Source organism: Brachyhypopomus gauderio, unplaced genomic scaffold, assembly GCF_052324685.1.
Source record: "Brachyhypopomus gauderio isolate BG-103 unplaced genomic scaffold, BGAUD_0.2 sc135, whole genome shotgun sequence".
Lineage (NCBI taxonomy): Eukaryota > Metazoa > Chordata > Actinopteri > Gymnotiformes > Hypopomidae > Brachyhypopomus > Brachyhypopomus gauderio.
The window spans coordinates 279,812-421,841 of record NW_027506956.1 but is presented as its reverse complement, the minus strand read 5'-3'; the positions used below and the strand labels follow the sequence as shown (position 1 = coordinate 421,841).

The 142,030-nt window shown below is 45.5% G+C and overlaps 8 protein-coding genes and 1 long non-coding RNA gene across 12 annotated transcripts in view; 6 read left to right on the top strand and 3 right to left on the bottom strand.

The window, feature by feature from the left end:
- Nucleotides 1-24,585, top strand: part of gabrb2a (gamma-aminobutyric acid type A receptor subunit beta2a) — a 29,813-nt gene extending 5,228 nt beyond the window's left edge. Inside the window, exons 4-10 of one of the 2 annotated variants that reach the window (XM_076994119.1) lie at nucleotides 5,303-5,523; nucleotides 11,714-11,796; nucleotides 16,711-16,848; nucleotides 17,665-17,817; nucleotides 20,413-20,657; nucleotides 21,141-21,281; nucleotides 22,869-24,585. In XM_076994119.1, the coding sequence (XP_076850234.1) occupies nucleotides 5,303-5,523; nucleotides 11,714-11,796; nucleotides 16,711-16,848; nucleotides 17,665-17,817; nucleotides 20,413-20,657; nucleotides 21,141-21,281; nucleotides 22,869-23,216 (1,329 nt within the window). In that variant the 3' untranslated portion in view covers nucleotides 23,217-24,585. The remainder of the gene's footprint in view (nucleotides 1-5,302; nucleotides 5,524-11,713; nucleotides 11,797-16,710; nucleotides 16,849-17,664; nucleotides 17,818-20,412; nucleotides 20,658-21,140; nucleotides 21,282-22,868) is intronic. The other variant, XM_076994120.1, reaches the window with a different exon arrangement.
- A 3,840-nt stretch (nucleotides 24,586-28,425) lies between these two features.
- atp10b (ATPase phospholipid transporting 10B) lies at nucleotides 28,426-51,549 on the top strand. Its single transcript, XM_076994118.1, has 21 exons — nucleotides 28,426-28,975; nucleotides 34,361-34,565; nucleotides 36,508-36,593; nucleotides 38,489-38,592; nucleotides 39,048-39,179; nucleotides 39,576-39,703; nucleotides 40,997-41,249; nucleotides 41,412-41,626; nucleotides 43,186-43,356; nucleotides 44,253-44,784; nucleotides 44,892-44,998; nucleotides 45,177-45,303; nucleotides 45,430-45,614; nucleotides 46,568-46,823; nucleotides 47,014-47,090; nucleotides 47,648-47,773; nucleotides 48,055-48,255; nucleotides 48,712-48,792; nucleotides 48,891-48,995; nucleotides 49,568-49,755; nucleotides 49,931-51,549. The coding sequence occupies exons 1-21, from the start codon at nucleotides 28,572-28,574 to the stop codon at nucleotides 50,292-50,294; spliced, it is 4,047 nt and encodes a 1,348-aa protein (XP_076850233.1). The 5' UTR covers nucleotides 28,426-28,571; the 3' UTR covers nucleotides 50,295-51,549.
- Nucleotides 51,438-56,456, bottom strand: fbxl3l (F-box and leucine-rich repeat protein 3, like). The gene is made up of 5 exons (XM_076994131.1): nucleotides 55,936-56,456; nucleotides 55,239-55,605; nucleotides 54,215-54,337; nucleotides 53,931-54,102; nucleotides 51,438-53,746 (listed from the first exon to the last, which is right to left on the bottom strand). The coding sequence occupies exons 2-5, from the start codon at nucleotides 55,602-55,604 to the stop codon at nucleotides 53,106-53,108; spliced, it is 1,302 nt and encodes a 433-aa protein (XP_076850246.1). The 5' UTR covers nucleotide 55,605; nucleotides 55,936-56,456; the 3' UTR covers nucleotides 51,438-53,105.
- Nucleotides 56,457-59,594: 3,138 nt separating this feature from the next.
- Nucleotides 59,595-83,601, top strand: atp7a (ATPase copper transporting alpha). The gene is made up of 23 exons (XM_076994117.1): nucleotides 59,595-60,150; nucleotides 61,597-61,721; nucleotides 64,325-64,805; nucleotides 64,940-65,668; nucleotides 66,289-66,498; nucleotides 67,331-67,494; nucleotides 67,586-67,747; nucleotides 69,111-69,187; nucleotides 69,769-69,991; nucleotides 70,302-70,535; nucleotides 71,056-71,150; nucleotides 71,686-71,813; nucleotides 71,965-72,119; nucleotides 72,243-72,377; nucleotides 72,853-73,047; nucleotides 73,311-73,493; nucleotides 73,620-73,830; nucleotides 75,864-76,010; nucleotides 76,715-76,857; nucleotides 77,877-78,080; nucleotides 79,482-79,599; nucleotides 80,439-80,541; nucleotides 80,894-83,601. Exons 2-23 carry the CDS (start codon nucleotides 61,602-61,604, stop codon nucleotides 81,165-81,167), a joined length of 4,491 nt encoding a protein of 1,496 aa, XP_076850232.1. The 5' UTR covers nucleotides 59,595-60,150; nucleotides 61,597-61,601; the 3' UTR covers nucleotides 81,168-83,601.
- A 551-nt stretch (nucleotides 83,602-84,152) lies between these two features.
- sowahab (sosondowah ankyrin repeat domain family member Ab) lies at nucleotides 84,153-86,334 on the top strand. The gene has a single exon (XM_076994102.1). It carries the CDS (start codon nucleotides 84,431-84,433, stop codon nucleotides 85,967-85,969), a length of 1,539 nt encoding a protein of 512 aa, XP_076850217.1. The 5' UTR covers nucleotides 84,153-84,430; the 3' UTR covers nucleotides 85,970-86,334.
- Nucleotides 86,335-87,862: 1,528 nt separating this feature from the next.
- gdf9 (growth differentiation factor 9) lies at nucleotides 87,863-91,599 on the top strand. The gene is made up of 2 exons (XM_076994134.1): nucleotides 87,863-88,616; nucleotides 89,875-91,599. The coding sequence occupies exons 1-2, from the start codon at nucleotides 88,271-88,273 to the stop codon at nucleotides 90,825-90,827; spliced, it is 1,299 nt and encodes a 432-aa protein (XP_076850249.1). The 5' UTR covers nucleotides 87,863-88,270; the 3' UTR covers nucleotides 90,828-91,599.
- Nucleotides 91,600-92,566: 967 nt separating this feature from the next.
- LOC143499445 (glutathione S-transferase P 1-like) lies at nucleotides 92,567-97,754 on the bottom strand. The gene is made up of 7 exons (XM_076994101.1): nucleotides 97,656-97,754; nucleotides 96,899-96,934; nucleotides 94,361-94,467; nucleotides 93,997-94,084; nucleotides 93,438-93,541; nucleotides 93,137-93,238; nucleotides 92,567-92,938 (listed from the first exon to the last, which is right to left on the bottom strand). Coding segments are annotated over exons 1-7 (627 nt in total). The 5' UTR covers nucleotides 97,657-97,754; the 3' UTR covers nucleotides 92,567-92,749.
- A 28-nt stretch (nucleotides 97,755-97,782) lies between these two features.
- LOC143499446 (uncharacterized) lies at nucleotides 97,783-100,826 on the top strand. The gene is made up of 3 exons (XR_013126077.1): nucleotides 97,783-97,879; nucleotides 98,223-99,575; nucleotides 99,993-100,826. It is a non-coding gene; the product is annotated as an uncharacterized LOC143499446 (long non-coding RNA).
- A 151-nt stretch (nucleotides 100,827-100,977) lies between these two features.
- trpc3 (transient receptor potential cation channel, subfamily C, member 3) lies at nucleotides 100,978-139,990 on the bottom strand. 3 transcript variants are annotated; one of them, XM_076994107.1, is made up of 12 exons: nucleotides 139,652-139,990; nucleotides 131,646-132,411; nucleotides 129,305-129,490; nucleotides 116,193-116,357; nucleotides 115,010-115,226; nucleotides 113,055-113,288; nucleotides 112,325-112,589; nucleotides 111,015-111,210; nucleotides 109,507-109,716; nucleotides 107,997-108,080; nucleotides 107,615-107,690; nucleotides 100,978-103,333 (listed from the first exon to the last, which is right to left on the bottom strand). In XM_076994107.1, the coding sequence occupies exons 1-12, from the start codon at nucleotides 139,810-139,812 to the stop codon at nucleotides 103,197-103,199; spliced, it is 2,697 nt and encodes an 898-aa protein (XP_076850222.1). In that variant the 5' UTR covers nucleotides 139,813-139,990; the 3' UTR covers nucleotides 100,978-103,196. The 3 variants fall into 3 exon arrangements, with proteins under 3 accessions (XP_076850222.1, XP_076850223.1, XP_076850224.1); XM_076994108.1 differs by lacking the exon at nucleotides 139,652-139,990 and adding an exon at nucleotides 138,994-139,123; XM_076994109.1 differs by lacking the exon at nucleotides 139,652-139,990 and adding an exon at nucleotides 138,098-138,256.
- Nucleotides 139,991-142,030: the final 2,040 nt, after the last annotated feature.

The following is a 142,030-nucleotide window of genomic DNA, read 5'->3' as shown; positions in this document are numbered from 1 at the left end:
CGCTGCCTTTATAATGGTCATTATCTTGACGAGCATTAATTCCTTGCGTAAATAAGGGGAGTGGTTGTCCAGAACGAGGCGGCCCACGCCCACAACAGAGGCCGACATATCAGTGGGCTGGAGTGTGTTTGGCACACAGTGTGTGCGATCGTTGATCACTCTGGCTTGGCTTGTGCTTTTATGAGATACTGTTTTTGTTCAATTTCAGATGAAAAAAGTCTTATGTTATTTTTACTTATTGTTGCCATGACAACACCTCCTTTTTCAGAAAATATGTGGTTTTAAGTTGGCTCATCTCTTTGAGATGTGGTTTTTCGAGTGTATCGATGCCGATTCTCACTGATTTTATTTCTTGTTTTATCTCAAATTTGTATTCTCCGATACATTTGCACATCAGTTTTTTTTATATCACACGTCCTTGGTGCTTGATGTTTGCGAAAGCTTTATAACAGATGGTTATAAACTATTCATGCACATATTCATTAATCGATACTCCTTTGAGTTAATCAATATTCTTTGTAAGCCACTTTGCTAGTGGCTTTAGTTCATTGCATTTGGAGATCCAAAACAGGTCATCTTAGAAGCTCTTGGTTCTTACAGCTTAACCCACTCCTCCATGTTTATAGTGATCCATGTAGTGCTAACACAGACTCTTTGCTACTAATTCAAATGTTACACATTTACAATTATAATGTATTTTGCAGGAATATTTAAAGAATTCTTTCTATACCTGCATTCTATACCTGGTTGTCTGGACCTGGGTGTTTCAAACACCTAGCATGTAGATATCAAACAGCTAACATATACTGGCATTGGTGACATCATGCTACATGTCCCCAACCCTAAGGACTGAGATGACAGCTTTCTTACTAATGTGTTAATGTGCTGTCTTTATTTGGACAATTAGGCCTTTTTATCAAAATGTGTTAAAGGGATCCCAGGTTCCTTGGGGGAGTGGGGGAGGGGTTGTTGGGCCTCAAGGGGGGATTATGAACGAATGCCTGTGTACCGTAGGGCAAAGCCACCAGTTCTTAACCCCATCTAAACCCTCTTCCTTACAACCTCTGGTGTTTACAGGCATGTACTTAACAAGTCATTCGGACGATTTCACTGTCGTGGGGAATTAATGAGTAATGCAGCTGGGTGTAACTGGGTGAGAGAGAGAGAGAGAGAGAGAGAGAGAGAGAGAGAGAGAGAGGTTGTGTGCAAGGATGCCACCAATAACTCCTCGATTATCACGTCCATAACTCAAATATTCCAGGAAAGCCTGATTTATTCGTTTAATTTCTGTAATTGGTGGGAGCCATGTGGAGATTGGAGTAAATAAGGAGGTGTGCTGATGTTCTGAAGAGGGTGTGGTTAGGAATGAGGGCGTGTCATGAAGGGGTGTGGTTAGGAATGAGGGCGTGTCATGAAGGGGTGTGGAATGAGGGCATGTCATGAAGGGGTGTGGTTAGGAATTAGCACGTGTGATGATAGGGTGTGGTTAGGAATGAGGGCATGTCATGAAGGGGTGTGGTTATGAATCAGGGTGTGTCATGAAGGAGTGTGGTTAGGAATCAGGGCGTGTCATGAAGGGGTGTGGTTAGTAATGAATGCGTATCATGAAGGAGTGTGGTTAGGAATGAGGGCGTGTCATGAAGGGGTGTTGTTAGTTGTGCTGTGGTGTGGGACCCGTAGGCCTGATTGCTGCTGGAACGGACTCTGACACTTTAAATGGAGACGTCCCCGTATTCACAGGGTGTTGGTTTTCAGCAGGACTGTCCTGACAAATTGCGCTGTCATTCTGTCACTTTCTGGGTATGAGCTATCGATCCAGGGTGCAGCGTACGTGGCTGGAGAGGCGGGCGAGCGGGACACAGTTGGCTCTCAGACTCCTCCCCTGCGCCTCCCAAACACAGCCACGCTGGGCTCTCCGTGGCCGTGTGCCAGGACGTACAGTAAACCAAAACCTGATCCAAAACCAGGGATGTGTCACGTCACGGTGCACGTCCCACGGTTCTAACGGCTCCACCGAGAGTCGCTCGCCAGCCTTTGGTGAGACACACTCCCCGGATGGTACCAGAGGCGGGAAGTCGGCGCAATTGTGACCCAATCTTTCCACCGGTGTAGGTGTGGCGAGGGGAAAACGCAGGCCAAGCGCCTGCACACGTGGGCCTGCTCTGTGTTTGTGTCCCTGTTTGGAATCAACTGATGTCGAAGGAGAGTAAACACGGCCCAGAGAGGCGTCTGCTGCCATCTGTGACCACAGTAATTATTTTCCCAGTCTGGCTGCCCCAAAGCCAGCAGGCCATGTCCAAACCCAGGTGTTCTGGAGTCTGCTGTTGGCACTCTGGATAGGAAGGTACCAAAAAAAAAGAACCAGTTATATTCTGCATACATGTTCTTTTTTAGTTTTCTACCATATATATTTATTTGTTTGTTTGTTTATTTGTATCCTGTAAGTAATAGCTATTGCACATATGGGCTGTGTCATTTTTATTTTTATTTTTTGCTGTTGCTGTCTTCAGGAACAGAAGGTTGTAAATGTGAACAAATGCGAGAAGCTTTGCGTGTGTGAGGAGGAGAAGTTGTCGGTCGTAGTGCAGCTCGTGTGCTCTGAGCCCACAGAGCAGACCAGCGCATGTTCTGCTCCGTACGGGTGAGAGGTAGGGGCCTCTCGCGCTGGCCCCTGGTCTCTCGCGCTGGCCCCTGGTCTCTCGCGCTGGCCCCTGGTCTCTCGCGCTGGCCCCTGGTCTCTCGCGCTGGCCCCTTGTCTCTCGCGCTGGCCCCTGGTCTCTCGCGCTGGCCCCTGGTCTCTCGCGCTGGCCCCTTGTCTCTCGCGCTGGCCCCTTGTCTCTCGCGCTGGCCCCTGGTCTCTCGCGCTGGCCCCTGGTCTCTCGCGCTGGCCCCTTGTCTCTCGTGCTGGCCCCTGGTCTCTCGCGCTGGCCCCTTGTCTCTCACACTGGCCCCTTGTCTCTCGCGCTGGCCCCTGGTCTCTCGCGCTGGCCCCTTGTCTCTCACACTGGCCCCTTGTCTCTCGCGCTGGCCCGTGGTCTCTCGCGCTGGCCCCTGGTCTCTCGCGCTGGCCCTTTGTCTCTCGCGCTGGCCCCTGGTCTCTCGCGCTGGCCCCTTGTCTCTCGCGCTGGCCCCTTGTCTCTCGTTCTGGCCCCTGGTCTCTCGTTCTGGCCCCTGGTCTCTCGTTCTGGCCCGTGGTCTCTCGTTCTGGCCCGTGGTCTCTCGTTCTGGCCCGTGGTCTCTCGTTCTGGCCCGTGGTGTCTCGTTCTGGCCCGTGGTCTCTCGTTCTGGCCCCTGGTCTCTCGTTCTGGCCCCTGGTCTCTCGTTCTGGCCCGTGGTCTCTCGTGCTGGCCCGTGGTCTCTCGTGCTGGCCCGTGGTCTCTCGTGCTGGCCCGTGGTCTCTCGTTCTGGCCCGTGGTCTCTCGTTCTGGCCCGTGGTCTCTCGTTCTGGCCCGTGGTCTCTCGTGCTGGCCCCTTGTCTCTCGCACTGGCCCCTTGTCTCTCACACTGGCCCCTTGTCTCTCACACTGGCCCCTGGTCTCTCGCGCTGGCCCTTTGTCTCTCGCGCTGGCCCCTGGTCTCTCGCGCTGGCCCCTTGTCTCTCGCGCTGGCCCCTGGTCTCTCGCGCTGGCCCCTTGTCTCTCGCGCTGGCCCCTGGTCTCTCGCGCTGGCCCCTTGTCTCTCGCGCTGGCCCCTTGTCTCTCGCGCTGGCCCCTTGTCTCTCGCGCTGGCCCCTTGTCTCTCGTTCTGGCCCCTGGTCTCTCGTTCTGGCCCGTGGTCTCTCGTTCTGGCCCGTGGTCTCTCGTTCTGGCCCCTGGTCTCTCGTTCTGGCCCGTGGTCTCTCGTTCTGGCCCCTGGTCTCTCGTTCTGGCCCCTGGTCTCTCGTTCTGGCCCCTGGTCTCTCGTGCTGGCCCGTGGTCTCTCGTGCTGGCCCGTGGTCTCTCGTTCTGGCCCGTGGTCTCTCGTTCTGGCCCGTGGTCTCTCGTTCTGGCCCGTGGTCTCTCGCGCTGGCCCGTGGTCTCTCGTTCTGGCCCGTGGTCTCTCGTTCTGGCCCGTGGTCTCTCGTGCTGGCCCGTGGCCTTTGCGCTGACGTTGCGTGCGCCACACCTTCTGTCCTGACAGTGCTGGGGTGAGGGAGGTGTGTGGCTCCTATAGATGGCAGGAGAGGTTGGGAGAGGGGTCATGGTTGCCCGTAACACCCCTCTCCCCCCCACCCCACCTGCCCCACCTGGTGCCCCTATCGCTCACTGTGGAGTGCATACAGCCAGAACTCTCCAGCATCTCCAGAGTTTGAGTCAACCAGTGTCTAAAATGGGAAGCAGCGAATGTGTCACACTGCGTGGGCTTTTCATTAAGCATTCACACGGCTTTGTGTTCATGGTGATGTTTTAGTGGAACTTGTGTATGTGTGCGTGCGTGCGTGCGTGCGTGTGTGTGTGTGTGTGTGTGTGTGTGTGTGTGTGTGTGTGTATGTTTGCTCACTCATACAGGGCATGTGCAGTATGCATGTTCATGTGCTTGTGGAGTATGAGAGCGTGTTTTATTGTGCATGTATGTGGATGTGTGTATGTTGTGTCTGTTGGCATGTGCCTTTTCCTGCTGATTTGATTTGGTTTGTGTGTGTGTGTGTGAGTGTGTGTGTGTGTGTGTGTGTGTGTGTGTGTGTGCGTGTTCGTGTGTGTCTGTGTATGTGCGTGTTTGTGCGCGCTCATGTGCATTTGTGTGAGTGCATGTGCACGTGTGTGTGTGTGTGTGTGTGCATATGTGTGTGTGAGTTTGTGTGTGTGTGTGAGGGGCCCATCTGGGGTACTCCTGAGTGTCACACAGGGCTTCACGGTGCTGTCACGACCCCCCTTCCCCCCACCCCCGGACCTCAGCTCTGTGATATTTTTGGCCTGAGACAATAGCTGGGTTTAAAGGTTCCTTTTTCAGAACATTGCAGGACAACTGAAGACAGAGAAATAAAGGTTCCCAGCGTCCACGCCCCTGAAGACCTACACACACACACCAAACACCCACAAACTCTGATGGGACATTTTTACATATGTAGAGACAAACAAACTAACATGGTTAAATATATAGCACACAAGAACATTCTGACCACTATGGTTCAAGACTGACCTGCATTATTTTACCAAATGTCCAAATGTATTTATATGCATTGTATGTTTATGTATCACCACCATATATATCATAAGCATCGCAAAAGCTGATATTGTGAACAATGCACAAGCAATATATTGTGACACCCTGGTTTGTTCTTCATTCCTGGTAACCATCTCCTGCCTTGTCCTGTTGTTTGTAGGACTACACCCTGACCATGTACTTTCAGCAAGCGTGGCGTGACAAACGTCTGTCATACTCCGAGATCCCCCTCAACCTGACGCTGGACAACCGCGTGGCCGATCAGCTGTGGGTGCCCGACACCTACTTCCTCAACGATAAGAAGTCCTTCGTGCACGGCGTGACTGTGAAGAATCGCATGATCCGTCTGCATCCTGACGGCACCGTGCTCTACGGACTGAGGTGCGTCTCCTACTCCGCTCTCCTCGGCCGCCGCCGACCCGTCTGGACACAAGAAGCTCGCACAGGTCCTGTCGTAACTGAGTGCGTCATTCCGTAACCGTGCCTGGTAGCATACACTTCCCAGAACACCCCTGAACTCGGTGTGCTCCTCCATCCATATGGATGCTGTCTCTCTGGCTTTCTTTCTCGGCTGCCGTGTTTGAATGACACCACAGAAGTGTCTATATTTAGCAGAACAAGATTATCACCACTAATTCCACAGCTGAATCCCCGAACACTGCGCACAGAGCCTCACTCCCTTCCTCTTCCTGGGACTTAAAACATTTAAATATCTGCAGTGCAGCACGCATTCTTTGCTGTTAGGATGCAAAAATCAATAATGTAATTTATAACGCTCCATTATGTAAGTAGTCAATTACATAAGCTAACACATTTTCTTCAATAAGGAATATGAAAAGGTGTGGGGGGGTTGAGGGATGACCAGTAAACCCTCATGAAAAGACCTCGGAGAGAATTTCTTTGGCAACCTGGACAGTACGTGGGCCCTGCTTTGGTAACAACGTGACTACATGTTTTCTTTGCTAAAAAGTGTTCATGCACAAGAATCTTAGGGATGTGTGTGTATGCGTGTGTGTGATAGTGTGTGTATGCGTGTGTGTGATAGTGTGTTGAGAGCAATAATTATCTGTATTTCATGGATGCATTGCTTCATAAGCCTTTAATTGCCATGAGAAACGGATCATCACGTCAGTGTTTGCAGGAGCACAGTTTGTTGAACGCACAGTGGTGGGCACATGGCTGATGGTCCTGCTACAGAAAGATCTTAGCCAGTGTCTCATCCAGTTTCCCACCGGCTCAAAGCCCCCCAGGCCCTGACATACGGCCAATCAAAACACAGACACGGCATGCCGGAGGGCGGGTCCGTCGTTATTACAGAACTATTGGCCTTCGCAGGCGTGTAATTACAGACGGCTGCCATATGCAAATATTTCCCTACAACAAATCTATTCTTCTTACTCTGTCCTGACCAGTCTCGGATGCTCCTGACAAGAGTTCTGTGGTTGTTTTGATGAATCATAGTGTTGAGAAGATCCAGCAAATGCAAGTCATTTAGGTCAAAGTAAAACCCAGTCATTCCCTTTCATGTCTGGATCTATCACCGAGTATGCTATGGTTCAGGTGAGATATATACTGTGTGTCTATAGTATTACTCTAGGCTTTATACTCAATTTTTCCTTTGATGATTAGGAATAGTAGTAAATGTGTTGATGTTTTTATTTTTTGCAGCATTCATTGCAGCCAAAAATACTGCAACGACACATTTTGCTAATATTGTACGTCCCTGCTGTACAGCTGTAAAGGTGTCCATTCTTGCCAAAACACACTGCAGCTTGCCTGCTGAGCTTTTTCTTCGCACCTGATTGGTTCACTAGTCCCACCGTGAGGCTTCTCTTCTCACCTGATTGGTTCACGAGTCCCACCGTGAGACTTACTTCTCACCTGATTGGCTCATGAGTCCCACCGCGCAACTCTTTAACGCGCTGCATTCATCACTGTGCGCACGCCATTGTTATTTTTATGAGCTTGCGAGCGGTAATGAGTCGTCTCGAAAGGAAGTAGTATTCCTCGTGGAGAGTGTGAAAATGGCACACGGAGGTGTGAGCGAAATGGCTGGAGTGTTTTGATTGGTCCAGAGGCAAGATGAAGCGGACGCAAAAACCACGTTGCTTTTTATAGTGGCCACGGTTGCTTTCATGCATCCTGGCGTTTCGTAAGCCTGTCTCCTTCATCTCACCATCTGAGTTAGCACTGTGCTGGGATGAGAACGTGAGGAGACACGATAGACGCAGCTGAATGGGACGAAGGCTGATGAGGATGAGCGTGGGTTTCTGCTCACTCTGCTGCAGTTTCCTCCATGAATGCCACTTTAGCCGTTGTTGGTTTTTCATGAGGTTTGGTGTGGAATTCGGGTTTAAACTAATATTGGGTTTTTTCATATTTGTGGAGTCGGGAGGATTTGACATTGCTGTATGTTGACAGGAGTAATATTTGAGTATTTGACGGGTTTTTTTGTGTTGTTGATGAGTGTAATCAGTGGCTGCAGTGGGAATAGGCTGATGTCTGCTCCCCTCAGCACACAGCGGTGGGTGGAAACACAGTCAGGTGTCCAAAATGGAAAACCAGGCACATCCTGCCTCAGCCGTGTCCACATCAGCATGACAAAGCCCAAGGCGCCGTAGGCGGAGCGGCGAGCCGTCCCGCTGGCCCAGAGTCATCACAGTTCATCCCGTTTGCACGCCACGCCATCTCCTCCTCGGGGGAGAGTTCATGTCGTGGTGCAGGGAGGGCTGAATCTGTGCCTGCTGCACACACATGTGCACACGTGTGAACACGCGTGTGGGAGTGGACTGCCACATGTGAACACGAGTGTGGCAGTTGATGGTCACGTGTGAACATGCATGTGGGAGTTGATGGTCATGTGTGAACATGCGTGTGGGAGTTGATGGTCATGTGTGAACATGCGTGTGGGAGTGGACGGCCACATGTGAACACGAGTGTGGCAGTTGATGGTCATGTGTGAACATGCGTGTGGGAGTTGATCGTCATGTGTGAACATGCGTGTGGGAGTGGACGGCCACATGTGAACACGAGTGTGGCAGTTGATGGTCACGTGTGAACATGTGTGTGGCAGTTGATGTCACATGTGAACATGTGTGTGGCAGTTGATGTCACATGTGAACATGTGTGTGGCAGTTGATGTCACATGTGAACATGTGTGTGGGAGTTGATGGTCATGTGTGAACACGTGTGGGAGTTGATGGTCATGTGTGAACACACGTATGGGAGTTGATGGTTGTGTGTGAACACGCATGTGGGAGTGGACGGTCACATGTGAACACGTGTGTGGGAGTTGATGGTCACGTGTGAACATGCATGTGGGAGTTGATGGTCATGTGTGAACATGCGTGTGGGAGTTGATGGTCATGTGTGAACATGCGTGTGGGAGTGGACGGCCACATGTGAACACGAGTGTGGCAGTTGATGGTCACGTGTGAACATGCATGTGGGAGTTGATGGTCATGTGTGAACATGCGTGTGGGAGTTGATGGTCATGTGTGAACATGCGTGTGGGAGTGGACGGCCACATGTGAACACGAGTGTGGCAGTTGATGGTCATGTGTGAACATGCGTGTGGGAGTTGATCGTCATGTGTGAACATGCGTGTGGGAGTTGATCGTCATGTGTAAACATGCGTGTGGGAGTGGACGGCCACATGTGAACACGAGTGTGGCAGTTGATGGTCATGTGTGAACATGCGTGTGGGAGTTGATCGTCATGTGTGAACATGTGTGTGGGAGTTGATCGTCATGTGTGAACATGCGTGTGGGAGTTGATCGTCATGTGTGAACATGCGTGTGGGAGTGGACGGCCACATGTGAACATGAGTGTGGCAGTTGATGGTCACGTGTGAACATGCGTGTGGCAGTTGATGGTCACGTGTGAACATGCGTGTGGGAGTTGATCGTCATGTGTGAACATGCATGTGGGAGTTGATCGTCATGTGTGAACATGCGTGTGGGAGTGGAAGGCCACATGTGAACACGAGTGTGGCAGTTGATGGTCATGTGTGAACATGCGTGTGGGAGTTGATGGTCATGTGTGAACATGCGTGTGGGAGTGGACGGCCACATGTGAACACGAGTGTGGCAGTTGATGGTCACGTGTGAACATGTGTGTGGCAGTTGATGTCACATGTGAACATGTGTGTGGCAGTTGATGTCACATGTGAACATGTGTGTGGGAGTTGATGGTCATGTGTGAACACGTGTGGGAGTTGATGGTCATGTGTGAACACGTGTGTGGGAGTTGATGGTCATGTGTGAACACGCATGTGGGAGTGGACGGTCACATGTGAACACGTGTGTGGGAGTTGACGGTCACGTGTGAACACGCGTGTGGGAGTTGACGGTCACGTGTGAACACGCGTGTGGGAGTGGACGGCCACGTGTGCCAGTGTGTGCGATGACCTCCCTCTCACAACAGAATGTTGGCTGCAGTGTCAGCTTCAGTATACAAGGTCATCAGGAATAAAGGCTCTTCTGGCTCCCTTGGCCAGACCTGCCATGAAGGAGTCAAAGGGCAAAGGGCAAAGGGCAGGAGAGGTGCAGGGTGAAGCGAGGGAGGCAGCCCTCGGATGGCCATGCAGGGGTCATGTGCAGGGCAGCAAGGCCAAGAATAGCCTCAGAGGACAGTAGCTCCTGGACTGAATGATACAGGTGAAAGTATTCAATCTGGTCATGTTGCAATATGTCACGTTTGCAGTAAACGACTTGACATATAATAAAAACACATAGGTGAGCCCTTGATGTGGTATGGTTTACCATTATTAATGTGGAAGCCATTTGCAATATCAGTATTTAAAAAGACCAACACTGATAACAATTAACAAAAAATTAATCTAAACATTTGTTATAGACTGAAAATTAGTTGTGATGTCTTTGCACAAGTGATTGAGATGAAGAGTGAGAGGAAGGGAGACATTAAAGAGAAGAATACGAGAAAGAATAGATCAAGAAAGGCAGCAAGAGAGAACAGAAAGACAGATGAGAAGGTAAAAAGAAGCCAAAATAGATGAGAAGAGAAAACATGGAGAAAGGTGTGAAGGCTGAAGTGAGGGAACACGAGAAGGAACTGGAGGGAGAGAGAGTAAAGGAGAGAGAGAGAGAGAGAGAGAGTAAAGGTGAAAGAGAGTAAAGGTGAGAGAAAGAAAGAGAGAGAGAGAGAAAGACAGGGAGACAGACAGACAGTGGGAGAAAGAGGGAGAGAGAGACAGGCAGTGAAACAGAAAAACAGATATGTGGACATACGTCTTCATGCTCTCTGCATCCAGGTTGGTATCAGATCACACTTAACTCAAACAGCCTGTTGTTCAACCACTCCTAGCCAGGGCCACTGATGCTACCTCTCTCTCTCTCTCTCTCTCTCTCTCTCTCTCTCTCTCTCTCTCTATCTCTCTCTCTATCGCACACACACAAAAGCACAGAGACTGTTGCCGATGATGACGATGACGAGGGTGATGATGTAGAAGCCTATAAATAGGCTGTTATTTTTACCTCTGTCGTCTTGGCCTAATTTGCTTCTTTCCCCAGTGCTTCCTGTGGCACTGGGATTATGGGGGGGGGTGGATTAGGGGGCGCTGGGGTGGGATTATGCAGGGTTGTGCCCCGTGATGCTCTGGAATGTTGTTCTTGGGTCGTCAAGGGCCCAAGAGCGATTTAGATGGCACCCCTGTGGTCCTCTGAGTGAAGGCTGGCACCCCGTAACCTGAGGTAGAGGATGTTCTGACATCTCCCAAACACAATATGAAACTTCTAAATTAGGCTTCTGATGGGATTTGGGGTATTTTACACAGAATGGATTTCAAATTACCTCATGTCCTTAATTATCAAAGATAAGCAGTCCTCTGGATGAATTTGCCACTGTAGTTCATGAAGACCTCTTCAAGTTCAGAACTGCCCTCCAGGTTTGACTCTCATATGGCGACCTCTGACCTGCGACCCCCGGTGGGGCTCTCGAGGGAGCGCCGCTGGCTGCAGTCAGAGGAGGAGCTTCCTCCTCCGTTCCAGTCCTGCGTTCTGTAAAATCCTGGCATGCCGGGCCTAGCAGAAGGTCCGGGACGCAGGTCTCCCGACACGCACTTACGGGGCAACAAGGCCTCAGCACATTTCACCACCTTCCTTCAGCTACGCTGCTCTTCCCTCTAAAGGCAGATGAGCAGCCGGCAGAGGCCTTTGGCCATTTTCAAACATCTCTCCACTCTGTGCATTACCCAGGGCCTCTCTGTCTGACCCCATCTGCTCAGCCAGCACTTAAGTGAATTTGGCAGTGGTTCCAGATTGTAACAAAGTACGGGAAAGGGAATGTACGTGTGTGTGTGTGTGTGTGTGTGTGTGTGTGTGTGTGTGTGTGTGTGTGTGTGAGTGTGTGAGAGAGAGAGAGAGAAAGAGAGATAAAAAGAGAGAAGGGAGACTGAGTGAGAGGATGGATACTTCAGCTCTGCTCATGTCTCTGGTGTCCTTGAGAGGCGTCAGTAATTTGTATGTGTGTGTGTGTGTGTGTGTGTGTGTGCGTGTGTGTGCGTGTGTATGTGGGGGGGTTGGTGGTGGGGGTGTGTCTACTCTGCATTCAGGATTACCACCACGGCAGCCTGTATGATGGACCTGAGGCGATACCCACTGGACGAGCAGAACTGCACACTGGAGATAGAGAGCTGTGAGTAACTCGACCTGCTGCTTCCCTCTCGCCCACTCACTCCCCCACTCACTCACTCCCCCACTCACTCCCCCACTCACTCCCCCACTCACTCACTCCCCCACTCACTCCCCCACTCACTCACTCCCCCACTCACTCCCCCACTCACTCACTCCCCCACTCACTCCCCCACTCACTCACTCCCCCACTCACTCCCCCACTCACTCGCTCCCCCACTCACTCCCCCCACTCACTCGCTCCCCCACTCACTCCCCCACTCACTCCCCCACTCACTCACTCCCCCACTCACTCCCCCACTCACTCGCTCCCCCACTCACTCCCCCACTCACTCACTCCCCCACTCACTCCCCCTCACTCACTCCCCCACTCACTCCCCCCCACTCACTCCCCCCCCACACCCCCCCACTCGCTCCCCCACTCACTCCCCCACTCACTCCCCCCCACTCACTCCCCCACTCACTCCCCCCCCCCCCCCCACTCACTCCCCCACTCACTCCCCCACTCGCTCCCCCACTCGCTCCCCCACTCACTCCCCCCCACTCACTCCCCCACTCACCCCCCCACTCGCTTCCCCACTCACTCCCCCACTCACTCCCCCCCACTCACTCCCCCACTCACTCCCCCCCCCACTCACTCCCCCACTCACTCCCCCACTCGCTCCCCCTCTCGCTCCCCCACTCACTCCCCCACTCACTGCCCCACTCACTCCCCCCCACTCACTCCCCCACTCGCTGCCCCACTCGCTGCCCCACTCACTCCCCCACTCACTCCCCCACTCGCTCCCCCACTCACTCCCCCACTCGCTCCCCCACTCACTCCCCCCCACTCACTCCCCCCCACTCACTCACCCCCCCACTCACTCCCCCCCACTCACTCCCCCTCTCGCTCCCCCACTCACTCCCCCCCACTCACTCCCCCTCTCGCTCCCCCACTCACTCTCCCACTCACTCCCCCCCCACTCACTCCCACACTCACTCCCCCACTCACTCACTCCCCCACTCACTGCCCCTCACTCCATCTCACTCCCCTCTCACTCCCCTCACTCCACCACTCACTCCTCACTCCACCTCACTCCCCTTTCACTCCCACTCACCCCTCACTCCCCTCACCTCCTCTCTCTCCCTCACTCTTCCTCTCAGCTCCTCACTTCTCATCTCTCCTGCTCTCTCCTCCTCAGACTACCTTTCACATCCTCTTTTTTCTCATTATTTCTCTCTCCCTCTCTGTCGCGACACACACACACACACTCACACACACACACACACACACACTCGCACACTCGCACACGCACACACGCACACTCACACATGCACACTCACACACACACACACTCACTCACACTCACACACACTCACACACACACACACACTCACACACGCACACTCACACATGCACACTCACACACACACACACTCACTCACACTCACACACACTCACACACACATGCACACTCACACACACACACACTCACTCACACTCACACACACTCACACTCACACACACACACACACACTCACACACGCACACACACACACACACACATATGCACCCCAGGCTTTCCCCTGTCTCCTCCCAGTGAGACCTTCATTGATGGAGGTGTGTTTCTGAAGGCCTGGCTAACAGTCAGGTTCCACAATTACAGCCCCAGCAGCCAAAGCTGCACAGCTCCACACTGTCAGGGCCCTTGTGTTCAACCTTCAGATGCATGTGACGGGGGGAACACAGCATCGCCGCTAACACAGGCTGAACGGAGGGGTGAGGCCAGCAGCTCCTGGCTGACTGAGACTGGCTCCTTTGGTGCAGGGCCTCCAGCACTGAGGTGGTGCAGTCAGGGAGAACACTCTCTCTCACTCTCTCTCTCACTCTCATACACTCTCACACACTCTCTGTTTCCGGCTTACTCTCCTTCACCTTCTCCTTCTCCTCCTCATTTCCATCTGTCTTCTCTTCTTCATCCCTCCCTTCCTCTGTTCTTCGCTCTCTTTGTAACCGTCTTCCAGTGCCCCTCCCCCCGCCTTTCAGATCACGTGTGTCTTTCAGTTGTCGTCCGGATGCCGAAACACAGCTCAGCAGTCAAAATACAGCCACACTTGACAACACAAAAGCACTGCTGTATACTGTAGGCTAATTGCTGGCCAGACACACCTCACAGTTCTTCTTAGAGACACTGTGTACATACCTCTCTCCTTTCTCAAGATTTACAGATGTGGTTGACCAACCTCGCTGAATTACTGTGAAAGTTTCTATTAGAGTAGCCTTGAAAAAGCCCTTTTGGTTTGCCAGTGTTGATCTAGCTTGTGGTCACCATATATATTACATTATATAATATTATTATATTACAGAATCCTTCCATATCTCACTAGAAGGGGCTTGTAGGCATAGCTACAGCAGTGAGTCCCTGTAGCCACCCTAATTAGCAGCCTCTCCAACAGAAATGCATCTTATAGAAACCAGAAACATGTGAAAGTTGTCTAGATAGCTAGGCTGATGTTTTTTTTTTTATTTATGAATTATGCTTGAATTATTTTCCCATCTAGTTTTTATCCTCTCTTCTCTGAGGGGTTAGAGAAGTACACCTCCATCCTCCCTCTCTGTGTCTGTCCCTCTGTCTGATTCTCTCTTTCCCTCTGTCTGATTCTCTCAGTCCCTCTGTCTGATTTTGTCCCCCTGTCTGATTTTGTTTCTCTCTGTACCTCTGTCTGATTCTCTGTCCCCCTGTCTGTTTCTCTCTGTACCTCTGTCTAATTTTCTCTGTCCATCTCTCTGCTTCTCTGTACCCTCTGTCTGATTTTCTCTGTCCCTCTATCTGATTCCCTCTGTCTAATTCTTTGTCCCTCTGTCTGTTTCTCTCTGTCCCTCTGTCTGATTCTTTGTCCCTCTCTCTGATTCCCTATGTCCCTGCTTCTTTTCTTTTTTTCTTTTAATCTTGGTCAATTTGTTGGATATTTAATTGATGTGATTGTGAGCCAGGTATGAGGCCACACAGCAGGGTGCCTCCTCCCAGTCTGTGCCCTTCCTCCTCTCAGCCTGTGTCCTCCTCTCAGCCTGTGTCCTCCTCTCAGCCTGTGTCCTCCTCTCAGCCTGTGTCCTCCTCTCAGCCTGTGTCCTCCTCTCTGTCTCCTCCTCTCAGCCTGTGTCCTCCTCTCTGTGTCCTCCTCTCAGCCTGTGTCCTCCTCTCTGTCTCCTCCTCTCAGCCTGTGTCCTCCTCTCAGCCTGTGTCCTCCTCTCTGTCTCCTCCTCTCAGCCTGTGTCCTCCTCTCAGCCTGTGTCCTCCTCTCTGTGTCCTCCTCTCAGCCTGTGTCCTCCTCTCTGTCTCCTCCTCTCAGCCTGTGTCCTCCTCTCTGTCTCCTCCTCTCAGCCTGTGTCCTCCTCTCTGTGTCCTCCTCTCAGCCTGTGTCCTCGTCTCTGTCTCCTCCTCTCAGCCTGTGTCCTCCTCTCTGTCTCCTCCTCTCAGCCTGTGTCCTCCTCTCAGCCTGTGTCCTCCTCTCTGTCTCCTCCTCTCAGCCTGTGTCCTCCTCTCGGTCTCCTCCTCTCAGCCTGTGTCCTCCTCTCAGCCTGTGTCCTCCTCTCTGTCTCCTCCTCTCAGCCTGTGTCCTCCTCTCTGTCTCCTCCTCTCAGCCTGTGTCCTCCTCTCAGCCTGTGTCCTCCTCTCTGTGTCTTCCTATCAGCCTGTGTCTTCCTCTCTGTCTCCTCCTCTCAGCCTGTGTCCTCCTCTCTGTCTCCTCCTCTCAGCCTGTCTCCTCCTCTCTGTGTCCTCCTCTCAGCCTGTGTCCTCCTCTCTGTGTCCTCCTCTCTCATAGCCTGATGTCTCCTCCCTCTCTGAGCCTCATCTCATTCTGTGTCCCTTCTGGTCTCCTATTTGGGCCTTGAAGCAGCTAATAAAGGCGTTTTCCTGTGGGACGGACGTCTCTCTCTCTCTCTGTCCCCCAGGACTGGCACCAGCAGAGCCGTCGGATCTGTTGACAGAAATCAGTCAGTCGATTTACAGATCCAGACTCTGTGGCACAGAGATAATGGACTTAATGGAATCTGAATGGCCGGCCTTGCACAGGCCAAACCACACTTCTGCCCACTCTCTCTCTCTCTCTCTCTCTCTCTCTCTCTCTCTCTCTCTCTCTCTCTCTCTCTCTCTCTCTCTCTCTCTCTCTCTCTCTCTCTCTCTCTCTCTCTCTCTCTCTCTCTCTCTCTCTCTCTCTCACTCTCCTGTTCTCCATTTAAAATGTTCAACAGACAGGAGCATGACTCTAGACGTGGTGTGTACACTGCTCCCCACGGCTGGCGGCCGACAGAAACTCCTTTGCTGTTATCAGTTTCACATTACACTCGTCTGGTCGTCTTGTCTCATCTCGTCCCGCCGAAGCAGGACTGATGAGTCGTAGGTGTTGGCTCTTAGCTGAGCGCTGCTCCTCACTGGAAGGCCAGCGTGGCGACGGTACCTGATACCCTTAAACATGAAGGATTACTCGCTTGCTCTTAATTATTTATAATGTTAAGTAGGTCACTGCTTCTCATTATGAGTAGCAAGTAGTCATACACTCCCACGAATGAAGAAGGAGCATCTGTGATTCAGTGTGTGTGTGTGTGTGTGTGTGTGTGTGTGTGTGTATGCGTGTGCGTGTGCATGTGCTCGTGCGCGCGTGTGCGTGTGCATGTGCTTGTGCGCGTGTGTGTGTGTGTGTGTGTGTGTGTGATTCAGAGTGTGTGTGTTTTTTTCATTGTGGTTTTGCTTCCAGAAGCTATTTCCCACATTATTTCATATCAGCATCTTTTGAAAGCCATTGCTGTTGGTGGGAAATATTACTGTGGGCGGGTCCAAAGGCGTGCGGTACACAGCCATTGGAGTTTATGAGGCAAAGCCATGGCTTTGTCTGACCGCTCACTCTGATTGGCCACCTTATTTGTCCCGCCCTGTAGACGGCTACACCACAGATGACATCGAGTTCTACTGGAGGGGTGGAGACGGCGCCGTGTCTGGAGTGGAGCGAATCGAACTGCCTCAGTTCTCCATTGTGGACTACAAGCTTATCTCCAAGAATGTGGTCTTCTCCACAGGTGCGACCCACTGACCCCTCCTACATACCCCATGTATGCCCTCAAGCCCACATGTTTGTCTCACACAAGCCCCATGCAGGATTCATGCATGTCTCAACCATATCTCATTTGTTTCTCACATGTCTCACATATGTCTCATAAATGCCCCTCACTTGTCTCACACATCTCACATGTCTCACATGTTGCTCCTATACCTTCACACATGCCTCACGGGCTGAGAGCCACAAAATGAACAGTGAGTGACACCATTCGGAGCTGAAGGAGTCATGGGAGCATGGCGCTATCAGTACAATGACGACAAGTCCTACCTTGAAGCCATGCAACGCGTGTAAAGCAGTGAGCAAGAGGGCATTGCTCGTGTTTTTTGGTTCCTATTTTTACCGCGGCGCATCTGCCTTTCAGGAACAGGAAGAGGCAGACAGTGCAGGCAAGCAGGCCAGAGATTTCAGTCTTCTCACCTTGGGTCAGATGCCAATGCCGCTGTCATGGCTGCCTCTGTGGACTCTTTAGAACTGGAGTTAAAAAAATGATTCTTCCTCTGGAGTATTTGTAGTAGAAGGTCTGTTTCTAATGCCATGGCACTAACCTCTCTTCCTATCTCGCTTCTTTTCTCTCCATGTCTTTCCCCTTTTCTCCCTCTGTCTCTCCCCTTTTCTCTGTGTCTCCCTCTTTTCTCCCTGTCTCTCCTCTTTCTCTGTCTCTCCCTCTTTTCTCCATCTGTCTGTCCTCTTTTCTCTGTGTCTCTCCCTCTTTTCTCCCTCTATCTCTCCCCTTTTCTCTGCATCTCTCTTATTTCTCCACTCCTTACTCTCTCAGGCTCATACCCACGTCTCTCCCTCAGTTTCAAACTGAAGAGGAACATCGGTTATTTCATTCTGCAGACCTACATGCCCTCTATCTTGATCACCATCCTGTCCTGGGTCTCCTTCTGGATCAACTACGACGCCTCTGCTGCCCGCGTGGCTCTAGGTGGGGCTTCATCTTACTGTCCAGCTAACACACACTGGGTGGCTGGTCCTGCAGAATGAGGTTCAGTCCTGGGCAAGTCCTGCATGAGTGTGTGTGTTTTGTGTGTGTATTGTGTGTGTGTTGTGTATGTGTGTGTATATGTGTTTCTGTGTGTCTCTGTGTCTGTGTGTTTACTGCAGGGTTTCCCAGTCCAGTTCTCAGGGGCATCAAGCCAGATCAGTTTGTTTAGTCCTGTTCCAGCTCTGCAGTCCTGCATGAGCATGAGGAACTGGAACAGAACAAAAACCTGGACTGGCCAGGGGTCTCCAAGGACTGGACTAAGAGCTGCTGCCCTCATCTAATATTCAGGTGCTCCTGATTGACTGGTAGAATCTGTGTGTCAGTTTAGAACTGGAGTTTTGTTTTAAGAGAGGGTGACTGATCTGTGGATCATAATGGTAGTGCTTCTAAACCTGAGTCATGGATCAGTTACAGGAGATCCTCTGGCCACAGTATATAGAGAGAGAGACTTCATACCGCAAGTCTGGTACGATAGCAACTGGTTAGCAAATCACATAGCTGCCCGGTGTCTGTAGAACGTCCCGCCCAGTCTCGGACGCTGGAACCTGCCTCCAGCAGAGCGGGACACTTCGTGCTCAGGGCTTGTGGCAGGCAACCTTCCCAGACGAGATCTCACCCCGCTTGTGCTCCCACGGCTGGAGAAATCGTCCCGCTCAGAGAGGAAAGCCCACGGCCTCGGCGGGACAGAGGTGGCGGGACACGAGCGTGCATCCCCACCCCAACCAAGACGCCGGCGCGGGAGGTGTCGTCTCCCCACCGAGCTCCTCCCTCGGACCCTCTAACGCGCGTCCGCAGCCTAGAGGGGTGTGTCTGCGGCACGGAGCCTGGAGGGGAGGGGAGACGGGAGGAGGTGACGGAGGAGCGGGTGACGGAGGAGCGGGGAGAGCGCTGTAGTGTTTAGGTCTGTGCCTGTCACAGTCCGTCCGTCTGCACCGAGACGCATGTGGACACTGAACAGATGCTACAGCCCCATGTGCTGTGTAGTGAAATACAACAGCTCTATTAGGATTTCACATCTCTCTGTCTGTCTCTCCCTCATGCTCTCTCACTCACTCACTCACTCTCTCTCTCTCTCTCTCTCTCACACACACACACACATTCTCTCTCTCTGTCTTCATCTCTCTCTCTCTCACTCACAGCCTCCTTCTCCATCACACGCTCTCTGTCTCTATTCCTCTCTCCCTCACACTCAGCCTGTCTGTCTTTCTGTGAGCCTCTCTCCTTCACACTCTGTCTGTTTCTCTCTCACTCTTCCTTTCACTCTCTCTCTCTCATTTCCATCTTTTTCTTTCTTCTTTCCTCTTCAACAGTTTCTCGCTGTCTGTCTTTAATTCTGTTTAGTTCACCAGTGCTTTACTGGCACAAATGTTACAAATTATATTATTGCAAAAGCAAATGAACAAAGAAGACACAGTTTACAAAAATATAAAGCAGTCGTCATTAATCAGCGATACTGACCAGCTAATCCAGGATCACTGGCTCGTCTCTTAGGCTGTGGGAAGATTTCCTGCATGCTCCTGCATGCACGGTCAGCCCGTTCACATGGGACACCAGCCAGTTTATCTTTATTACAGCGGGACAGGAGCTCTGGACAGGTGCTTATAGAGTGGGTTTGGGATTGATTCATATTTGGGACACTCAGTTAGGAGGAGCAACTCTGGCTCCACCACCGTGTTTCTCCAGGTTTGTGCATCTCTTTCTTCTTCCCTGTCTGCTCTCTTTCTCTCTCTCTCTCTCTCTCTCTCTCTCTCTCTCTCTCTCTCTCTTTCTCTCTCTCTAAGTCTCTATCTCTTTAAGTCTCTCTCTCACACACATACACACTAGCGTGAGATTATAGATTTTAGATACTGTTTATGTGTAAAATGTATTATACCAAATGTACATATTACATGCAGATGAGAAAAACAGACCTGTTCCAAAGAAAGCAGGTGAGATGTGAGATGTTGTGTGTCACACTTGTGAGCGGCCAGAGAGAAGTGAGATCCAGCTCCTGTTTTTACAGTCCTAGCTGTGACTGAAGTAGAGACGACAGATACAGCATCACATGTGACTCTTGCATCATGTCCTTATTTACTTTAGGCAGCTATGTTGTGGTGCAGGATATTTATGGATTCGTCTTGGAGAACTCTGTAGAATAAATCAAATATCACATCTGTACCTGTTGTTTCCACGGATCACAGAATCCGTTAGGTCTTTCACAGCCGGAGAGTAGGACTGGGTAAGGTACAACAGTGATGTACAATGCTGATTCTCTTGCCGTACTACGTTGTTACCATGGTGCTGAAGTTTGTTGCCATGACAGTCCCTGGAACTGCACTCTTCTGCTGACAGTCTGCCGCCCTGCCCCTGTGTCCGTAGTGTTATACTGCCTTAGCTCTGGTAGTAATGTAGTTTGCCGCTGTCCAAGGTGCTGTCTTAGTGCCCACATACCAATGTGCTTCATTCTTCCACCCTGAACATACATTCTGCTGCTGTCTTTAATGCCCCCTGTATAATCCGATATCGTCTGTCTACACCACTGTCCTCAACCTGCAGGCATCACCACTGTGCTGACTATGACCACCATTAACACGCACTTGCGAGAGACCCTTCCCAAGATCCCCTACGTGAAGGCCATCGACATGTATCTGATGGGCTGCTTCGTCTTCGTCTTCCTCGCCTTGCTGGAGTACGCCTTCGTCAACTACATCTTCTTTGGCCAGGGCCCTCAGAGGCAGAAGAAAGCAGCGGAGAAGGCAGCTACCGCTAACAACGAGAAGCTGCGTCCAGACCCCAATAAGGTATTGTGCCGGGGGAGGGGGAGCCCCTCTGGTTTTGGTTGTGTTTCCTGCGCCGGCTGGTGTGATGTTTGGGGGTCATGTGACTTCTCTGGATCGACGGGCTGTGGGTTTGGCTCAGAATGGAAATTCACCTTGTTTCCACCCCCAATTAACGTAGGGTTGCTGATCACCCTAAGTCTGATGGATTTTTACCCTCTGGCAGCTCAGGGCAGAGGTCGGGGAGGGGTGAGCGGCGACCTTTGCCCTTACGCAGAGCAACTTGCTTAGTTCAGTGGTGGCCATGTGTCGGGCTGCCTGCTCCGTTCTTTTGAGCTGAATAAGTTAGATGTACCAAAACGCCTTCCCTCGTTTTGTAGTTCTCTCGATCTCTCTCTCCTTACCTCTCTCGATCTCTCTCTCCCTCCCTCTCTCTCCCTACCTCTCTCTCTGAGTGTCGCGAGTTTTCATTTCCCTAGTAACAGTACTGATTTTGTGTACTTGCAGTGGATGGTGGGAAATGTAGCTCAGAGAGACGATGCTGTGTATGCCAGAATGAAACAGAGGGAAATTGACGTGTATGACTCGATGTGGGATCCGATCTTTGCCGAGGATGCTGCATTAGGACTAGGCGAACAGAGACTTAAGGTACTGCCTACTCCACTTGGAAGTCAAAATCTGGATCTCCATCGATAGACGCAATCTAAAACAGTAATAGCAGTAGTAATGCTGTAGTAGTAGTAGTAGTAGTAATAGTAGTAGTAGTAGTAGTAGTAGTAGTAATCCAACCATGAGCTGTTTGTTTTCTTTACATTGATTTGGGTTTAGAATAATGATGGTAGTCATTGCCATTTTCACCACCTCCACTCCCCTTTTGATTTGGTTGGCTGTTTGCGCCTGACACTTCCGCTCAGTGGGCATGTCCATTTCCTGACTGCAGTCATGTTTTTGTCCTGGAAGGACTGCTCGCACTCTGACCTCTGCTCATGTGCTGCCATCGTTCTGGGCTATATGATGAATAGAACCAGGCTGTCAGGACTGTTACGTCCTGCGCCTGTGGGGATTTTTAAGATGGCGGTGACGTCCACTCCTCAACGTCCTCTCCCGTCTTGCTAGTGGCGGTTTTAGCTGTTAAAATGAATTTAAACCAGCAGTACAAAGCCAAGATGAAAAGAAAAAAGGCAATGTTATTTTTTTTTTATTGGAGGGGGGGGGTGGCCTTGCTTAGTGATTTGGGTGGTTAGTCAGCAGTCGTACCACAACAAAAGCTAAAAGCATCGTGCTGAGGCTAACGCCCACGTTTAGGGGAGGAGAGGGACGGGGATGGCAGTAGGTGTTAGGAAGACATGAACAAAGAGTCGAATTAAACTGCATTGTGTTTAGAGTGCGTGTCCTCTACCGCTGTGAACTCTACGAAGACTAATCAGCATTAGATACAGTCCGCCACAAGAAGGATAAAGCAGCAATAGATTATAACAGTAGTAGGCGTTAGTGCCAGTCAGCTAGTCGGCTACAGCAGCGCTAGGCTACAGTCCCTGTAGTCAGAGTGGTCTCTTCTCTGCGGGTAGCAGGCCAATCAAAGCCGGCCAGAGCTCATCAGGGTGCGTGGGGCTCGGGTACGAGGAGCGCCGCACCCCGCCCCCTCCCCCGCCCCCCTGCCCCGCCCCACCTCCATCCCTGCAGCTCTCTCACCACTCCGCTCCACCCCGAGCCTCCATGCCTTTCGCCTTTTTTCCTTTGCATTCCTTTGCCTGATCGTTTCTGTTTGCTGGCAGAATTTTAACCATTAGTGCGGTTGAAATTCGGAAATGATGACGAATATTTGCCGTGTTGAAACTGCTTTGTAAGTATTAGCGTGCTGTGTACTGTAAATGTAAGTAAAGACGTCTTTCTTTGTTTTACACAGTAGATTGTGTCTTCTGAGGTAGTACGTTGAAATCAGTTCAGAGATGATGTTCATAATGCATGACCAGATCCTTATAGATACAGCAAATGACACTTGGCCTACTTAATGATAAGCCCTACGTTTCAAGTAGGGTGATTGCTTTGCTTACATACTAATCATAACATTGCCATAACACTTGTAGTGTGACAAGTGCAGCCCGAGTCTCAGGAGGAGCTCCTCCCCCTGAAGCTCCTCCCCCTGAGGCTCCTCCCCCTGAGGCCGGGTGTAATCAGGTGCACGTCGCTGTGTCCCCCCTCTCCAACTCTCCCCCTCCCCTCGCCCACCCGCAGATGACCCCGGACGACATCCGGCTGACCACGGTGGAGATGAAGAACGAGATGGGCGCGGGGGCGGAGCTGGGGCGTGGCCTGGGCGACCCGCGCGCTGCCATGCTGGCCTACGACAGCTCCACGCTGCAGTACCGCCGTGCGGCGCTGGGTCGACAGGGATATGGGCACAGCGCCCTGGAGCGCCACGCCGCACCCAAGAAGAGCCGCCTTCGGAGGCGCGCGTCGCAGCTCAAGGTCAACATCCCCGACCTGTCCGACGTCAACTCCATCGACAAATGGTCGAGGATGATCTTCCCCACCGTCTTCTCATTCTTCAACGTGGTGTACTGGCTCTACTACGTCCATTAGGAGGCCGGTGGACACGGTGGAGAGGACCTGAACGTGTTTAAAGGGGTGGGGGAAAAAAAGAATCAAACACTGTGCCCCTTTTTCGCTGATTTGTTTCTCTATATATACATTTTATGGAGGCAAAGACTTGAACTTGGAGAGGAGCTGAGATCAGGACCGACTCTTTCTTTGTTGTTCTGAGACCCTAATGACTAACGCCATGCCAGAAGAACATGAGTGGGCCTGCTGGAGATTCAGAATTTCACATATATTCGTCATTTGTAGCTTTACTCTGTGATCAAATCTTTATGCTTGTGTTTGCCTAGATTTTAAGGATTTCTTTGTTTTATTTTGTCAGTATATCTGTTTACTTTGTAGCTGACGCTAACTGCATCCGGGTAAGCTTCATAGGTGACTTTGAGACATCCTTGTTTTCCAGTGGATAATCTTTCAGACATCTTTTAAACGCATGCTTTGGTTTTCTTTCATTTCTATCTTTTGCAGTGAGATGAAACGCAGTGCATTTTAGTTCGACTAGTTAAAGGTTCTTCTGTTCTTTATAGTTTGTCTTTATGGGAGTCAAACAGGGTAGACACATGCCAGGCTGTCATCATAATGTAGTCATCGCTGGAGCAGATGAGGACTGGCCAGTAGGGGGCGCTTTTCCCCACTGACCCCACTGAGCTGTCGTTGGCCCTCCTTTAGTGGCGACTCTGAACTTTCGGGGAAAACAGAACAGGCAAACATCAGTGAGGACATATGACCCCATGGCGGCGTTGGCGTGGTGATTGGATGAGCACTATGGTCTGGTGAATAGGACCATGCTCTACAGGAGGGTCTGAGTAGGTCACTGGAGAGAAAATGGCTGACTAGAATCTCTCAACTGTTCTTGATAAAATGATGCCTTGGGCAAGAGGTTTGACATAAAAGATACAACATAGCTGTAATTCATTATCACTATCAATAGATTTAAGTTAATAAAAACTCGTAAATGATATTAAATCATGTTAAAAAGAAAAAAAAGACAATTTTATAAATCAGTAGATATAATATCAGATGTTAATGTTATAAACCATTATTTAAACATGTATTTTTGGTGTATCAGGTTTCTTATGGTTGAGGAAGAACTTTATTAGTGCGATGCAAGGGAAACCACGTCAGCATTTGCACACGTCGAGGGTACAGACTACTGAAAATGTAAGATGTGTTGCTTTGAAGTACCTCGTCTAAACAGGGCAGTATCTGGATAGGACACTCAAAGCATCTTTAAGGCAATTTTCTATACAATCTTGTAAATTATATTGATATTTCATAAAGACCTGTAAATATATATTGTGTAATGACTGTCAACAATACCAAAATGTATCAAAATTAAATTATTAAAGCTGAATTAAGCTATTACTTTTTGGACTGGCTAAAATAAGATGCTTTTGATAAGCATCTGCTAAATGATCAAATGTAAATGCAAAGTCTACAATTTATAATGTGATTTTCTTGATTTGTTTTGCTTTCCTTTGAATTCAGTTGTGATTCTAGTGGAATGACCACTAGTAATTTGAGTGTTTGGCCAACTGCAGTTTAAATGACTCTAACAGACTTTTAGGGATTGTTATATTTTCTTTGTGCTATAATGCAGTGTTTTAACTATAATTAGCACCTGCCATTTTTGGGGATTTGAAGGAGACCGACTATAAGCCAGTCTTTTTGGAACAGGTGTATGGAACAGACTGTATAGGACAGATTTATGGAACAGGTGTATGGGACCAGGGTATAGGACAGAGTGTGTAGGACATGGTAATGGGACTGGGGTATAGGACAGAGTGTGTAGGACATGGTAATGGGACTGGGGTATAGGACAGAGTATGTAGGACATGGTAGTGGTACTGGGGTATGGGACAGTGTGCTCTGAGATGCCCATTTGGCCTTTCTGTCTTGGTCCTTGAAAAGAAAATCCCGATAAAAGCCGGAGCAATGGGTGACAAGACAACGCAGCCATTCGCTTTGGGGCACCACGGGGGAGACGAAGGCAGAGAGGCATGAATATTGCGGCACGCGTCCAACTCGGAGTTGAACAGGGGCTGTGCAGGCCTGGGGCGCTATGAGGGACAAGAAGAAATAAAGATGTTTCTTTAAAAAAACACACACATATACACACACAGTGTCTCCATTTGGTTCTGTGTAGGTTCACTTCTGTCCCAGACAGTTTGGTTACACGAGTTTCTGCAGTTGTCATCGATGCTTCGTTTACTCGAGCTATTTGTCTGTGATTGGGCGGCAGAGGCATGTGAGACACAGGTAAGATCAGGGAGTCTCGGACTGAGACATTTTGGGTTTGACTCAACCACTGAGAAAACCCCTATGTGTTCAAATGTCAAATGTTAATTAGATGTTTTTTTTTTCCTGAGGTCCATTAGAAGACTGCTTTTACATTGGACAATCACAAATTTGAAAATTGCTTTCGATATTGGCAGTGTCGTTTTCACCACCTTGTTCAGGAGCTCCTCGAAGGAAGTAAAAGGCCCTTGTTCAGGAGCTCCTCGAAGGAAGTAAAAGGCCCTTATTCTTGGAGCTCCTGTGACGTGTCCTGCTCTGAAGCTCAGAATGCTCAAAGCCCAGAGATCTTAACGTAGTGTAGAAGCTTGGTCAAAGTAAATCTGTCTGTCAGAAAGGGGGTTGGAGTGGTGCGCTGGTACATCTCAAAGACCAAGTGAACAAGTCGTCACCTACAGCTCTGAAGCAGGGAGCCTGTGGTGAAGGGGGTTGACGCTGGCAGGCGGATTCAAAGTTTCAGAAAAGGTGGGAGACTCGCTGTGGAAACTGGGAGAGGTCTGTCCAGTTGATAGGATTCTAAATGTAGCCTGTACACTAAATGTAAACTGTAATGTCCAGTGGCATCGCTGCCTGACTCCAAAATAGCATTTCTCTATGACTATTATGGTATTTTCTTTCCTCTATAGTGACCTAAACTGTTGCAGAGTGAGTCTTCTTTAGATCTCCACCAAGTGTCACCCGGCTCCGCCCACCCACACAGACACTGGGCCATGCTGGACCACGCACGGCCTGCTTTGGTGCTGAAATCTAGTAGAAGCAGACATTTTCCTGCTTAATGCTTGTGTGGTGCTAAAAGCCCAGCCACCTTTGTGCTACAGTTGGGAGGCATACAGAGAGGAGGAGGAGGAGGAAGAAGGTGTTAGGGAGAAATGGGAGATGACAAATGACAAAAAAGGACAACCTAGTAACCTAGTCAGACAACAGGCCAAGGTCGAAACCAGACCAATGGGGTTACCAAACTGGAAGAATCTCAGACACTCGTGAGAAGGAGGTAAAAAGGAGTGAGAACTTGAAACGCAGTGTGAACAGCAACATATCCAACAAGGGTAAAATCCAGAAGTGCAGGCACAGGACACCACACATGGTTCTGGTGCAACCCGTCCCTGCCTTGAGAAGGAGCTAGTGAAGGGGTGTGGGTGGATGTGTTGGTGGGTGGGTGTGGAAGTGCCTGGGTGGGCATTGATTTGGGTTGGCGAGACTGTATATGTGTACCCTATTAATTGCTTTATGTATTAAACATTATTTATTGAAATGGAATTTCTCCAACTCTGGTGTATGTTTGTATGTGTCTGCTTGTTTGGTGTTGGGAGGGCACTGTATCACTGCTCCACACATACAGGAAATATATCAATATATTTATGCTCTTGATGATTTCACAGTACACACATGCACCTCCCACTTAATTAGAAATCTTGTACTTATACTGGTATTGGCCACAGTTTAGCTCCTCCTTTCTCACAGGTATCCTTTACAGGTATAGCTGCATTTTACTAGTGCAGACTGCCACCTGTACATACCCACGTACCTCCTGGCAACCACAATATTTAGGTGGTGCAACAATTCAATTGCAATAGCAGGTGGCACTGATGTAAGGTTAGTAGCTGTGGCGCCCCCTGGGGGTCAAACCCTCAACCAGCGAGTGGTGCTGGCCAGGGGGGATGTGACTTGGGCATGGGGCTCCTGCCCTAATAAGGAAAACTGTAACTTGTGAGACGTCAGTGATTTTTGACATCAGTAAATACACATTTACTGTATTTAACATAGAACATATTTTGAAGTTAATTTTAAATATTTTACCTGACAAGCTAAAATATTTAAAACATTTCAAAATATTTTGACAATTGAGTTTAAGTTTAGGTTCTGTTCAGATTTAGGTGTGTGTGTGTGTGTGTGTGTGTGTGTGTGTGTGTGTGTGTGTGTGTTTGGCACTACAGCAAAGATTCATGCAAGTCCAGTTTTGTGTCCCTCGCAGGTCTCAGATCAGTTGTTTTACCTCCTACTATAATGACTTCCCTTACAAGCTCAGCACGTCAAGTGTGGCTGCACATTCTGGGCTGTTGTTTGCTGATTTTTCTCTCAGCTTTTAACATGATAAAAACATTCACGTTGACGTTTGAATGAATTCCAGACGTGACATGCAAACCAGTGCGACCTCCCCGTGATGTCACGCGTCAGTGACGAGGCTAGCAGGCATGCACACCATTCATAGCATCATGCTGGTGTTATAAAGTGCTGAGTGTAATTAGTGGCTCCTGGCTGCTCCAGGGTCCACACCCTGCCTCGTATCCCGAGTCATGCCTAATTCGCATACCTGCCCGTCAAAGCAGGTCACATGACCCAAAACATCGTCCTGTGTACCTCAGAATGGTTCCTGCTGAGTGGAAAGCCTGCATTCCTGCTCTGAGAGCAGGTTCCACAGCTCTCACCACTCACCCAGTATCACCCCCCCCCCCCCCCCCCCCCAACATCACCCCACAGCGCTACCAGTACCAGACTTAGCCTGCTTTTGTTGAACTTCACGCCAGCATCACTTAAAACTTAAGACACATAGTTTTGCACAAATTGACTGTGTGAGACAGCTCGACTGGTTTCACAGTGTAACCAGATGGGCCTCGACTTGTCTCAGGAGTTGTGTCTAAAGTACCATGAGTCCTTTAATAAACAGGTGAAAATTCTGATGCTCACTCTCCGTTCCATTTGGCCAGTGGCTGTTGCCACGGGCAACCCCGGTGCAGTGCGTGTGTGCTTTACCTGCTCTGGCTTCTGGTATGCACCATTCCAGGTGCATTTTTTTGAGCACAGGCAGTCAGGGGAGTTTGACAGGTGTGCACAGAGTGGATTTCTTTTTCTGTCTGTCTCTCACACACACACACTTCCTCTCTGTCACTATCTTTTCTCACTTGGTCTGGCCCGGGTGAAGGGGTGGAGATTGTGGGGGCAGGAATAAAGGACTGCACTTCAGGACCTGCATGACACTGCAGGCTGAAAGGCACACTAGGCATGAAGGAGACGCACGCAGGGACGCACGGATCCTCCTGACGCGCCATGTCCTGGATGAACTACGCCACCACGGCCCGCCGTCGCTCGGCCGGCTACGTCGACGGTTCCGCGCGGACGGTGGTGTCCAACCTGCCCTACGAGGGCCAGAGGCCCCGAGACCAGCCCAACCGTCGGTACGTGGGCAACGCCATCAAGACCAACAAGTACAGCCTGTGGTCCTTCATTCCCATGAACCTTTGCGAACAGTTCCGCCGGCTGGCCAACGTCTACTTCGTGGGGCTGGCGGCCCTCAACTTCATCCCGGCGGTGAACGCTTTCCAGCCGCAGGTCGCTCTGATCCCCATATGCGTCATCCTGACCCTAACCGCCATCAAGGACGCCTGGGAAGACTTCAGGCGCTACCAGAGTGACCGGAAGCTTAACAGCCTGCCCTGCCTGGTCTACAGCAGGTAAGCAGCACCTCTTCCTGCAGCCTGGCTGGGCCGAGTGCAGCCGCCACCCCGTTTCATCTCTCTGCCTTTCACTCCGACGCTCGGCTTCATGTCGGAGAGGTTCAGCGGTGCGCTCTGTGCTTGCTTCCTGAGGGTAATCTGAATCAGCAGGTCTTCCCTGCAAGGTGCATATAGCTACCAAATGTACACAGGCTTTTAATAACCTGTATGGTGGTTATCGAAGCTTCTGACTGTATCTCACTGCCTCACTCTGTGTGGGTATGTGTGTGGGTTTGTGTGCGTGAGCATGTGTGTGTGTGTGTCATTCACTTTGTGTGTTTCGAAACCCCATAGGAATTTTTGACCTAGAAATCAAATTTGTGTGGGAGATTTGTCCTCTTTTGAAGAGATGCACAACAATGTCTTTCAGCCAACGCATTGTGTGCATTTTGGTCAAACCCTCATCACAGCGTTGCATCAGAGGCTCGGCAGAGAGAAGCTCATTTAGATCTATTTTGGAACGATTGAATAGATGGTGGAAAAATGAACAATTCAAAGCACAGCAGGAATAGGAAGAGAGAAAGGATGTAGATAGATAGATAGATAGAGAGAGAGAGAGAGAGAGAGAGAGAGAGAGAGAGAGAGAGAGAGAGAAGTTTGTCAGGTATATCTTGAGATATTGTTTTTGTTTTTTTTTTTTACTTTTAAATGTCACTCCAAATCCATTACTTATTACCATGGCTACGTGGTGTGAGTGTGTGTGTGTGTGTGTGTGTGTGTGTGTGTGTGTGTGTGTGTGTGTGTGTGATGTATATTGGGAGTGTGAGTTCCATCTGGAGCCCCCAGTGAGTTTCCATGTGGGGACTCCCGGTGTGCTGCTGGACGCAGCCAGACACTCATGTCCTGTTCTGACATGATGCCCCAGGAGGACATTTGTCAAGAGAAATGTTTTTTGTTTTTTGTTTCTTGGGGGGCTCTTGGGACCCTGGAATTGTTCTTACATTTTTTACACAGGCGGCTGATGTGTTAGGCAGTGGTTCAGCTTTGTTGTGGAGCTGGGAAGTCAATCTGTTTCTGGATTCTTCAGGGGCGTGTCCTTCCAGGGGCGTGTCCTTCCGGGGGCGTGTCCTTCCGGGGGCGTGTCCTTCCGGGGGCGTGTCCTTCCCTAATGCTGCCTCATCGTGGGCTCTGTAATTCTCTGTATAATGAATCCATTGGCTGTTGTAATTCAGGACAGTGTTCATGCAGTGATTCAGAGGGGGAAGGAAAAGAACTCAGCCTTGGTAACTGAGCTGGTCCTGTGTCCCCCAACACCACCGTAGTGCAGGACGTCAGGACTGGAGTGAGAGATGGAGCCGCCCACACAGGAACACCCACCTATCCTGCTGACTGCAGTTCAGCACACATATCTCACTGTAGACATTTCACCATGTCCAGCTCAGAACGGAGAAGAGATTTGGCCTCCATTTTGGCCTCTCCTCCCCTCCCCTCTCCTCCCCTCCCCTCTCCTCTCCTCTCCTCCCCTCTCCTCTCCTCCTCCCCTCTCCTCTCCTCCCCTCTCCTCTCCTCCTCCCCTCTCCTCTCCTCTCCTCTCCTCTCCTCCTCCCCTCCCCTCTCCTCTCCTCCTCCCCTCTCCTCTCCTCCTCCCCTCTCCTCTCCTCCTCCCCTCCCCTCTCCTCTCCTCCTCCCCTCTCCTCTCCTCCTCCCCTCCCCTCTCCTCTCCTCCTCCCCTCTCCTCCCCTCCCCTCTCCTCTCCTCCTCCCCTCTCCTCTCCTCCCCTCCCCTCTCCTCTCCTCCTCCCCTCTCCTCCTCCCCTCTCCTCCCCTCTCCTCTCCTCTACTCTCCTCTCCTCTCCTCTCGTTCTACTCTCTCCTTTCCTCCTCTCTCCTCCTCTCTCCTCCCATCTCCTCCTCTCTCCTCCCCTCTCCTCCCCTCTCCTCTCCTCCTCCCCTCTCCTCCCCTCTCCTCCCCTCTCCTCCTCTCTCCTCCTCTCTCCTCCCCTCTCCTCCTCTCTCCTCCCCTCTCCTCCCCTCCTCCCATCTCCTCCTCTCTCCTCCCCTCTCCTCCCATCTCCTCCTCTCTCCTCCCATCTCCTCCCCTCTCCTCCCATCTCCTCCCATCTCCTCCTCTCTCCTCCTCTCTCCTCCCCTCTCCTCCCATCTCCTCCTCTCTCCTCCTCTCTCCTCCTCTCTCCTCCCCTCTCCTCCTCTCTCCTCCCATCTCCTCCTCTCTCCTCCTCTCTCCTCCTCTCTCCTCCCCTCTCCTCCTCTCTCCTCCTCTCTCCTCCTTTCTCCTCCTCTCTCCTCCCCTCTCCTCCTCTCTCCTCCCCTCTCCTCCTCTCTCCTCCCCTCTCCTCTCCTTTCCTCCTCTCTCCTCTCCTCTCCTCCCCTCTCCTCTCCTCCTCCCCTCTCCTCTCCTCCCCTCTCCTCTCCTCCTCCCCTCTCCTCTCCTCTCCTCTCCTCCTCCCCTCCCCTCTCCTCTCCTCCTCCCCTCTCCTCTCCTCCTCCCCTCCCCTCTCCTCTCCTCTCTCCTCTCCTCTCCTCTCCTCCTCCCCTCCCCTCTCCTCTCCTCCTCCCCTCTCCTCTCCTCCTCCCCTCCCCTCTCCTCTCCTCCTCCCCTCTCCTCTCCTCCAACAACACGACAACACGACAACATGCTTGCTTGTGGTCACACCATATTATCTCACAGATATTACACACTGTAATTATATAGATTGAAATTTAGTCACACTAAATATCTTCAAGCTTCTTTTCACTGGCAGTCAGCAAGTCCCGCCCCTCCATCTTGCCGTGCTTAGCAGTAGGCCCTCGCAAAGATCCATGATGATGATGATGATGATGAAGCTTGTGCAGTGTGTGCTTGTCACCTCGACTGCAGCTCCACCCTGCTCTTTTGTTAATAATACATATTTCACTCAACTATTCAGCATACCTGTCATCTTTCAAACATTGTGGAATGCAGTGAGTTCAGTGGCCTGAAAAACAGCAGGAAGCTCCCGTCTCTCTGTGATGTGCATGTGTGCCACGCCGCACAGGACACGCAACCTCTGAACACTTCCTGTCATCATGGATCATGCTTACATTATCTTAAATGTTAGTCTACTGTGATAATACTGTCTAGAATACTGTGTAGAATAACAAGATATCATTGATTATAGAATTGATATTATATTATAAAATATTTTAACCCATTTGCACAAGTGAAGAACTTCATTAGGTCACTGGTTTACTGAACTGGGATCAGTTCTAAGGGCGTGCAGGGCTTTGCAGTGAGGAGCAGAGGGAGATGGGCACAGCTATAGTGTGCACACACAGCCAGAGAGGGGCGCTGTGTCTCTCAGAGACAGCCTGCAGCAGGAGCTCAGGGGTGGCCCAGAGCTGGTGCTTTATAATACACACACACACACACACGTACACACACGTACACACACACACACACACACGTACACACACACGTACACACACACACACACACACACATACACACACACGTACACACACACGTACACACACACACACACACACACACACACACACACACACACACGTACACACACACGTACACACACACACACGTACACACATACACACACACACACACGTACACACACACACACACGTACACACACACGTACACACACACACACACACACACACACATACACACACACACACGTACACACACACGTACACACACACACACACGTACACGTACACACACATACACACACACACACACGTACACACACGTACACACACACGTACACACACACGTACACACACACACACACACATACACACACACACACGTACACACACACGTACACACACACACACACACACACACGTACACACACACGTACACACACACACACATACACACACGTACACACACACACACACGTACACACACACGTACACACACACACACATACACACACGTACACACACACACAAACACACACACACCCAGAACACTGTTTCTGAAATTTGGGCTTTCAAGTCTTTTATCGTTTTAACAGTTGATTGTGGTGAAGTGCTGAACAGAGATCTGAAGGCCTTTAAGAACCCTGTGATGGTGTAACTGCACTCTAGTGTTATTACTGCATAGTGGAAGCTGGTCTAGGCATTGATTGGTTTGTGGTCAGCAGAAATGTTAATTATTGCTATGTTTCTTACTTTTTAGCAACACCTGGCTAAGTGAAATTTAATTCAACTAATTAAATTTGATTAAGGACCCAGAATATGCATATGCATAACCTTAAGCAAATTAATTATTATGGTAATTAAATTCAATGTTTTCCTTAATTGTTTACTTTGATTTTTTAAGGCCTTGTGGAAGCGACAGAGCTGCCTCTTGTTCTCTCTTCCACAAGGAAATGCAATGCTCTGAAGAACCTCGTGATGTGAGGAACCATATTGCCTGAACTTCTCAGCATTTTATATTACCTTTCACATAGATTGCTTAGACCAGCACATACAGACTTTCAAGCCAGCCTGCTAAATACTGCAAATATATGTTTTAAAAACCAGAGATTGCTGGTTGTGTCATTTAACCCTTTTCAAAATCCAAAATCCTGATATAGTGGCTATTATAGTGACTATAATAGTGACTAGTGACTTTATTATAGTCATTTATTAGTGACTAGTGACTTTTATTATAGTCAGATGTGTAGTTCATGAGTATTGAGATTTGTTTTTCTTTAAACGATTGTTCTAGTAGGTCATTAAAGCGACTTTGTTTACATAACCTGCGTCTTCCCTTGTGGGCGGGGTCATGATGTGCACTGACAGGTGTTCTAAGTATAACGCAGTTCTTTTCCTGGCAGGCCTTTGTCTTGTAGGAGTGGCTTGGCTGATTGGCGAAAAAATGCTCCCCGTCTCGTCCTGCATGTCGGGCTGCATGCCCGGCGTGACCCATCACCACGGAGCTGTTTTCCCCCTTTCCCCTCATCCTCCACCTGCTAGCCAGCACTCATGGTCCTTCTATCTGAAGGTCACCTCTACGCTGCACTCATGATCTTTCGTGGTTCTCCGGTAGCGCATGGTTTGATGCCAGGCTATATCAGTCCTGTTATGAGATTCCTGTGATTGGCTCCAAATGCATTATGCAGAAAGATGCATCAGCATAAATTGCACGTGTAAACAACTCCAGATAATTAGCTAATTCATTTAAGTAAATCAAATATTTTTCTTCTCATTAGAGCAGAAAGCAAAACGAAACCAGCAAGCAATATTAGACTAAAGGCAAAATGTGTTTAAATGAAAGCCTCCTAATGGTCGTTTGTGCTATCCAGACTTTCACATTGCTTCCAGGCCTCAGAGCTCCGGGGCGCACCGGGCCAGGTTGATGCAGTGCGGGGCTTCAGTCAGCTCGCTGAGCTCCTGTCTGTCTCGTCCCCAGGAGCCAGCACGGCTTCGTGGAGCGGAGATGGAAGGACGTACAGGTGGGGGATTTTGTGCAAGTGCTCTCCAATGACATCATCCCCGCCGACGTCCTGCTTCTGCACACGTCCGACCCTAACGGAGTGTGCCACATGGAGACAGCCAATCTGGACGGCGAGACCAGCCTCAAGCAGAGGAAGGTTGTGTCCGGCTTCTGTGCGGCGGTGAGGATGCGGCTGCGTCTCGCTGAGAGTGAAGTCCTGCAGGGACGTGTTTCCAGTACCAAGTGCCTCTTATTCACAGGCACAGGTGCCTTTTCAGTGGAGAATCCCCACAGAGAGATTTGGTCTAAACCAATCATATAGATAATTTAACTCTAATGTTTTTATTTTTTGTACCGTATGTCTAATGTTGAGTTGACATTTTAGGCTGAAATGGCTTAATGAAATGGAACATGACACATTTCCAACAGAATAGATTTGTAAATGATCTGGATTAACTGCTATGAAGTAATTATGTGTTTTTAATCTGCCATATTCATGCCTATGTATAGCCTCATTGTAACGTTAAGCAGGATTAACAAAACAACGTGACTCATTGCTGATATTGAGGTTTATGACATTGTGAAATATTGTGCTGCAGAAAGTTTGATCAGGGACTGGCAGAGCTCACATTACCAGCGTGCTAAAGCACAACATCTCAGATGTTTTTATTTATTTTGCATTGTATAATATTTGCATACAGCCTGGTGATGTTCCACTGTCTAGTCAGGAAGCATGGGGAATGCCATGTTTAGAGGACAATGAGAGGAGTTCCATGATGCATGAAGGCAGAATTCAGCTTGCTCAGTGTGTTTCTGCTTTAAACACCTGAAGCTGTGAGAAAATGGCAGAGAACTGCCCCTTAATGCCAGAGCACGCACACCGCAAACAGACGCATGGCACATGTGCAGCTGGGTGAGCGGGATAGACTGGGACATGTGGAGCTGGGTGAGCGGGATAGACTGGGACATGTGGAGCTGGGTGAGCGGGATAGACCGGGACATGTGGAGCTGGATGACTTAGACAGGCTGGGACACACGCAACTTGATGTCTAAGACAGACTGGGACACATAGAGCTGTGTGTCTGAGACACAGACTGGGACACGTGGTGCTAGGTGTCTGAGACACAGACTGGGACACGTGGCGCTAGGTGTCTGAGACACAGACTGAGACACGTGGCGCTAGGTGTCTGAGACACAGACTGAGACACGTGGCGCTAGGTGTCTGAGACACAGACTGAGACACGTGGCGCTAGGTGTTTGAAACATAGACTAAGACACGTGGCGCTAGGTGTCTGAGACACAGACTGGGACACGTGGCGCTAGGTGTCTGAGACACGTGGCGCTAGGTGTCTGAGACACAGACTGAGACACGTGGCGCTAGGTGTCTGAGACACAGACTGAGACACGTGGCGCTAGGTGTTTGAAACATAGACTGAGACACGTGGCGCTAGGTGTCTGAGACACAGACTGAGACACGTGGCGCTAGGTGTTTGAAACATAGACTGAGACACGTGGCGCTAGGTGTCTGAGACACAGACTGGGACACGTGGCGCTAGGTGTCTGAGACACGTGGCGCTAGGTGTCTGAGACACAGACTGAGACACGTGGCGCTAGGTGTCTGAGACACAGACTGAGACACGTGGCGCTAGGTGTTTGAAACATAGACTGAGACACGTGGCGCTAGGTGTCTGAGACACAGACTGAGACACGTGGCGCTAGGTGTCTGAGACATGTTACTGTATGCACCCACTGGTTAACATACCATGCATACAACCTATATTGATAACGCTCAAAGCACTAAAGTTATTGGCCTTTGAACATACAGGTGTTACTGGTTAGGTGACCTGGCTTTATGTCAAATAGTTCCCCTCTCTCTGTGTTTCTCTCTCTCTCTCTTTCTCTCTCTCTCTGAACCCTTCTATCATATTATTTCATCCTTCTGTCAATCATGCCACTGTTACTAGCAGTAAGCTGCAAAATATCACAGGCTGGTCTAAAAATGTTTATAAAAGGCCAAGTATATTAAACTAGTACACAATATCCCTCCTGGTCAAATATGTGAATCTGAAGAATCAGAATTTAAAACCACAAATGTGAAACCAAAAGTGTGTTGTGTGTTCCAGAATTCTCCATTTGAGCCTTTGAGCTTCAGTAGTACTGTCACTTGTGAGAAGCCCAACGACAACCTCAACCATTTTAAAGGCTTTTTGTGAGTATCCAAGAAGCTTCACCAGTCAGTCTCACACACCATCCACCACACCCACCTTCTACCTCCACTCTTAGCCTGATCCATACTGATGGGGAATGTGTGCAGTGACCACTCTGTTTACCCCATCCACACTACTCTGTTCCTGAACAAACTGCTGGTTAATTCCTGACACACGGTTGACTAATAGATGTTTAGGGATGTCCAGAGACGACCAGGAACTCCAGGACAGATTTAGCTCCGTAGCATGTGGAATAACTGGGTCAACAGGTCGTTGAGAAACACCCTGACTGTGACCTTTCTGGTTCACAGACCTTTTTGCTTTCTTTATGCTAAAAGGTAACAGCCAAAGAGACAATAACATGAGCATAAGAACAGTCGAGAAATGAGATCAGTCTAAATCAAAATCAAAACATTCGTAAGTAGCATCATAATTCTGCATGTATGTGCCACAGGAATGTTGTTCCTCCTTGTTGTGCAACAACATGAGACATGAAAACGATTTAACAGTTACTAACTCAACATAATTACATTTTACATTTTAGCATGTAGCCTTTTGCATTCATAGTTACCTGTATGACAGTGTGTGTGCTGTCTTGGGATTCTTACCCATCACCTTGATGTTAGCACCCCTGAGTTTCACCTGCTCTACCAGGTGAGCTCTTGGGATTAAGCATTACAATGTGATAACAGTGAGACGCGTTAAACTCCAAATACCACAATCCGCAATGAACAGCGCAAATGGCACAGACAGAGTTAGCGTGGCAGTGGGCGGGAGAGGGAGAGGGGTGCGATGAACTCGTGAGGGCGACGCATCAACAAACCTGATGGGCTGAAGATGAAGGCTCTCCTGTAGGCAGCTGGTACTGGACCGCGAGCTCCGGTACTGGACCGTATGATCCAGCTCGGTCTGCCAGATGGCAGTGAAGTTGAGAGGGTTTGGCCCGGTTGTGTTGCTTCCCTGATGGTACCGGGTGCCTTCCTCTCCTGGTGTTTCTTACGGATGTCAGAAGTAAGTGGAAACTGTGACCCAGTGATGCACCAGGCCTGCTTCATTACCGGTACTCTCTGGGATCCGGTTTGGTACAGGGGCTTCTGGGAACTAGGGAGAGAGTGATTGTCATCCGCCAGGCACCTAGGAACCTAAATAAGGTGACCCTTGTGCTGCTTTCTCCCTTAGTGATAAAATTATGGTCTGCTCATGCTCGAAATAATCATGTCTTCAATGTGGCTAGCCGTGAATGTTTTTGAGAAGTTGTTGAAGATTGTCTGTGAGCACGTTTTGGACCCCAACACACACCAGTTTATACGTCAGCAGCAGAGCTCCCTGTGTGGGTTCCTGTGCTACTGCTACATTAAGAGAACATTGACCTGCTGGGTAAAAGGGTCAATGCTGTAACCCTGCGTGCCCCTGCGAGGGGCCCCTGTGAGGGGCCCCAGCCCCACAGTCAGCAGCTGCCACAGTGTGATGTATTAATAGGTGAGCACAGTCCACCCCCTTCGTGCCTCTGCTCCTTCCGTCTGCCTGGAATTGCTGTCTGCCTGATATACGGAGAACCCACCTGGTTGTGGAACAGTATCAGGTTCTGAAGTTTAGGGTTCCGGAAAAAAGGGATAGAAACCATGAAGGAACACCAGACAACCTGAGTGTGCTGGCACAGTACCAGAAGAGCTGTGATATTGAGATGTGTGTGTGTGTGTGTGTGTGTGTGTGTGTGTGTGTGTGTGTGTGTGTGTGTGTGTCTGTGTGTGTGTGTGTGTGTGTGTGTGTGTGTGTGTGTGTGTGTGCGTGTGTGTGTGTGTGTGTGTGTGTGTGTGTGTGTGTGTGTGTGTGTGTGTGTGTGTATGTGTGTGTGTGTGTGTGTGTGCGCGTGTGTGTGTGTTTGGTATTATAACAGGGAGAAAGACAAAAAGAAGACTGGTTTTGGCATTGAGAGTCTCCTGCTGCGTGGATGCACTGTCAGAAACACGACCGAGGCCTCAGGAATAGTGGTGTACGCAGGTAGAGCTATTTCAGTACACTTAGCTCCTCTACTCCCTGTGTAGTTTCACTGGAATTAGAAATAATATTTCACTGCCAAATCACAATTGGCAAATCCTGTTCTACTCAACCAATGAAAATCTCTGTATCATTTACTTGTCATTTTCTAATTGAAATAATTAATAACATGTATAATATTATATATATATATATATATATATATATATATATATATATATATATATATATATATATATATATATATATATATTGAATCTTATTACTACTGTAATAAGATTTCTACATTATTCGATATAAAAAACTGCAACTGTTGCATTATATAACAAACTAGATTATGTGCATTGTGTGTGTGTGTGTGTGTGTGTGTATGCCATGGTTGTTGCTATGACACAGATTTTTCTGTTTTTTTCCCTCTCTTCTTTTCTTTCTTTTCAATGCTAATTGAATCATTGCAGGTCACGATACCAAGTCCATGTTGAACAATAACAGACCCCGGTACAAACGCAGCAGGATGGAGAGGAAGATGAACACAGAAGTGTTATTCTGCGTCTTCATGCTCTTCTGCATGTGCCTCGTTGGAGCTGTGGGTAAGTGAGGAAGAGGAGGATGAAGATGAAGGGGGACCTACGCACAAACACACCACACAGGCTGCTAACACACCTGGGGTGGGTGTGGCTCACCTGAATGTAAATAAACATGGAATCAAGACGTGGGTTGTAAAATGAAGGTGTCACTACGTAGAAGGTTGTCCCACAGTGTAGGGAGATGGAAGTGTATTATGATCCTGTATAAAAGGTCATTTGGCCTCATACTGTAATATTATCTGACTCAGAGAAGGACAGAATACACATTTACAATAATTACATACATACTCTTAAAAAGACAAATGTCACTCTCCCCCCTCTCTCTTTCCCTCTCTTTCTCTCTCACTCTTTCCCCTCTCTCTCACTCTCTCTTTCTCTCTCTCTCTTTCTCTCTCTCAGGTCATGTTGTTTGGTTGGAGTCTTTCTCCAGCATTCCGATCTACTTAATCCCAGACAGTGATGGGACCTTCATTCCTTCTGGTCTGGCAGGGGTCTTCATGTTCCTAACCATGATTATACTCCTGCAGGTACAGATCACATTAGGTGCATGTGTATCAGTTCAGATATCGCCCGGGATCCTAGTCAAATTAACTGGGAAATGCTTTAACACTGGAGTCAATTAAGTCACCTGACACAACATAAATCACAAACACTAAAGTCATGGCAGTCATGGCAGTCATGACCTGGTGGTTAGGGAACTGGTCTTGTGACCAGAGGGTCGTGGGTTCGATCCCCAGACCTGAGGCCATGACTGAGGTGCCCCTGAGCAAGGCCCTTAACCCTCAATTGCTCACTTGTATAAAAATGAGATAAAAATGTAAGTCGCTCTGGATAAGGGCGTCTGCCAAATGCCATAAATGTAAATGTAAATAAATAAAGTAATAGTGCTCATTTCATTTCACCATTGAAGACAGGGATGGACTCCACAGTAGAAAGAAATTCATTCCAGCAACAGGGTGCTGGGTCAGAGAGGAGAGCTGATGCGTGTGTTCCAGGTCTCTTGAGGGGTTGTCTGTCGAGGGGTGTACTTTCCCTTCTAACTGTACTTGAGGCACGATGGCTGTGAGATTCAGCAGGAAGCCAGTGCTTTCAGGGACGATGGGATAGTCTGTTTTGGGGGCTTTCAATCTGACTGTAGGAAACCTGTGAAGCGTATGCTGCACTGGACTGATGTGTGAGAACTTGGGGAGATTGAATCCAAATGCATTATGGATCATCGAGGGCCTAGTGACATGTACAAGGAGGCCTGCCAAGAGTGAGCTGCAGTGGTCCAGTCATGATATGACAAGGGACTGGACAAGCAGTCGAGTGTCCTCACCCAGGTTCTGTGTATTTTTGGATGGCAAGATCAGGAAGTCTTTAAAAGAGATTACCAGCTCATGGCGTGGGCAGGTGTACCAGTCAAAAGAACAGCTCTGTCTTGCCAGGGTTCAGCGAGAGGTGATGGACTGCCATCTCTGATGAGATGTCAGCTAGGCATTCTGAGATCCCACTCGATATGTTAGTATCTGAGGGAGGGAAAGAGAGGATGAGTTGTGTGTCATCAGTGCACCACTGGTAGGAGATGCCATGTGAGGATATTACCGCTCCTAGACAGCACAGAGAGACAAAAGAAACGACCCAAGTATTAAGCTTTGTGGGACACCTGTAAAGAACCTGCCATGAATAAATGTGGTTGCTCTCTGTGTCACTTGAAACAAACACCCCCCTAAGTACGATGCAAAGTGTCTAAGTGTCATGGTGTGTAGGGTCATCATCTGTCAGGGCTTTGTTTCTACATCTTCATTTGCCCTCCCCCTTTCCCCCCTCTTTTGGTCCAGGTGATTATCCCCATTTCGCTCTACCTGTCCATCGAGCTGGTGAAGATCGGCCAGGTGTTCTTCATCACCCAGGATGTAGACCTGTACGATGAGGAGAAGGACATGCGTGTTCAGTGTCGTGCCCTCAACATCACAGAGGACCTGGGCCAAATCCAGTATGTCTTCTCGGACAAGACAGGGACGCTGACCGAGAATAAGATGGTGTTCCGTCGCTGCACAATAATAGGGACAGAGTACCCCCACAAGGAGAATGGTGAGTTTGAGGAGCAGGTCAGACTTCTCTGTTCCACTGGGACACCACAACATGAAGTGGTAATGCTCTCACTTACCTTCCACTTTGGTGTGGCATGCATAGCACTGGGTGCCATGATCACCTGTTCTAGCCAATAACAGCACTCTCCCTGGGGCGTGGCAGCTGTCCGATTGGCCGTCCTGGCTGGGGAGGCGGACTTGGATGAACAGGTGATTTACCAGCAGAGCAAGCGGCCACCTCTGTTCTCCCTGGAGGAGGCCCAGGACATGGAGGTGGGGGCCCATGTGCCCTCCGGGGCTGTGCCCAGCGACGGGCACCTCCACAGGGACAGGGTCGCAGCAGGAGCTGCCGGGAGTCTGGCCTTCAGCAGCCCACTGGTGAGATGCTGTAGTGAACATTTTATAACAGATGACTGATGCCTCTAATGTGACATAGTAAGCTTGAATGATGTTGTTTAAAAATTATTTACATTTGTTGGATAATGAAAATTCCTTAATGAATCAAAATACCTACATGAAATTATTCAAATACACCTGAGGTTGGTCGTTATGCTCATAGCACACATACACACACTAAAATAAATTCGTTAGAGGTCTCATTTATATGCAACATGATTCTATGGCATGAGAGATGTATGACACAATATATTGGTAGCAAGTAATAAATGGTATATCGTGTAGCCCTAATTTGAAAATCAGTAATTGTGCGGTGGTGTGAAATTAATGTACCGTGAAGCCGATCAATGAAAGTGTTCCCTATAAATAAACATATCAGTCTAGTGATTACACAGTCTATACTTCTAAACGTTTGAGACATGATGCAGCTAACACCTTTTTTGAGAAATTTAGGATGTGCTTTGAGAGGTGGTTACAACTGATCCTAGATCAGACTTTAGCATGCAAGCAAATGCCCAGAGTAGAGGGGCCAGTGGCATCCAGGCGTCGGGTGTGATGAGAGATGGGGGGAGGTAAAGGGAGCGGGACTGTCTTGACATACATGACTTCAGCACTGTCATGAAGGGATCGGGACTATCCTGACAAACATGACTTCAGCACTGCTTAGAAGGTTTCTGCTGTGTTTTCAGTTGTAAGTGTATTACGTGAGGTGACTCAGCACTCTCTGTGAATACGTGCGTGGTTGTTTCAATACTCCAGTGTTAGCTGCTCTTTTTATTTTTAGTGATTGTTGTTATTTATTTGTTAAGAAACAGAACTGACCGAATTGTCAACTAATCTCTACCATCATATCTCAAGATGTAATCAGATTTAGACAAGAATGACTTGTTTGGTATTTTAAGACATTATTAATAAAAATAATTGTATGTGTATTTATTTATCTTAATTTCAAACAACCACAAACTGTGGGAGGAACTACAACCACTGACGTGTCTGTGTTTTTGCATGGTCAGATCCTTCCCCAGTGATTGATTGATTTCTGGATACTAAATCGGCAAAGCCGCCTTTCTTTCCCTAGATTAGGGCCAGGTCCAGTACAGGATTTGTAGCATGCGGCGGTGTTTCCGGCGGTGTGTGGAGAGTGTATTGTGAGGCTTTGGTCAGAGCGAGGGAGTCTTCTCCCTGTGCGCGGCCTGTGCGCGCTCTCCGCCAGCCGGGCCCGCAGATGGCCGGCCAGCCTGGCGTGAGCGTGGAGTGGTGGGAGAGCTGGCGCCGAGGCCCTCCGTGTCTGCACGCCGACATACGGGCCTGCTGAGGTGCATTAAACATGGCCTACTGCTATCCCACAACCCGCCTCGCTCCCCACAGTCTTCCCCATCTCACCGCGCCTCTCTGTGTCTCCGTCGCACGATCGTTTCACCACAGGGGAGTGCATGACATGATGTTATTGTGGATGATGTCAGCGCAAAAGAGTGCTTTTTTTCCTTTTTTTTTTGCCATGACTGACCGCCAAAGTCGTTGGCTGTTGTTTGCCCGAACAGGAAACGGAGGTCATCCCAGACCAGACCCTGCTCCAGCGGATCGAGGAGGCGGAGTTCAGGGGGGCGGCCGGCCTCCAGAGCCCGCAGGCCACCGCCCACCTGGAGTTCTTCCTGGCCATGGCCATCTGCAACACGGTGGTGGTTTCCACGGAAACAGCCCAGAGACAGAGGGTGAGAGCATGAAGTCATGCTGACCTCGCTTCTTCAGTGATGGGCGGGGTTATGCTTCTGCTCGGAGGGGGCGGGGCTATGCCCTTGGCTGCTGAGTCATGGTGGTGGAAAAAAATTTAAATTATCCCATTATGCCAGAATAATAACACTAATTACACACTATGCAAATTACACCAGCTGCACGTGGAGACCCTGGGTCTAAATCCCAGACTCACCAAAGCAGCCCTACAGTTACCTTTGTACGCTTAATTCCACAGTAACTGGTGGTGAACAGATCGGTGGCATGATGAATCATCGGGACAGTTAAAATTCATGCAAATGCTCGAATAGATCACTACTTATATGAAATGAGAGTTATCTCAGCTTAGACCAGTTGTCTCTTTCATTCTTCACCCCCTCGCTGGGTCTTAAATGGTATAACCATAACAGGAAGTCTGTATGAAGTTGAGTTGCTCTCATGGCTGGTCAAAGCTAATTTCCTAAATTGCTCCTGAGGACCTGCACAGAAGCACTTTGTGCAGACTGCAAATTATTTGTGGCCTCAGACCTGTAATGTTGAGAGATTCAAAGAGTAATTTGGGCCACCCCTAATTAATTAAATTAGCAATGGTGCATGATTGTATCACCCTGGGCCAGACAAATGTGGAGTTACCGAGAGTTACCATGGGCTCAGAGGACAGGAGATTACCCATTGGACACACAGTAATATTTCAGCAACACTAACTCAAACATTTAATAAGTTCAACTTGACTTTCAGTTCATTATGACTGGATTCTCAGTTTAAATTCACTTTGAAAAAAATAGATCATTACTTTAAGTAACATTTTGTAAGCACAACTTAAGAATCGTTCCATTCACTGTCAATATGAGTATCTAAATGTAAATAAAACTTTTAGGTCAGAGGACGCCGTAACTCCTCTAAGTCCAGAAGTCAGCTTCCGGAGTGCATGGAGGGCCTTTTTGCTCGACTCCCATGTTTGCGGAAGTTTAGTTCCTCCTTAAAAAGTGTCAGACGCAAGCGGCCTTCCCTCTCCGAGCCTCCGGCAGCATGCACCCTCTACGACATTCCTGCTTCCTCCAGCTCCGTGTTGGGCGAAGACGAGGGTGAGCACACTCTCACCAGCAGGGGGCCGCGTTTGGCCGGACACGTGGAAGTGTGCTACGAGGCCCAGAGCCCAGACGAGGCGGCCCTGGTGCACGCGGCCAAGGCGTACGGCTTCACCCTGCTGGAGCGCACCCCCTCCCACGTGACCGTCCGCCTGCCCAGCGGGACGCCGCTGACCTACGAGGTGCTGGATGTCTTAACCTTTGACTCCGTGCGCAGGAGGATGTCCATAATAGTGCGACACCCCCACACCAAAGAGATTATAATGTACACCAAGGGAGCTGACTCAGGCATCATGGAGCGACTGCAGAACTGCTTCCGAGGTAGACACCGATGGCAGGTTCTCCCAGCCATCCTCAATCAATCCACGAGCCAAATGAACCCACGAGGAGGCGTGTTTTTCACACCCCACTTGTTTTAATCTACCCAGGCAGGACACAAACGAAGAGCGAGAGTGTGGTTATCGCTAATCAGACCCAGAAGCACCTGGACACGTATGCTAATGATGGCCTGCGCACCTTGTGCTTTGCTCGAAAGGTAAAGAAGGACATGTGCTCCATTCTGATTCGAGTTATGCTGAGAGTTTTCAGACAAGATGTCCCGAGTGACATGTTCTTTCCCTCTCTCTGTGTGTTCTCTCTCCCACTCTCTCTCACCCATTTCTCCCTCTCTTTCTCTCCCTCATTGTCTGTCACTCTCTCTCTTGCTCTTAAAGGTTGTGAGTGAGCAGGCCTATTACGACTGGTTAGTGTTGAGACAAGAAGCTAAGGCAGCAATAGACAGGAAGGAGGAGATGCTCATGGAGACTGCAGCTGACATGGAGAACAACCTAATGTTGCTGGGTAAATCAAATAAAACTGCCTAACGCAGCTTAAAGTGGAATACTGACGTATCCAATAGAAGAATGAAGGATTGAACGAAAGACGAGTTGACTGTAAGACAGACATGTGAAATACATATTCCTATAGGGGCCACTGGAATAGAGGACCGTCTTCAAGAGAATGTTCCAGAAACCATCCAGGCACTGCGGGACGCAGGAATCCAAGTGTGTGTGCTGACTGGAGACAAACTAGAGACGGCCGTCAACATCGCCTACTCCTGCAAACTGCTGGACCAGCGAGACCTGGTGTTTACCTTCAACACAGAGAACAAGGTGCAAAGCCCCTGTCTCCTCCCCACAACCCCCTCCACGGTGCGGAGCCCTGTCTCCTCCCCACAACCCCCTCCATGGTGCAGAACCCTGTCTCCTCCCCACAACCCCCTACTGCCCCCCCTGTGGCACTGATTGATCCTCCACTCAGGGTCAGGCCGCTCATAAATGATGCATTTGGGAGACAATGAAAGGGCGGTTGGGCACCTCCCACCCATCAGCCCTCTGCCGGCCAGGGTCTGCAGTCCCCTGATGAAAGAGCCCTTGACAGAAGTAGGTGCCTCTGGCTCCTGAATGCAGAGCAGGGCTGTCTAGCTCACCCGGAGCAGGCGAGTCTGGGCACCGGTCGTCAGGGTGGGCCCTGTGAAGGTCACGCTCACACCTTTCCCCGATTTAGCACACGTGCTGCTTCTGCATCACGTGAGCCCGTCCCCAGGCTCAGCTCTGGCAGTGCAGCCGCCCAGTTCGCTCACGGATGTGGGGGAATTCGCTGTAATCCAGTTTGCAGCAGCACAGAGGAGGGGGAGAAGGCAGCCTGGATGTTAGACATGGCCATCGACCACCCAGACTCTGCCTGGACACCTCCTCCTCCTCCCTACATCCTCCTCCTGTTTGGGGAGGGAGGTGCTGCTTTTAAAGCAGGAAGGCAACTAGTTGTTGATTAGTGGCCAGTTACACAAAAGACTTATGAAAGGTTTCTTAAAAACCTTATTCACATACATTGAAATACAATGCATTTACAAACACATACATTTTATCATACTTTTTTTCTCAAATATAAGAAATACTGTCTATAGCATATGCATTATACATAAGTTAAATATGTATTATATAATTATCTGCCCTATTTTCGCATAAGAGGTTACAGAAGACGGCTCGTTTTTATATTTATAAGTGTCTTGCTGGCATCATGTCAGCAGGAGCCTAAATCTGTCAGTTGCCTGTGTCTATGTCAGGACGTTTGCAGGACCATGCTGAACGGAGCACTCGGGCAGATGCCGCTGTATGACAGCCAAGAGACAGAGGTCAGCGTGGGCCTGGTGATTGACGGTCGCACCCTGGGCTTGCTACTGCAAGATGACCTGCAGGAAGAGTTTGTGCGGCTGTGCACACACTCCCGTGCCGTGCTATGCTGCCGAGCCACGCCTCTGCAGAAGAGCACGGTCGTCACACTCTTACGCCGCAAGCTAGGGGTCATGACCCTGGCCGTAGGTAATGCAGGAGGGGCGGTCTGGAGGTCGTCCGCTTTTTAAATCATATTGAACCATCTGAGTCATGTTTACGTGCTGACAGAGGTGTTTCAGAGTGTGCGGGTTTGATGGTTCGGAGTTGTTACCTTCAGTCTGAATGCTAGTGCATTTATTCTATACATTTGTTCAGAGCATTTGTTTCATATGTCCAGGTGATGGGGCCAATGACGTGAACATGATTCAAGCAGCAGATGTTGGCGTGGGCATTTCAGGACAGGAAGGGATGCAGGTATGTGTGTGTGTGTGTGTGTGTGTGTGTGTGTGTGTGTGTGTGTGTGTGTGTGTGTGTGTGTGTGTGTGTGTGTGTGTGTGTGTGTGTGTGTGTGTGTGTGTGCACGTGCGTGTGGGGGACTTCCAGACATGCAGTATCCAGATCAAATTACTCATAATAAGACCAAATGGTGTAATTCACTCACCCATTGTTGAACGGTATGGAATAGTATTGCTGCTACTGACTAGCTTTGTGTGTGTGTGTGTGCGTGTGTGTGTGTGTGTGTGTGCGTGTGTGTGTGCGTGTGTGTGTGTGTGTGTGTGTGTGTGTGTGTGCATGCGTATGTGTGCATGCGTATGTGTGCGTATGTGTGCATATGTGTGCATGTGTGTGTGTGTGTGCATGCGTATGTGTGCATGCGTATGTGTGTGTATGTGTGTGTGTATGTGTGTGTGTATGTGTGTGTGTATGTGTGTGTGTATGTGTGTGTGCGTGCGTGCGTGCGTGTGTGTGTGTGTGCGTGCGTGTGTGTGTGTGTGTGTGTGTGTGTGTGTGTGTGTGTGTGTGCATGTAAGGCTGTTATGGCCAGTGACTTCGCGATAGCGCGCTTCAAACACCTAAAGAAGCTCCTCCTGGTTCACGGTCACTGGTGTTACAATCGGTTAGCAAACATGATCATCTATTTCTTCTACAAGAATGTGGTACGTATCTCAGTATATTATTATTATTATTATATTATATATATTTCATTATTCATAGTAATATTCATTATTTATTCATTTATTATTTGTTGTTTTTTCAACATGAAATGGTTATCGAGGTAATGATATGATAATGATATTATCAGAACTCAGTATTTTCAGGTGCAGAATCTTACAGCACCACAGTGTGACTGCGTAGGCCTGAAGGTGGCGCCATCCTCCACTATAACCCTTCCCCCTCTCCCCCAGCAGCAGCTAACCCCTGTCCCATCTCCCACCAGGCTTACGTCAACCTCCTGTTCTGGTACCAGTTCTTCTGTGGTTTCTCCGGCACTGCTATGATCGACTACTGGTTCATGATCTTCTTCAACCTCTTCTTCACCTCTGCGCCGCCCATCATGTTTGGCATTATGGAACGGGAGGTGTCTGCCTCCATGCTCCTCCAGCTCCCGGAGCTCTATAAGAGGGGCCAGCACGCTGGGGTCAGTGCCTCCACCCACGCTCACATTACAGCACAGCGGGACGTGGATGGTTCATTACGTTATGTGAATGTGTAGCTACGTGTAGGTTTCCTGCATTGTGCTTTTCAGTGGGGTACCCTATGCTGAATTATATGCAGTGATGCATTTCCTGTCAGCCAGTCACATGATCAGTCACATGACTTGTTGAGGTTATGTTATCAGAATGATCAAATAGCTGCTCCCATGTCGCAGAGACCGATACTGTGTGATCCAGAAATGGAATCAGATTTTGTGAAAGCATGTCTCATTTCTCTGGTGCATGAAGCTCCCTAACCTAATGATTGTGATGATAGATGATGATGATGATAGTGATGGTGAGGATGATGATGGTGATAATAGTGATGGTGATGATGATGATGATGGAAATGATGGTGATGATGGCCATGAGACCTTCTGAAGACTTTGCTTTGTTTTCAGGGCTACCGGCGTTCAACCTTCTGGATAGCTATTGCAGATGCGTTTTATCAGAGTCTCGTTTGCTTCTTTGTTCCATACTGGGTAAGAACATCAGATGAACTCTGCTGATTATTTCCCTGATTTATTTCCATGCTCTTCCTGACAGCTTGCTGACGTTTTCTCTCTTGTACTTTTTGCAGACATACAAAGGCTCTGATATCGACATCTTCACTTTGGGAACGCCCATGAACACTGCGTCTCTGTTTACGATCATCCTTCATCTGGCTATTGAGATCAAGAGCTGGGTGAGTAGATCAACTCTCTGGATTGAAGAAAGATTTACTTTAGTCAGAGGGATCAATCAAAAATCAAATTATTCCCATTTTTATTGATTAAAATTCCCAAGATAAAGCTGTGCTTCTCTAGAATCTCTAGGGTCTCACTGCCTTGAACGGGTGTTTTTGGCTTTTGTACATCTACTTCAAGAGTGTTAAACTCTGGTACTGCAGGACTGAAGTCCAACAATGTGTGGAGATTTCTCTGCTGTCACTTCCCTGCCAAGTTTATGTGCTGAGCACAGAAATCACCAAAGTCCAGCTCTCCAGGACAGGAGATGGTGACCCTTGACCCAATTCAGCTGACGAGATTAATTAAATGTAAAAGAACAGCGATAGCACTACAATTTTCAGGGGCATTGGAACAGACTGGCATTGGAATAGCATTATACTGGAAGATGAGTGTGACTGAGAACCACCACTGGGGAGTGCTGGTTTGGGCATCATCATCAGCCAAGCCAGTCATTCCCGAACTGCTGATTTTGGATAAGGAGGCACTGGTGGTCTTAACAGTTTCTATGTTGGTTTTTGGCTGGTGTTAGACGGTGGTACACTGGGTGATTATGGTGGGAAGCATCGTAATATACTTCATCGTCACACTGGCCTTCTGCGCCATCTGTGTCAGCTGCAACCCCCCTTCTGACCCCTACTGGACCATGCAGGAGCAGATGTTAGACCCAGTCTTCTACCTTGTCTGTATCTTAACTACTGTTGTGGCACTATTGCCAAGGTAAGTTTATCCATTTTGTTCACTGTATTTATGGTGACTGTAAAATCATACAATGATCATGAGGTCACTTGTATAATAAATAAAAATCTGTTCTAATCTCCATTAATGTTTGGGAAGATTTTGGTTTTTGGTATGTGTATCCCAGTTTTTCTTGAGGACTCTTTGTTTTGTGCAGGTATACACTTCACGCCCTCAGAGGAACGCTAGTTCCCTCCGATCACCTCCGGGCGAGGCAGATAGACAACCTGCCGGCCCACCACCGGGACCAGTGGCTGCAAGAATGGCGGATGCTCAAGGACCTGTGTGCCTCCTATCCCAGCCTGTCCTCCTCTTCTTCCCGACGCTACGGCACAGCCCAGAGCCCCAGCCTGTCCCCTGTCCAGGACCCTAGCCTCTCCCTGGCCCATAGCCTCAGCCCCTCCCTGGGCCAAAAGCCCAACCCGTACCTGGCCCAGAGCCTCAACCCCTTCCCTGAGCCAAAGGCCCAGCCCGTCCCTGGCCCGGAGCTCCAGGCTGTCCCCGGGCCAGGACCCCAGTAGCGTTGCCATGTAGAGGAGTGCCGGAGCAGTTTGGGGGGCTGGCTTCCTCTAATCTCTGGCTGAACTCTCAGGAGACTGAATGATAAAAAAAACATTGTTGTGTTTTAGTGTCACGTATTTTGAACACCAATTTGTATGCCTTTTCGCGTAAAATAAATGCCCGCGTACGGGAGAAGCTGGACAGATGCTCGTGGGCAACATTTACGCACAGAACCCTAGCTGTGGTGTTAACGCTGCCTACTGATTCAGCTCTTGTACGGGGACCAGCAGACGGGAAGTCTGAGGGGAGTCGGAGTGGTCCGTTTTCGGATCCTGAATATGCTTCCTCTGCCTCTTCTGTCACAAGTCTCCCGGTTGGTCAAACGGAATGGGTCAAGGTTCACTGAGGATTCAGGCTGGGCTTCCAACTATCAGGTAGCCTAGTCAAGCTAGTCAACAGGCCGATCGATGTATCTCTCAAGAGTTCCTCAACAAGCCCTCCAAAAAACACAGCCTCTCTAGACGGGGAGAGCTGGTGTCGTTTGCTTCTCCGGGAGAAACCTACTTGCAGAGCCCATTTGTATTCAGACGCTTCGAGCTGCTCACAAAATAATTGAGGTTCGCAGACGTTACATAACATCCTGGTATTTTCAGTTCATGTAGCCATGTTTAGAGCACGCTGGGCTTGATGTTGAGAGACAGAAGCACACACACTGCAGGAAGACTGAAGGACACGTCTGCCTTTGTTATTATGTTTAACAGGCTGCCTGCGTATGTGTGTGTATATATATATGTGTGTGTGCATGCACATGAATAATCAGATGATGAAAAAGCAGAGGACACACACACACACATCTGACTGCTTAATTGTATTTCTGACGTCTGTCTGACGTTCCTGTTTTGAAGGAGTCAGCTGTTGTCCCATTTGAGTAGCCAGGCCAAAGAAATATCTCACTCCCCCATCTACCTCTCGCTTAAAGGTCCACAGAATCTGAAGCTTGCAATAAAATGGGTGTAGTGCTGATGTGGTTGAGAGCTTGTTGCATGTTTATGTAATGACGTCAGAGTATGTTTTGATGGACCACTTCTGCCATCTTGTGTTGGAGTCTTGAATTGCACACACATAGCCGTAAGATAAAACTAAGAAGTGGGTGAACAAAATGGTTGATGGTTTTAATTTCAAGTTTTTATTTTTATGTTGCAGTGTTTTACGTGGTCAGTTACTTGGTAGTTCAATGAACCATTCACATTAATTAAATGACTGTTCTCAAAGCTATTCCATGACTAATATATTCCTTATAAAGTGTAACTAACCACTTAGCAAGTGAGAAAACCATGATAATTGTTGCCTGAGGTAAATGCAACATTAATAAACAGCCTTCGTGTTGTGTGAATATAGCTTCACATATTAGTATCACTATTAAAGACATAATTATTAACTGTCAATTTTAAATGCATAAAATACCTTTACTTATCTTAATCAGATAAGATCAGAAATGAGAAAATCCAGACAGATTGATCAAAATGCTGGTACAAAGTTTTACTTTCAGGATTAGGAACATCTCTGTTCTTAATTCTTTGCTTACTAGAAATCTGTGATGCGTCTATTTCTTTAAAATCGATTCTAGGTTCAGCCTTGAACAGAGATCATGAATGAAAATCATGAATGAATTTAGCCCTCAGAAACTACTGAAAAACAGATTCTTAAAGGATATTCTCAGTGTGCTCAACCAGGGGACTATACAAAGGAATCACACAGCACAGTCTTGCTACAATCACACGCATTTTACAGAGAAAATAAACAACCAAGGAGTTTTGCTATTACCGTTATGTTGACACTGAATATAGCACCTCATTGTAATGACAGAGAACTATGCATGAAAATATTTTCAAACATAATACTTCAAATCTGCCTTTACATAAAACATCACACTGAAAACATTTCACAATACTGAAGTAGGTATAAAAAGTACAAAAGAAAATTAAGTAGCTTAGAAGGCAAAAGCCCCTAACAAAAGGACTACGTTTCCCACCCACAGAGGGGGGCTGATCAAACAGGTTAGGTGATCACTGCAAGAGGAACAGAAGATCTGAAATTTTACACCTTTTCCATTCAAGCATACAGAGAACTCACTCTACCAGCATGGGGGGTGTGGAGGATGAACCACTGTGACATGACTCAACCCCAAATCTCACCCAATTACAATTACTCGTAAAATTCACGGACATAATTTGGGGGGGGGAGGAGGACATGTCCCCCCCCACTTTTTCAAAAGCCAGTTTTGGTTCCCCCCAGTTTTTACGGTTACGCCCCTGAACCCCAGTTCTCAAGCCATTCGTGTCCCCCCCACCTATGAAATCAAAATCGTCCATGGTAAAATTACTCTTGAATCTCTTGAAATTACTCTTGAATTACTACTGAATCTTTAGTAATCATTTTTCTCTGAAAGCTGAGCGTCATGATAAAAAAACTTCTCATTTCCAATCATCACATTTCCAGTGTTTCCACGACAAGCTCTCTTCCTTAAAATCGGGGTCTTGAAACAAAACTTAGTACCTTCTAACACCTCTCAGTCTGACAAATGGTATTTTGTCTGTGTCTCAAAATAATGTACTCCCTCTGTTGAACATAGCTTATTTTGATTAAACAGCGTGTGTACACGCACACCAAGACCAGTGTCAGACAAAAGTCTTTTCTGGTTTTCTGTGTGTATATGTATGTGTATGTGTGTGTGTTTACATAAACACATGCCTTAGTACTTAGCACGAGTGGACACAAACATATATGTAAACCGGTGCCCTTGTGTGTCAACACACGCACGTGCTGTACGCCTACCAGGTGGGCATCATATCGGGGAACCAGATGCGACCGAGGTGCTTGGACACCTCACTGGGGATCTGCTCCATGCTGTAGGTGTTGTCTGGGATCAGAACCTCCTCCATGATGGACAGCTGGCTGAGGCGGCCACCGCACATCCTGACGAACTCCATGAAGCCGCTGCAGGTGACCTCGCACTCGCCCAGGCCGATGGCCGTAAGGCCCTTGCAGCGCTCGGCGATGCGGATCAGCTCCTCGTCCAGTGGTTCCAGGCCGTTGGCGCACACCACCAGCTCCACCAGCCGCGGGCAGTTCAGGCCGACCCGGCCCAGCATCTCCTTGCTGACAGCGCGGCCGAAGTAGAGGTGCGTGACGGGTGTCTCGTCGCAGAAGAACGGCTCAAACTCCTCCTCGTACAGGAAGAAGTACATTACCACGCTGACGCGGGGGGAGTGGCGGATCAGCGCACGCCAGCTGCTGGTCCGGATGGTGTGGAACTGCTGGCCCGGGTTCTCGCTCACCACGTCGATGCGCAGGTGCTCCAGGTGCACGTGCTTCTCAGAGGAGAGAGCCAGGAGCAGATCGTCGCTCAGCAGGTGGTAGTTGAGGGCGAGTTCACGCAGGCCGTGGCACTGGTCCGCCACGCACAGGATCCCTGCACGGACACGAGATCCTGGTCTGATTCAGTGCATTCAGAAGCAAGAAAGACTCCACAAGTGCAGTGCATTACGCCCGGGGCTGGGACAGAGACCCACTGGTATATAAAAGAGAAATCTGAACATTCAAGAACATAAGTGGGTTTGATCTTGTACCTCATGCAGCAGGTTCAGATCAGATACCTGCGGGAGAGACGTGAGGACAGCTGCTCATCTTCAGAAGCTTCAGTGTGTCACTGTTGTTCGCCACCAGGACCTTCAGGGAAGGGTCGTCGACCGGGGTGTCGTCGATTTTAATGGACGACAGGGACTTGGAGTTGACAAACACCACCGTCAGCGCTGACACAAAGTGTGACTGGGAAGAGAGCATGCAAGGGAGGTGTGGCGAGTCAGCACCTGGGCCTCACCGTCACACTGCCTTCCCCACGAGTAGTGTGACACGACCTTCAACGTGCTGTGATCCGTACCTGAGACACGTCCATAAAGCTGGGTCTTGCCGTGGAGATGAGGCCCAGGGTTTTGATGGTGCAGTTCACCAGCTGGGAGAGGATGTCACATGCTGCCTCCGCAGACTCCGTACAGCTGTCCACCTGCAGGGAAGAGAAACAGACAAAGAAACAAACTATAAACAAATAACCCCAACAATAAAAGACCTAAACAAACAAATAAACCAACACCCCACCACAATAAAAGACCCAAACAAACAAATAAACCAACACCCCACCACAATAAAAGATCCAAGCAAACAAAAGAAACTACATTTTAATAGCATTTCTCATAACTGATGAAACACAAAATGGTGGTCTTTAATGTTTCTTAATTGAGATTCTGGGGTTCTACATGTAATCACTGAAGCACAAACTATGTGTACAGAGCTTTCAAGAAGATAATGTGGACTATGTGTAGTATCTACGATTGTTGTTTGTGTTGTGTGAGTGATACAGTCACATCTGAAAACATGACATGACTCAAACATTACTAGGTCATGATTTAACCTAAAGACCTACGGGTTATGGTATAGTTGGAAGGGATATTGTCAAATACTACATGATTATGCCTAGATTGAACAGAACGTCTGTAATGCAAATGCTCTCTCTAAAAAGGGCTAAAAAGTGTTACCCCAGAGCAAAGTAACCAAAGTAACCAAAGCAAAGATAGTATCCCTTTAAACACTGAAAAAAACACAAGTGTACAAACTGTACTTCAGTTTAGCTTGCAAATAGAAGTCTAGAATGAATCATACTTATTTGATTATAACTGACATGAATAATCCATTCCTGCACAGTATAGTTTAATTATTATTGGTGGATTTGCTATGTAGGGAAAAGAATCCTGAAGAATTAGCCCAGGCAGGACTGGGGCTGAGAGTCTTGATTTGGTTATTCACATGCATCCTAAATCAGCCTGCATTGAGATAGTGTATGTGTGGTGGTGGTGGTGGAGGGGGGGTTATTCTGTTTTAAATGAGCACAGTTCCAAGAGCCACTTTACCTTGAAGCTGACATACTGAAGATGTTGGGCATGCCTCTTAATGATTTGCTGGATGAGGTCGGGATGAGTGGACCTCAGGTACGACGTGGCTGGCTGGTTCAGCTCAAACTCGAAACGCCTCCACAGCTCCGGGATATGAAACACGTCGTTCCAGCGGCGGCACACAGACGACGCCCGCGCGCGGTCCACTAAGGAAAGGTACTGGAATATGTGCAGGACAACGTGATGGGGCAGGTTCCCCCAGTCTTGGGCGGGGTAATGGGAGCTGGCGGGGGGCCCTTCTGTAATCTTCTTCTTCTTGGCTCTGGTTTGAGAAGGACTAAAACTCGCGCACTTTGACGCGATATTTGCTCGTGCTCGTTTCATTCTGTTGGGCGGAACCGTAGTATCAGAATTATAATTAATAATTCCCATTACTCTGCATGATTATATAAAATATTTATTAAGGCGATTTAAGTGCATGGTTCTAACATTACTGACTATACTAAGGTGAAATAGTCGCGTCACAGATCGCTGTAAGTTCAATTAACAGCCGTTTATATTATTTTCTCTCGTGTAGTAAACCTTGCCTGTATAATGCTAAAAATAGTCGGGTAAATATTTAGAAACTACAGACGGAACCGACTCCTTTGGGTAATAAGCGGTCTCACCAAAAACGACGACCACAACGCTAACTGCAGAAAGGTCTAGAACTTACTTGATTTGTGAACGTCTTCAAAACGGCGGGTTTAGTTGACCACTTCAATCGAACCATTCCGAAGCGAAACCATTTCCGCGAGTCTATCTGGAGTGTTGGTTCCTGCGCACTAACCGTGTGCCACTATAAGCCGCGCACTTGGCATTAGATCTACAACGTCCAACAGCAGCACGCAGCACGTGAGCACAGGAAAACATGGATTTTACTGAACTGCTTTGCCTCGTCTTCCTCGCTCAGCTGTCATATATCTACTTTAATTTTGCGTCTAATCGTTAGTTTGCTTCACGTTAGTAACAGTGTACTTGCAAATAACCTAAAGTCAACACATTTGTGTTTTGGGGGGTTTATAAATATGAAAATAGCGAGTGAGTCATGATAATCATCTACGTGTGACCGATTTTTGCCTTGTTCATCACTTTTCTATACTTTCGTTTCAATTTCTACCGAAGGTGACCAATGGGTACTTAAAGATCTTAATGTTTCCAACAGTCCGTGTAACGCGTGGCCTACACTGAAAGTAGGTCAGTGTGTCAGAGAGAAACGTCATTCTGCAGAAAACGTCACGCTGTTCACGAGCTCAGTATAAACGGTCCGTGTAAATATCCCATCACAACAGGTTGTCGCAGTCTGTACTATGCACACTAGGAGGCTTTAAATCTGATTAGAATATCGTGAGGATTAACTCAAATGTAAGCAAAATACACTATATTAAGTATTAAGTTAAGTAGGCCTACATAATAAATATGAATAGGTCTAACCCGTGAATGACCAATCAAAACAGTAAAAGCAGAAAGCGCTAGAACACCTGCATCTATGAACAGTTTGGTCTTCTCGTGCATGTAAGACACACATGGCATTCGAGGCGTTTCTTTAGCCTCCTGTTTAATTATGTAGGCACAGCCCAGTTGAAGAGCGTGGACGAAAACTGTTTATCAAAAGCTTTTTAACGGAAAATATTATTGTGATTTTACAAATACAGAAAAAAATTTAGATAATTGTGTAGTGTTTACAGTTTACAAAAACGTTTCATGATCTAAGTATTTACAAGTCAAGCATGCATTTAATCTGCATTCATAGGCTATAATAACATGAAAAAAGAAAACATGTTATTATGCTCTAATAAACAAATATTATATTCTTTGAAGTAACTAAGCAACATTTTGATGACAGCTTTGAACGCTCTTGGTGTTCTGTTAACCAGCTTCATGAAGCAGCACCTATGATGCTTCTCCATCATTCCTGAAGACATTCACACATGCAGACCACTAGAGTGAGGAACTAAAGTTCTAAAATAAAACTGGTTGTTGAGGGTGCATATAAAATTGTGTGTGTGTTGAGAATGAATTCATATTTAATACCGTCACCAAATTATATTTGTCTAGGTGACATTCCATTCCTAATCCATAGGGTTCAATATGGTCCACCCTTTGCAGCTAGAACAGCTTCAACTCTTCTAGGAAGGCTGTCCACAAGGTTTAGGAATGTGTTTATGGGGATTTTTGACCATTCTTCTAGAAGCGCATTTGTGAGGTCACATACTGATGTTGGAGGAGAAGGCCTGGCTCTCAGTCTCAACTCTACTTCATCTCAAAGGTGTTTAATCGGGTTGAGGTCAGGACTCTGTGCAGACCTCAAGTTCCTCCACACCAGACTCTGCCATCCATGTCTTTATGGACCTTGCTTTGTACACTGGTGCACAGTCATGTTGGAAGAGGGAGGAGCCAGTTGCACGACCACTTCCATTAAAATACAACTGACAGATGACTGGAAAATTTAGGAGTGAGGAAATTTCAGGACTGAATTTGTTGCACAGGTGGAATCCTATCACAGTAACACGCTGAAATTCACAGAGCTCCTGAGAAAAAACTGAGAGAGAAAATAAATTATAGAAAGAAGTACACTTCCAAAAGCTTCCAAAGAAAAAGGGTACAACCAAAGTGCTTCTGAATTAGTAGTATACATATACATTAAAAAATACAAAATTAGTAGCAGTATATATTATAAATAAGCATTTTGAAATTTTACTTGTATATTTAATTGTATTTTATTTTTAATAATCTTCATTAATTTAAAATTCTAATTTGAAATTCATAATTTGAAATTAGAAGCCTAACCATACTCTGAACGTATAATAAAATAATTAAGATGCTAAAATGCTAGTTCTGCATGTTCTTTTTTTATTGTGACATTCACTATTGTGACATTTTCAAAAGCGCAATCACTGACACAGCGATCATGCGTTTCTTAAAAAATGGGTTTCGGTCGGTAGAATGTTGCGCGCTGCTGAAGATCTTGATGATTATAGAATCTACTCAGTTGTTTCGTCAGCACTGCATAGTAGGGCACAGCAGTTCTTTTAGATGAACGGAATCATTAGAATCAGTTCACTAAAAAGATTCGTTCACCAAATCGTTCAGTGCTTATCAGCACCTAACTGATACATGCCTGAACGGTTCATGTTTCAGTTTAGTTCACAGCCTCAGGGACCAGAATACGAGAGTGTTGTAAACAATTTATGAATAAAAAATATGCAACTAAATGTTGGGTTTATTATAGAAAATATGAATCACAATACAAATACAGTTATCCCTCGTTTATCGCGGGAGATTCCAGAACCACCTGCAATAACCGAAAATCCACGAAGTAAAAACAGTATATTTATTTAAGTATTTATAGCCTACACTATATTTAGGCTTTATAAACCCTCCCACACCTTTACGTTACATAAACCCTTCCCATTCCCACACACTGTTCTGTGCATGTGTGCTTGTCCAGCGAGCAAGTCGTGTTGTTTACAATCTCATGTAGGCGAGTAGCGTCTCAGGCAAGCGATGCTGGTTCTCGTTTCTGAGAGTAAATATGCACTATTTACTGTAATTCGTAATATTTTATTATTTATAACATTCATTTATTGTTAGAATTAATACTTATAATATATTTTTATACATTTTGGGATTGTGTCATGTTAAAATAATAATAAAATATATATTTTTTCCGCCGATCGAATTCCACAGACAACCGGTAAAAAAGCGAAAACCCGCAAATTATTTTTCCCATTAATATCTTATAAAAACCCGCGAAAGAGTGAATTCGCAAAAGCTGAAGCATGAAGTGGCGCGGGATCACTGTAACATAATACAAAAAACAAGTATGAACTAACATACAACTTTCAGTGCAAAATAAATATTAAATTAAGAGCAAAATTAAGATAAAACTACATTCAGAAGAAAATATCAACATAAATGTGCAATCAAAAAGAAAATATGTGAGTGGCAGCGCAAACGTGAATCACGTCCCAACAGTTATCTGGGTGGCAGCGCGAATGTGAATCACAGTGACAGTACGTTCAGTGAACGAATCAGTGAGTGAACGAGAACCCTCAGTTCAATGAACGAATCAGAGAGTGAACGGGAGCCCTCAGTTCAGTGAAGAAATCGGTAGTGAACGGGATCCCAGTTCAGTGAACGAATCACTGAGCAAGCGCAGTTCCGTCGCAATGAGAGTCTCCGCCACCAGATTCGCGGATGATTCGGTGATTCACAGACCACACCGCAGTTCCCCTGCCGTCCTGCACGGTCGCTGCTGAGTTCAACTACTGAACCGAGAAAGGAACGAATCAGCTGAGGAAGTGATTCGATTCAGTACGTTCACTCAAATGAATCGTTCATTCGAACGAATCGTTGGCGAACGACACAGCACTACTGCGTAGTTGGTAGTGTGTGCTGAACCACACGAACGCACTGCAGGCGGACTGCCAGGAGAGGCGGTAGGCTGCTGGTAGTTAGGAGTCTTATGTCCATCTTAAGTAATTCTGCTGAAATTCCAAATGGCCTGAAGAAGACAGCAAAGTGACAACTACACTGAAATTGGCGCCCTGTTTGACTAGTTTACCTTGCACTAGTTGAGGTATTTTTTTCTCCAGTGCGGTTGTCCTTAGGATATTAAATCACAGGAGAGTGGCTTAATGAGAAATCAACGACGAGCTGGAGAAAACGCGGAGAACTGCCAACCAGTCAGTCAGTCGGTCCGTCAGTCATTCAGTCAGTCAGCCAACCAGCCGGTCAGTCAGTCCGTCAGTCCGTAAGTTATCGGGAGTCACACCCGCCAAGTGTGTGTGAACTAAAGCTGTTTTTGCAGCGCCCCAAGAAAGTGGCTAGCTGGCTAGCTAACGACCTCAACACAGCTGTGGATACTCGGACCGCATCTTCCACAAAGGTAATTAAAACGGTCGCTATCTGCAAAGCTAGTTGATTAACTTTATTATTGTACCTACCCTGTCGTTGTTTCGGTTTTAATGATCCCTATAGCTGGCTAGTACACTTGACTAGCCGTCCAGATAGTTTCATCCCAAGACACAAGGGGTCGATTTTAGCGAGGTAGTAGTACTTTTATTGAACTAAACTGACCCAGCGTTAAATTAGTCAGCCATCCTTCGGTAGCAGGCACGTTAAAGCAGCTAGCTCTTCGTTAGCTGTCATAAGTTGACAGATAGCGTGCTAGCTAGCCTAGCTCGGTGTCCTACGTACTCTAGCACAGGGACAACTGGCTAGTTATCTAACTACCGATAACCACACTGGCAAACTTTGTAGTGAACTGGCTATAAGATATGTAGCGAGGTGGCTATGTGCACAATGTCCCTTCTTATTGGGAACAGTATCAAGGAGGCTTATGTTGCCTACCTAGCTGGCCAACGTGATTTAAGATTCAGGACTAATTAGATGTAACATTAGATGTGATAACCCAGCTATGATTACTTGTAACAAACATCCGTGAGGCTCATCAGATGGCTGACATCAGTGTTTTTATCAAACTAGTTTAAACAGCCTTAGCTAGCTATATACTTAATTATCCACGATTGTCCTATATAACGTAGAAAGTTCCGTTACCTTTATAAATACTGGGACATCTGCACCGGACTAAGGCCGTGGTCAGATGCTCTGATGGGTGTACATCATTCTTGGTGTTAATGCTGTTAATGGCACGAATGTGGATGCCAAAGTCTTTCTTTTGTGATGCATCCTTGTTGAGAAACTTGATTTACTTGAAACTTGTTGATTTGGAAAGATATGGAGAAGAGTTCACAATATGGCTGCTAGATCGCATAGCATGACAGAAAACTAAAACTTGGTTGTAATGTAAGCTCTGGTGGTGGACTGGATGAGAGGTTTACACGAGACTAGTGCATGTGCATCATTATCTGAGCAGTGGGAAATGTTGGTATGCTTGTTGGTCAGTAAATCTGTGTACTGTAGTTGGAGGATTATAAGGGGGTCTACACTTTCCTCACATGAAGTCTTGTGATGCTGCGTTACTTTAAAATACAGCATGTGACTGCTAGGCCTGTGGGTAGTAACTGTTTTGGTTTACTTTTGCCTAAGCCTTTATTTTATAAGGAAGTTATTACCCAATACTTTTAAAGGTATTATTGTTTTATATGTTGTTTTCTTGACTAAAACCAGCCAAGAGAATAGGCAAGCAGAGTGGTTATTTGGCTCCATCTTTCTACATTTACACTGGTGTATGCCGTGCGTACGTGAGCCTCATGCCTGCTATTTGCATAGCAAGGTCAGTGCTCATGTGCACTGGCGGCGTCACTTGTTGTGGTATTGGGTTCACAGGCGGCGTTAACGTGCATCCCGTGTCGTCTTTGTCCCCCCAGAGGAAGTATGACCCGGAGAGGCGATCTGTGCTCCGTGACTTTGCCGGTGGAGGGGATGACGTGCGGCTCCTGCGTCCAGACCATAGAACAACAGATTGGCCAGAAGCCAGGCATTGTCCATATAGAGGTAAAATATAAAATAAAAGTATCCCTAACTTGTCAGTAACACCAAACTATGAGTCTGTTGTAACATGTTTGTAGCAGTGATTTACAGTGCAGTATCTGGAGATTCTCTAGGGGAAACTGGTTTTGACTGTTTTCCATTTCATGTACACCTGTTCAGCGTATGGAGCACTAGATGATCATCTAAAAACTGGAGTTGTTTATTAAGCAATTATGTAAGAATTCCCATTTTATAACATCACAGCTACAGGAAAAATACATGCAATTCATGCAATTTTGCAAAAAAAAAAATAAAAATCAGGTTCTAAAGAAAACATCTCTACATTTTGATCAGTCACTCTATGATTTTCAGCCTTATGAACTGAAAAGGTGCCAGTAGAACAGAGTAAAAAAAAAAAGGTGTTTTGACGGATGTGTTTGAGTTTATTGATCTTTTAATTTAGTTTTGTTTATCTGGTGGTCGTGAGTTCACTCGGTGCAAAAATCAACTGTTGTTGATTCAGCTTCTCAGATCCTTTTCACAAGTGTGTGCGAGTGTGTTTAAGAAACTACTGACAGGTCCCACTCTGGCAACTGGGTTTTATTTGCGTTTTGATTTGATAACAGTAAATCTGCATATGCTGGGAGGCATTTTTTTTCTGCTGGGCACTGAATGTATTTTAAATACTAAGCTAAAAACCTTTTTCTTTAGCCTGACTTTTTAATTCACCAAACCTTTGACTTAAAACCCTTATTTTGTCTCCACCATTCATCTTTTAATTATTTTAATCCTCTACTTTCATTTCCACATTCTAGTTTCTCTGTGCCAGTGTGTTTTATTGTTCTGAGTAAAACTTGTGGCACTTACAAGCTGTAAAAGGCCCATAAAAAGTGTCAATATAATGCCTCTTTCACAATAGCAGTACAGAGCTATTGCTGATCAGTAGTGTCACATTAGTGTCTATTATTAACTTTTTTTTTTAACCCTGACTGTATGACTGTCTTTCTTACATGTAAGTATGGACCACACCTTGGAACGTTTTTGTATTCAGTAAAAGGCTGGTTACTACAGTGCTACAAAGTCTGGTTACTACAGTGCTACAAGGGCCGGTTACTACAGTACTACAAAGGCTGGTTATTACAGCACTACAAAGGCTGGTTATTACAGCAGTACAAAGGCTAGTTACTACAGCGCTACAAAGACTGGTTACTACAGCGCTACAAAGGCCAGTTACTACAGTGCTACAAAAGCCGGTTACTACAGTGCTATAAAGGCTGGTAGCTACTGGTGGCTCCTTTGCTGTGGTAAAGGGTTGTGTTTGGCTGCTATAGAGGAACCGTCAGAGAGGCTGAGCAGGTGCAGGGAGAAGCGTGAGGAGAAAGAGGAGCAGGAGAATGAGTTTAAGGATCGACTTTCACACTCTGTTCCCACGCGCAGTCCTGATCAGCTCTTCAGATGAGTTATAGTAACTCTTTTACAACAGTAATCTGCAGGATCACATCAAGCACAACGGGAGAGCACAAGAGCCCCTACAAACAATATTTTAACAATACACATATGCACTGTTTTCCAGGAATCATTTAATGAGTAGAACACAATGTATCAGGGCACCCTGCACAGCCTGTCCAGGAGTTAAAACTCGTAATGACATTTGCTGACATATTCCCTGTGGCAGTGTCGTGTAATTGAGAAAAGACATTCATCCGTGTGGCTTAGGGATGCGGCCAGATCGTTGTTAACTTGGTCTGCCCTTTCCTTTATTCTTCTGTCTCCCTGCAGACCCAACGCAGATACGCAGATAATGCAATAATGCGTTTGTAAGGAATCGGACCCTGCTGTTGCATGCATGTGTAAGAGAGCACTGACCTTTGCAAAAGAGGAAGTGGTTGTGTCATTGCGGATCAGTAGTGTCACTAATGTCTGATATTGTTTTTGTTTTGTTTTGTTTTTTAAAGCCTGGAGACAAAGTGGCTTTTCTTAGATACAAGTACGCGCCACAACTTGGAACGTATTCGTGACCGGTTGACTGGGCTGTTTGTATGTGTTGTAGTACTTACCTGAAATCACAGAAGAGACAATATGTTAAGAGTGATGTTTTTTCTTGAAGCCCAATAAATTGAGGTCAAGATGGCAGTTTGGTACAGTATCATTCATTTATATTGTAGCAAACATGACGAGCACCACATTGGATTGATTTAAATGAGTTTACATAATTTGAATACCCAGAAACTGCACTCAGTGTAGTTGTAACGTGCAATATCTCGACTAAGCCCCACTGAGCTTAAACGCATGTGACTGACTTCTTGCTGACGTAACCGGTCATCCCTTTTTTCGATGCAGTCTCTTGGGCACATGCTGACTAGGTGCTTTTGTAGTCACTGTGCTCGTGAGCATGTTGGATTGATCAGGTGACTGAGTGATTCACAAGGTTCGTCTTTGTGGAGGAGATCATAGAGTTTGTAGGTGGGAACACGTGTGTGGAAGCACTCAGATATGCACATGTTAACAGTGCCTACAAGGTCGTTTTTATAGCTTTTAGGTGCTTTCATTGGGCAATTCAACGAGCTAGAGCTAGTTAAACTGAAGGTCACCTCATTTCTCACACTGTTGTACATCTTGTACCTCAGGTGTCCCTGGAGTATAAAAATGCCACAGTAATATATGACCAGGCACACCACAGCCCGGAATCGTTAGCGGATGCCATCGATGACATGGGCTTCGAAGCAGCCGCGGCCGACGGGGGCCCAGCCGTGGTGGTGCCAACGGAGACGCACGTGTTCCCCACAGGCGGCTCCGCCCCGGACGCCTGTCGCCAGGTCCTCGCCCGGCTGAAGGGGGTGTTGGGGTCCCAGGAGAGCGCTGACGGCAGGGGTCTGACCGTCACCTTCGTCCCTGCTCTGGTGGGCGTGGAGCAGCTCGTGGAGGCGCTGGGCGGCCTGGTGCCAGAGCCCGACCCCCACCTCACCGACGCTTCGGAGCAGCCCGTGACCCGCAGCTCCAGCGGGGCGGAGGTGGTGAAGATGCGTGTTGATGGGATGGTCTGCTTGTCCTGCACCACCACCATCGAGGGCAAAATCGGGAAATTGAAAGGGGTGGAGAAGATTAAAGGTATTTTCGATAACATTTTCAGTTAAATGCAAGCTAAATTGTATTTTGTCTCTTCGCAAATATTAGAAAAATATGAGCAAAACCTAATTGTCACTTAACGTCCTAACTTTTGTAAATTGTGTTTTCACTGTCAGTTGGTCTAGAGTCTCAGGAGGCCACAGTCCTGTATTTGCCTTACCTGATCTCAGTGGACGAGATTGTAAACCAGATCGGTGTGGCAGGCTTCAAGGCTTTTGTGAAATCCAAGCCCCGTCAGTTACAGCTGTCCACCGTGGATCGTCTTCTGAACGCCACCCGCCAGCCTCCCAGTTCCTCGGAGGAGGGCACCGCAAAGCCGCCTGCAGGCTCCACCACCTCCACCACGTTGATGGATGTGAAGGGAATGCACTGCCACTCCTGCGTGGCCAACATCCAGGAGAATATAGCCAAGCTGGCGGGGGTCAGCTCCGTGCAGGTCTCCCTGGAGAAGGAACAGGCCGTCATCCAGCACAACCCCAGCTTGGTAACGGCAGTGGAGTTGCGGAAGGCCGTTGAGGCCCTGCCCCCTGGGAGGTTTAAAGCCCAACTGACCTCCTGCGAGCTTGGATCACCCACGTCTGCCTTGGAGAAGCTCCCCTTGCTGACCCCTGACCCCACCTTCCTGCAGCCCCTGGCTACCGGAGTGCAGATCCACATCGAGGGCATGACCTGTAACTCCTGCGTGCGGACCATCGAAGACACCATCTCTCAGAAGAAGGGTGTCAGGTCTGCGCAGGTGTCTCTGGCCAACCACCAGGGCACGTTCGAATATGATCCGCTGGTTACCACACCAGAGGAACTGAGAGAAGCCATTGAAGATATGGGCTTTGATGCATTTCTGCCTGGTGAGCAAAAGTCCTGGGTCTTGTTATTTTAACTTAGTTTGGATGAAAATTGAAAAGAACAAATGAATTAAGTAACCATCTTTCATCGTTTGACATTTTAGAATAAATTTGAGTGTTTAGTGTATTGATATATGTCTTGAAGAAATGCCTTGGTTGTAATGACGAGACTGGCTGTAATAATGGCTTTATTGTGGTCACACTGAAGTTCTTGAAGTCAGCCAGGTCATGAAAAGAGCTTGTGTTGCATGTCACCATATCATGGTGAGTGCTAACACTGGTGTCACGGTGAGTGCTAACACCATGTTTCATGTATGGTCTTAGTAGCTCAGTTTACTCAGTTGGAAATCTCCTATGCTGGCAATTCTGGCTTTCATCAAAATCATCTTATATAGACTTTCAGGTGATAAAATTGAAGGACATATTTTTTGAATCATCTGTAACTTTAAAACCAAGGTTTTAACACAAAAAATCCATGTAAACTGCCCTACATGCTAACTAACAGGTTTGTATTGTTCAACGCTAGAGTGTTCTCTTTAATTGACAGTGTAAATAATACTGCCCACTCAGACCTTACAGTGAAACCAAACCTGTCTTGAATGTCCTGCTCCTGTGGTAAACAGAGACAAATTCACTGGTGGCGGCGGTGAGAAGCCCTACACCAGAGCACGCCCCCCCCTCGTCCCCCGCACCCTCGCACACGAAGGAGAAGGAGGTGAAGGAGGAGGTGGAGACCTCAGTAAATGCTCAGTCCAAGTGCTTCATCCAGGTCGGAGGCATGACTTGCGCCTCGTGTGTGGCCAATATCGAGAGGAACCTGAAAAATGAACACGGTGAGCTTGGCAACGTTTAGAAGCACAGTGGGCGGAGCTTCCCAAACACTTTTTATGACACAAACAGGAATGTCTCCACTCCAACTCTTAACCTTGCTGAATAGAATGAACAGGATGAATAAATAGAGACCCGATAACCGGCCTTATGGGGATAAGATTACACTTAATTATTATTAATATATTAATATATTAATAATTAATATATTAATATACAAAATATTAATATTGATGCATAGTTTTTTTCGGGCCTTATATGAGCCGTCTTTCAAATAAAAAGATTTGCTTCTTATAGTCCATGATGTCGGTAGTGGTGGTAAGACCAGCATACAGAACCCATTGAAATTCAGAAACATGCTCGTTTTCACTAGTGAACGCTGTAGTGTCTTCACGAGTGGTGGGGTATAATCTGAGGGAGGTGTGGTTGATGTAATCTGAGGGAGGTGTGGTTGATGTAATCTGAGGGAGGTGTGGTTGATGTAATCTGAGGGAGGTGTGGTTGGTGTAATCTGAGCGAGGTGTGGTTGGTGTAATCTGAGCGAGGTGTGGTTGGTGTAATCTGAGCGAGGTGTGGTTGGTGTAATCTGAGCGAGGTGTGGTTGATGTAATCTGAGCGAGGTGTGGTTGGTGTAATCTGAGCGAGGTGTGGTTGGTGTAATCTGAGCGAGGTGTGGTTGATGTAATCTGAGCGAGGTGTGGTTGGTGTAATTTGAGCGAGGTGTGGTTGGTGTAATCTGAGCGAGGTGTGGTTGGTGTAATCTGAGCGAGGTGTGGTTGATGTAATCTGAGCGAGGTGTGGTTGGTGTAATTTGAGCGAGGTGCGGTTGGTATGCAGGTGTCCACTCGGTGCTGGTGGCGCTCATGGCCAGCAAAGCAGAGGTGCGTTACAGCCCGGCAGCCATTGACCCTCAGAGGATCGCCGAGAGCATCAGGGAGCTGGGCTTCACTGCCTCCGTCATGGAGAACTACGACGGCTCCGACGGCAACCTGGAGCTCGTGGTTGGTACCCCTCCGACCCGGTGGCAGGGTAGATAATGAGGACCGAAGTCTCCGGGGTAAAATGTGACAGCTTTGTGTCTATGGTGATCAGGTCAGAGGGATGACGTGTGCCTCCTGTGTGCACAAAATCGAGTCCAACCTCACGAAACAGAAGGGCATCGTCTACGCCTCTGTTGCCTTGGCAACCAATAAAGCCCACGTCAAATATGACCCCGAGGTGACGGGCCCCCGGGATGTTATCAGGTTGTTGGAGGTGAGATTTTCATGTTCCACAGTTTTTTAGCTTATTAGTTGCATGGCTTGGAGTTGGAATACATTTACATTTATTCCAGTTTTTAAATAAGTAAACTAAATATGGGTTGGTGTTCACAAAGCATCTTCAGATGTGACTGTTGAATTAGATGCTTCAGTTGTGTCACAGTAATTTCTATATTCTATTTCTGTATTTCTATGTTCATAATACCATGTAAGGCCCAAGCAAATAGGTCTGCTGTCTTTGTGCTTGAGGTGAAGTCACTCCTGCTGACTCATGCAGGCCTCCCAGTTCATGTCACATGTTTCTTGAAAAACATCACATAAAAACTTGTAGGAAATGTATGACTGACACCTTGCGAAATCCTAAAGCACTTCTCCAATCACTTGTTTATTTCTGAATTTTTAAGGTTTATCCCTCTGAATTAAATTCCCTCTCAATTCCACCTCTTTCGCAGTGTATATTCTAAGCTTCACCAATTGCCTGTTTTTCACTGGATTGGGTTGGAGAAATTAGTCGTTTTTCATTGTTATTATTGACTGTAATATTCTGTGGGTTTATTTCTTATGTAAATATTTGAATGTTTTGAGTTTTCTGTCTCTCTGTGATGCCTATTGAGCTGTTCATAAGTTCAAGAAACAAACAAATGTCAGTTTGTAGTTAAATTAGTACAGATAGTACTGATTTCTCATTAGAAAACAGTTAAGCAAGTCTGGGCCAATTCCATCTGAAACAGGTTTGTGTTTATTGCAGAATGGGTTGCTAAGAGTGCAATCCATGTTTGTCATGTAGCAGTTTGAGGTGCTTGAAGTGAAGTAATGTATAGCATGTATAGTAATTTAAGGACAAATATTAAATTATAGAGTAATGCAAAACAAAAAAATTATTATAAATTTTATTAATTTATTAAAAATCTGTTTCATAAATTAAATTTATGACAATAATCCTTCTTGGGGAAAATACACAGTCAGAATACCTTGGAGGCTTTACCAGGTGTAGGTCTATATTTAACAATATTGTGACAATTTTCTATGCAGCACCAAATAACTGTTAGATGCGATGGTATTAACTAAGTATTAACACACAAATATACAAGAAGGCTAATGAAGATACTGGTTTTGAAATTGTTAGATTTTTGTTCTGGCAAAAAAAAATAGTTTATTAATTTGATTGTTCTGAAGCATTCAACAACAACATGTTTTAGATTAATGCTAAAGGACTTTGCAAGGGGTCATGTACTATAGACATTTCCACATCCATTTTTTGTTTATTCTCAAGACAATTCATGACAATTTTCTCATGAAAATTCATGGTCAGTCATGGGTTGCCATGGAATCACCCCGAAATGTCTTTTGTTTGACAGAACTTGGGGTTTGAAGCATCTCTGGTGAAAAAGGATCGCTCTGGAAGCCATCTGGACCACAGCGTAGAGATACAGCAGTACGTGAGACCACGTGTTTCAGTTATATGTCTGAAATAAGCATGTCTAAGGATCTGAATGTACATTTGTTTAGAGTTGCAAAAGCCAGGAATTCCCAGTGTACATTTCCCAGCAGGCCTCTGGTGACCCCTGACCCCTGTGTGGAGTTGAACCAAGTGTTCCATTATATCAGTTGTTGACAGTTCACTGTGCTGTCATTACAAATGCATACACATTACACTCATATACACACAACTGTGTTTTTCAAATGTATTAAAATTTTAAAAAATATTTACAGAATTTGTGCTTTTTAGCATCATTCTCAGAATGACATATGCCTATGTTTGGCTGTATTAAAGATTATGTTGCCCATTACTGATGTTTAGGCTAGAATATCAGCACAATCATATCATTGCAGTCATTTAAGTGAATTAAAAGGTGCTGTCATTTGTGTGTGAATTTATGTATGTATGTGTGTGTGTGTGTGTGAGAGTGTGAGAGTGTGAGTGTGAGTGTGAGAGTGTGAGTGTGAGTGTGAGTGTGTGTGTGTGTGTGTGTGTTGGTTAATGTGTACCGTGTTCATGGTCTCACTTGTCCTCAGATGGAGGAAGTCCTTCCTCATCAGCCTGGTGTTCTGTGTTCCTGTTATGGGGATGATGATCTATATGATGGTGGTGGATCACATGATGGAAGTGTCTCACAACCACAATGCCACGGCTGAAGACATGCAGATGTACCACTCCAACATGTTTCTGGAGAGACAGCTCCTCCCAGGCCTGTCCATCATGAACCTGCTCTCCTTCCTCTTCTGCGTACCTGTGCAGGTAGATCCCATCCCAACACCTGTACCGCACTGTCTATCAGTAGCAATATATATAAACATTGGGAAGAAAGGTGGCTTAGATGTTTGCTAATTAAGGATCTATGTATGGGCCTGCTATACCTCAGCAGCACTAATATGTGGGAGCACCGACATGTGGGTGCCGCTTGGACTGAAGTGACAGTTTTAGACCAAGCGTGATTTCTAGGTCTCGTATGAGGCCTGCCGATTGTAACGCTGATGACCACGTTGTCCTCCCAGTGGTTAATAGAGGTACTGCAGGCTGTCAATATTCAGCGGCCGGTATTCTGCAGTTCATAGGAGGACGGTACTTCTACACACAAGCATATAAAGCGCTGACGCACTGGACGGCCAACATGGACGTGCTGATCGTTCTGGCCACTTCCATCGCCTTCACCTACTCCGTGGTCATCCTGGTGGTCGCCATGATGGAGAGGGCAAAGGTCAACCCCATCACCTTCTTTGACACACCACCCATGCTCTTTGTGTTCATCTCGCTGGGCAGATGGCTGGAGCAGATAGCCAAGGTACCGCCCCTCCGCACGGATCATTCATCTCACTCTCACACATGTACACATTTAGTTTTGAGCAACTTTCTTATTTAGAATGTATTATTCAAATTTATTTTAGAGTGTTTGAGTATTTAGAGCATGATGGTTTGTTTGGATCCTTTGTGTGTTGAAGGGGTATTTGTACCTCTTTTGCATGTTTATGGCAGCAATAGGACTTTGCTGTATATCTTTCGCAGTTTCAAACTGCAGCTCATTACACCAAATGACATTTTCAGTGCAGTTCAGGTTTAATGAGTCAGATGGCAAACACTCGTCACTTGGGTTTACCTCACTTGGCTTTAGCAGTCAGTGTTTTGGATTGACAATATACCTCATTTCCACTCTTCCAGAGGCTAGTAGGGTACATTTCTGAATATGGCTGTTAAAACGTTGAACCGGCTGCACTCATTTGTGCACCTGTGTTGATTTGTACAGCTCTCGTGAAGTGGTTGTTTTTTGTAACGGCCGTGTCTGTTCCTTTGGGTCGGTGTAACAGAGTAAGACGTCAGAGGCTCTGTCTAAGCTGATGAGCTTACAGGCGACCGAAGCCACCGTTGTGACGCTGAATGGAGATACGATGACTGTTCTGAGGTGCGTCTTCCTGCCCTTACCTGCCGTAAATCCAGCTCCCTGCTGCACATACGAATCTGAATCACCCACTGACACTGAATCACTGGTCCCGTAACCCTGGTGCTGTATTCCTCTCAGTGTTTCATCTCTGATGTATGCGCTCAAACATGCTTATAAAGCAACTTACGACTTGTCAACATGAGTGTAACTTCAGCAGGGCAACTTTGTGCTTCGCTAGTTCACATTCAGGTTCATATTCATATTGTCCTCAGATACTTGTGATGTTTTAAACATATTTCTGGTCTGTGTGAACTATGCATCTGTAAACTGCAGTGGAAAATAACAGGCTTGGTTGGCTTAGGTAGTTTGTTCAAAATGTATACATAAGCGTGCTGTGAGATCAAAGAAAACTAATGTCTGCTTCACATTTTCATTTTTTTCTCACATACATTCATCTCTTTCCTCCTCTGTTCTACTCTTCCTTTGTTTCACATTCCCCTGTCTCCCTGTCTTTCTGTCTCCCTGTCTGCCTGTCTCCTGCCCCTGTCTGTGTCAGTGAGGAACAGGTGGACGTGGAGCTGGTGCAGAGAGGTGATGTGGTGAAGGTGCTTCCCGGAGGAAAGTTCCCAGTTGATGGGAGGGTGATTGAGGGCCACTCCATGGCAGACGAGTCTCTCATCACAGGTTAGCGGTGACCTTTACATGACCTTTCCCCACACCATTGTGTGTAAGGCACAGAGGCTACAAAACAAATTACAAAGACCTCAGAAGCTCCTTCTGATCGTACAGTCTCCATTCAAGTCTCTAATCGGATCCAAACTGTTCTGTGGTCCAGGGGAAGCCATGCCTGTGACGAAGAAACCCGGTAGCACTGTGATCGCCGGCTCCATCAACCAGAACGGATCCCTGCTGATCCGGGCCACGCACGTGGGAACGGACACCACCCTCTCTCAGATCGTCAAGCTGGTGGAGGAGGCCCAGACCTCGAAGGTGGAGATGGATATAGATTTGTGTTTGGTTTAACCTGCTTGCAGGACTGGGCCTGTGCACAACACGTCCTGTTCCCTCTGACCTCTGATCTCTGACCTGCCTCTCCTTCACCCCCGACTCCAGGCCCCTATCCAGCAGTTTGCGGATAAGATCAGCGGCTATTTTGTCCCCTTCATCGTGGTGGTCTCCGCCCTCACCCTCGTGTCCTGGATCGCTGTCGGATTCGTGAACTTCTCTCTGGTCAAGATGTATTTCCCTGTGAGTGTTGCAGTGCCTGCGGCTGTGGAGGAGTGAACCGACCACGCCCAGTTCTGGGCTCACCTCTTCCAGATTTCTTTCTCTGCCTTTTAATCTGCCTACGTTTCTTCTCCTGACTGAACATGTTTGGGCTTCATACATGGTGGAATGTAGCCTGCAATGTGGTGTTTGTGGATGTGATTATAAATCCAGTGTATTACGTAACTCGTGTGCACAAATCTATACTTTATTCCCTGGATTCACCACAGAGTGAAGACTATTGGGATGGGGTGGACGTTGGCTCTCATATATAGTGATTGTAATTGCACAGCGGACTTCTTGCATGCTGTGGCCTTGAACCTTGGACGTGATGTGTGTGTGTGTGTGTGTGTGTGTGTGTGTGTGTGTGTGTGTGTGTGTGTGTGTGTGTGTGTGTGTGTGTGTGCATTCTATGATAAGAGTGTGTCTGAACGTGACTGTGTGTATGTGTGTGCAGGGCTATGATAAGAGTGTATCTGAGGCAGAAGCCATCATCCGCTTCGCCTTCCAGGCTTCCATTACTGTGCTGTGCATCGCCTGCCCCTGCTCTCTGGGCCTGGCAACCCCGACAGCAGTGATGGTGGGCACAGGGGTCGGCGCTCAGAACGGGATCCTCATCAAAGGAGGGGAGCCTCTGGAAATGGCTCATAAGGTGAGGCGGCTTGTTTTTGACAGCACTGCTTACAGGCAGATTTGCACAATAACTGAGACCTGAAGGTATTACTTTGCATTAGGCTAATTGAAACTGTAACAATAGGTCTGTTGTATCTGTCTTGGAGCAGGTTTTTAAAAGATTATATATCCTTTTGTTGTAGAGGGGCTGCGTGTTCGATCACACAAAAGGTTCTTGTTTTCATTTTTGCTTTTACAGAATGCAAAGTGAGGGAGAGAACTAATGTTTGCTCTCTCTCTCAGATTCAGTCTGTGGTTTTTGACAAGACGGGCACCATCACTTATGGAGCACCCAGGGTGGTGCAGGTGAAGATCCTGGTGGAGGGGAACCGGATGCCTCGCTCGAAACTGCTCGCTGTTGTGGGCACGGCTGAGAACAACAGCGAGCATCCACTAGGAGCCGCCATTACTCGCTTCTGCAAACAGGTTCGCTCATTTGTGTGCCGTTCTCGCTGTGGCTTTGATGAATGCTGCTGTCTCTTCTGCCCGTTGGCCATGTCTGCATGTCCATTTTGGGCGGGTGGAGCGTCATTGCGTAACCTCCGTGTTCAGGAGCTGGGCACGGATTCTCTTGGCACCTGCACGGACTTCCAGGCGGTGCCGGGTTGCGGTGTGCGGTGTCAGGTGAGCAACACGGAGAACCTGCTGAGGAGGGAGGACAGCGATGGTGAGGAGAACCAGCGCAGCGCCACGCTGGTGCAGATCAGCGACCCACGAGCCAGTTCCAACACGCACCCGCTCATCATGGACCCAGAACCACTCAGTGAGTCCTCAGGCATGGCTCCTTATGGCCTTATAATTCCCCTTTCTTAAAAATCTCTAACTAATCTCTAATATATCTCAGTAACAGGTGAAACCAAGAACAGGAAAGTCCTGAATAAGGGTATCGGTGTGGTGTTTAAGCAGTACCATGGAAACCTGTTTGAATCATAGTGTCTCAGACCTGCCTCCTTAATGCTGTTAGACTCTTTATCTACTTTAAACCCCATTCAAAAAAATGATAAATTAACCTCGGAAGATCCCCTAAAGGAGAAAGCTAACAGATGCAATTAAAGCCCAGATCCTAATCGCCTCAGTGTTCTAAACATCTCTGGATATTGTTAAAACCCCCAGTGCTTCATATGTACACAGATGCATTGATAAAGAAGTTTTCACACCATCCTTTAGTCCAGGTTAGGGCTGACATGGTTTTATCTTTTTGTCTTTACCTCTCGCCTGCCTGTCCTCTCTGGAAACAAAACTTCAGTGGAGATGCATTGGATAAACTCAAAAGGCATATTAAATATCAAACAAACTAGTACACACTGCATTTGGATTTGTTGATGGATTCTCGGGACAGGCACATATCGCACATTACCGGTATATATCTGTCCAACTAAATCCTTACTATTACGATCATTATTAAACTGAATCAGATCTGTTCAATATTCACTGATAAAGGGCTGTGAAGATGTATAATTGTCAACTGACTGTCATCTACACTACCTAGTTTATCTAAGAGGTAGCCCTATATAAACTATATTGCCAAAAGTATTCTCTCACCTTCCTTGACTCACATATGAGCTTAAGTAACATCCCATTCCTAATCTATAGGGTTCAGTATGATGTTGGTCTACAGCGAGAACAGCTTCAACTCTTCTGGGAAGGCTGTCCACAAGGTTTAGGAAGGTGTCTATGGGGATCTTTGACCATTCTTCCAGAGAACGCACCTCCACTGCTTTAGATTCCAGTCGCGGCATGCTTTACACCACTGTATCCAACGCTTTGCATTGCAGTTGGTGATGTATGGTGTGAATGCAGCTGCTCGACCATGGAAACCCATTCAATGAAGCTCTCTCTGCACTGTTCTTGAGCTAATCTGAAGACCACGTGAAGTTTGGATGTCTGTAGTGATTGACTCTGCGGAAAGTTGACGACCTATTCGCATTATGTACTTCAGCATCCGCTGACCCCGCTCCGTTTTTGTGGCCTACCACTTCGTGACTGAGTTGCTGTCATTCCCAAACACTTCCATTTTCTTATAATACAGCTGACAGTTGACTGTGGAATATTTAGGAGTGAGGAAATTTCACGACAGGATTTGTTGCACAGGTGGCATCCTATCACAGTTCCACGCTGGAATTCACTGATCTCCTGAGAGTGACCCATTCTTTCACAAATATTTATAAAAACAGTCTGCATGCATAGGTGCTTAATTTTATACACCTGTGGCCATGGAATTGGAATTATTGGGTTATGGGAATACCTGATTCCAAAAATTTGGATGGGTGAGCAATTACTTCTGGAAATATAGGGTAGCTAAAATAGAAAATGAAAAGAATAAGAGGTTTTATCAAGGTTGGGCGTGATCATGGATTACACCCAGGATGCTATCAGGAGTGGGTTACAATGCGAGATTGTACAGTGAGATTGTGTCTTGGTGCTGCCTTAAGTACTGATTGCAATTAACATTACTCTTTTTCTCTTTTTACATATTGTTATTTATTCTCAAAATCTAGACACTTGTTGCCATAATAAACAAGACTGGAAGTTGCATAAATAAATATTTTCCCAAAGTTAATTAAATCTCTTAGAGTTGCAAATGTGATTCCTTACTGTAAAGACTTACTGTAAAGTTACCGTTGTAACTTCCCAGCCCTTTCAGATTGATTTGCTGCAAGACTCTGTTGAGTTGGTTCTTAAAATCAGTAGAAATTTGTCCTCCATCATGATCCCTATTTATTATTATTATTTACTACTCCTCAGTTGTGGAGCTGGGTGTGTTAACCATGCGTGTGCTGTGTTGTGCTGGCTCAGCGTTGGTGCGGTCAGCCTCCTACGCGGTGCTCATCGGGAACAGGGAGTGGATGAGACGCAACGCCTTGCACATCCGGCCCGAGGTGGACGAGGCCATGACGGAGCATGAGCGGCGGGGACGCACCGCGGTGCTGGTGGCCGTGGATGGTGAGTGGAGGCAGACACTCTACCCACTCCTGGCTTTGTCATCACACTGGGGGTTCACGTGACACTCTACCCGCCCCTGGCTTTGTCATCACACTGGGGGATCACGTGACACTCTACCCGCCCCTGGCTTTGTCATCACACTGGGGGTTCACGTGACACTCTACCCACTCCTGGCTTTGTCATCACACTGGGGGATCACGTGACCCTCTACCCGCCCCTGGCTTTGTCATCACACTGGGGGATCACGTGACACTCTACCCGCCCCTGGCTTTGCTGTCCCCACACTGGGGGTTCACGTGACACTCTACCCACTCCTGGCTTTGCTGTCCCCACACCGGGGGTTCACGTGACACTCTGCTTGCCCCTGGGTTTGCTGTGCCCACACCGGGGGTTCACGTGACACTCTGCTTGCCCCTGGTTTTGCTGTCCTCACACCGGGGGTTCATGTGATGCTCTACCCGCCCCTGGCTTTGCTGTCCACAACCAGGGGGGTTCACGTGTCTTGCAGTCACGTGTCTAGCATCCCAAGAGCTAACGTCGACTGTGATAGTGATTTTACAACCTCTTTCCTTTGACATTAGAGAACAGGAAGTGGTTCAGGGTTGTTTTATGGCTGTGTGTGTTTCTGCTGTGAGTTACTCCCATGGGCCTGATGTGTTCCCCTGTGTGTGCGTGTGCGCGTGTGTGTGTTCTGCTCTGCTCAGGTGTGCTGTGTGGCATGGTTGCCATAGCAGACACGGTGAAGCCTGAAGCCGAGCTGGCTGTTCACACCCTCGCCTCCATGGGCCTAGAGGTGGTGCTAATGACTGGCGACAACAGCAAGACAGCGAGGGCCATCGCTGCCCAGGTGCACCACCCACCCTCCGCCCACACCTGCCCTCCGCCCACACCCCATTGTGTTGCCTTCACTTACTATGCAGGTCTCTCTGCTGCAAGCCCGCTGTGAAAGGCACCAAGGTGAAACTTGAGATGGCTGTCCATTCTGAACGTAGCTCCCCCTGAGAAACAAAGCTGCACTTTTGTGCTGAAAGGGCTTAAAGTGTTAAATATTGAATTTTTGTTTTCTGTAGCTCTGTATCCTTTACAGTTGTCTTCTCAACCTCAGTTGTGCAGTGTTAACTCCAACACACGTTTCCTCGTACGGGTGCTTGAGATCCCTGAAGATGCTTGGATTTTAATGTCGCATTTTCCATGTTTGAAAAGTGCTGAAATTTTGGCTAAAATACTTTAAAATGCTTGAAATTCTAACTGTATTTAGTTTCACAACAAATAGCTATTTGGCTGAAAAGTGAACTAGTATTACATTCCAAATATAAGCAAGAAATATACCAACTCTTGTAATTCCACCGTGAAACTTGAGAGAACGTGAAGACATTAAGACAATAAATGTAAAATAAACATAAATAAAAAATGTGTTTTTAAAACGATCTTTAAATAAAATATATGCTAGCTTGGTAGCTAGGTTAGCTACTGGAGTAAATCGTAAAAAAAAAGCTAGCATAGTAAATTAGCTTAATACGCCTTAAACTTATGTAATACACACATTTTTCTGCTATTATCAAATATGGTACCACCTCTTTTAATGTGATAAATTCATCATTTTTAGTACACGTGTATTTGTATAAATGTTATTTATTACAACTGTAAGGTGCTGGAAAATATTGAAAATGGACCTTGAAAGTGCTGAAAACGGAACCACGCACACACACACACACAAACACCCCTCAAAATTAAAGTCTACTTTATTAAAGTGTCCCTGTAACCCTGCCAGACTAAAACACCTGTTTGCGTAGTGATTTGGTACCCGGCTGCGTCCGTTGGACGGGCTGTGGTTGGCACTGACGTGAGTGCCTGCTCTCTGCCCAGGTGGGCATCAGGAAGGTGTTTGCGGAGGTGCTGCCCTCCCACAAGGTGGCGAAGGTGGAGCAGCTGCAGCAGGCGGGGAAGCGCGTGGCCATGGTAGGAGACGGGGTCAACGACTCGCCCGCCCTCGCCATGGCCGACGTGGGCATCGCCATCGGCACGGGCACTGACGTGGCCATCGAGGCGGCGGACGTGGTGCTCATCAGAGTGAGTGTACAAATGTGCCGAACTAGAACACGTAGAGCACTCCGCCACTTTGACCTCATCACGGATATGTGGACACATCCATCACACTAGAACACGTAGAGCACTCCGCCACTTTGACCTCATCACGGATATGTGGACACATCCATCACACTAGAACACGTAGAGCACTCCGCCACTTTGACCTCATCACGGATATGTGGACACATCCATCACACTAGAACACGTAGAGCACTCCGCCACTTTGACCTCATCACGGATATGTGGACACATCCATCACACTAGAACACGTAGAGCACTCCGCCACTTTGACCTCATCACGGATATGTGGACACATCCATCACACTAGAACACATAGAGCACTCCGCCACTTTGACCTCATCACGGATATGTGGACACATCCATCACACTAGAACACATGGAGCACTCCGCCACTTTGACCTCATCACGGATATGTGGACACATCCATCACACTAGAACACGTAGAGCACTCCGCCACTTTGACCTCATCACAGATATGTGGACACATCCATCACACTAGAACACGTAGAGCACTTTGCCACTTTGACCTCATCACAGATATGTGGACACATCCTTCACACTAGAACACGTAGAGCACTCCGCCACTTTGACCTCATCACGGATATGTGGACACATCCATCACACTAGAACACGTAGAGCACTCCGCCACTTTGACCTCATCACGGATATGTGGACACATCCATCACACTAGAACACATAGAGCACTCCGCCACTTTGACCTCATCACGGATATGTGGACACATCCATCACACTAGAACACATAGAGCACTCCGCCACTTTGACCTCATCACGGATATGTGGACACATCCATCACACTAGAACACGTAGAGCACTCCGCCACTTTGACCTCATCACGGATATGTGGACACATCCATCACACTAGAACACGTAGAGCACTCCGCCACTTTGACCTCATCACGGATATGTGGACACATCCATCACACTAGAACACGTAGAGCACTCCGCCACTTTGACCTCATCACGGATATGTGGACACATCCATCACACTAGAACACGTAGAGCACTCCGCCACTTTGACCTCATCACGGATATGTGGACACATCCATCAAACTAGAACACGTAGAGCACTCCGCCACTTTGACCTCATCACGGATATGTGGACACATCCATCACACTAGAACACGTAGAGCACTCCGCCACTTTGACCTCATCACGGATATGTGGACACATCCATCACACTAGAACACGTAGAGCACTTTACCACTTTGGGTTTATATTTAAAACTTTTGAAGTGATGAGTATTCAATGCTCAAAGTATCAATGTTGGATACATATTTTCGTTAATCGAAACCTCATTTGTATTACCTATTTCTGCATTTGCTGGTAATCTGTGATACGCAGAATGATCTGCTTGATGTGGTTGGGAGCATTGACCTATCAAAGAAGACAGTCAAAAGGATCCGGATCAACTTTGTGTTTGCACTAATCTACAATCTGGTGGGAATCCCTATTGCAGCTGGTGAGCACATGCATTAATGTTGGCGATTAATGTTTTTAAATTCATGCATAGCAAACAGGACCGTATTGGGAACAAATGAGGCAGGACGTCCCCCAGAACTTTAATGACTAAAGAAATTATTTTCTTGTGAAATAAATACGTTTAGCCGGCTTCACACCAGTGAGGACATATCAAATGCCTGTCACCACTTCGAGAACACAGGCTGGTAAAAATGAATCATATTCTCAGTGAGTCCGTCGTGATGTATGGGTTCATCATCATCATCATCATCATCACCGTGGTGAATTGTTGACATTGGAAAATGATGTCATCGGATTGTTGATTTCCTGGAGCTCTGCAACAGCCCTTCTCTCTCGTTTCATTTTATACAATGGACAGATATGATTATAAAATCTGATTGGTTGAGCAGTATAAGCAGTATATGATACGAATATCTGGTGATGTGGCCATCTCAGGTAGTACTGTCTGACATGCTTGCAGAAAGTTCATCTGGAATTTTTCATTGTTTTTCGTTCATGCCTACTGTTATTCTTATTAGGAAAAGGCCCACAATCATAAAGTTTTGCAGTAGGCTAATGACTGTGTTTTTAACACTTTTGTGACATTCACGCATTTTGTCTTTCTCTGCGGTAAACAGCATCAGATAAATCCCAAATTAAGATTAAAGCAATCAAATGTTTATAAAGGTACACAGAGGTTGCATGATAATCTTAAATCACCTATGATCCTTGCTGCTCTGGGATCGTCTTACTTTCTCTAATCCCATTATCATGCGAGTCGCTCTGAGTGGGTGGTGATGCTGCTGTGCTGATCTCAGTGACATGGGCTTGTGTTTGCAGGCATGTTCCTGCCTATAGGGCTGGTCCTGCAACCCTGGATGGGCTCCGCTGCTATGGCAGCCTCCTCCGTGTCTGTGGTCCTCTCCTCCCTTCTGCTGAAATGGTGAGCTCCTCCAGGATTCTTCACACACTGCTCTCGGACGCCTTGCAGGCTGTTACTAGGCAGCACAGGGTCTTTTCCTCTCTAGCTGTTTTTGTTTTGTACTGCTTCATTTGTTTGTGTTTTTTGGGTTACCATTCATAATTTATAACGTAATTTATTTTTTTCGATCTTTTGGTCTCAGCAAATAAATGCTCTGAATTACAATATTTCTATCAGGAAATTGGGGAATAATGTCTGTAAAAATGTTTGATGTACGTTTGCCTATAAAACGGTTAATTTAGCCGTGGGCCAGATCCATCTAGCTCGTGTCATCGTGTCAACGACTGGTCTCCCCTTGCTCCTGTTTCCGTAGTTACACTAAACCCACTGCAGAGAAGCTGGAACAGCAGTTGGTTGGGCAGCGCAAGCAGGGCAGCCTATCGGACGTCAGCGTCCACGTGGGCATGGGCGACCTCCGGCGCTCCTCGCCCAAGCTGAGCCTGCTGGACCGCATCGTCAACTACAGCCGCGCCTCCATCAACTCCCTGCGCTCCGACAAGCACTCACTCAACGGCATGGCCCTGCACGAGGCCGACAAGCACTCGCTGCTCGTGGGCGGAGCCCACTGTGAAGAGGAGAATGTGTGAGGGGCGGGGCTTTGGCAAAGAGGAGGCTGGGCTACCGCATAGAGCTGAACCGCTTCCTATATTCAACAGTCCTCAGTGCCTGCAGGGGAGGGGCTAAAGGCCCAGTATCCATGGTGATTCCATTCTCGATCAAAAAAACAAAAAAAGCCTGTCTGCACCAGTCCCTCTGGGAGTGGCAGGTCTGGGCGGTAGCAGCTACAGGTTTGCCCTCTGAGGTCACGCGTTACTGCCTGTGGAGCCCTGTCTGCAGCTTAGGACCACACGTCCTGGGGAAGGAGCGGAGGCCACGCAGACAGAGTCATGTGGCTCCGCTTTAGAGACAATCTACATCAACCCAAAGAATTTCAGGCATGCCACGTTTTAGCCTACACGTTGAAGTCTTTTATTCCTGTGAATATTGTGTTTTAAGGATTTTAATTGAAAGAATATTTATAATATCATTTATTTATACTTTATAATGTAAGTAATAGATCAAATTTAGGTAGAAATATAAGTTAAAATTTGATTTATTTATCCAAATATTTTTTAGTGTGTGTCTCATCACCTGGCACTGACTGGGAGTGTTGCATTACAGTAGGCAAAGCGGAGCATCCCCTTCAGGAATGGCTAAGACACATTGCTTTGCTTATAAGCAACAAAGTCTCACGTTGTAGAGACAAAGTAATTCATCATGTTTCCTCTGTGGCTGTTAACTCAGTGTTCGGTCTCTGACGGCCCTGGTGCTGGGACTCAACCTGCTGGGTCTGCAGTCCAACACTTTTGGGGGCTTGTCAAGGTAATATGACTACAATACATTCCAAAGAAAACATTTTGCCTCTTGTATAAAAGGCAAGTGTCGACCAGCTAGCAAGAGTTATTTGTTCTTGACATAGTGCTTAAATAGCCTTAAAAAACAAACACCTCTCTGCATCATAAATTTCTCTGTTGTCCCAGTGACTGGATATGGTAAATATTGTGCACATCAATCAGCAGTGAACCCGAATCTGTTTAAAAAAAAAGAGAGAGAGCCAATTGAATTTACACTAAAGAACATACTTTAAAGTCCAAAGCTTCTGTGCTTTTCTCAAGCCATTTGTTTTTTTGTTACTATAGCTTAAAAAAGCAGCGTCAGTGTTGATCTTGAGCATTTCTGCTGCTGTTATGCTTTCTAGAAGCTCTTCAGAATATCAATAACTAACAAGCAGTTATTAAGACAGTGTGGGACTGAATCTGTGGATCTAAATGAAGGGAAGTCTCTGAAGAGAAGTCTCGGATGGTTTAATCAACACACACACACACACACATAACACAGTAGCTTATTTCATAAGGAAATCAGACTTTGGTGGCATCGCTAACTGATAAGATGCTGAAGTAGAAAGGTGAGGTTCACAAACCCAAACAGTATTGCTGGTTTGAATGATGAACGCTGTTTTAGAAATGGCATAATTTAACTGCTGACATGACTGTGATAAGTGAAACTGTCCTCTTATGGACATCAACGTAGGTCAGCACAGAGAACTGAACTTGGGTTCTGGCGTTAGAACGCAACCCTTTCAACGTCTTGCGTGACTGAACAGGCCAGACCTCCTTAGTTTTAAACAACATTAGCACAATAGGTTAAACTGCTCCTTTAACTAAAAAACAGTGAACTGTGTGTTATTACATATGTAGGCTGTAAGACTTGAGAGGCCTGCATTAGGCCATAATATCCTTCATTAAGCCAATTGCTGAACGCCTGGTTCATAACGGTGGAAGCTCCATACAGCAGGAGGTTGGATACTGCCTGGACACTACAATTCATTTCTTCATAGTGTGCAGATGAAATACACTCAGTGAAAAACAGGAGAAGATGGACATCTGAAGATTCTATACTTGAAGCATTTCTGAGGGTATGTGCTTGTGTTTTCTTCAAGCATGTGCTTGTGTTTCTTTTTTTAATGTCATATTGATTCCATAACCTGGTCCTGCACTCTTATGTTATTGAAGGAGACATCCTGCAAATTGGCCATAATAGGCTCGGGTAATAAAATAATTTAAAAGTCCCTGATGACCAGTCACATGGGGGGGATCCTCCTTCAGCCGTAATCGATTATGAAGTGTCCTCTGGGATGTGTGCCTTTTTCAAAACAATAAACCGGTGAAATGTGTCCACCCTGTGCTTTCTCACATCACACTGCTTATTGGAGAAGCTAAAGAGGAAGAGGGATTATGGAGCGGAGGAAGTTGTCACTGTGCCTTTCTTATAGAGTCATTCCTTGAAGGATTATTAAAGGCCAAAGTGGGACTGAAGTGCTAAAGCGTTTACTAGTCACCAGTGGTTGCTGCACAGTGCTCTTCCTCTCGTGTGTTTTCCTAGACTGAGTTTGGAAGCTCGGACTGAGTGGAATAGTTAATGATGTGCGTTTGGCATGTTTTATTGTCCTACAACATTCTGTCAATAAACGATTGTATCGGCTTTGTTTTGCGTTTTTTGTAGGTCAGCTGACGCATTTGCTTTCTTTTTCATGTTGGATGCTGCTCCTGTTGACTTTATTAAATTGGGTGTCTTCATTAAAATAGAAGTAACTGCGGTGTAATCAGTGCAATGTAGTTAAAGATCTAGATGTACTAGAGTCTGAAATGTCTTGTTTACTTGAAACACACACAAGTCTACATGGGAGGTACTGCAGAGGATAGAGAAAAACAAGGTTAAGGTCCTGCGGGATCTCAGGATCCAGACAGATAAACAAGTAGCAAACCCAGAAGACATTGTATTACCTAACAATACGCTGAAAACAGCAGTGGTGATAGATGTAGCAATCCCAAGTGATGGAGACATACAAACGAAGAAATATGTGAAGTTGGGAAAATACCAGGGACTGAAAGAAAGTTCTTGAATGTGGAAGGTTAACTCCAAGGTTGTCCCAGTGGTGACGGGGGAATTGGAGGGGGAGGGGGGCATTTATCTCAGCATTGAAATAATCTTATTAAGTTAAATGATGATTCATGTTAGACGTTTTAGGAGTGGTGCTAAATTTTAATACATAGGCTAATTGGTCCCGTTAGGTAAACAAATGATCTTTTTCTGAAAACAGTCTTGTCGTTCACGCACATCCCAAGTGTGATTCAGTGCGCGTTCATGCTGGCGACAGGGAGGAGGTCGAACTTGGTCAGGAAACTGGGTTTCGGGGATAACCGGAAGAAGCAGGTTGTAGAAAACATCTGATAACGGTTGACTGTGGGTGCCATTAGAGCGAACGCTTCGGGATACTATTTTATATAATTGCCACACTAGGGAACGATAAATGGCACTGACACAGGGAAGAGTCTTGTCATTTTTATTGGACCACGGCGGAAAAGTGAAGAATTCAGAGCTTTTAAGTAACTTCAAAGAATTCATCAGTTGCAACGATCCGTTGGAAAAGCGTCGAAACAGGGATCTCTTCAAGAGTTTTGTAAATACTGTCGCTGTAGTTAAACAAATAGATGACGAGAAATACGTACTGGTGAAGAAGAAATACAAAGAATTTGTCAATGGCGAAAGAAACTCGCTGGAAGCCGAGATTAAGCGTAGTTCAACAAGCCCAAATTCCTCACTGGCATCATTAAGCGCCTCAGAACGGAGCGATTTTCCGACAAGTGAGTCTGACACTATACACAATGCAGATGTTTTAAATAATAATTGTAATTTTATCGCAAGCCCAAAATCTATCTACTGTACTAGTATTTCAGAGAGTTTACCCGCAAAGCCAGAGTTTCAAGTCAACAGTTCTGCTGATTGTGTTCCTGTGATGCCAACCCTGAGTAGATCACATAGACCCAGACAAGAAGAGTTTTTGAAAGTACTTAATATATCTAATAATACTGGAGTAGCCAAAGGGGGGGCTGTTTTTGCAGTTGTAGCAGTACAGTCCCCATCTCCACCACGTTCCCAGCACAAGCCTCCAAGCATAAACAGGATGAGAATCCACCAAGGACCAAGAGAGGACCCTGCACCTGAGCAGATGATCGCCTCCTTGGGGACTCTGCTACAGGAGGTGTGTGCTGACAGGACTGTAGCCCCTGGAAACAGCTCTTCACATCTGAGTGAAGTAATCGATGGAAATGACTTGAACAGATCACCAGGAACCAAGCGGAGACAGTCTGTGGCACCTGGTTCACCAGCCCTGAAAAGGGTCAACAAAGTCACCAAACCAGACTTGGATGTGAAGCAGTCAGCCACCTTCCCTCTGGAGCCTACAGAACACGAGTGGTTAGTGAAGTCTGCAACAGGACACTGGGCTCAAATCTCCCGACTTCTGCTCAAGGACATTAAGCTTGCAGAGAATAGAAACTTCATGTCTGGCTTCACAGCCCTTCACTGGGCTGCCAAAAAAGGAAACAGCAAAATGGTGTGCAAGATCCTTCTTATTTCAAGGCAAGGTGGGCCAGGGGTTGATGTTAACGCCAAGAGCTACGATGGCTACACCCCTCTGCACATCGCTGCTCTTCACAGCCATGAATCAGTCCTGAATGTTCTAGTGCACGATTTTGGCGCCGACTGCAACATACGTGACAACAGCGGAAAAAAGCCCTATCACTACTTGCGCAAGGACATGTCCCCCAAAGTGAGGGAGATGCTCAGAGACCCTGACATTGTGCGCTGGGCTGGAGATTATAAACGCTCAGACCATGAACAGGACTTTTCAGATCTGCCCAAAGGGTTCAGCACTTTGAGTAAACTCTTTCAGTCCAAGCACAGGAAGCAAGTGAGATGTAGACCAAGCTTCCACTTCATCAGCCCAGACCAAGATGAGGACAGAAGAGACTCTACATTCAGTTCTAGTATGTTCCCCTACAATTAACGAACTTCCCGAATAACACAGTATATCCTCAAATAGACCTTCCTCTAACTTCTCTTTCACTCCTGAGCTTGACTGTGTGATTTAATCTGTGAAATAACTACTTTGCACATAGATGTTAAAACAGTAAGTAGCCATGCCTGCCTTTAACATTTAACTTGAGAATTCTCTGATTGTCTGAGTAATGAAATGTTTTTTATATCTATTTATGAGAAGATTGCATTTGTTAGTACAGAACTAATTATTGTAAGTGTTGTTCAGTGAACAACTAAAGCTCACTCATGTTTGTATATGATAGAATTTCCTAGATATTCTGAAAGCTACAGTTCCTGTGACGGTTAATAAAGCATGTCTAGTGACTTGCTAAAGCAGAGTTGCCTGTCCCATTTGTTAAGCACAAACAATACTTTTCATTCTTCCCATGAATAACACATTTCTCCTACTTCCAAATATGGCTCTGCCTGTGTGTGTGAAAGGGGATGAGTGTGTATGTCTGTGTGAGTGTGTGTTGTGTCCTGAGAAACACAGCCTGATTGTATGAGTATAAAAGAGAAATGTCAGTCTGCTCTGTGTGGGCTGTGGGAATGTTGTCCTTGACTTTTTACAAGTAGCATTGCTTGTGTACAGGACCAAACTGTCTTGATACTTTGCAAAGGAAGAAAAGATGATGAACTTAGTTAATGATGCATAATTCACTGTAATACTTTCACATTTTGTTTTTAAATGCTGGCCACATCATAGCATTAACCTGACTGCTACTGCCACCCAGTTATATGTAGTGGCAGAGTTAGAAATGTAAATTGTGTTTTTTTATTATTATTATTATATACTCAAACTAAACAGGGTATTTTTTTGGGGGGGATGCTGGTATTTTGAAGATGCAGAAGTAATATAATTTCTCATTAGTTTGTTGCAAACAAACTACAGAATTGTTTGTCTGAAGGTTGACTCTGATATGTGGCTGATCTGTTCAGTAGATGTAAATACACCAATCAAACACAGTGTGGATGTCAGATTTGGCATCTGTTGCCATGTAGGATTTGTTAGGTATTCTCTAACCTTCCAGTACTGGTTGGTTTTTCACCACGGTGCTGCTGCTGGCCGGCTGTATCTCCACCGTGTTTGTACAGTCCTCAGTAACATTGTACTAGCTCTACACCCACAACCACACTGCTGCATATCACCAATCCTGTTGCACTGATGAGATTTTGCTACCCTACTGTTGTGAAGCTGTAGTTAAAGAGTGAGCAGTGCTGAATGGGACAGAAGAGGCCTGCTAGCCTGGCAGAAGGCCTACAGTGTGGTGGTGCATTTATAAACACTCCTATTAGAGGCGTTTCTAGTACCCTGGGAGTGTGGGTGTGAGGCTTCTAGTACAGTGGATGGGGATTGTAGAGGGATTGTAGGGGATTGCAGCCAATATTTGGTGTGTGTGAAAGTCACCCTGTCATCCTCTGTTCAGGTGTTTTATGTGAAGCGCTCCTAAAAGCCAAAAGCACATGCTTGGTCTGGCTTGTTTGATGTGGTCGTCCTCTCTCTGCTGTCCAGCTGGGACAGAAAGCTCATTCAAACAGGCAGGATGTCCACACATGGCATGCAGACAGTGACAAACGTCCCAACACTCCTTGTAACTTCCACAGCTAAATCCATATGTAGATTATGTAAATCTTAATGCAAAAAGGGTCTCTCTCTAGTTTAGGGCTGTGCTTTTTCTTCCTCCCACAAGTTTCAAAGACATTTACAATAAAAAATTAAAGATGACATCTCCAAATCTAACATATTTTTAAATTAAATTTCAATGTTATACTTTAAATACTGGATAAGAGCGTCTGCTAAATGCCGTAAATGTAAATGTGCATAGTTGCACATGAACAAACGTGTTAGTATCAGGAGCCAGAGATTCGCTCGTTATTATAGGTTATTTCTTAAACCGCGGGAACATCATTAGCCCCGTGAGGCTCTGAGTGTTTCGTGTTGCCCAACGAGTGATCATGTTTCTCCGTGTGTTCGACGCAATCAAGTCAAATCTCTTATCGAGATGCTCAAGCTGTCCGCACTAGCAATATAGCGCGCGACTCTTCATTGTGCGTAATACGGTGCAGATTTAAAAAAATGTTTCATGCTTGCTGTTTTTAGGGAACTGTAACCCCAACATTGGGTCTCCATTGGCGAACGTCATACCTGAGATTCTGCTCACTCGGGTTTGAGACGATTACTTGCACCTGTTACTTAAGCCCGACGGAAGTGATGTTTGGCTGGCTGGAGACTCCAAAGTTTTGGTGAAGGAGGTGTTCAAGTTTGACCATGGCTCAGTCGAGTTTGCCAGTTTGTTGCTTGAACGGAGTTCTTATACTACTCGTGATCGGTGTACCAACAATCAGGTCAGGCCAACCTTTAGAAAACGAATCTGTCGACCCGGACAACTTGGCTCATCACGGTAATATTTTGACTCCTTTGTTGAAAGCACTGTCAGACCAAGAACCATGGGGAGTGTACGCTCCACGAACCAGACCTGACTCTAGGTATGTACGTTTTATGAAAAGACTGTACAAGTTGTCTTCCAAACAAGAGCGGAGCCACGAAGCGTCGCATCTCTACAACACCGTTCGTCTAATTACGCCGCGACAGGAATGCCTTGACCAAAACACAGGTATGCCGACAGCAAGATGGCATTCTCCTACTGTATGTCTTGGCTGTGGATTCAGATCATTCCCAAAAGCTTAACAACAAACATACTCTTAAAAGCTACACATTGCTACAGCTTAAAAACAGGATCAACCCAATTTTTCCTTTTTAAAGAAATATGCAAACGAATAAAAAAAATAAAATCTTAGAAATAGAATGCTTCTATTTTGATTTATAGATATTTATTTAGCAGTTACTGCTTCAGAAAAGACTTTGTTAGGGTCAGAGGAGGAGCTGCAGTGTGAATCCTAGTTCATGGCCACACTGTCCCAGCACTGGAACACTGGTGCTGGTTTCTCTCATCTGTCCTGTTTGTCTAAGCTATTGTCAGCAGAGCAATGTTATCTGGACATATGGTGGAGGTACAGGTAGCCCCTCTCATACAGGACATGAGAAGCTACCCCAAATATGTATTTAAGTATAAATAAGTATTTGTTCTCAACTGTGTGTTCTGTTATATAGATCTTTTAATGTCTAAGCTCATGTTTATTTTATATTATCACTGTCCTGGTGTTTGGCTTGGATGCTTGCTATGAAAATTATACAGACAAGAGATGCTAGCTGCAATCCAGCTGTCCAGCAATACTGTACCTTAAAGCATATCCATGTAAGTGTTGGCTCTAGACCAAGGAACACTGGTTTCTTGGACACAGATTAAGACTAGTCCTGTTAGATGTGTAGTTCTTTATTATCTAGGTTTAGGCTTAATGTAGATCTTGCAAATTGACCAAATGAAATCTAATCTACTTGCATCAACTATAAGTCAGCAGTGTTTTCTACTCGACATAAAATGCTTAAAAAGTTTGCCTCATGAACAAACTATTAGAAAGTTAATTTTTTTACATGTAGTTTAAAATCTCTAAATATCAAATTATATACTTGGATGAATATAGATTTTTGCATGTACAACTCTTTTAGCATAGCAGGTTTAGGTTTAAAAGGTCTGCATTTTGCTTTGCTGAAAATCCATAGTGCATTTTATTTGATTATTTTCCCTGCTCATATGATTTTAGAGCTGAGCCACAAAGTACTACGGTTACTATAACCCCATTTATGCAGTTATGGATCGGGGCTTTTTAAAATGTAAAGTTCTGTTTTTGTCAGCACACTAAAACACGTATGTATGTATCCTTTTTATCTTGCATATTTCAATAAGTTGTGCTTTAGACTCTTGAGAAGGGGTGGAGATGATCTGTCTCTCAAAGATCTTTTATTTCTGGCAGAGTTTTTTATGCAGGACATTTCCTACAGTCTAGACCGCGTGCGAGCCCAGGAGAGGCTGCTCAAATCAGTCCTGCTCTACTCCGTCAACCACAACCACGCCGCCTCCCTGGCCTCCATCTGTTACCTGCAGGTGAAGGAGCAGGTGTCACCGGACAACACCCTGTGCTTCTGCTTGCCCCGCCCACCCAGCCACGCCAGACCCGTCAGCCTCCGCATGCACTCCAAGAGAGCAGGCCGACGCTGGTGGGTGGAGGTGGACGTGACGTCCTTCCTCCACCCCGTCATCCAGAGCCACAGAAAAGACATCCATCTGTTCATCAACCTCACCTGCCTGGTGGACAGCCATCCTGTAGGGGACGGCCATGCTCCCAGGAGTCCCGTGAAGCTCCACATGGCCCCGTCTCTCCTACTCTACCTGAACGACACCAGCGAAGTGGCATACCAGAGAGGGCCCACGCCACGCAGGTCAACGGCCGTCAGCTTGAACCCCTGGGACGAGATCTCCCTCCAGCCCGTGCAGCAAGGCTGGCGATCCGGACCGGTGCGGCAGACGTGGCGGGAAAGGCGGAGCCCTCCAAACGGAACCCAGGCACCCGGGCCGAGCCTTGACGGCAGCCTGCTGGACCTGCCCCCCACAGACGACTGTGACCTGTACGACTTCAGAGTAAGCTTCAGCCAGCTGAAACTGGACCACTGGATCATAGCGCCCCACAAGTACAACCCCAGGTACTGCAAGGGCATCTGTCCGAGAGTCGTGGGCTACATCTACGGCTCGCCGGTGCACACGATGGTGCAGAACATCATTTACGAGAAGCTCGATTCCTCCGTGCCCAGACCCTCGTGTGTTCCTTCAGAGTACGACCCTTTAAGTGTCTTGACCATTGAAAACGACGGCTCTATTGCGTATAAGGAGTATGAGGAGATGATAGCTACAAAGTGTACCTGCCGTTAACCGTCTGCATGTGTCTTACGAATCCCCTCAGCGTGCCACTTTATAAACGCAGGACAGTTTTTCACTTACCATGCTTACCGTAATGCTCAGGCCCAATCGCTGCCAGCATCATATTTCAGAACAAGAGGTTGTTTACTCCTCATTTTCTTCACAGAAGTCTTCATCCAAACAGTATTAGGAGCAACTGAGTGAATTCGCTATATTTTGTTATTGTGGTTTTTTTTTTTTTCCCCCTCTTTTCTCTTTTCTGTCCAGAAGTAATAATTGTTTGTGTAGGAGTATTGTAACAAAGCAATGGATAAAAGTATTTTTGTTTAACAGTTATTACTATCATTTAAGTTATTTTGTTAATTTATTTTGTGGTGGTTTTTCAGTTCTTTCTCTTTAACGCAAATGTGAAAAGTTTTAAAATAATCTAGTTCTGGACAGATTATGAAAAGTGTAGTCCTGTTTTCTAAATGAAACACTTTTACATTCGTTTTTATACCTGCGGATTGCAAACGGTTGTCATATGGGCAACCTGCCTCTTCATGATATCCAGAAAATAAGTTGCCCTAATTTATGGACAACTTGATGAGCATATTAAAAGCTCCAGGGCATTTAATCACTATGCGCCAAATGATTTATATTGGAATACATTGTCTATTTGTCATTTCTGTGTGCCATGTCTGTAGCTGTGTACCATGACCTTGCTGACTTTGCTTTCACATGAAAAATATAGCGTTCAATAGATTCATAGAAAAAGTTAAACAATAAAAAAAAAATGGAAGCACCCTTGATTTTTCATTACTTTTCAATTTGTTCATGCACGTTTCATATTGCAGTCTCTGATGTGCACATGTCCTGCTTTGTGAATTCAGTTTTTGATCACTATCAAAGGTTATGCATGTAGTGCTTTTTTAATGACTGGGCCCAAGCTCCAACAGAGCCAGAGGTGGTGGTGATGGTGCGGTCTGAGGCTGTCTGTTCTGAGGAAGAAACCCGAAGGGGAGCCGAGCTAGGAAGGTCGCCGTTACCTTCTGGTCAACACTGCACAGTGGGTTTTAATCACCACTACAGATGTGCATGTGTGTTTTGAGTCCCTCGGGTTTTGGTGACCAGTGGAAGTGGCTGACCCAAACCACAATGCACTATCTCCAGAATATATGGACCTGTGCATCAGTGAAGATCAACATGATGTCTGGCAGTTGGTGGTGTTACTGTTGGGTCTATGGATCTTCCTTACTGTGACCTGGAACCCCTACTCACAGATTAGGGTGACAGGAGGTAGAGTTGGGCAAACTCCCAGATTGGTGGATTTGGAATTGTTTTGGTTAAATCCCATTTAACAATCCTATAATCCCATTTCTGCTACTTAATAACCATTTCATGCATGAGAATACAAGATGTCATAACAAATAGAATGTAGCAATGCAAATTGCTTAACCTAGACCTAATGCTCTGTAGACCATAACTAGGACTTACTAGATCATTATGAGTTCAGAGAACATTTGTTCTCTAATAGTACCAAAGGGGACCCCACAAGCAAAGAACAGAGCTGATAATTTTAGCAATCTGAGCACATGCCACACATGCAAAAAACCACTAGGTGGTAGCAGAAAATTAGTGACTACAATTGCTGAACTTTTCTTCTGTGGTAGGTACCTAACGTCACCTCCAGGAGTTGGACTTGGTTCACTTTCTCTGCTAACGCAGAAAAAAGTCAAAGCTTAATATTTCAGGATACTGAAATCTCAAACTGCACATGTAATAATGTTTATTTTCAATGAACATGAACATGCTGGCCAAAAAGTTCATTAGTGTAAAGTTTTACAAAAAATGTTAACATACAGAAACCAGAATGCTTTGCTTTCTAGTCGTATACAAGATATTAAGTAAAAATGTATAAGAATAGCCATCAACATTCATCAGGTCCATCAGAATTACTGCTTGCCATTCCCGTTAATGGGCAGTTTCTTGTAGGCATCTGAATTCAGAAATGCCTTAATTTTGGGACGGGCAGACAGTGTCTCCACAAACTTCTTAAGGGAAGGGAAGGAATCCAGACACTTGGGGCTCAGCACCTGGTGGTTCAGCAGGACCTCAAAGAGACTGTAGTCTGCAAAGGAGATCTGCGAGGAGAGAGACAGCATCAGGATAATTAGCTCTAGACAGCGGTGATTCAGTTTTAGCCACATAACAGTCCTGCACTTTAACATTATCCCTGTTCCATCACACATGATGTTTGATGGGGAATTCAGGGTGAGAACAGCAGGGACAATGCTAATTCATGCAGGACCAGCAATTGCTGTTCTATAAGAGTGCTATACCGAATCTCCAACAAGGAAGCCACTTTCGTTTTTGGCCAGGACAGCTTCAAAGTAGCAGAGGTGGTTAGGCAGGTCTTTGATGTACGCTTCTTTACCATTATCCTGAGGAGAAAAAGGCAATCAAAATATTTAAAGAGCTACTCCTGCCAGTACAGTGTATTCACATGTATCTGTGTACAGCCCACATATCAGAGGAATATTCATATAGGTCAAGGGTGAGGAGGATAGATTTTAGTGGTAACATGGTGGGTTTTGTGCTACATTTGCAGTGAAACTATGGCTGTGGAATCTTAGGGCTTACATAATCTTGGTAGATCATTTTCAGATATTTGACACGAAGGTCTTCGACTCCATCAGCCATCATGTCGATGCGGGAGGCTTCACACACACTCTTCCCATAAGCACCTGTGCACACAGATGAAACAAAACTACTGATTGGGTTTGCACCGACAGAACTTGGAAAGGTGATCTGTGCATTAATGCTCTGTATATTTTCTGTTGCACGTGGGGGAAAACATCAGTTGAGGAGTGAAAATCCATATGGGTGAGGTTGGTATATTGGAACAGGCAAGACACCAACACCACACTTGCAAAAACAAGATTTAATTATTTTATCGCTCTGGATATCTGAATAAGAATCTTCCAAAATGCAACAGTGTAGGTAAGCCAGGAGAGGACCAGACTGGTGCAGAAGACCAAAAAGGTCAACTGAGGCAAATTCATCGTCTCAACAGTAGTCAATGCAGGTAAAACCTTTGGTCTGATTTTAGCTTTGGTGACTAAATTTAAATGCCCTGGACTGAATGTTTATATGCACAGGTTAAACAAGTTAATGAGTAACTGATAAATTAAGTAAGTACCATGTTTGCGTCCCAGATGCCGCAAAACTGCATTGGACTGAAACAAAGTCAGATCACCGTCTTCAAATTTAGGCAACTGCCCAAAAACCTATAAAAACGAAGATAGTTATGTTATTGAAAAGTTGGTTGTATGACAAAAAAAAAGACAAACAAAACACTATAGTGCCTTTCAAACTTGATGCTTTTATTACAATTTCATTCATGGCCTAAATATCCTAATTATATAGGTTTAGGAGGGGGTCTGGCAGAAAATCAGTGAGGACATTCCATTGTTTTTAAAACCACTCAAATCAAGAGTCATTCTAGAACTGAATATGGAATATTGGAATAGATCCGGGTTCTACTGCCTTTGCAAAACACTCACACAGGTTTTCTTCAAGTCTCCCTTCATCCATTCGTCGAAGGTCACCACAATCTCCTTCCACTGCTGGTCCTGGTCCGACAGCATGATCCGAGTTGCACCACATCTCCCTAGCACAAGGTCAACAGGTCATTGCTATGATAACAGCATGCCATTGTCTCATGCAGTAGACATTCATTTAACACATTTGATACATACGAGTGAACTATTTCCTGATGAAATATACAACACATTAACAATTACATTGCAATATAATGCAATATAGTACTATTTCCTCAACAATTTCATATAGCTAATGCCAAGAATAATATTCTTACTATGCAGGGGTGGAAAGTAACAAATTACATTTACTTACGTTACTGTAATTGAGTACTTTTTATGAGTAATTTGTAATTTTCTGAGTAGTTTTTGAAATGTGTAATTTTTACTTTTATTTGAGTAAATTTTTACTCAAGTAGTTTTACTTCGCTACATTTGAACCCCCTCACGTTACGGAGTAAAAAAATATTGATGGTGAAAAATTTAATTTAAACTTCTGAGTCCCGGAGCTGAAAGTCAATTGCGCTGTCAGGATTGGCTCGGCTGCCGCTCCTCAAAATAACACTAGAGGCACCCGACTCAGTCCTAGATTCTCTAGGCGCAATCAGCAGTGATTCGTTTTAGCTGTCTCTCTGGCTTCTTAAGGAAGCTTAGTGAAACAGATTACTGCTGAATTGTTTTGGCTCACCTTCACGTCTCTGATCTCTGGTTGAGTTTCTTGTGTTTAGGTGTCTCGCCACATTATGCTCTCTCTCGCTTTTCTACTACTTATTCTTGTAACTTGTATTCTTGTATCTCATGCGGTGCTTACTAGCCTACCTCAAGTTTTCCCCCTGCTTCATCTCTTCCTATCCGTTCTTCGTTTATTTTGGGAAGGGTTTTTGTTTCGTCACGGAGTTCTGCCTGCTGCCAGTTACTTCCCCTGGAGTCCAAAGTTTCGTTTTCTCAGCGTCTTTTCTGTTGCATTTTTCTCCAGTGTGTTTTGCGGTCGAGTTTATTTTCTATGCGTTGAGTTTATTCCGCGTCTCGTGTGATTGGCTTTCCTGCTTATGCGTGTGTGTGTGTGTGTGTGTGTGTGGACGCACGCACACATTTTACCCTTTGCGTTTTGTCGGCACTTGGGTCTACTACCCTCTTGGTTTTTTTCATTTTGCGATGTGTACTTGGTACACCCGACGTTACATGCGTGGCCTTGCCTTGCCTGCACCCTTTCCATTGTTTCATAATCAGGTCGTAATCTGGTGCACTTTTTTCTAAAAGGATGAGATTGTTCTACCTTTAAATCTTCTATCTATCAGGTTCTGTGGGAACCTGTGGACATTTTATTGTGAAAGTGGAATCCTGTGGGCACTGTACTTTTGAAAAGTTAGATCCTGTGAGCATTTTAAATAGTGGATTCCTGTGCGCATTGTTTTATTTTGAGATGTGGGATCCTGTGGTCATTTTATATTTTGAGTTGTGGCATCCTGTGGGCATTTTATTGTGAATAGTGGGATCCTGTGGGCACTGTATTTTGAATAGTTGGATTCTGTGAGCACTTTTAAATTGTGGGATCCTATGAGCATTTTAGTTTGATTTGTGGTATCTTGTGGGCATTTAATTGTGTGTACATTTTGTTTTTTGAATAATTTGTAATTTAAATTTCTTTATTCTTATCATAGTTTATGGTACAGGTTGTGATTGTCCTTGTGCTGTGAGGAAGTATGTTCCTGAGCCCAGCTGATCTTTTGCAAGTGTGGATGTGCACTTAAATATGCTTTGAAATCGATTAATACAACTTGTGCTAAATTTGATTCATGACTCATCATTTTTTGCATTAAATAACTGAAAGTAACTAAGTAACTTTTACTCAAATTACATTTTAAATGAAGTAATTTTGTACTTTTACTCAAGTAATTTTTGAGATGGGTAATTTTACTTTTACTCTGAATAGAATTTAGGCAAAGTAAAGACACTTTTACTCATTTACATTTTTTCAGTACTCTTTCCACCTCTGTTACTATGACAACTGGACTTTTTTGTAGTGTTTGATTAGACATACACAGTATCAATTTTTATCAATTGCATAAAGCAAACTGGTTGATGTTTTAATCATAATTTGGATCGGACTTGCTTGAAGGCCAAACTTCTCAAGGGTTATGAAATTCACAGCCAAACCTTCACCCTACTTTAGTTACACAGTTTAAAAACCGATTGTTCTGATTGTTCAGATATGTCGGGCACATACTGGAAGGGGACATGTCCGATTTGCATCGGTACCGTATCAGATCCGTTAGATTATGGCCAACTGATGGCACTTCAATGAAAAAAAAAAATCTAAAGTTTTTAGTTTACAGAAATGCATAAGCTCCATGGCATTTGGGTTCCATGTGCCAGCATTCAGTTGTATTTCGGATCATGTTTCACCACTAATGCGTCAAGAGAATATGATCTGTTCCCAGACCAGCTGCAGGACGTTAGTCACGTGACTGATGGAGCGTTACAAAGCAGATGACGTCTTACCTCTCACGGCGAAGTACGTGATCGTGTAAGGACTCACTACGGAGAAAGAGAGAGACTGGTAAATGTAGGCCTATTGTTACGTATTCTTCCTTTTTGCATAGTGTAAGAGACGGGTTGAAAATTAAAATGACAAATATTCTTAAATATCATTAATAATGCATCGCGTGCCTGCTCCTAAATCAATTTTACACTCGAATGTCAAATTCCCTGTTCCGACCGACTCGAAACACCCTTTCAGGACAATGCCGTGTTATGTAACGTGGCATACAGCCAAATAAACTTTTCCTTTCATGCACGTTGGAAACGAGGTCGTCTGTTCTATTACAACACAAAGCGGTTTCAACACGAACTTCTCTATTTGAACTTGCATACATCGCACAATCTGCCGACTCCACTAAAAGTTCAAACTGGTTAGCGAGACATTCGAGCAAGTTTTTATTTCTATTTTCCTGCTCAGACTTGCACATAAACGTTACGTGAACAATGAACAAACGTTCCCGTTTCACGACGACATGAAAATAAATAAACGGCTGGTCGTGCACAAAAGGTGTAACTGTATATTGCACGTGCACTTTCATCGCTAGTTTAAGGAATAAAAGAAAAGTTAAACCTACGCATAACGTTCACAATAACGTGCACCAGTCCAGACTAAATGTTACGCAACCGTTCAAACTACAAGTCTGTCATACAAATGAAACTAAATGTTATGCAAAAGTTTTATATCAAAGAACTATCATAAACTGGTCAGGTTACTCACTCTTTGTGCAACTGCGTGTTTCGCTCCTTCTGCGCTGTCGGTGCCAAAGCGAAGTAGTTCTGACACTTGTCGCCGCCTCTTTTATAGCCTTATGATCACCTAGATTTTTTGTTGAGTCATGCTAACCGGTTTAGTTGCTTAGCCAACACGGACAGCTGGTTACTGTATGAACAGCACAACTAGCCTCTGTACTGTACAACAAACGCTGTAGATCACGACAACCGGTATGTTTAGGTCTTACGTAATGCCTCAAATAAATAGCACGAAAGCCTCCGTTGGTGTCACCCGGTTCATGCATTTCATGAGTCTGTTGTATCTTCTGCGTAGCATCTCAGTGCAATCAGCTGTATATTGGTGGCTGAGTGATTCATTAAACATAGTCAGACCTATGGAAATTGCATTAGTGGCATATCTGTATCTGCACAGGTTTCTCTCTCTGTGTGTATTTGTGTGTGTGTATGTGTGTACATAGTACTCACATCGTGAGTTGCAAAGTAATCCTTCGAGTTAATTACCAAGAATTGTCAATCATTTTAATAGCATATATGGTTTGCTTGCTTTTGCCAGACACCGCGCCTCCTCGTCTTCCTCCTCCCAGATAATCTTCTTCCTCAAAAGACTCTCCCTCCTCAGACATGTTCAACCTCCACTCACTGCATTTGGAGAGGGGACTGTCTCCGTGTGTGGTAACCCCTCATTAGTTAATGCAAATGGGCCATGTTTAAATGTTTATTTGCTGATTACAGAGTAGGACCACTGGTGCAACCCTTCCTGAAGAGGATGATCTCCTTGAGTCTGTGACTGTAGGGGAAAACGCAGGCATGCAGACAAATTGCTCTGTTTATTTCAAAACACAGATTAAAGGAAGCAGCATCCCTTGGGGATGTATCCCCCCCACACACTCCCCATGTGTTGTAGAGAGAGAATCACATGATTTTTATGTTGGCAGATGGGGTGATCATCCTTAAGGAAGAGTCATTAACTAGGCTAAAGGGTATATATGTAGTGGATTGTTCTTGTGGCATATTACAAACGGCGCTATAATTGCTCCACCCCAAGCTGAGCTGGCTGCTACAGTGTAGTGACTGAGAGAGTCCTCAGTAGTATAGTATTACAGAGAACTCATATATGCAGCAGCTATTTTTTTGCTCTGTTCCTTTGGCGTAATCAGCAGTCAAGATGCAGTGCTGATAAGATGCTTTTTAAGAAGCCCTCTGTAATCCTAAAAAGCAAACCCAGTCTGATGTCTAAACTATGCTGATTTCTTTGACTTCACTAAAGTGTTTGCTCACTGGGTCTGGTTGTTAATGATATGTCAGCTGTGATGTGATGCCGTACAACAGCAGAAATAATGGAAATGGAAATGGGAGGTTGGTGGAAGTTCCAAAGATGGTTGTAAAGTTGTAAAGATGTAAAGATTAAACACGAATGCAGGTGTATGGTCTGGTTAGCACATCGCTGGGCTCACACCATAATGAAAAATGTCTCGGTGATACTTATCCGATGTAGCTGTGTCTCTGTTCTATGTGTTTGTTCAGTGTACTCGACAATGAAGCATAAAATGCACGATGCATATCTGAGCATGCACAAGCATGCACGTACACACACACATGTACATGGACCTCTGTTATATTAGTGTCTGCTGTGTCTGAAAAGCGCTGTACTTTAAACCTCACTGAGAGTGTTGTGCATGTGCATGTCATAAAGCTCATGTCATGTTTTGCACATATTGCCGTGTGCCCTCTCTCTATGGAGCTTGTTATAGGCTTCCTTCTCCCAACTGAGCATCACCTCTGAGACCAGATACTACTGCCGTCCAAAAACACGCTCATCAACAGGCTTTGGTTGGGTCCAGGGTTGGAATGAAGTATAGGACTCTGTCCACAGTCACAAGACCCTGTCGTCATCCATGGGGTTCAGGTATGATCCCTCTCCTGGGATTTAGCTCAGTAAGGCAGGAAACATGTTTCTCTTGAGCTATGGAAAAGTTTTGTATGTTCTGTTGTTTTATCTCTCAATACATGGACTTCTGGCCTCTTTACAGTAGAACATTTGAAATGAAGCTACTGCTACCAACAAAACGTAAAAGCACCAGTTAAGATGCTAGAAACACGGTTCAGGTCCATCTCTGGGACCATGTGGAGGTGTTTGTTTTGCATGTTAAAGTGGTGAAAGCCTGTTTTGTTTTTGCGAGCACTGGGAAATGCAGTTTATATGCCACGTTCTCTGAGCTGCTGTGCTACCATTTAGCTTTTGTTGGTGTAATATTCAGAGCTGCATATTGACACTGGTGATGTCAGCAGACACTGCACGGTTGTGTTCCGTTTGTCTCCCCAGCAACATCACATCCCTGCCCTGTTAAGCCGGATTTCATAGCAGCTGGCAAAGCAATGTAACAGAAAAGAAGGACTTTCGGATGAAAACTATGGCAACTGCAGCCATCAGCTGCCTCCCTTGGTAGGTGAGGAGACAGTGGAGTAAAATCAGCTTCTGAGCAGAGCTCAGGACAAGCAGACGGCCCTCTGTTCAGATGCAGAGGGATTTCTCTAGTGCTTGCTCACAAATGCATGCAGCTAAGGGTAACGTAAGGGGTATTGTTTGCACTAGTAGCTGGAATAACATCCATAATGAGACAATGCTTTGCTAACACTCTGGAGATTTCAGCTCTGGTGTGGAGTAAGCAGCCAGAACCAGAACATGTGAATCTACATCTGCTCTTATTCTCAAAGCCACGGTTACCCTTTCCTCCAGACGGAAAAAAAACCAACTCAAAACCAAGTATACGAATGCAAACACTTGCCTGTGGTAGCGTGCCGATGTGTTTGAGAAAGGTCAGGCCAGAGCAGAGGCCAGTTGTGGCTTTCAGTGCCTTTCACTCATTTCTGCCCTGTCATGCAGACTTGGCAGCTTTTACGGAAATGCATTGCTTGATTGTGAAACAACCCGTTCTTCCTGTCTGGCCCATACACACTGACTGTGTGTGTTTGTCGTTTAGCGGCATTGTAAGTGGGTGTGTAGTCAATCAAATACAATTAACTTCATCAACCCTAATAATAATAACATTGATTTACATCAGTGCAAAGAATTCTAACAAAATGATCAGTTCCACATTAATGATATTGTCCCAAAATCTCCCATCAACAAAAAAAACAATGTATTTTTGCAAAACTAATAAAGACACTTTTTAATTGTAATGTGTGATCATTTCCCATTATGTTATGTGCTGTATGTTCCTCTGATTCTTGGGACCAGGAATCACGTTGATTTTTTTTGTGTGGGTGAGAAACAGGTTAGGAGACAGTTCTTCTCTTAAATTTGTTTTATGTAGAAAACATGTTATAAATTTAATTATGTATATTTCAGTGTAATTGAGTATTTTCATACAATACAATCATATTCATATAATTCATTATATTTCTTAAATGTTTTATAATACTTATGGATCAAATTTAAATAAAGTCAGTCTTACAATTACAAGAAAATGCATAGCTTAAACATCTACCAGAGAAGGAGAGAACAGGGGCAAAATAAAGGAGAAAAAACCCAGATTATTTCCTGCTCGACATATAGAAATACTTACATCAGTGTCATACTAGTTTTGTTTAGGATATGAGTGAATTTGGGATCCAAAATATTAAACAGAAAAAAGGCCCCTAGACCTCAGAGGGTGCAGTTGTAGTTAATGTATGGGGTACTACTGGATACATCAGCTATTTATTTTCACATTTCACAACACAATAAACTAAAAAGATTTTTTTATATTGTTTTGAGTTTGAACATCAGTATACTGAAGTAACTACAAAATAGTTTGTCAATCTATTTTTTTTTAAGCTCTGTGCTGCCTTTGCCTGATAAATATACTTCTAGCAGTTTGTAATATCTATGATCATCTCTGAAATTATATTTTATAATTATATTTTATAACCCCCATCAATGCCACATCATGAATGCACTGAAAAAAGTCACAAGAGTCCTGCATAGGTTTGGGCGATGACCTTTCTGCTGCTTGACCCCAGAATGTATTTCCTACTCCTGCATTGCATCACATTTCTGATTTTGAATTAATCGCAGAGTGAAAGCAAAGCCAGTGCATGATGTCTGAACAGCACAGGAACTGCGCTGGGCACATACTGTATGTGTGTTCATTAGACAAACAACATCCCTGCCAGTTGTAACATGGGTGAAATGCTAGTATACTGGTTTTAGACTATCCTACAGGTAAAATATACTTGGGCTAACCATACAGACACATCTATATGCAACAGCACAATGCATGAAAAAAATGTATAGTGCACAAAGCCACAGAAAAGGAATTAATTAGACAAATAAATACGAAAAGTAAAAATAAATTAATTATACTGTACCTACTAATTATTGACATTAATGCAGAGTACTTGAATGAACCAATGTTTCACGTTGACTCTCCAGTGTATCTGTGGCTCTAACATGAAACAGGCACCTCCAGTGCACCTCCAGGCCTGTGATAACTCTGCCTTTGTGTAGGCAGACCCAGCGTGACTTTACAAGTTGGACCTGAAAACAGCTAACCCACTACAGGACTGCCCTTCTGGTATAAGCCTGCTCACAGAGACTCGCTGGGTGTCGTCTCTGTCATTACTGTCTCTTGTAATGAACCGGGAGCCATCTTTGTGTCACTTTCTCACACAAGGAACTGCATGTTCATGAGACCTACAGCAGTAACTGACAGAAATTACTCACCTTGCAAAATGGTTATTTTGTTTATAAGATGTTTCAGAATCGTTGCACTACTCATAATTGTTTAAATGTTTCAGAGAATCAAAGATAATCTGTTATCTTTCATATTTAGAACGCACACGCATGTTCAGATCAGTGGGTGACTGGCAAGTCTGTTTCTCCCTTACAGGACTCTGTACATGAAACACAATGGCAGAGAATTGTGGAACTAATGATAGAACAGACAATTCGTACAAATGTTGCTGTGCTTTAAATTTTGTCCTTCCTTGACCAGTAAATATCGATCAAAAGTAATTGCTTCTCAGTTCATTGAGTTCAAATAAAAAATCAGTTGAATGTGTATAAACACAAAGAAAGAAAAACTGAAGAAGAATAATGGAATGTGAAAAACTGAAAGTTTTAAGTGGGTAATATAAGAAGTGATGCTTACAAGAGAAAACTGATTTTTCAAGGTCAGTGTTTTACAAATAAGCAATCAAATAAATATGTATATATTATTTGCTGTTATTAGACTGTACTGAAATGAACAAACTTGCATGAGGGAAATTCAGCAATGTCATCCTGAATGTTCAGGCTGACACACTCGTCAGGTCACAGCAGACAAGAATGTGTGATGTAGTTTGCATTGCATTTGCACCTAGTGGGGAGGTCCTGGACGTAGATTATCGTGTTACATGTGTGAGAGCTGTCGTCAGAGAGATGTGGGAGCGACTTAGAGCTGTCAAGCAATCCAAGCTGGTGGGCGGGGCCAGTCATTGTTGAGGGGTTTGGCCAGAGTGGGACCGAGAGTCAGAGTCCGTGCTGATATGGAAGTGCTCTGCTAAGTCATGGGGCAGCACCCAGATTGAGGTTATCGCTGAGTTTTTGAATGAGCAAAGAAAGCTCCTCTGTAGCTTGGGACTTGTCCTCCAGCAGCTCATAGCGAAGACTGGAGATATCCTGCTTGATTTCCTTCAGCTCACCTGTTTTAACACACACACACACACACACACACACACACACACACACACACACACACACACACACACAAATGAGCAGATAGATAGTGTAACATCACCTCTGCATTTCTCAGTGCTTTTTAATATTACAAAACCATTAGCTCAAGGATGATCTTTTGAGGAAATTGTCTGCAGATATTCTATACATGAAAATGTTAATACATCGCACAGTGCATCCCAAATGTGCAGTACATATTAATATTAGAAGGTAAGCTCATATCAGCTCAATGGTGTCTTGAATTCTGGCCTATTTGTACTATTTCCTAGGATGTATTCTGTGATCAGAAGCAAAGCACTTTGTAAGTCGCTCTGGATAAGAGCGTCTGCTAAATGCCGTAAATGTAAATGTAAATATCAGTTTTAATGGAATTTGGCAGGCTAGCACATTCATGTCATGGCTTTGTACTAACAAAATGTTAGTACAAAAGTACTCTATGCCAGTGTACCACACTGCAACTCTGAAGGTGATGTTGAGATTCTTTTTTAAAGCTGAATGAATTAAAATGGTCAGTAACTATATTATTTCATATAATATTTTAATATGGTAAAGACTCTCCCGCAGTCTAACTTCCATGTATTTCCTTAGAAGAAGAAGTAAGTTAAATGTTAAGTCAATTAAGCAACAGTTATTCTGTGGGTGTCAGAAATTTTTACCAGGGTAAAAATTTACCATTGTAGATCTCTCTATAGACATATTGTTATCAAATATAATAATAATAATAATAATAATAATAATAACATTTTATTTAAGAAGCGCATTTCAGGAAACCCAAGGACACTGTACAGGTAATAAAAGCATAGAAAAGTAAAAAGTAGATCAAAATACAGTATTACAGAACTAAAATGACCAATAAAATAACCAATAAAACAAATTAAAACAAATATTGCTTAGCTGTAGGCTATCTGGAAGAGGTGAGTTTTCAAATGAGCTTTGAATGCTGAGAAGGATGAACAAGAGCGCAGGTCGAGTGGCAGACTGTTCCAGAGCTTTGAACCAACCACACTGAAGGCTCGATCACCAACAGTGCACAACTTGGTGCTGGGCACCTGAAGTAGATGCGCAAGGTGGGCACTGGAGTGTAGGACTGAAGCAGACCACCTAGATAAGATGGTGCACAGCCATGCAGTGATTTGAACACCAGTACAATCACCTTGAACTGTATGCGGTACTGAACCGGGAGCCAATGTAGATGTTTCAGCACAGGTGTAATGTGCTCCCAGGATTTGGTGCAAGTTAAAATCCTTGCAGCTGCGTTTTGCACATGTTGCAGCCTGTTAAGCAGCCGAGCCGGAAGTCCATGCAGAACAGCATTGCAATAGTCAATTCGTGAAGTAACGAATGCGTGGACGAGAGCCTCAGCGGCATTTTGGGAGAGGAATGGCCGGATTCTGGCGATGTTCCTGAGATGAAAGAAAGCTGTCTTACAGGTATTCTTGATGTGTTGATCAAAAGAGAGTGTTGAATCTAGAGTGACTCCCAGGTTTCTAATAAGGGGTGATGAATTTACAATAAAACCAGGAAATGAGACAGTAACATTGCTAATCTTCTTCACATTAGCTGGAGAAGCAATTATTACAGCCTCTGACTTATCACTATTTAGGCTAAGAAAATTCTCAACCATCCATGACCTCACATCAATTAGGCACTTTAGCAGAGCAGGAGGCAGTAGGCTGAAAGAAGGTTTGGAATAAATGTAAATCTGGACATCATCAGCAAAGCAATGAAACTGCAACCCATGCCCATGGATAATGTCGCCAAGTGGGAGCAAGTAAAGTATGAAGAGGAGTGGGCCAAGGACCGAACCCTGCGGGACACCATGCGACAGAATGCACGAGTCAGATCTAAAACCTCCCATTGAAACAAACTGATGCCTGTCAGTGAGGTAGGACTGGATCCAAGCAAGTACAGTTCCAGATATTCCAATCTGATTACAAAGGAGCATAAGTAAGATGTTATGATATGATATATATAAATATAAATAGATCCACTTGATATTGTAATCTGTTTTATAAACAGGCCTGTGGGAAATTTGTCATTTGCTAACAATAGCTAGTTAGCTAACTTGCTTGTGGTTATGCCTAAGTAGCTATCTTATACCAAGACTTGAAACCAAGATCATGGAAGTGTCAATGTTTTCAATTTACTAATTAATGTACTTTTACAGAAATTGTGGTTTCATGCACATGTATACACTGGTATAAAAAGAAGCCCTTACTGCTCAAAAACATTAAGGGAGAGCTTAAATTACACCGACTCTTGATTAACCATATGTTCAAGTTGGACATCTTTACTGATCTAAATTGTGCATTATGTTGAGAATAACACAGAACATCGAAGCAGAATGTTAAAATCACAGGCAAATCCAATTTGCATGAATTTCATTACGGCAATTCACAGTGTGTCTCAGTAGAGTGCACAGCCCTCCTGTGCCATTTTGCAATCTCAAATATCAGACAGATGAGACAGCAGATGGTATCCTGGTGGATCTCCTCCCAGACCTGTATCAGGGCATCACTGAGCTCCTGGAAAGTGTGTGGTGCTACTTGGCGGCATCACATACACTGATGCCATAATGTCCCAGAAGTTCTTAATTGGATTCAAGTCTTGGGAACATGAGTGCCAGTGCCAGTCTTGGTGGCTTCATCACCAAGGAAGTACTAACACACTGTGGCCACATGAGGCCAGGCCTGCTCCAGGAGAAACACAGGGTCCACTGCACCAGTGTAAGGTTTGGCAGTGGTTCTGGTACCTAACAGCAGTCACAGTACCGTTTGTCATCACATGGAGGGTTCAGTTACCCTCCAAGGTTCTGCCTCCCTGGGCCATCACTCACTCACCGCCACACCGGTCATGTTAGACGATGTCGCAAGCAGCATAACATTCACCGTGACGTCTCCAGACTCTTTCGCCTCTGTCACATGGACCCGGTGTGAACCTACTCGCGTCTGTGAACAGAACAGGGCCGGCTAATTCTGGTGGAACGCCAGTCAAGCTGTGCAGTTCTGGAGCACGGACTAAAGCACATCAGAGCCTCGCACCACCCTCGTGGACTTTGGTTCTGACAGTTTGGTCAAAAACATGCCCACCAGTCGCCTGATGGAGGTCCGTTTGGAGCCCTCTGGCAGGGCTCCTGCTATTCATCCTCATACACAGGAGCAGATACCAGTCCTGCTGGTGGCTTGATGCCTCCCCAGAGCACTTTTTCATTTTAATTTGCACGAAAGCAAGTGAAGTTGATTCACAGCGCTTATGTTTCCTAACTGGCCCATTGATATCCCTCAAGTTTAATTCACTTATATTGATATAGTGTTATATTTTTATGATTTTGTATTGTATGCCCAGCTAATGTTCAGAAATATCCATAGATGGCCAATATCATATCCCGACATTGCCTCAAAATGTTCTTTGATGTTGAACCCATCATGTACTGACATGTCACTTTAATGACACAATATGGCAGACATGATGTTTTTAGATGGCTAGGATAGCCCTGAGGCTCTCACCTAATTCCCTCTGGAGGCAACCAGCTGCCATGAATCAGAAGGTTGTTAAGACATGTAAGTGGACAGGTGTTGCCTGGTTTCACAAGGCTCTAACACTGAGCACCACTCAGAATATATTTCAAAGAGACTGGCTCTTGGCAATTTAAATCAAATCATCAGGCAGTCATTATTGAGAAAACATTAGCGCTCTCTAAAGCCACATTCTAGCTTTATGCGGTTTGTGTGGTCTAATAATGTCCAAAAAGCCATTATGCCACAGACAACACAACTTCTGTTCTAGGCTTGTTATAAATCAATAAATGTGTACAGTTGTTTTACAGCTGTTTGGAGCCAGTAATTATCCGCAACTATTAACAACCCATAATGAGTTCCAGTTTCATTTGCAGAGGGAATTAACAAATTGAAGGCTGCAAATATTTATCTGTAGAAGTAAACATGAACACATAGGAACAGGCTAATTAACCTGCACAGTATACCAATAAACTCACTAGATCAAGTGCTGTTTTTCATGAATATGTAACCTATACGCACTAAATAAGGAGTTGCCTGAAGACTTGAATGAGGACAGTGATTTGTGTATTTTGCTGTATTTCCATAGTTTACCTCAATATGTCATCAATTCCCACTCTGTAAATATTACGTATGGGTCTACACAGGGGTCCAGGGTCTTTTGAGGATGGTTCTGTTCCAGTTAGCACCTGACCAGAGAGTGATGGGCCCTGGTTCTGAATCCCTACTCACCTTCGTTGACTTCATCGTTCTCCTTGTCCACTTGTGCTTTCAGGACGTAGCGCTTGATCAGCCGCTTCATGATTTGCTGTGGGGGAGATGATTGGAGATCAGAGTCATGCGGGAGCAGCTGCTAATGGCTAAAGGCTACAGGCTCTTCTTCTCATTGTTGGGTATATTAGGCAATTTGCTTGTGACGAGTGAGATGAGAGATGAGGGAGGGGGAGAGGGAGAAGAAAAGTGAGAAGAAAAGTGAGGGGATATGAGAGGAGGGTAAGCGAACCGAAAGACTCTGCAAGGACATGATGGAAGAGGAGCCCGGGGGTCTGGAGGAGAGAATGGAGGGGGGGGGGTGTGCAGGGGGTGGGGGTTTTGACGAGAGCAGCTGCCTTGCCTGATAGCGTGTGGGCTGGTTGAGGATGCTGTTGAAGCTGAGAGACTCAGTCATGCGCATGTTGGACTGCGTGAAGAGGTTCAGCTGTGAAACATACAGTCTGTCAGATGCAGACGAGTCCTGGGAAGCAGCCCGACATGACACGGGTGGTGCTAGCACAAACCACTCGCACGGTGCACATGAACATGCCAAACACATGAATAATTTATACACCCAATGTTTGGGGACAAACACAGACGCATATGCACACAAAACAGTCCGTATGGGCGCGGTCAAATGCTATTAATGCTTAGGCATACCCATGTCTGTTTGTTGAGAGCAAACTTTACTGGAAATTCTGAATTAGGCACAGTTGTGGTTTTCCAAATAAATCCAGATAAGAAATGCCTACCACTTGTAAAGAAAATTTTAGCCACTAGGTGACACACTAGCCTGATATCAGTATGGGATAGGCCAAATTCTGTTGAAATTCTGAATTAAGCATAGTTGACATATTATATTTCCAATCTAAAACCAGATAGCCCTATACTATACTATCTATAATACCTTGGAGATTCCAAGCAACTACGTAGCACTTTTGTAAGTCGCTCTGGATAAGAGCGTCTGCTAAATGCCATAAATGTAAATGTAAATGTATAGCCCAAGGCCTACAACTTGTTAGACAATATTTGATCACTAGGTGGCACCCTACACTGCTAAAATGTTTAGTGGTGTTTAGTAGTGGATTAGTAGACTGCTACAACTACTACAGTTGAAAGACTGTATCAATGCAAAAGCTTCACAAATGATGCTGATGTGTGTGTGTGTGTTCTAAGCATGAACCCTGCCCATTCTAAACCTAAATATTTACTACAGGTAGTTAGTGAGAAACCGTTTCATCAGTTCTCTCCAAATCTGGACTCAGGTTTTCAATTTCGTTAACCCAGAGGAAGACATCCATCCAGTCAGATTAAATTAGATACATACAGTGGACATGTAGGATCTATCCACTCATACGTTATGGTTATTCGGGACACCTTTGAACTTTATGAATGTATAATTGGTAACAAGAATGATCCTTGCCACATACAGAACTATGATTGATTCCCTCTGGGGGCAGAATAAGAGCAAAGATGTACATCTTCTCTCAAATAAATGCTAATGACACACTGTGCCTTCAGGCCAACCCTAATATGTTGGTCGTATAGGTGAGAGAACCACACTGGCGAGATGTCGTGTGCTTTACCACCGATGTCTACAGTCAGCCAGACTCAGAGGGAGAAGACTTTGCTCATTTAGGAGAAACCCTGGTTTTCAACTTGGTCAGATGCACTTAAAATGATGAATACTAAGCTAGAAGAATGAGGGAGATATAGATAGAGCGAGTGAATAAGTGATAGAGAGAACGATAAAGTGTGATAAAGAGGTAGACACCCACACAGTCATATCCCTGACTCTCTCTCTCTCTCTCTCACACACACACACACACACACACACACACACACACACACACACACACACGTGCACGTACTCTGGACTTGGAGTTCTCCATGCCGACCTCCACGTCCTTGTTGAGGCGACGGCGGCGGCAGCGTAGCAGGTTGACCAGCCGGGTGGTGCAGCGCACGAAGGACTTGGGCGTGGGCACGATGCTGAAGGGTGGAGGCAGCGTCTTGCCGTTGTCAAAGTACGACAGCCAGAGCTTGGAGCGCGCGAACTTCCACTCCACGTCAGAGTCGTCCTGGGCAACAGAGGCACTTAGGACCAGTGCACAGGCAACTGGGGCACAGCAGGGCCTCTTACCACCGCTGCTGCCCCTTCTGGAGTCGTCAAATTCACAGGGCTGCCTCGACTACACTGATATCAGAGGATGATTCGAACTACACTGATATCAGAGGATGATTCGAACTACACTGATATCAGAGGATGATTTCGAACTACACTGACATCAGAGGATGATTTGAACTACACGGATATCAGAGGATGATTCTAACTACACTGATATCAGAGGATGATTCTAACTACACTGATGTCAGAGGATGATTTGAACTACACTGATATCAGAGGATGATTTGAACTACACTGATATCAGAGGATGATTCGAACTACACTGATATCAGAGGATGATTCGAACTACACTGATATCAGAGGATGATTCGAACTACACTGATATCAGAGGATCATTTGAGCTACACTGATATCAGAGGATGATTTGAACTACACTGATATCAGAGTACGAGTTCTTCCTATTTTGAGGGCCTCTCAAGGTCGTTTCAACATGCCAGCTCATGTTTTTTTCTCGTCACCACAGTTACTCTTCACCTGCTGACTGTGGATCAGCTGCCTTGTTATAACGTCTGCTGTGAAAAGTCTACATTCTGTTGTGGCATATGAAAGTGATCTGGACAGAATCTTCCATGTAAGATGTTAAGTCCCAGTTAGATCCCAGCAGCTCCCAACAGCTTAATGCTCAGACTGAACCCTTTATACTCTCGTCCCATTTCAGGTCTGTGAGGCAAAACTGAAGCTTCCTGGTTTCCCTTTCTGCAGCAACATCGGTTCTCTGAGTGGCCCGCTCGGCTAGTGAGGGGCAGCGCTTAACTGCTGTTCTTGTGATGTTCCCTGAGCACACGCTGCAGCCCACCAATGAAAAAAGCTAAATACTGCATACCTTACACTAACCCTCACAGCAGGACCAAGGATGACAGGAAAACTAATCGATAATTCATCAATCTCTCACTGGTTGCTCATCTGTTACTCTCATCAGTAACTTATCAATTACTTTGTGTCTGTATGCTAATATATACAAAACTGTGTAATGAAAAGACGTAGAGACTAGGAGTGTTGCACGTGGTGCTACAGCATGTCTGCATCTTCAGGATCTTGGACCATGTTTTGCAGTGATTTGGCACATAGGTGCTCCTGGCTGGTCTGAATGATCATCTCAAGAGGCTTCTGCAAACACGCTCTGGTGGCCATGCTACATGTTGCTGGAAGAGTCATATGGAACACAGTACAAGAGCTGTGTGTCCTACTCACCTCTATCTCCTGGTAGGAGCTGTTGATCATAGCGATGAGCATGTTGAGCAGAACCACCACCATGGTGACGTTGTATATCCCGTACAGAACATAGCCGATGTTCTCGATGAACTTATGGTCATATTTCAGAACCACAGAGGAGACTTCAGACAGACCAAATATGGACCAGAACAGAGTCTTAAAACTCTCCTCAACTCTGCAGGGAGACAGGGAGATAGACATATTTACAACACACACACACAGACAGGGAGAGTGTGTGTGTGTGAGAGAGAGAAATAGTTTGTGTGAGAGTGTGTGAAAGGTAAAGTGTGAGAGAGAGATAGTGTGTGGGACAATGCAAGGGAAAGAGAAAGAGTGTGAGAGATGTACACTTCATAGCATGGGTTGTTCATGGGATTTTCACCCACAACCATCTGTAGGGTTTACAACGAATGGTACAAAATGGAGTAGATATCCAGTGAGCAGCAGTTCTGTGGGCCAGAATGCCTTGTTGATGCCAGAGGTCTGAGGAGAATGGCCGGAGTGGGCCGTGCTAGTGTAATGGACACAGTAACTCAAATGTTCGGCTGTTACAACCGAGATGTGCAGAAGAACATCTCTGATCACAGATGTGGGGCTAGTGCCTTCCTGAGGGGGAGTGACTAAAGTCAATCTGCTTCCTCTTGTTGGGAGTGCAGTGGTATGTCTGCGTGTGTGTATGTGCATAAATGTATGAGCAGTGTCTGACAATAAATAATTGTGTGTGATAACGCTGTCTCAGGTGTGTTGATGAAACTCTTGGAGAAGACTGCTGTAAAGGGTTCACACACATACATGTTCTCTCTCTCAATCACACACACACACACACACACACACACACACACACACACACACACACACACACACACACACACACACACACACACACACACACACACACACACACACACACACACACACACACACACACACAGTCATGCCACAGAATGTGTTTAATTTCCCCCTGCTCTCCTTAGTGCTGTGTGTCCTTGCTGAAGATGAGCTACGGTGTGAAATTGCTTCTTCTGCTTGCCAACCTCATGCTCCGTTCCCTCTGAACGAGAGAGGATGGAGGTCCAGCAGCTGCACTCAGGCTGAGCACCATGGGGTGGAGTTCATGGCCCGGCCCATCCTCTGCCCTCACATCATATCACTTAATTACCTTTGCAAGTCATGCTTCACAATTTCTTGCTCATCCTATGCCAGATGCCTTCTTCTTCCACACTCAGTTATGCAGGATTTCATGTAGAAAGAAAATAAGGAAGATTTAAAGATTTGCCCCTGTCACTTACGTGGTGAATGCGGGGTTAACCTTGGCTCCCAGGTAGTACGAGTAGAGGATGAACATGCCAATCATGAATGCGAGGAAGACCATGATGAAGAGCACCATGAACTTGAAGATGTCTTTGACGGTACGGCCCAGGGAGATCTGCAGCGGGCCGAAGCTCTCGTTGGCCGGCAGGATGTAGGCGATGCGGGAGAAGCTCAGCACCACGGCGATGGCGTACAGCCCCTCCGAGATCAGCTGGGGGTCGGAGGGAAGCCACTTGTCCCGAGCTGGAAAGACAGAGACATGCCGCGCTCACCCGCCACAAGGCCAAGCATCTAGTCCCACAACCCTGTGCATGCGCTAATCTATTGATTCTGATCTCAGTTTTACTAATTCCAAGTGCTGACCACAATTTCAGTTGCTTGAACTGATAATTAGGTCAGAGATGGTTCACAAAAAAAGTGCTTAGATAAAAATGTTTATTAAGTTTTTTTTTATTTAAAAAAAACTGATATTTTGGATGAACTATTGGTTTAACTATTTTATTATTTTTTTCTAGGATGAATCTAGGATTAACTATTAATTAATTAGGCGGGTAATCTATCCAGCCAGCCTAATTAATTAAGTGTCAAGGTATATGAACAGTGAAATCAATCACTAATACACTGTGGATAAAAACAATCTTTAGAAATGCAATCTGTGTCCCTGTCAGAGGCGGGGTCAGCAGAGCACATAGCCTCTCTCTCGCTCACCATACGTGAAGTACTTTATGTCGGGCGGCAGGGTGACCATGGACAGGTCGGGGGCGTCGATCTTCTCGTCCACATATTCCTGAGCTCTCATGGCCTGCAGGAAGGCGAAGAAGCGGGCGGTGAATGCCGCAATGAAGATGGACAGCATGCCGAAGTCCAGGACGTTCCACAGCTGCAGGATGTACTCCCGTGGACCTTCTGTCCACAGTTCCTTGCACTCTGACCACATCATTCCTGGACGGAGTGTGGAGTGGGGGTGGGTAGAAGGATGGGTTGAGGATCAGGAATGTGTGGGCTCAATGGGAGGGGTGTGGGGAGAGAGGCGGGATGTGGGATAAGAAAGGGGTGGGGTTAGGAGTTGGGTGGAGAGGGAAGAATCCTCACTTGGCTGTGGTCCATTGCAGATTGCCATGTAAATACTCCTCCCATTAAATAAGTGGTTAAGCAACCACAGTTCTGTCCCACTTATGGAGTCCATCTATCTCAGCCCCACCTCTCCTCCCTCTCACTCACACTCTGTGGAGTCAGTGGGTAATAGACAATCAATAAGGGCACGGTATGCACTCACACGTGTCCTTCACACACGTTTGATTGATGCAGAGACTAGTGTTCATTAATAAATTTCATCACTGCTTAGGGAAATACAAGATGATATTTAATCAAATCTGAGATGTCTTAAAGCACTGACAAAAACTGCTCATGAAAATTACCACACATTTGCATTCGTAGTAGTAAATGTAGGTGCAAATTGCCCAAAATACTCCTGGGCAGTTGTTTGATTTTATATAAAAGAACTAGAGTGGGGTTGCCAAGGGAATAGTTTCCATGATCAAGACAGGCACAGTTGACCTTTTTCACAACTACTACACAGGTCACATGATTGAAGGCGATCATTCCTGAAGAACTCCAGGCCCTGTTGATGACAGCACTGCTGTGTGAGTCAGGAGTGTGCTCAGCAGTGTTTGGGAGTGCCTAATCATTCCCGTGGTACGCGGGGTCTGCTCAACGTCAAGCGCATCATGACACACCAGAATGAACAGAGTAATATGATCTCACGTGAGCTCATGTGTGTCACACTCATCTGACAGATGCTGAGTATTAGCAACTTTTATGGAATGGTAAGATGCAAGACACCTTAACAAACCTAAACTCCCTAAACTCAAAATGTCAGTCTTTTCCACTGATCTACACTGTCTGAATTTTGACAACATTACAGGCAAGAAAATGTTATAGAAAGCCTCCGTTAATATTGTGTCTACGCAATAACAGGATTGTACTAAAGACCTCGTCTGAAAAGGTTTTAGTCCTGAACTAAGCTTTGTTTTTTCAACATGCCTTAAAATGCAACCTATTTGTCATATTGATACCAGAGCCTGTGACATGTTTTGACCCTTGATGATTGAACATGTCACATGGCCTCAGTGAGATCTCAGCGGCGAGATGCCGCACATCTGAACCACACCTGAGGATTGTGAGTAATGTTAAATGGGAAAAGAGTAAACCTCAGCAAAACAACAGGATACATTAGCTCCGTAACCTTCTGTCTAAAGACCCTGGCACAAAGACCACCTCAAAGCAGCAGAGTGCACACTGATAGTTTAAATGACCAGAATGGCACGTTGCTTTTGGGCCCCTCCAGAACCACTTAAGTCTTGACATTTTACTCTTGTTCCACAACTGAACTTCAGCAGATGTCGATGTTCATCTTTCAAAACACTTCATGCAAATGTTGTCTAATTAATTATGTATTTTTACAAAATGCAAAACATAATACATTTCACTAGCAGTTAAACCTTGTGTGAAAACACACTAATTTTTTAAGATTCATGGCTAGCTTTGGCAAACATTATTTAGATAAAGCAACTCTGGAAGTAAAAATTTGTGTGATCTAATATTACGGCTCATATTTAACTCAGTCCTACAAGCTGACTGAGTGCAGGAAGTCTGTGTCCCACCTGCCACCCACACCATGATGAGGATCTCGGTCCATGAGAAGCGAGTGGTCTTAACCCTGAAGATCTGGAGCGGGTGGTCTATCACAGTGACGTTGGGCAGGGTGGTGATGCCTTCAAAACGGTCCGACGCGTTGAAGATGAGGAGGCAGAGGAAGATGATGAAGGAGGCTGCATGCGCAACAAATTTCATGAAGGGGCTGCGGAGGACTTTACCCAGCTGGAGATAATACACACACACAAACACAACATATACTCACAAAATTGCATCTGGCAGTGTACTTAAAAAATGTATGCACGTTTCACCCCAAACATACATACATACACACATCTCTGCATTCTCATTATTAAATGTAATATGTGGTATTTTTTTCAGTGTACTACTCCTGAATATCTGGCACTGACAATCATGTTCTTGCATCTACACAAGAACAGTTTTTTTTCTTTTAGGCAGCACAAAGAGTGTATTATTCCTCTGATAATTTTTCCTCTTAGTTATTCCTCTGATCTTCAGATGGGGGTATGTGGTTTGGCAGAACACCTATGGTATCCTGACTCCTGTCTGTGAGTCTGTTTTCAAAATCCCTCCTTATCTGTACAAATAACAGCAGCTGCTGTGACCAGCTTCTCTGCATACAAAACAAAGAACATATGCTTACTGGGGCAACAGTTAGTTACATTAAATATGTAGTGTGTCTGCTACATATCCAACAGGTCTCCTGTGTGGTCCAGGTCAGTGGGTAGACGACTAGAGTGGGTCCTCCAGAACACTCTGTGACATCGAGGTGACAAAAGTGTGGGCTTCTCCACTTAAGACTGGATTTACTGACCGATTCCATGACCCACATTACACTTCCTGTTTGTCAAGCATTGTAAGTTAGACCATCATGCAGTCTGAGCAGAGAGTGAATGTTGTTTGCTTTGTTTTCTGGTCCTTATACAGACATGTCAATGATAAAAAAGCAGCAAGTTGATATCACCAAAGAAACAAATAAGAACTCTGGTGGAGGAGGATGATCAATGTAATATCAATAACACGGTGCAGCTCAATAACAGACAACTGATGTAACAAACATCTTAAGTAACAGTTTAGCATCAAGTCACACGTTTAGCATCAAGTTGTTTCAAAGTTCCCACAATATGACATGTCAGTAGTTTCAATATGAAGTGTTTAGCAGTGTCCTACCTTACTGCATGGAGCAAACCAGTAACCCACTGCTAGGAGCGGAAGGCCCAGAGCCACCACCAGCACCACCAGACACTTTATTGCGATGGCCTGCTCCCGCAGTCCTGACAGGTTCTCGTACCAGATAGTCAACAGCTGCTGCTGGCAGTTCGGATGGGCCACAAACTGAAGAAAGGAAAGACATGGGAGGGGGCAGGTGGAGAGAGAGAGCGAGAGAGAGAGCGAGAGAGAGAGAGAGAGAGAGAGAGAGGCAGTGAGAGAGGGACAGAGAGAGAAGCAGAGGGCTGGGGTTCAAACAGAAGTAATTTCATTAATGAATTACCTCACTGTACAGTCATGACCCAGAACTAAGATGCATTCCAGGACACACTGTCTCTACACCATTATTCTGCAATTTCATCCAGACTGATGAACCTCTTCCATTCACGTTTCAAGCACTTTCTGGCTTGTAGTGTACATGATAGTAAATAAGTGATGCAAGCAACATAGTCAACTTATATACAGAATATACAAACTTTGTATAATGTAAATAAATAAATATACCAAAATTGGACAACAGAAGATTGAAAAAACATGGTCTGATGAGCCTGGTCTGATGAGTCTCGATTTCTGCTGCGACATTTGGATGGTAGGGTCAGAATTTGGCGTCAACAACATGAAAGCATGGATCCATCCTGCCTTGTATCAACGGTTCAGGCTGGTGGTGGTGCAATGGTGTGGGGGGTATTTTCCTGGGGTTCTGGGGGTAAACTGGGAGATTATGAGGCGGTCACGTCACCACTGTGTTGTTGTGTGGAGTGCTGATGTTCCAAGGAGCCGTCAAGCCCATGTTACCTTCTGGTGTTGCCATAACTACATCTGCTGGATTTCATCCTTGCACACTATGGTTCTCTAATTTACACACCTTTGTACTTGGATGCCTAGTAATCTTTTCTCTTTCTCTCTTCAAACTAATCAGTAGGGGTGGGAATCGTTTACTATCTCACGATTCGATTCGATTCCGATTTTGGGGGCCACAATTCAATTCAAAATCGATTTTCGATTCAAAATGATTTTCGATTCAAAAAACGATTTGATTTATAAAAATTTCTGCTTAAGTCTATAAAATCTGCATGATCTACTACAGTCTGCTTTGCAAGACAGAATGACAAATACAGAAAACAAAGTCTTTCACATTTAATTAACAAAAATAATGTGCTTTGGTAAAATAAAATGCTTTTTGTTGTTACCAAAATTCTTGAGCTTCATTTTACAAGCTGTCAGGGCTGGCTCGGATGCTGTTCCCCCAGCCGTGGCTAGGGGCACCAGAGTCAGTCCCAGACTATAGGTGGCGTAACCATACGTTCTCAGCCAGTCTCTGCGTTCTCTGTGGTTGCTTCTTGTTTGAAGGTGTCTCACCACCTCTCTGTTATGCTTTCTCTTATGCTGTCTGCTTCCTGACCCATCTCAAGTTTTCCCAATCCTGCATGTCTTCCTATCCGTTTTGCCTATATTTTTGTGAAGGGTTTTATTTTGCTGCGGCGTTTTTTGCCAATTACTTCTTCTGGTGTCCTTGGTTTCGTTTTCGCGTTGCATTTATCTGCGCTGTTTTTTAGTTACTGTTGTTATTTTGTTTCTTTCTCCCGTCTCACTACGGTTAACTGTTAGTTTTCCCGCGTTGTATTTTGCGCGTTGTTTTTTGTTTCTATTTGCTCCATGCCCTCACGGTTTTGGTTTCTATTCGCTTGCGCGTTGAGTCTCCCGTGTTGTTTTGTTTGTTCGTTCTGGGTCGCTGTGCACGTTTCCCTCGCTAATACATGTGAGGAGTGTCAAACATATTGCTTTTGAGAGCCGGCACTACTGTCCACCCTTCTCTATATTATTTCACGCTGTGTGTACGTGCCCGTGCTCACCGTGTTACATACGCCTTGCACACGAGCTACATTGTGTCAAGTTCGGTCTTCCCTGGCATTCGTAAATACCAAAATGAACCCATATTTTTGCCTTAAATGAAGACGGAACAGGTTGAATATCTCTTTCCTCCATCTGTCTTGAAACCTTTCCGCACACGAGTGTGTCCCAGAACCTGCTGCGTAAAGTCTCGCGTAATTTTGTAATTACGTAACGCGACTTATAATCGATTTTGGGACATTTAAAATCGATTCTGAATCGTAGTAAATGAGAATCGATTTTTGATATATGAATCGATTTTTTGGCACACCTCTACTAATCAGCGTGCATGTTTACATAACCCGATGAACACAGGGACATGTCCTCTCTCCCGTCCTCTTCACCCTCTACACCACAGGGACCTGTCCTCTCTCCCGTCCTCTTCACCCTCTACACCACAGGGACCTGTCCTCTCTCCCGTCCTCTTCACGCTCTACACCACAGGGACATGTCCTCTCTCCCGTCCTCTTCACCCTCTACACCACAGGGACCTGTCCTCTCTCCCGTCCTCTTCACCCTCTACACCACAGGGACCTGTCCTCTCTCCCGTCCTCTTCACCCTCTACACCACAGGGACATGTCCTCTCTCCCGTCCTCTTCACCCTCTGCAATAGTTGGTTGTATTAGCAGGGGTGATGAGGATGAGTACAGGGCTATGATGAAGAACATGGTGCAAGCTGAACCATCTGCAGCTCAACAATGACAATAAACTGGACTGGGCTACGAACACGGGTGTCCTCTACATGGAGGGCCAAAGTTGTCTCTACTTTCTGAGGTACCTGAGGTCCTTCAACATCTGCTGGTCTATGCTCAAGATCTTCTATGAGTCTGTGGTGGTGAGTGCTGTCCTCTATGACGCAATGTGTCCCTCTATGGGCAATGTGTCCCACCTACTCTACAATACACTGTTGAGACACAGGAGCAAATTCAGTGCAAGGCTCATAATACTAAAACGCACCACAGGCACCACAGGAGGTAATTCCTCAGTATGTAACATTAAGATTAATCTGTGCATTACTTTTACTGTGCAATACAAATGATACGGTATACTCCATACTTAAACTTATTATCACAGCCACTACCATTTTACTGTATTCTAGAGAATTTAAATCAGTAGTATAGAAGTATTTCTGATTCTGATTTTATGTATTGTTATACTGCCTAACACTTTGCGCACCTTGTGGGTGGTTCCTACCCATTTTTAACAGATCAGAACAAGCTTTAGGTCAGTTTTCAGGTCCAGCAGCAGTTTATCAAGGTGATGACATCTTGCTGAGTTTGCACGCTCTCAGTATCATAGCAACAGAAGAGGTGAAAGTTCTAAACACGGACCATGTGGACTGTGAGTATGGCTTTGGTCAGACAGACGTCTGGTCATTTGCATGTTAAGTAGGAATTCTAGAGAAACAGAGAATGGTTGAAATAATCCCATTAACAGCCCTGATTTGATTCTGGGGAGATGGATTGGATCGCAGCCCTGGGGAATGGCAGGGTTAGTAATGGGAATAGGGGAGGGGCCTGTCAGTGTCTGGACTTGCACTAGTGCCCTAGGCCAGCTGCTCAGAGTCTTGGAGTGCACTTGGTGTGGATGTTGAGAAATGGCTCTCGTCTCAGGGAATCAATCGACCAGACAGGCGGAGACCAGGGCAAGGACAGAGTGTCTGAAAATGGGGGGGGGGACCTAATCTTGCCCAGAGGAGAAAGCGTGGCGCAATGACAACCGTGCCATAAATTAATTCTGTTGTGCTGTTACCAAGAACGACAGCAAAATAATGGAGGAGGGGCTAACTGACCATTCATCATCATCATCATTATCACCATAATCATCAGGATGTCAGCTTAGTTTCCCAAAAATGTCAGAGCACAAATGAGGTTTTAAAATGTCAGCATATTCCTCACTGCTCTTTGAAGGAAAATGGGCACAGAAGTTGTATAAATTAGTTTTAGAATTATTATAATTATTACCATCAGAATTATTACAGAATTCATTGAGGGAAAACTTATCCAAAATTATGGATATCTACAACATACAAGCACAAAATAAATCACTCGAGATTCCCCCATTATAGTAATTAGTAGGAAGAGTACTGAACATTTATTTTAAAAGCAGAAGTGTTACTTGCTTAATTACTTCAAAATAAAGTTGCTTTCTTCATTAAAATGCTTTTTCTTAAGTAGGACATATACATCGTTATACTTTTAATAGTGGTCATTCCGAGACTGACATTGAAAAGTAAATTCAGTTGTAGACGGTGACTGTGCTGTGAAGTAAACGGCCCTTAGTGAGAAGGACTGGGACATGGGCAGAGTGAGCGTCAGTGCTGTGATTTGGGACGCAGGCAGAGTGAACGTCAGTGCTGTGATTTGGGACATGGGCAGAGTGAGCGTCAGTGCTGTGATTTGGGACATGGGCAGAGTGAGCGTCAGTGCTGTGATTTGGGACGCAGGCAGAGTGAGCGTCAGTGCTGTGATTTGGGACACGGGCAGAGTGAGCGTCAGTGCTGTGATTTGGGACATGGGCAGAGTGAGCGTCAGTGCTGTGATTTGGGACACGGGCAGAGTGAGCGTCAGTGCTGTGATTTGGGACATGGGTAGAGTGAGCGTCAGTGCTGTGATTTGGGACGCAGGCAGAGTGAGCGTCAGTGCTGTGATTTGGGACGCAGGCAGAGTGAGCGTCAGTGCTGTGATTTGGGACACGGGCAGAGTGAGCGTCAGTGCTGTGATTTGGGACACGGGCAGAGTGAGCGTCAGTGCTGTGATTTGGGACGCAGGCAGAGTGAGCGTCAGTGCTGTGATTTGGGACACGGGCAGAGTGAGCGTCAGTGCTGTGATTTGGGACATGGGCAGAGTGAGCGTCAGTGCTGTGATTTGGGACACGGGCAGAGTGAGCGTCAGTGCTGTGATTTGGGACATGGGTAGAGTGAGCGTCAGTGCTGTGATTTGGGACGCAGGCAGAGTGAGCGTCAGTGCTGTGATTTGGGACGCAGGCAGAGTGAGCGTCAGTGCTGTGATTTGGGACACGGGCAGAGTGAGCGTCAGTGCTGTGATTTGGGACGCGGGCAGAGTGAGCGTCAGTGCTGTGATTTGGGACGCAGGCAGAGTGAGCGTCAGTGCTGTGATTTGGGACGCAGGCAGAGTGAGCGTCAGTGCTGTGATTTGGGACGCAGGCAGAGTGAGCGTCAGTGCTGTGATTTGGGACACGGGCAGAGTGAGCGTCAGTGCTGTGATTTGGGACGCAGGCAGAGTGAACGTCAGTGCTGTAGACATGGGTAGATCGTGCGGGAGTGCTCCATTGGAAGAAAGAGCAGAATGCATTAGGAAGTCTAAAGTATACAGAGGAAAAATTACCACTCCAAAATGTATGACAGATACCTCATTCCAGTCTACTGAATTAGTCCCCCCCCCCCCCAATTCGGCTTAACGAGGAACTGATTGAATGTTCTGCAGATTGATGCACTATACAGATACAGTGCTGCAATATATAGAGTGCTGCTTGAATGTTTGTTAATTTCTTGAGTAGCAGTACATTTTCTGTTGTTTTACCATGATTCTCCTATTTTATCATCACCAGTTTTGTATATGAAATGTCAAGTTTATGTTCATCAATTACAGTCATTTGTTTTGAGGGAAATATGTGAGTTGCCAGCAGAAACATGAAACACTGAATCAGAACCACAGCTGCACTGGTAAAGTCAATTACATAAAATACATGTGAAATACATGTGAGTGCTCAAGTAATCAATTAAGCAGACCAATCAAATGAGACATCCTGATTTAAGGATGATTTGAGCCACACTGATTAAAAAGGAGAGGAAACCAACCAGACCACTGTGGTGCCAAGACGCAAAGCACACAGATCTACAATTCTGAGGGGAAAGAGACATGCAAGGACATCAGGAAGAAGGTGGTGACAGCTCATCAGTCTGTAGGAAGCTTCAAGACCATCTCCAAAAGATTTTCACTCCATCCATCCACTGTAAGACAAATCATTTACAAATGGAGGGCACTTAGCATCACCGCAACTCTACCCAGAAGTGGACGGCCATCAAAATTTACACCAAGAAGCACCAGAAGAATAATGATTCAGATAAAGGGCAACCCACACGTCACCTCCAGAGAATTGCAGATCCCTCTGGCAGTATCTGGGATAAATGTGCGTGCGTCTGCAATCAGGCGAAAAATCAATAGACATAGAGAATGTTAATTCACAGAAGAGTTTGATGTTAATGTTAATTCATAGAAGGAAGCCTCTGCTCTCAAGAAAGAACAAAGTTCCCATTTAAACTGACAGAGAGCACTTAGACAAACCAGAGACTTCCTGTGTGTTCATTCTTTGGACACATGTTTGGAGAAAAGTAAACACTGCATATTACGAGAAGAACCTCCTCTCAACAGTGAAGCATGGTGTTGGACATGTGGAGGTCTGGGCCTGCTTTTCTGCCTCTGAACCAGGGTGAATCCATATTATCCAGGGAACCATCATTTCCCAGACCTATCAACACATTCTTGACCAGAATATCCTGCCATTAGTCAGGGAGTTGAAGTTGGGAGATAAATGGATTATGCTACTCTGGATTGGTGCAGTCAAAGTCCAGACCTCAATCCCAAAGAAATGCTGTGGCAAGGTCTGAAGCAGGTGGTACATGCCAGATGTGCCTCCAACCTCTCTCAACTGATGGAGTTCTGCAAGGAGGAGTGGGCAAGAATGCCAAAACTTTGGGTTTGGCTGAAGTAATGGCTCCAAAAGCAGGAGCTGCTAAATAGAAGAGTTCACATATCTTACACTTTGCAGAGGTACAGCTTTTGGAGAAAGTAATTACTTGAAATTACTTGAAATGAAAAATGAAAATTTATATATTTTTTCTGTGTCCCTTATTAGGAAGGTCTGCTTTATAAATTGAGATCTGCATGCTCATTTCATAATATTAATTTAATGGAAACAGTGACCATATTTAGGTGGTTCACAAACTTTCAAGCAACACTGTATTTATATATCTGAAGACGATTCGAGATAAGTAACTGCAGTGTACTTGGGTAAGATACAGGGGGATATAAAACATTGTAGTGAAGTGCGTAAGTTTCCAGAGAAACAGGACATTTTGGATAGAGGTCCTTCAAGCACAGTATGAACTCTATGTAAGCTTCAGTAAGAACTTTGGCTGGAGCTTGTGGCTGGAGCTGGACTACTGCAATTCCTTACTTGCAGGTCTTCCTCTACGGGTCATCAGACCTCTACAACTAATTCAGAATGCTGCAGCACAACTGGTCTTCAATCTTCCCAAGTTTTCACATGTGACTCCTCTGCTATGCTCTCTTCACTGGCTTCCAGTAGCGGCACGCATCAGATATAAAACCTTGATGCTTGCTTATAAAGCCAAAAATGGACTGGCTCCTCCCTACATGATGTCCATGGTCAAAAGCCGATCTGTACAGCGAACACTCAGAACCTCAGCCTTGGCTCGACTCGAAACTCCATGCTTAAAGTCTCATGGAAGACAAAGCTCCAGACTATTCTCCGTCCTGGCTCCAAGATGGTGGAACGATCTTCCATTAGCTGCTACGACTGCGGAGTCTATTGCTATCTTCAAGCGTAGACTGAAGACCCACCTGTTTGTTGAGTTTTTACCAGAGCACTAACTCAGCTGATACCACTTGCCGTTGTTCTTAAATTGTATGTCTGTCTATGGTTATTTGTGCTTCTTGGCAAATGTCTAACTTGCAAAACACTAGGTAATGACATTGACTCCTGTAGTTTAGTAGTAGTCTGACTCAATGATATCTTGAATTCTGGCCTATCCGTACTATTACCTAGGATGAATTCTGTGATCAGATGCAAAGCACTTTTGTAAGTCGCTCTGGATAAGAGCGTCTGCTAAATGCCATAAATGTAAATGTAAATGTTTTTCTAGCAGTCCAAGTGATAAATGCATCATGTAAAGATGTAAAGCTTGTTCCTAATATTTGCAATCTTCCTAACGTGAAAAAAGGTGTCCTGGAAATATTATCTGCATGAGCTTAGAATGAGATCCATTGGAAAACAGAATTGGGATCCATAATTCCACTAAAATGTTTAACTGCTAAAAAAAAGGTGTGATTGGGAATCCAACAAAGTTTTTTTTTTACATAATTAGATTGTGTAAATGCATGGACCAACAAAGTTTTTTACATAATTAGATTGTGTAAATGCATAATTAGATTGTGTAAATCAGTGGTCCCCAACCTTTTTTGCGCCACAGACCATTTACATGTCAGACAATATTTTCACGGACCGGCCTTTAAAGTGTGGGGGGTAAATACAATATGCAAATAGATTTTTTATGCAAATATAAAGAGCATAAAAATAAAACTCACCAGATGGGAGAGAATCGCAAAATGTTTTATATTTTCAAAATAAAGCATCACACAGACTCTGATTGTAGATTATATATATATATATATATATATATATATATATATATATATATATATATATATATATATATATATATTGTCTACAATCAGAGTCTGTGTGATGCTTTATTTTATATTATTTTGATAATATATATATTTTTATTTATTTTATATTATTGTGATGCTTATTTTTATTATATATATATATATATATATATATATATATATATATATATATATATATATATATATATATATATATATATATATATATATATATATTAGGGGTGGGCATAGATAAATTTTTTTAATCTAGATTAATCTCACTGAAATCTTGAAATTAATCTAGATTAATCTAGATTAATCTATATTAAAATGGCTCATATGCGTGCTACCCAAGTAATAACTAAAAGTCAGTTTTTGAGATACGGTTTCTTAATACAGAGGGTGCATTATACAAGGGGCTCATCTCCTGTTTCCAAAATGCATCAATGACTGCTTGAGAAAGCTGTTCTACTTTGATACTTGAAGAAAAAAAACATGCTCAATAAAATGTAGGCTACTCGTGTTCAATGGTTTATTCAGTTAAACATGAATTTGTAAGCCTACAAACTGTACATTAAAAGGGGTTGATAACATGTTTATTCAGCTAAACATGATATTTGAAATGTAAGCCAACATTTAGTACATTTAACCTCACGGACGTAATTTGGGGGGGACTTTTTCAAAAGCCGGTTTTGGTCCTCTGCAGTTTTAACGGTTAAAAAGAAATATTTAATAGCGACGAATCTAGCGCTAGGACCATGCAGAAAACGACCGCTCTGAGCTCCGCTCCGGTAACACTTTACGTTCCTAAAAATGAATTTTCCATGAAGCAAACCTGGCGACTTCGTGGCTGCATCCATGTAAACACGTACGATTTGTAATTCACAGGTTTGAAAACTCGTTCTCGCCCCTACAGTGCAATTTGGTTAGGAATACAGCAGAGCTAAACTATCAAGTTGAAAGTCATCATAGTTTGCTTACCCATTTTAACCCAGTTCCGAACCCAACTTTAAGAATAGATTAACGGCGATAATTTTTATATCGCCCGATAAGAGTATCAAATTAACGAACGCCGTTAACGGCCCACCACTAAAAAAATATATATATATATATATATATATATATATATATTTTTTTTTTTTTTTTCTGTGTGGCCCGGTACCAAATGACCCACGGACCGGTACAAGTCCGCAGCCAGGTGGTTGGTGACCGCTGGTGTAAATGCATGCTTTCCTGTGTTTCCACAACTTGTGATCGACCTCTTGTTTCGTCTTGTTTCCCTGGAAACTTTGTGTACGTCACTACAAGTTTTGGTCCCTTCTCTCTTTGTATCCTGTCACCGCTCATTAACATTGTGTTGCACTTGTGTCTTGTTTAGACTTGTGTATTTAAACATGTGTGTTTGTCTACATGGATGTCAGTTGTTGTCTTGACGCAGTCCCGCATGTGTTCAGTGTTTCTGTTTATCCTGTTCATCATAATAAAAAAGCATTTAAACCACAAATTCAAATCAATACACATTTAAGCCTCGTCAACCTGCCTCAAACCCACAACGTTACAGGACAACTGACCTAACAGGAGGTCTAAGGGCAAACATGGCAGCAGAGGTAAAAGCCCCAGTCTCCCCCTCCTGCCCAACCCCGTGAGACGAGAGCTCATGCCCCTGGCAAGTTCAATTTTCAGAGAAGAAATGGTTGGCTGGCCCCCAGTTTGACTTCTCTCATGGCTCTGGTGCTGGGAGGATTTGACTTCCTAGAGATGGATTCTTTCAAATATGGCGGGGCTTACCAGAACTAGAATAACCTCTCGTTCTCCTCACATACGTCAGAGGAGGAGGAGTTTCCAGAACTTGAGAGCCCATTCTAGTCCCCCAGGGACACTCCAGCCCTAGTGGGGGGAGTCGCAACCCCAAGGCGGCATTCTCCTGTGGGGTCAAATGAGGAGACAGAACAATCCTGGTCCCCCAAAGAAGGCTCCCTCAGCCCTCTTCTGAGACTCCCTTCTTCCTAGGGGAGACGGAGCCCCCTCCCTCAGAGGACTAGGACATGGAGGAACTCTCCTGTGCCTCTAAGGAGGAGGAAACTGCTGCTTCACCTGTCTAAGGCTTGTGTACGCCCCGCCAAGGTGCACACCTCCAAGGCCAGGAGGAACTCCGCCAAGTGTGCCCTGATAGAGGCAGAGTGGAGAGCAAGGGGAGATGGAGCCATGTTGGGAGTGCTACAGAACAGCCACCCAGGTGTCGCGCTCTGTGGTAAAGGTGTGTTCAGCAGCCATTCATGTTCCCAGCAGTGCTCAAGTGCAGCACGCACTCCCAGCCGCTCCAGAGACGCGACCAAGGTCTCCCGCTGCACCCAAAGCCTGTATCCCCAATAAATATACAGTATATTTCTTACTCAAATGCATACCTATAAATAATTTTTACATTGGTCTCAATTTGTTAAAGAGCTGTGTATGTATGTATACATGTGTGTATATATTTCAATTAAATTGCATTTTAAATAGTTAAAAATGAAATAACACACTGTACAAACACTTCGAAAGTAAAAACAAAAAAAATAAAATATTAAGTTATTTGGGTATTTCAGAAGTATTTAGTTACTTCCCACTATTAAATATCACCAACTTCCCACTCCAGAGTGGAACGGAAGTGGGGGAGGTGAATGTTGGGTGGTGGTCTGTACCCAGGTGGATCCTCTGTGCAGGGATGGAACCAGCTGAGCCTCTGCAGTGCACATGGCTCTGATTAGAGGTAGTAGGTTAATTGTGTGCATCTGATGGGAATAGCAGGATGTAAATTCACATCTGTCCTACATAAGCACAGGACCTGCTCCTTGATATATCAGTGATTTAAATCTGTGTCTAGCTAATTACCCTAAAAATGCAAAATCAGGTGAGAGTTCACTAGCTATGAATAACCATTCTAAGAATGGTGAGATTGTGTTTTTTATGTAGTCTGGAAAGCCAGACATGAGGTCTTTTCTAAAGTGTTCATTATTTAAAACAATTCATGTATAGGGAAAAATAATAACAATGTCCGTCTGTCAGAGTAAACTGTGAGGGTGACAGAGCTGATCAAGACGACTGGACGCCAGACGTGGAAGATCTTCATAGTGGCACTGAACCCAGGAAGAGACCCACAACAAATCGAGCTAGTAAAAAACATCTAGTTAAAGTCAATTTTTCTTGTTTGTTTTTTTCCAGCCACTGAACAGAGGACCACAGAGCCAAGCTACTCTGTGGAACGTCCATGTATCTATTCTCTCCTCACACACAGCTGACAGGAGCCAATAGTTACACCCGACGGAAAATATCACAGTGACATGTTTTAATGAGCAGGGACAAATCTGCACTAGGCTTTATACATCACTTTGATACTGTCCACTTGTATATATCAGATACGTCTAAAGGAAGTGAAATATAATCATTCATAAATGTTCTATCCTTTATTATATTTTACTGAATTAGTTACTATCCAAAAATAAATCCTTTCCATTCTCTGGAACTGGACCCATTCTCCTCAAACAGCATCTACTGTGCTACACATTTGGACGTATAGTCACTTTTCTGTCATGAGTTCTTTCCTCATGACAGGAACACACTGCCAACTATGTAAATGCCAGTGATGTAACGTACTCCTCTGAGGTTGGCTTCTGTAGTGACTTGGAGCCCCACCCCCTCCTCAAAGCACTCTCCCCCTCCACCAATCACGTTTGGAAATTGAGCTTAGCGTCTGGCTCATCGCGCTTAGCTGCTCAAGCTGTTAGCTTGATTAACCCCCACAGTCAACCCTGTAATCCCTGCATGAGTGTGTGTGCACGCGTGTGATTGAGTGTGTGTGTGTGGATGTGTCTGAGCGACTATGTCTTGCCCTGTAATTAAATGGAGGCTATGAGCATAGCAGACAAGTCCCAGCTAAAGTCGGTGTGAATATAATGGGCACTTCACCAAGCAGAAACCTGTAGCTCAGGTATGTCTCCGAGGTTACCCTGATGGAAGCGTGGATGGCTCACACACACACACACACACACACACACACACGTTCCCGATCACTAGCAGCTTGGACCAACACTCACTGGTCACCTACTGGCCATCCCCGGTGAGTTTGTGACTGCGCAGCCACTGATGACTACATTGTAAAATGACACTGACATGGTCATGGCACAGTAAATTTCAGGTACAGGAGAGTCACTGATGGGCAGACAGGCTCTGCTATCCAGAGACATCCAGTCAGTAGATGTTCTATGCTCAGAGACTCACCATTAATGAAGATGTTCCTAAAAGGTACTTCTAATGCATTGTGGTATATGGAGTATACATTAGTAGCATGTCTGACTGTACAGTAAAGGCATAAAGAGAGCTGCACATGGTGCATATGGTGAGGAAATCAGCATTACTAAGTGCATGAATATAACGCACAGCAAATGATCATTCATAAACAGGATCAAGAGCTGGAGTTGATTTATAAAGGGGACTAATTGGTTAGGAGCTGGAGTTGATGTATAAAGGGGAACCAGTGGCTAGTTGCTGTGGTTGATTAATAAAGGGATCCAGTCACTGGGAGCCGGGGTTGATTTAGAAAGGGGAACCAGTGTCTAGGAACAAGGGTTGATTCATCAAGGGGATCCAGCCGCAGGGAGCTGGAGTTGATTCATCAAGGGCAAGCAGTGCCTAGGAGCTGAGGTCGATTCATAAAATGATCCAGTGCCTAGGAGATAGGGTTGATTCATAAATAAGCTCCTGCTACTTGCCTTTTTGACTTCATATTTGATGGCCAGTTTGACTCTGCTGAGGAGGGTGCGGTGATGTTGTCCCTCCTGTAGTTCAGCTGAGATGTCTCCATTCAGGATGGCCTCCACCTCCTCTGTGTCCCTACACAGGTCCAACACACCCACCACAAAGTCTTTGCATTGCATAGACAACTTCCTGTAGTCATTCTAGAGAGAGAGAGAGAGAGAGAGAGAGAGAGAGAGAGAGAGAGAGAGAGGAGAGGTACAGAGAGATAGGGTGGGGAGAGAGAGCAGGAGGAGTGCATCATTCTTTCACAGCACCAAGTTTTTCATATCAATAGAGAGAACATGGAGGCTGCTGGGGCAGGGAGGAGCTTGTCTTGTGCCCGAATCTCACCTGAGACTCACCCAAGTCTCACCCGAGTCTCACCCATGGCACTGCTACAACAGTTCTATTCCTCTTCTCCATTGCATTCTAACAATGAATGTTTTCAATGAGTGAACTTTGTTACAAAATTCAGTTAAGGATTACATGAAATAAATTGTCCTGAGAACATTTTTGTTTAAAAACCTTTGAAATGAATGGCAGTATTTGGGTTTTCTACCTCACCAAAAGCTCCCATGGTTATTCCAGTGGAACTATTAATAGCAAGTCTACAGTGAGAACATAAGACTCCACTATCTGCAGAGAGGAGTAGGGAAACTAATTAAATACCTTACCCCTCCTAGGGAAATATTTGTGAACGCTAAAAAGGCATAAATGATCTAAAATTAAATGCTTCATAGATTATTTTGTAACAACAATACTCACCAGAAGCCTGTTCAATTTTTATCAGTGGTTGAAATTAAAAAATGGATTGTGCTGTTAAGCATTTTTAAACATTGTGCTTAAAATATTCATGCAGTTCCATTCAGAGTGACAAAAGACAGATAAGAATGCAAAAATCAGTGTGGTGTGGAGAAACAAGACCACAGGGTTTGTTACTTAGGAGAGGCAGTTCCACAATCCCTCACCAGACTGAGCTCAAAATAACATCCACATCCCTTCATCTACTTATCCTCAAATGGTTATATATATAACTACTACTAAAGTTAAATTACTATAATTATATAATTACTCTTCTATTTCTGGGCAACCTGGGTCCCATATCTTAATAATCCCTTAACCATTGTGTTTTTGTTAAATGTAGGAGTATAATGTAAATATATCAGAGTGGAATGATCGAACACCCTCCACATGTTCTTGTAGATAAGGTTGGTGTGAAGTATGGGATCCTCTCACCCAGCTCCTTCGTAAAGGGAAGAATGTTGGTTTGAGAAGAGAGCGTTCATTTATTCACAGAGCACCCTCCTCTCCTTCAAAGGGGAAACTGAACATTACAGCCTGGATACACTTAAGAGACGTAGAAGGTCAAAGCTGCCATGCGTTTTACAGTTAGGGCTGTAAATCTACCACAATGTTCTGTACTGGAGTCCTGTACCCTCTACACACTGCGTCAGCCTCTATATGCCCCTTCAATACATTCTCTGGATTTGACTATAGGACAGTGTGATGAAGACTACCGCTGAGGAAGAAAAACCAGGTGTCCTGACACTTCTGCTGTGCCAGATTCATTACAGGACCAGGGGTTCATGACCGGGGGCTCAGAACCAGGGGTTCAGGACCGGGTGTGGATCCTGCCCTAAACCTTTGCTACACACAGGTGTGTGCCAAGTGCTATAAATACACATCTATATGATGCTGATGTGAACATATATACACACCAAATGCCCAGTAATGTCCTTTCTTTACCAGGTCATTTTTGCTTTCACAACTAATTCTGCTGCTTTCATGATCTGACACTCATCTGTCAGCATGCATTACTGTCACACTCAAGTAGCACATGGTGAACTCCTCTTTACTGCTCACAGTAAGAGTCATATATAAGAGACTCTTCAGATCAACAAGCACCCTACTCATCTACCCATCTACCCATTGTCCGCTACTCATCTACCCATTTTAGCCAAACCATTATCACTTTCTATATGACCAAAAATACAACCAGAACCATAGAGAGAGGCAGTTTTGGAGTTAGCGTATTACAGAGTGTAAGAAGAAGGAGAAAGGCACATGATCTTTGAAGAATAATAGTTTTTGTCCAGCACACACTTCTGAAAGCTGAGCTGAGATCTGGAGACAGTTTAAAAGAAGCTGCTGGTTGCACTACTGTCCAAATCTGAGTGCACGGTTTACCATCTCAGTCTGGATCTGGACATCTCACGCTGACAATCATCTCCTTTCATGACAACCAACCGAAGGACAAGTTAAACTCATGAACTGCTGCTGCAGCGTAACCGAGTGCAGCTGCTACAGCCACGGTACCTTAAACTCCTTCTCGATGTTGGCCAGCTTGGCGAGTTCGTTGCTGAGCTCCAGGGCGGTGAGGACAGGGTCTTCACTGGAGAGCGACAGGTAGGCAGGGCTGGCCAGCCCACGGTAGGCGTTGATCCGGGAGCGGGAGTGGCTGAAGGAGTCCTTCTTCTGCTTCTCCGTGCAGTCCGAGCACTTGCAGAAGTAGTCGTGCGGGCGCTCGATACGCGCGCCCCTCATCAGGAGCATGTGCACCACCTCGTACTTCTGGCAGTGCGCCGCCAGGATGACGGGCGTGATGTCGGGCGAGAAGCGCGTGCCGTCCTCGTCGTACGAGTAAAAGTCGTCGTCCTGCAGCTCGCAGGGGCTTCGCGTGAGCCACTCGCCGCCCGCGAACGACGGGTGGCCCAGCAGGGCCTCCACAATGCGCACGTAGCCCTTGGAGATGGCCAGCAGGAGGGCGTCGCCGACACGCGCCAGGTTCTCACGCCTCAGGAGCAGCTCTGTCACCTCCAGGTGCTCGTTGCCCACGGCAAGCTGCAGCCCGTTCTGCCCCATGTAGTCCACGCAGTTGACGTTGAGCGTACGCGACTCCTCCAGCATCTTTCGCACCACGGGGATGTTGCCGTACTCCGCCGCGTCCAGGAAGCGCTCCTCCTCGGCCGTCAGACTGCTCCCCCGCGCGTTGAACATGAACGCCGGCCCGCGCACCGCCTGACGCCGACCTTTCTCGCGTGGTAGGGTCATCCTTCGGGCGGGAAAGGAGTCAAAGTTCTTCCTGGAAGGCAGAAACACAATAAAATACGCAGGTGATGGCGCTCCGCCTTAGCAATATAACGGTGTCCACTTATAGAAAGAAAGAGCATGTAACTATAAGCTCTTCAGACAGCCACGGTCCCTCCCAAGCTCATCCAAGTAGAAACAGCTCCCTGTTGCCTGATGTCAGTATGAAATGATAACACTTTGACACTGGTCCAACCAGAAGCTGCATCTGACCAGGAGCAGATGACGGATATTTGGTCCAGGATATTAGCCCACAGGAGAGGGCGGTGGGGGTGGGACCGAGAGTGGCGTGGTGGGGACAGAACCCTGCAGACGGTGTGAACTCCACCTGCCTTTAATAGCGTTTTAATGAAACACAACAGATGCCATAATCAGACCACATGTTGACACCTCATCATGGTCACTTCTGTATCACTGTGATGCTGAGTCATTGTCGGTCCGCACAGAGTAGTCACTGTGTCTCTGTCTACACTGCAGTTTAAATAGCCCATTATCACAAGTTCTGCTGTTTCATATATAAAAATCTGTAGCAGTGATTAGTGGAAGATTTTCTGGCTATTTTGAATAGTGAGAAAGCTTTTGTGCAGGTTGTAGAATATAAATGCCTACCCATGCACACTGTCACTAATCAAAGCAACTGGACTTTTATCATTTCTCTGCTCCTAATTTCTCTAATGCTTTATCTTTAGCTGTGTCCACAGTACCATCCATCAGTTTAGCACTGGTGGCATTATTTGTGCATACTGTGGTGGTGTAATTGTTTAAACCACTTAAGGACATGATCAGTATGCAAATGTGTTTTATATGTCTGAATGTGAACCAGAAACCCAAACAGCTGTTTAAATGATCTGCAGTCAGGCATTGTTAAATCCCATTAAACTACACCAGGTCTGTTCCTGCACCATAAACACTAAACTCATAAATGCTGCAACACATTACAATCTGCAAACAAGTGCAACCAAAATACATGCAAATGACAACCACATCCTGAACAGGCAGCACCATTCAGTTTTGACATTAACCCTTTAGGTCCCCTACTCATTACCATCATATTAACTCTTATATTCTCCCTCCCTACTGTAATGCCATCCACTGGTCACAAGGAACCTCATCCCACAAAACCTCATTCAAAATTTCAAATGTACTCATTACACACCTGCTCATATTCCACATACCCTGAAGACAGAATAGCATTCGAGAGTAAACAAACACCATGCATTTATTCCCACCGCAAGTCCCTGGACTATATTATCTCCCCTCCACGAAGGTTTTGCTGAAGCAAGAAAATGGATTTCCTTGAGCAGTGCTGCGCACACCTCTGTTTTATGGTCTCTTTGATGCCAAGAGGCTTGAGAACTGAGAGCCACTTCACTTGGAACCAGATGTGAAGATCTTCAGTGCTAACAGTGCAATATTAGTCCTCCTAATGTCTGCTTCTCCAACGATCATTTCAGCATATGGATTTAATCTGCTCTGGAATTTGTGCAGAAAGGACAATTTAATTTTGCCTGAGGCAAACTTGTGCGGTTCAGCAAAGAGATTCACGATTCTTGTGGTAGTTAATTGTTTTCAAACAGTGCAGGAGTGAAACAGGTCTAATAGCCACATACTAAAGCAGAATTTCATGCATATTACAACAAAGACCAGTCAAACCTTAATTACAAAAAAGGCTCAGAAACCATGTAGATTTTCTTACTGCAATAAACATCTATTTAGACCTTTCTTTTACCATGCGTGACCAATACAAGTGCTTCCTTTTCCTCTGCAGCATGTTTGTATACATGCAAACCATTGCAACGAAACCAGAAAAGCATCTAAAATGGAAGGTCTGATGTTCTTGTGGGTGAAATGTTTATGCTTAAAGAGCTTTATTAAGCACACCTAAGACATGGACTGGATCAGGCACACGGAGTCACCCTTGTTTGCCAGTGTGGCTCTTGCATTAATTTTTTTCAGCAGCTTTTAAAAAGTCCTTCTTTTGACTCACGTCTGTTTACACATACACACACTAAGGCCAAACGAAGCCTGCGGCTTTAATGTATTGCCCGTCTTCATGCAGGGCTTCTCTGGGCATCTTTATGTCTGCACACTGGCCACTTACAGAGCAGTAAATTCTGTGATCAGTGGAGAGCCTCGGTGTGCTCAACTCAGACACTCAGCACTCTTACACAGTGGAAAAACTGCCATGTCTCACTGCTCTACTGCTGCAACCATCCTTTTAATATTTTATACTACCACCGATAAAAACAAATAAATGTATTGGTGGATAGGTAAGGAATAAAATCTAATAAGAGATGATTCGGGTGTGTGGCTCTTTTGAGGTCTGGTAGGGCCTTGTATTGTAAGCGCTTCAGGCTAATTGCTACGGTTGCAATCATGAAATAGGAGAAGATTGCCAGGAAAAGTAAGTAAGGCTAATGTTTCCCCCTGACTGGTTTCATTAAAAAGGTGAAAAGGGACTGGGGTGAAACAAATGATACAGCTCATAAGAACAACATCCTCATTTGGTAAAAGAAATCCAACAGCAGTTATTATGACGTGAAGTGGGTTTGAGTGACTGGATATTGTTGTGTATTAGTTCATAAATATAAACATGCACACACACACACATGCGTCTGGTCATTGCAGAATCCAGCAGTCCTCACACTCATCCATTCAAGAGAGAAGGTAACGTAAGTGGAAAAATCCATTTCAATTTCAGTCAAGACAGCATGCACATACACTCACCGGCCACTTTATTAGGTACACCTGTCCTACTGCTCATTAACACAAATGAATCAGCCAATCAAATGGCAGCAACTCAATGCATTTAGGCATGTAGACTGAATCAGAATGGGGAAGAAAGGTGATTTAAGTGACTCTGAACATGGTTGTTGGTGCCAGACGGGCTGGTCTGAGTATTTCAGAAAATGCTGATCTACTGGGATTTTCACGCACAACCATCTCTAGGGTTTACAGAGAATGGTTTGAAAAAGAAGAAATATCCAGTGAGCGGTAGTTCTGTGAGCACAAATGCCTTGTTGATGCCAGAGGTCTGAGGAGCATGGCCAGACTGGTTCGAGCTGATAGAACGGCAACAGTAACTCAAATAACCAGTCATCACAACTGAGGCATGCAGAAGAGCATCTCTGAACGCACATGTCAAACCTTGAGACGGATGGGCTACAGCAGACGACCACACAGGGTGCCACTCCTGTCGTCTAAGAACAGGAAACTGATGCTACAATTCACACAGGCTCACCAAAATTAGACAATAGAAGATTGGAAAAACGTTGCCTGTTCTGATGAGTCTCGATTTCTGCTGCGACATTCAGATGGTAGGGTCAGAATTTGGCGTTAACAACATGAAAGCATGGACCCATCCTGCCTTGTATCAACGGTTCAGGCTGGTGGTGGTGGTGCAATGGTGTGGGGGATATTTTCCTGGCACACTTTGGGCCCATTATTACCAATTGAGCATAGTGTCAACGCCACAACCTAGTGCTGTGTAGTGTTGTGTATTATTGTATTGTTGCTGACCATGTTCATCCCTTTATGACCACAGTGTACCCATCTTCTGATGGCTACTTCCAGCAGGATAACACGCCATGTCATAAAGCGCGAATCATCTCAGACTGGTTTCTTGAACATGACGGTGAGTTCACTGTACTCAAATGGCCTCCACAGTCACCAAATCGCAATACAACAGATCGCCTTTGTGATGTAGCGGAACGGGTGATTCGCATCATGAATGTGCAGCTAATAAATCTGCAGCAAACGTTGTGATGCTATCATGTCAATATGGACCAAAATGTTTCCAGTACCTTGTTGAATCTATGCCATGAAGGATTAAGGCAGTTCTTAAGGCAAAAGGGGGTCGAATCCGGTACAAGCAAGGTGTACCTAATAAAGTGGCTGGTGAGTGTATTACTGACAGTAAGTGAGCTAATATGAATGGTGGTGTATGACATAACTATGCACAGTTTCCCTGTTACCTCGATATGTTCGTATCCTCAATTATCATCACAGCCTCAACTGAGCATTGTGTTTAGGACTGATGCCTAAAAGCTACTATGATTATTATTATTATTATTATTATTATTATTATTATTATTAGATTATACATGTGCTGTGGGATAATGGCGCCTTCAAGTCTTCCACCATGGGAGGTGCATTACGCTACAAATTTGACAAGATTACCAGCACAGGCTGACATAGGGTCAAGTACAGGGGTCACGAATAGGAGAGCAGGTTGACACATTGTACTGGGGCCCATAATGCAGTGTCTGATCATTCAGACATGACCTATGCATTATTTATATATACACTCATGATTTACATCATAATTACATCATAAAATCATAAAACGTGAAAAAAAATCCCATTACGATATATCGAAGTACATATTTCATCCCAACATGCATATTTGGGAGCAATGATTCTAGCTAAATACAATGTATATTGTTCAAATCCAATTAGGCAGTCCAGTGCTAACAGTTGGTTAATATTAACAAGACTCTGACATGCACCAGGGTGAGCTGGGAAGATGGTCAGAAAATTCAAGCATAGAAGCAGAGCTCAAAAGTCACAAGAAACACATGAGCAGTTGGATGAAACAAACTTCATAAACTGGATGCTTCAAAAGACGGGAGACGGCCTGCCTATTATGTCCATTAAAAATGACAGAGGCAGGGGTTTGTGTAGCATGCCGTGCCTTTTGCTGAGCACTGGCAAATCTTCCAAGTGAAAAACCAAGAAGCCCACGTTAAACTAACTGCTTCCTATAAACGTACATGCCTTAGGTAGAGATGGAATGGCACTGATGTCAAAATAGCAAAAAAATTAACATGAATACTGCATATATACTGATTTGGATGCCACCTCAATATTTGTTTCTTGCCCTGGTGCTCATAAGATCTTAGTTACACCACTGGATCAGTGTTCAAACTACTGCATACAAAATGAAAGAAATAATTATTATTATTACAGCCTATACCAACAGTATAAATCAATTGCCACGTGAGACCCATTTGACAAGCTTCAGTGAATCCATCCACCAAAGGTAAATCTTTAGTTTAACCACTCAACTGAACTGCTTGACCTAAAACAACTCGGATGATTTAACGTTTTCTTTTGATAAGTAATACTTTTTTCCTCAGGTGGATGCTACAAATCTATATGGACTGATGACAGCAACCCAAATAAATTACAAGTTGTAGAAAAACAATTCACAGACTTTCAGATTAAATAGACCATAAACCTTCCCACACTTTCCTTTTTACAAACTGCGTACAGAAAGGAAAAACGGTGGCTCAGCCGTACACCTAGTATTCATTACATTTTTCAAATATACATTTTCAAAAGGCATGATGAATCATAAAGCTTCATTAACCATCAGGTCCATCCTGGACTGCGATAGGGCTTCTTTTAATGCTTCAACAATTGGAAAATCATTTCAAACACTCTCTCACCTAACACAAGTATTCAAATAAAACTGCAATGCCAGCAGGCTCTAAGTTACCTGACCTGAGACATCTCTAATCAGACTCACCATCAGACTCGCACACATAACCTGCCTGGCCTGGGTGTTCTCTTTATGAGCACACGTTTGCATACAATCCCCTGGACAGATCTATGCAAACGATGCACAGGTAATCATCTTCATCTGGTGAAAAGTCATCTAGACTATATTTTGCACCCACCTTTTCTTCTTCTTTGGTGTTTTAGATTTGTCCACACCCTCCATTTCTTTCAGAACAAAGTTTGTTTGGGTTGTCCCTGTGTTTGCGTGCCCCCTTGACAGGTGTGTCAGAAAAGCAATGTTTCTTGGCCAGCTAAAATTTCTTTACCAGTTTGGCCAAATATCCTCAGGAGATGCTTTGTGGTCAGAGCTGGCATTGCTGTGCAGTGATGAAGCAGTGTGATTGGGCGGAGCTGGGTGGACCCTTCTGGGCAGGTAATGGATTGGTAATGGTTCCTGGCAGGGCTGGGTTGCTGCTAATGGGCGTGGTTGGGTTGGTTATGAGGCAGAACTGGGGTAGTGCTGGGACATCTTGCCCCCAAACTGCCATGTTGGCCAAATTGTAAAGCCTAATGCAGGACAATAGCAAAAGTATAACACACTGCATTTTGCATTCCTAAGACAAGATATAATGTCAGACCAAACTATAAAACTTTTAAGTACTACACCCTGAGGTCAGAAACATCAACAGTGCGACACCTTACCCATGTGACAAGATGCCCCAGTCTCCACATCTTTGATGAAACAAATAACTAAAGTGCATTTGCATGTAATTGTCATTCACTGGATAGTTCCGTGGCAATTTAAGCCAAACATGAATTTACACAAATGATGAGCTCTCCCGGTGCTTTTCTGGTGCATCATTGTAACAGTATCATCCACCTGCCAGTTCAGAGGTGAGCTCTGCATGTTGAACAAGGCCTTCAGGGTCCTGCCACACATCTATTCTGACACACTGTTTTAGATGGAGAGATTTGCCCTGGAGCACAGTGTGATGCATTACACATGAACGTAATAACAATTAGCGCATGTGCAACTTTCAAAACTCAGTAATGGATAAGAGTGATCTTGACTTACTCTATAGAAGCCCTGGAAGATAAAACGGTATCCAATACTGTCCTCATCTTCGTATCCCCTGCAATGTTTATTTCCCTTTGTCCACGACTTACTCCACATCGACTGCTAAGGCCATTTATTTTATCCTTTGTAATTTATCGACGTCATTATACCACCACCAGCAGCAACACTGACTTTCATTAGGACGTCATCACCAGTATTTCTCAACCGTTCAACCGACACAGGCGGAAGCACTTATGAATATCCACGGGATGGCGCTGCAAGATCTGTGCACTCCAGGGCTGAGCAATAATAGCTTTATTCTGAATAATTACATTATCAAGACATCTTACATTAACTTCATATATGCATTTTCGATGCTGTAAATAGATTCAACAATAACGCAGAATAAAAACCTCAAACCTCAAACATTCAAACAGATTTCACACGAATTATTGCAGTCGCACCGGAGAGCCTAAATATTACACATTCGAGATTAATAATGCAAAGTGTGTGTAAAAAAGTCGTATTTCAAAAATTCTGATTAATCCTCTGAAGAAATCCCATAGCGCATACATTTGTACAGTTCTGTAGCAACTGTATGTGTGGTACAAATATCAGAACAAATATCAATAATGGGCTACTTGTTCAAGCCCACACTGTTCTCGTCTTTACTCACATGTTGTATTGGTAGTACCCCGACGACTCTCTGAAAGTCTTCACGGACTTCACGTGATGTGCATCCAAGCCGCCGTTCTCCTCTTTCCAGCACTGTTCATCTTCTTCCTCGGAAAACGAAGCCCTTTTCTGATATTGGGATTCCCGACCTTTGGCTGACATACAGACCACTGTTCTGTTCTCTTCTTTTTTAATCGCTCGGGCGTGAACCACCTCAGAGCTCCGCGCGCCGCACGTTTCCCGCACGTGCCGAGTCTCACCTTGGGTAGCAGAGCCGCCGCACGCGGTAGTTTGAACAAGTTCAATGCAGTGAGGAGAGAATTCGGTCGAGCCTACTAAACTAAAGCAGGTTTAATCAGTCACCACATTCCTCTCCCCGCCCCCATCCCTCCTCATTAATCATTTTAATTGATATAAATAAAAAAACACAATAATTACAATAATGAATGCATGGGAATAACAAAAAGGAAAAATAGTAACATTAGTCAAAATATTATTCAAATCAATTTTCACGAACCAGTTTTTAACCAAAGAAATATAAAGAGGGTTCATAACAGGCACTTAAAATTCATGTAATCTCTCTTTCATTCTCTCTCTGTCTCTCCCACACACACAAACTAATTTTCAAAAACAAAATCTACCATGTCAATCCATGCTAGTTTAATAGTCTATCACTAGCCCAAAATGACCTTAATGGTCAAAGCACAGGTGTAGTTTAGAGGTGTGGTGGAGGAGGGGGTGGGGGCTGGGAGTGGACTGCTCATATAATGTGTCAGGCTGGGTGGTGTGAGCAGTGTCCCCCCAACATTCAATGAGTCACAATGATCACAGCTTTTGAATGATCAAATCTTTTGAATGATCACAGCTTTTCAATGATCACAGCTTTGAGGGGCAAACAAACAACATCCCCAACGTGAAGAATGTCTTACCTGAGAGACTACAGAAAGCATGATGCAAATATAGCGTCCTCTTCTATAAGAAAGCAGCATCGTATTATCTCCAAAGTGTTACTCTGGTAGGAAAAGTGAGCAAGAAAATCTGCTACACCTGAATTTTCAGCCTCCAACATGGTTAGTCTTTCTGAAGTGCAGTCGTGGCACGAGCTAGGGATCTATCAAACACTACCTGGTATTTCTATTTATGTGTATTTATATGTTCGATTTATGTGCTTTTGCATTGGCCACTAGATTTAAGGAGTGCGCCAATCAGGAGAGCAGAAATGAGTGTGTTAAGGACTCCAAGAACATCGCACACCTATCTGCCAACTTCATTTAATTTAAGAATAATGTTGTAGATCGTCAATCTGTGTGCATATTTAGTTTAGCTGCGGGGGTTTTTGTTTAAATAGTCTCCTGTCATTGTGTGCCTCTCTTTTACTGAACCTTCCCTCATTTACAGACCCTTGCCTCATTTACTGAACCTTCCCTCATTTACTGACCCTTAGCTCATTTAGTTTTAATGAACCAGTTTTAGTGAACCTTCCCTGATTTAGTGGACCTCATTTTCCTGGTTCCTTCTCTACTTATTTGCTGTATCTTTCTTCAGCCTTTGCAGTTGATTTTCCTCACGCTGAAATGGGTTTGCTCTAATAATTTTCTGCATTGATGCTGTGAAATGTTTGCAAAATGCAACCTTTGCTTCAGCTGGAGCTGCGCCTGACCTGAGCAGACCTCGTTTATAAAGGGTACCTGGCATCGCTTTGTCCTTTTCACAATGACTTTGTCTCACCGAACTAATCTTCCCCTACGGCTTCTCGAGGAAACTCACCCCGATAGCAGTAATGGAGCAGGGTGATAAACGCTTCAGATTTGGATGCGACAAGCAAGCGTCCATACGTCTAACATCTGGAGCAGGAGACAGGACGTGGTCATGTACACCTATGGGTTAGTTAATGCTGTGTGAAGTGGACTGAAAGCTCATGATGTAAAACTCCATGGTGTAAAGTCCAGCGTGTTTCACCAGACATATTAAACGTGTGGAGACTGATGTGTCATGCTGCTGGTCTCCGGAGGATCTATGTCCATTATGGTGACTGGCACACGCTCCCTGATGGGAGTGCTAAGAATAGAGGGCTTGGCGGAGAGTACAGCAGGGGCCTTCTGGGGGCTGTGGAGCCTGCGGTATCGAGCAGAGGGGAACTGCGGGACTCCACCCCCAGCAGAAACTCCAGAGAACAACAGAGCAGAACCTCGGCCTTATTGATGAAGCCACGTTTGGTTTGATGCACTATGAGAAAGGGGGGTGGGGGGCTGTTGTCAAAAATTAAGAAGAAGAAGATGAAATGCCCTGCTGCGTCTAACCCCATGGACCTCCAGAGTTTTCTGTTCAACCAAAGTACACTTTTAAAAAAAGACAAGCAGCAAGCTTACTGTAGGCACTT

What these genes read in the sequence shown, in the direction of transcription:
- atp10b (XM_076994118.1), top strand. Translation starts at nt 28,572, where the DNA reads ATGTCCTGGATGAACTACGCCACCACGGCCCGCCGTCGCTCGGCCGGC. An exon ending in GAACAACCTAATGTTGCTGG is followed by an intron (nt 45,304 to 45,429) that starts GTAAATCAAATA and finishes ATATTCCTATAG; the next exon opens with GGGCCACTGGAATAGAGGAC. An exon ending in CTATTGAGATCAAGAGCTGG is followed by an intron (nt 48,996 to 49,567) that starts GTGAGTAGATCA and finishes GGCTGGTGTTAG; the next exon opens with ACGGTGGTACACTGGGTGAT.
- atp7a (XM_076994117.1), top strand. Translation starts at nt 61,602, where the DNA reads ATGACCCGGAGAGGCGATCTGTGCTCCGTGACTTTGCCGGTGGAGGGG. An exon ending in ATGTTATCAGGTTGTTGGAG is followed by an intron (nt 67,748 to 69,110) that starts GTGAGATTTTCA and finishes TTTGTTTGACAG; the next exon opens with AACTTGGGGTTTGAAGCATC. An exon ending in TCTTCTGCGTACCTGTGCAG is followed by an intron (nt 69,992 to 70,301) that starts GTAGATCCCATC and finishes GGTATTCTGCAG; the next exon opens with TTCATAGGAGGACGGTACTT.
- fbxl3l (XM_076994131.1), bottom strand. Translation starts at nt 55,604, where the DNA reads ATGAAACGAGCACGAGCAAATATCGCGTCAAAGTGCGCGAGTTTTAGT. An exon ending in TTCAGTATGTCAGCTTCAAG is followed by an intron (nt 54,338 to 55,238) that starts GTAAAGTGGCTC and finishes TCTTCCCTGCAG; the next exon opens with GTGGACAGCTGTACGGAGTC. An exon ending in TCCTCACGTCTCTCCCGCAG is followed by an intron (nt 53,747 to 53,930) that starts GTATCTGATCTG and finishes GTGTCCGTGCAG; the next exon opens with GGATCCTGTGCGTGGCGGAC.
- trpc3 (XM_076994107.1), bottom strand. Translation starts at nt 139,812, where the DNA reads ATGTCAGCCAAAGGTCGGGAATCCCAATATCAGAAAAGGGCTTCGTTT. An exon ending in TCAAATATGAAGTCAAAAAG is followed by an intron (nt 116,358 to 129,304) that starts GCAAGTAGCAGG and finishes TCCTTTCTTCAG; the next exon opens with TTTGTGGCCCATCCGAACTG. An exon ending in CATAAAGTACTTCACGTATG is followed by an intron (nt 112,590 to 113,054) that starts GTGAGCGAGAGA and finishes CTGTCTTTCCAG; the next exon opens with CTCGGGACAAGTGGCTTCCC.
- LOC143499445 (XM_076994101.1), bottom strand. An exon ending in CACGTACTTCGCCGTGAGAG is followed by an intron (nt 94,468 to 96,898) that starts GTAAGACGTCAT and finishes ACCTTGTGCTAG; the next exon opens with GGAGATGTGGTGCAACTCGG. An exon ending in GCATCTGGGACGCAAACATG is followed by an intron (nt 93,542 to 93,996) that starts GTACTTACTTAA and finishes CTGTGTGCACAG; the next exon opens with GTGCTTATGGGAAGAGTGTG.
- sowahab (XM_076994102.1), top strand. Translation starts at nt 84,431, where the DNA reads ATGGCACTGACACAGGGAAGAGTCTTGTCATTTTTATTGGACCACGGC.
- gdf9 (XM_076994134.1), top strand. Translation starts at nt 88,271, where the DNA reads ATGGCTCAGTCGAGTTTGCCAGTTTGTTGCTTGAACGGAGTTCTTATA. An exon ending in ATGCCTTGACCAAAACACAG is followed by an intron (nt 88,617 to 89,874) that starts GTATGCCGACAG and finishes TATTTCTGGCAG; the next exon opens with AGTTTTTTATGCAGGACATT.